Below are 121,896 nucleotides of genomic sequence, written 5' to 3'. Positions count from 1 at the left end.
TGCAGTGTTGTGGAAGCTACTCTGAAATCATAGTTGACCAAAGTACCAATTACTTCACTCTGGAAGAAGCTTCACTAAAGCTACCCTTAAGAAAAACATAGTTTATTTAACTGAAGTTACATTGAAAAAGTAGTTACACCCAAGCTACTTCGTAAAAAAATAGCATATCTAAATCTGAAATGTCATAGACAAAAAATTGCAAGAACAGATCACTCTGGTATCAGATGTTAACAGAATGTGTATTAAACACAAATTGTATTTAATTTATACTAAAAAAGAAGTGTGTAGTTCCAGTAATTAGCTACATTAGCTACACAAAACATCAATTAACTACTGAAAATAGCAATATTTGAATTTAGTTCAACTACCACCAAGCTACTGGAAAACGTAGTTTAATTACTAGTTGAACTACATGTAGTTCACTACTCCCCAACACTAATGGTATGTAATGGTAGGCCTATTTAATTGATAAAAGAAGCGAATAATCTAGACTTTTACAGAAATAATTTTCACCCACCCCAAGTATTCTCTCCAGTCATTATGCTATGTTTTATCTGTGACCTTCATAATAACAGCCTCTTATTTAGGCTAGATGTGTTTTCTGCTTCTTTGCGGTGGTTGCTGGGCAATTCTACTTAGTATATGTTCTCATTTGCATCAGGAATGGCACCCTATTCCCTATATAGTACTCTACTTTTAGCCAGAGCCTCGTGGGTCCTGGTCAAAAGTAGTGCACTCTATAGTGAATTAGGGTGTCATTTCAGAAGCACATTTGTGTCCTCGTGGACTCTGAGGATGGAACTCTCTGACAGTGTTTACTTTCACTTTACTTTACTCTAGTGTTTCTGTTTGAGTTCCTCTCTTTCACAATGGGACTGGTCACAGCGATCCAAGTTCAGCCTCACATCAGACGTGCTGCTGCAGCACCATGGCAACCAGAGGACGGCGAGGTCGGAATTATAAGAGGCTCATTATTACATTTACATTTACATTTAAGTCATTTAGCAGACGCTCTTAACCAGAGCGACTTTACAAATATTACAACTGCAGGTTGATTTAGAATAAGTCATTGAATTCAGTTGCGTCTGATGAGGTTTTGAAATGAGGAAATAATGAACAACTACCTGTTTCAGTCTATAACAGCTAGAGGGGGAGAGAGGTGGGAGGGAGGTAGGAGGAGAAAAAGGTCTGAAAGTAGAAATGGGCAACAGGGAGTAGGAATGTGAAACATTTCTGCCCCTGCTCCAGTGACTGTTTACACGGCGGTCAGCCTGTGACATCACAGCAGAGACTCGATAAATGTCAGCCATGCAGAGGAATGAGCAGTCAGCAAACAGCAAGCAGCACTGCTAGCTAGCTAGCACCACTACCATCACACTTAAGAGGTTAGACAGACAGACAAACAGAGCAGTTCAATCAACCTACAGACGTTCCAATGGAAATTTCAAGACAACTCAGTGACAATGTGATAGCCTTGGCTTTGCTGCTCTGTATGGGTGCACTGCAGGTGAGGCCAAACGACTATTTTGCTCTTCTATTTGTGTGTACCTGGAGATGAACTGTACCTGTAGCTTACACCTGTTGCTCAGGATGTGAACTGTCTGTGGAGATCAACGAGACTGCATTCCATTGATCGATTCCATTGATTCCACGGAAAGATCTATCAGAAGCTTTCAGGTGGCTGTGGTTGAAGATTGTTTTGATAGAACTGATTTTGTTTTTATGTTGTTGCTGTTGTTTTTATTTGGAACTTACTCTATAGTCAATTTACCATATTTGTAACTTACTGCATAGCCAATATGTAATATATGTACAAGTAGCTAGCTATTCATGGCATGATGTAACAGTATTGTACTCTGCTAAATACTTTATTATTTTGTGTTTTGTCATTTAGAAATTGGCATTTTTTCTTTACTCTTTATGCAGATCATCATGAATATTAATGAGAAATATTGATGAATGATGAATATTGTGAATGTTTGATGTTGCATTGCATAGTTGCAGTAGAGAATATTTTGAGACGACAAATGATGTTTTTGAGTCCATGGGGGCATGACATTGCTCCACCAGTAAATAATTGAGGCCAGTATGTCCAAAGGCTGCCTGCTGTGGCTTGGCTCCATTAACTGCATTTAATTGAAAACATGTCTATTTTTACCAGACAGTGTTGGACATAATGTTCCCCAAACAAAGTACTTCTACCAAATATTAATGTGCTTACAATTGGTCAAGGAAAGGCTGTTTTATTTCAGAACATAACGGCAGCATTTTTCAACTATGGTGATGAGGATGATTATGATGACGATGATATTGGTCGTAATGATGAAGACTATGATGACAATGACGACAACAACAACAACCAATTGGCCTCCTACTCCTCTTGCTCTAACCTCAGCCTGCTTTAACCTCTAACCTCTGCCCCCTGTGTTACTCTAGGTGTGGTGTCAGCTGTGCCCAGGACCATGCCAGTGCCCCAACCCCGTGCCCCAGTGCCCAGCAGGAGTCCCTCTGGTCCTGGACGGCTGCCAGTGCTGCCAGGTGTGTGCCCGGCAGCAGGGCGAGGCCTGCAGCGACCTGTATGTGTGTGACAGCCAGAGAGGACTGCAGTGTGACTACAGCGCCAGCTTCCCCGGCGACCCTGGAGAGTGTGTCAGTGAGTGCCAGCCTTTTCCTCCTGTTTTTTTAGGCTTTATTACTGACAGTAATGTAAACAGAAGGCGGGGTTAGAATGGAAAGATAAACAGTGGGAAGGGTGGACACAGGGATTGAATCCTGCCTGGTCTCCAGGGTCATAACACATGTGCTTGTGCCGGAAGTGTTGCCACTGGACCACAGGCTCTGCACAGTGTCACCCTTTTCTAAACAACCGGGCTAGCAGACAAAAAACACAGAAAGGGATGGCACATGGAGCTGAAGTCTATGTCTCACTGTTTGTATGAGAGGGACAAACAGACAATCTGTTTAGGGCATATACTGATCCAGCCAGCCGCAGAGCGCAGGGGTTTAGTTTGACTGTACTCCAAAACATCTGAACCTCTATTTTCAGTGGTGGTGTTGACACATTTCCTCTGATGACTGCCCATCGAGAATGATACATTGCCGAGACAACACATAAGGATTGGAAAACAGACTCCTCAGTCTCCTCGGGACTGGGCTGCATCCCAAATGGCACCCTATTCCCTGCATCGTGCACTACTTTTGACCAGAAATAGTGCACTAAATAGGGGAAAGGGTTCCATTTGGGAAAGCCTGGTTTCCCATAACATCACATAACAACCCAGAGGCTTGGCAGTACACATGATCCTCTTGTGTCCTTACCTCACTCTTACACAAGCTCTGTCTCTCTCTCTCTCTCTCTCTCTCTCTCTCTCTCTCTCTCTCTCTCTCTCTCTCTCTCGCTCTCTTTCTGTGAGTAATTGTATTTTTTTCCAGAGTCCAGAACAGAGCAGGGTCCATGGTGCAGGGTATGTGTATGGGTTAGAGTTAAGGTTAGGGTGGGGCTGCCAGTCCAGGGTAAAGAGCCTCTAAGAGGGTCTCTCTGTCCTGTTTCCAGACCTGGGTTCAAATACTATTTTAAATAATTTCAAATATCTGTGCTTGATTGAGTTTGCATGGTTTGATGAAGTAATCCAATAGTCCCAAAATGCAAACCCTACCCATCTGGCACTCCAGGCAGGTAAATAGTATTTGAAACCAGGTCTGTTCTGTTTCCACCTTCCAGGTCAGGAGGAGTTGGGCTGTGAGCAGAACGGGGTCTCCTACCAGGATGGCCAGGTGTTCCAGCCCTCCTGTGCCACCCAGTGCCGCTGCCTGGGGGGAGGGGTGACTTGCGTGCCCCTGTGCCCTGAGGACGTCCATCTTCCCAACCCAGACTGCCCACACCCCCAACGGGTACAGCTGCCTGGGAAGTGCTGCAAGGAGTGGGTCTGTGAGAACATGGACAACACAGTCGTTCAGGATGCCATCACAGGTAACTGAGACACATGTCTAGTTTAACAGTCATATTCTAGCCTGGTTCCAGATATGTTTGTGCTGTATAGCCAACTCCCTATGGTGGTTGGCATTAGCTACTATATGCAGATCTGGGACCAGGCTAGTCATCCTCTGTTCTGACACAGGTTTCTGCAACGTATTTCGATTGGACCATCTTGAGAGGGAACCAATAAAATGCTTCCCTGTGGCTCCTAAACCATTATTTTTGGTGTTAGCTTGACATTCATGAAGAATATGGTGTTTGTCCAGCTTAGATGTTAGCTAACTATACATAGCACTTTTACACACAATTGAATATAAGGATGACAAATGTTGTTCCGTCGATCAAGCTGTAGGGCAATATTTAGCTTCCCACGTTTATATGAGCTCTGCCACTGATGCTCATAGTCTGAGGTCTTTTATTGAGGGATCTTTTGCATTTTATTGTGGTGAGTCTGGCCAAATGAAAAGGCACAATGTCCAAATATAAGCCTCGCATTTCATTGGAAAAGTCTGGCCAGATGAAAATGCACATTATTGTCAAAATAACAAGCCCTGTTCCAACACCGACCCTGTTTCCAAAGCTGCGTCCCAGATGGCCCCCTATTCCATATGTAGTGCACTACTTTTGACCAAGTAGTGAATTATATAGGGAATATGGTGCCATTTTGGGACCAATGCCGAGTTTCATAACAAGACCCATGGCTAGGCGACGCAACAATTAAACACAATAAGCCTAAGGAGTCTGAAATAGTCCCAAAAACGGGTTAGGAAAATAAAACCACTAAGGAAAAAATAACATCTGGAATTTCTGACACTGTCACAGAGTCAAGCTATATCAATAGCAATGGAACATTTTGTTCTAAGTGTTCTTGAATTCAAAGCCTAGATGTTTTTTTCGTGCTGTGTTACAGGAACAATTCCAAAGAAACGGCTGATTATTATGACTCAGATCCGACCGGAGATGCAATCTTAGGGATTGATCTCCATCCAGAGAGCACTGCTTTTCTGTGCTACGAAAAGACAGAAAGTTCCCGGAGAAGTTTAGGCCAATTGAATCCTTACGAGACATTATGACATCTGAGACGCTCTGGTAAAAAACTATTAACCAGGGAAGTCATGTCAGATGAGTTAGTTTGGCTCTGATTTAGTTGTTAACAGCTGGATCTCGGGACAAGTCACTCATTCCTCATTGTCCCATTAGTGTGCTTGCTCGAAGCACACTACTGTTATTCCCCATACTTATTATTCTTATTTTAGACAGCTGAAGCAAGCGCTCAAGTTTTCTTCAGGAAAGTCACCATTCGGTCTCATTTGTATCCTGGCCTCCTCTCTCCAGCCTCCAGTTTGTGGCCAGGCCTGTCGGGTCCCTCTAACTGTATAGACCAGAGTACAGAGTGGAGCGCATGTTCCCAAACCTGTGGCGCTGGGGTCTCCACGCGGGTCTCCAACAAGAACCCAGCCTGTCGGCTCGAGATGCAGAGCCGTCTTTGTAAGGTCCGGCCCTGTCAGGCACTCCAGCCACACAGGAGCCCCATGGTGAGTTAATACCTTCCCAGACTCTCTGCCCCACGTCTCTACCCCCCCTACCCTAACTCCACGTCTACCCCATCCTCAAGTGTATTTGGGGTTAATAGGTTATGTTAACAGGAGCCATACGTAAGCCTCATGTATGTGTTAAAATGTGTGTTCCTGTCACCTAGACTCTACTATATTGGTGTATAGTGCCCATTGCTCAGTCTGTGAAATGGTCATACTGGAAAATGCTTGTGGTGGAAAAAATACCTGGCACAGATATAAGAATGTGTACAGTAGATGTATTATGGTTAATGCATTTTCTTCAATAAGTGCATTTGAGTTCATTCCTAGTCTAATAATACATACATGAACCTCTATTCTCAGCAACCATGAGCTCATCTAGCAGCCTAACGTTGATCTGTTTTCCCAGTGGGCCCGGCATTGTGAGCCCAGCTACAGGTCAGTGGTGCCAGTGAGACTGGTGCACCAGGGCTGCTACAGCACACGGGTCTACCGGCCCCGGTACTGCGGCCAGTGCACCGACGCCCGCTGCTGTACCCCCTACCGGATCAGCACGGCCACGGTGGCCTTCCGGTGCCCTACCGGCAGGCTCTTTCACCGGGCAGTCATGATGATCCAGTCTTGTGTCTGTCACTACAACTGCCCCTATTCAGCTTCAGGACCCCATGCAGCTGCACCCTACTCAGGCTCTGCACGCTCTCACCGGAGCCCTGCCATGTGGGGCTAGACTTGACGTTCGAGTCAATCCTCTGGGCCCTATGCCTCCTTGAGAACCTAGGGCGTCCACCATGGCTCTCCACCTCAATCTTTTCTGAATGGCTCCACTTTACTAAGTTGTTGTCGAGATCTAGAGCCCTATCCTACCCCTCTCCATGTACTGACACGCTCATACTGAGACCAGTCAGGACCTGGGAGCAACACTTTTGCTGTGTTCCAATGTCCATACAAGTGCACTCCTTCTAAGTGGTATACCAGTATGAATATTTGAATGGAGCCTCTGTCTATCATGGCTTGATCCAGCAGGTGTAGCCCACTTCATAGGATAGATAGGGGAAGTGAAAAGATCTTCTAGGTGATAAACTGTGACAGAGTCGGGGGAAGAAAGCCCTGATATGAATGGACAAGCTCTGTCTGCACTAAGACCTCCACTCTATTCCACTCTATCACATCTCATAAGGTGACCTCATGGGGAAAAGAATAGGTCAGGAAACCCTAGTTAGCTACCCTGACCCCAGATATTAGCCTGGTTTCTCGCTACAACAGGGTCATTGTCAAGCCAAACATTGGGCATGACAATTCCACAAGGAGTTGGCAAGAGAACAGAAAAATACTAGCCTCTATCTAGCATATAAAAGTTAAATACTGTAACACAACAAATGTATTTTGGACTAACTAACAACTGTAGTCTTATGCTGTATGTAGAAGACCAGATGACAGTCATTTGTTGTCTTTTTGACTCATTTGTAGGCCCCAGAGTTCCTCCTGACCATGTGACCTGACTTAGTTGAGTGGATAAGACTCAAGTGTTGTTACTTTCATTTGAGTGAATTTATTTTGCAGAGTGACACCGACCTTTGAGTTGATAGATACTGTATCTTGACATGCAAATGCCATCTGTTATATCAGTTTGTTTGTTTGTTTATAAATGTGTCTATTTTGTGTTCTTAGTCAGAAGAAATTGCACTTATTTTCAATGTTGCTGTAAATATAAACTATTCAAATGCTTTTTGAAACATTGTACAATTGTATCACTGATTTTATACTTTGTCCAAACTGTTTTCCATTCACAATGCCTTTTTATGTAAAGCTTGAGCTCCTTTGTGTATTGCATATTATTCATGAATGATATTACTACATTGAGATTCGATTGTTGCAATTTATTAGTGATTTGGGTGCTGATATTTGATAGCTTTCAACATCCACGATATACACCGTAGCTTCCCAAAGTCAGAAAGCCATGTACAGTATCTTCATATTTGCAGTATCTAGTTACTTCCATTGGACTCACGGTATCTAGTTACTTCCATTGGACTCACGGTATCTAGTTACTTCCATTGGACTCACGGTATCTAGTTACTTCCATTGGACTCACGGCATCTAGTTACTTCCATTGGACTCACAGTATCAGTGCAAATATAGTTACAATGAGATATGAGTTTAAAAAAAGCTGTCTATGACTTTGGTGGCTGGAGTCTTTGACAATTTGTATTGCCTTCCTCTAACACCGCATGGTATAGAAATCCTGGATGGCAGGGAGCTCGGCCCCAGTGATGTACTGGGTTGTACGCACTACCCTCTGTAGCGCCTTGCGGTCAGATGCCAAGCAGTTGCCATACCAAGCGGTGATGCAGCCAGTCAAGATGCTCTCAAGGGTGCAGCTGTAGATCTTTTTGAGGATCTGAGGGCCCATGCCAAAGCTTTTCAGCCTCCTGAGGGGGAAGAGGCGTTGTCGTGCACTATTCACAACTGTGTTGCTGTGTGTGGACCATGATAGATCTTTAGTGATGTGGACACCGAGGAACTTGAAGCTCTCGACCCTCTCCACTACAGCCCTGTCGATGTGAATGGGAGCGTGCTCGGCCCTCCGATTCCTGTAGTCCACGACCAGCTCCTGTGTCTTGCTGACGTTGATGGAGAGGTTGTTGTCCTGGCAGCACACTGCCAGGTCTCTGACCTCCTCCCTATAGGCTGTCTTATCAGTGTGTGTGTGTGTGTGTGTGTGTGTGTGGTGTGTGTGTGTGGTGTTTCCTGGTTGTAGTTGGGTGTGTGTGTGTGTATATGTGTGGGTGTCCTGTTTGTAGTTGGGTGTGTATGCTCTTCTGCATGCCTACCGAGAAACAGGAAAGCAACCCCTATTGATCTCGTAATTGTAATGTATGAGTTAGTGATACAGTTTGTCACATAGACCACAAGGCAATGTCAAACAAGTTTAAATAGAAAACACTGACATGGAGCACTGAGAAGAACTGAGTAGTGCTAGGAAACTGAGAATCTGATTTCATTCAACTTGACCTTTATTTATACAGGTTATTCTCATCCAGATACAATATCTTTGGCAAGACAGACCTGTTTATAATCCAAAACAAATTGAGGAAAGAAAATGAAGACAAACTTTTCCTGTGGACACATTAACATGGACTTTACTCACACGTTCTTACCTACAGTGTATATGTCAGTGTTTATTGTCGGTCTTGTTGCTAACTGCTAGGGACTAAAATCCTTGTTTGCGAACTGGAAGAAATTCGGAAATATCAACATTTTTGTTCTGAACCTTGGAGTTGCAGATATTCTGTATTTGCTCACTCTTCCATTTCTGTTTGCGTACTACTCAGCAGACAGCCACTGGGCCTTTGGACAAGTCTTCTGCAAGATTACAAGATTCTCCTTCAATTTGAACTTGTATGGAAGTATTGGTTTCCTCACATGTATTAGTGTATACAGGTACCTGAGCATTGTCCACCCACTGAGAGTGATGGGCAGGATAACAACGGGCCACTCCGTAGTCATCACAGCTGTAATTTGGGGTTTAGTCTGCATTGAGAGTATTCCTGATATGTTCTTTGACAAAACATTACACAACTCTTCTACAGGGCAAGTCAAATGCGTTGACACCACCTCCAACTTCTCTACCAAGGAATACCTGGACTACAGTATTGCGTGGACAGTATCTGGATTTTTCATCCCTCTGCTCATCATATTGGGTTGCTATGGACACGTGGCTGTGGTCCTCTTAAACAACCCCAACATTGACCAAGTGATGAAGCAGAGATGCCTAACACTGGTGTTCATTGTGACTTTACTCTTCTCAGTCTGCTACATACCGTATCACATATTCAGAAATCTAAACCTGAAGACTAGGATTTTGAAAAGCAAAGGCACGTGTGAGGATTGGTTTGCTGGCATCTACATTGCTCACCAAGTCAGCCGAGCACTCGTGTGTCTAAACAGTGCCATCAACCCATTGGTTTACATCCACAGCAATGAAAACCTGCTCGTACATATCACCAGGCTTTGGGAAGGAGCTCGTCGGTCTGTGCCTCGGCTATTCAACCATCGCATCCAGACACAAACCCCACCGTTATGAACTCGCATTGAAATAGCAGTGTAGCTTTGTTTGCTTTCTTGAGAGTCATTCTTCTTTTCTCTCAGCAATTTCTAATGTGTTTATTACTGTGCATATTATTGTTTGAATAGGGAAGTTCAAAGTACAGTTCCCAGATTTCTCTTGTGTGTTTACTGAGCTGTACTATAAATATGCTGATATGGAAAGTACATTGTATTCCTTGCATGGTCATCTGCATGAATGTACATTCCTGGTTATTCATTGTATCTAAGAGATGTAAATATAGAGTATATTCAACTGATAGATGTAAAGATGTTGTAAATGTATAATATTGTCAGACAGTTGCAACTAAGCACACAGTAGACTGTATTGGTTTACGGAGCTTTGTATTAAGGATACGATAAGAGCCATGTGAAAACACAAAGTGCTGTGAATGCATTTGCAGAAGAACAGGAAACGTTTTCACGAAAGGTGTAAATCTGCTTTCAAAAGTTATCACCACGTGAGGATTTCCTGTGTGGTAATCTGCTGCATACCGGACCATAAGGTTTTAAAAAGTTGCGTGTGAAATATTCTAAAGTGAAAATGCAAAGTTATCAAGAAGACTTTCGCTGTTTATTCCACATCATTTGAACGTATTCTCATTTCATAAAAAAAAAAATAATGTCACAATTTACACTGTATATTATAAAATTGATAACATGAGTGAAAGTACACGGCAAATGCAGGATTGCATCATAATAACCCAATAAAACCTTGATTCAAAAAGTGCATGTAATAGATATACCGACCCTATATCCTTGACATATTAGGAAGGTTCTCTACATAAAATACCAGAGACAGACACACTTTGGAAATCCCATTATAACAACCGTCAGGTTTTTTGCAATTGCTTTCCCCATATCTATCTACTGTATGGTTGGATTGTCAGCAGTGTTATAACTAAGTAAGTAGGCCATAAGTAACATAATCACTCCAACTTGGACTTTCTCCTCTTTTGTAATCCTCTTACCAAGCACATACAGGAAACCACAAACAACACCAGAACAAGCAGAGCAGAGCCCAGCAGCAGTGCTAGAACATCCACATTATGATAGACATACCATGGCATCTTATAGGACTCTGAACGTAGGTGAGCTGCCCCCTTGTGTCGCATAACAAACTCCAGCCAGAAGATGGCGCTGTCCAAAGGTTCTATAGGCCGGTCGTGGTGCAACCGTGATAGTCTTCTCATATTCTCTCTGTAGGGCTTCTCTTCATCCAGAATGTCCATCAAAGTCTGTGTTAGGGATTCCACCTCTAACGTTGTAACCTCCATAACTTCCGCCACTCCTCTGGCCTTCATGCGCACCATGTTGTCAAACTGGTCAAAGATGAGAGGGATACCCAACACTGGGACTCCATGATAGATGGCCTCGTAGATCCCGTTGGTGCCCCCGTGTGTGACGAACACTTTGGTTTTGGGGTGACCCAGGAGGTCGTTCTGAGGCAGCCATTTCACTAGCAAGGTGTTGTTGCCTAGAGACAAAGGACTCTCTCCCAGGTGTCTCCACACCACCTTCTGGGGCAGCCGGGCGAAGGCTGAGGCTATGACCTCTGTCATCTCTGGACCCAGTCCACCCAACAGAGTCCCCAGTGACATCACCACCACCCCGTGTTCTCCAGAACTCTGGACAAACTCCTCTAAAGCTGCAGGTAAAGGCTTGGAGGGTTTGCACTGGAACCCACCCGTGTAGACTACGTTCGGCATGGTGGGTCTAGGGAACTCAAAGACGAAGTCCACCCTCATCAGCCACAGATCAGCTCCCTGGATAAGGGATATGACGTCCACCTCATCAGGGGCAAAGTAGCGATCGCACACGGCCTGGTAAGGTGGGTTGGAGACGTAACGATACATGTAGTAGCTGAGACAGTGGTAGAATATGTTATTCAGCCTCTGTGCAAAGTTCATCTGGTCAGAGTTACGGGAGAATACTTGAGGGACGTAGGATAATGGCGAGGGAGCGATGGCAAAGTGTCCCTCCCCGCTGAGGACCCAGCGCACATTGAGAACCAGGGGGAGCTGGAGGTAGTGGGCCACCAGGACCCCGGCAGGGAACACTGGGTCAGTCAGGACCAGGTCATACTCAGCCTCTTTCAGATCTCTCATCAGAGTCTGGTTCTCAAACATGGTGACGACCAGCTCGGCCACCATCTCCTGGTTCTGCCTCAGCATGCTGAACAGATTAGGTCAATCAAAGTAAACAGACAAAAACACAATTTAAACATCAGGCATGTATCAGCATTAAACAATGAACTAGCTTGTGCAAAAATGCAAATTGGCCTCAATTCCATTGCTTTGGGGAGGAATGTGGTTTTGGCTCTGTTAGTCCTGCCTTTGGGGTATATTTGTACCTGAAGAGGTTCCCACAGAACTGCAGGAAGGCCCAGGGTGAGCCCTTGCCCCGCTGGATCTCCAGCGACTTCTTCAGGAAGTGGGCCATGAACTCCTGACTCTCGATGTTCTGGGGCTGAGCCTGGGGCACAGTGATGGAGGTGTAGTGGGGGGAGTGTTCAGCCACGTACCAGCTGGTGGAGGAGCGCAGAACGGTCACCTGTAAGGGAAATACAGTACACTCAGCTCTTGGTTCGGTACATTCCTCTGCATTTGTATTTTTATTTGAACAACATTTCAAAGGTTTCTCAACGATGGCAAATCATAAATCCTAATATTAATGTTAATTCAACTGTATTTTTTATGGGCAGTCATGGGATAAATAGTATTGCAGTACACTTTTTTTAAGTCCATTGTACATATTGTTTTGTTCTCATATCATGAGATTGTCTCATGCTTAATGACCTGGTGACCCTGGGTGTGAAGAGCCTCCACCAGTATCCTCATGTTGAGCCAGTGGCTGCCATCGACAGGGTAGACCAGGACCCTCCCAGCCTCACTGGAGGGCTGCAGGGAGGACAGGAGCAGAAGGACAGGCACTAAGGCCACACAGGACCCCATCACTGTGGAGAGAGACAGTGGGGTAAATAGACTGACATACACTGAGATTCACTATAAATACACTAAAATACTGTACATTGTAAAGACACTGAAATACACTTAACTGGGACACAACAGTAAAAATGAGTACAGAACTGGTAAATTGACATCCATAAACTAAGAATGTACTTTACACACCATAGTTATTTTTCACATTTTGCTTACAAGAGTCAGTGAGTCCTTAGATCAGGGCCTGCTCTGGCTTAAGCGACATATATTTTTTTTATAAAAAAACCCACTTTATACATATTAGGAATTCAGTCGGAGTCTCAACTTACTGTTGAGAGTTAGAGTAGTAGAATAAACAAGGTGCAATTTCGAAATTTGGTAGTGCGTCAGCAGTTTTTCTTTTGTAATGTCTTGACCATGTCAGCTCACATTTTTTAAATTGGTAAGTTAGTCTAGCTAGCTAAATACACCTTGTAGTATTCTTGGCAGAATTACTGATCAGGCACGCAGGGCCTGTTCCCAGGGGCCATGACCTTCAGGGTGCCCCCATTGATTTTGTTAGTCACTCTCACTCAGATATCTATGAACAAGGTATACGTTATGGCAAAATGTATAGAATTGCAGGAAATTTGATTTAAAACTGCATATTTTTCTCCCCTCCTCAAGGAAGAAATGATTAGAATTATATGAAATATGTTCTAAAAACTGCTAAATTCTCTCCCCATGGAAAATGTTTTAGAATTGCAGAAAATGTGCTTTAAAACTGAAACCGTTTCTGCCTGTTGCATGGCACAATGAGTAGAATTGCATGAAATTAGTTTGAAACCTGCAACATTTTTCTCCACCCTATGGCAAAATGTGTAGAATTGCAGAAAATGTGCTTTAAAACTTCAATTTTTTTCTCTATGCGTCATGGAAAAATGTGTAGAATTGCAGGAAATTAACTTGAAAACTCACATTTTTTCTCTCTGCCCTCAAGAGGGGGACCATTAAAATGTTTTACCCGTGAGGTGGGTGGCCCCCAAACCAAATTATGCTTAGGGCCCCCAAAAAAACAGCCCAGAGACCAGCGCAGCCTCAGATCAAAGATTAAATGTACTGTAATTTGATGTGACACAGTTGTTCTGCCAAGAAGAGTTTTGTAGTCCTCAGTAAGTATTGTGTAAAGTACACCCCACCCAATTCCTTACCAGTCATTCAGCAGCAGATAGGAACACGACCTCTTTATGCTGCAGGATGTGTCCTTATCCCAAACTATATCTAATGACGCACAGTATTACTGTACAGGACACTATGATTAAGTTTCAACACAAACCACCTGGTTCAGAGAGAGATGTGCAGGATCAGATACAAGCAACATTTTGGAAAGTTAGTAAAATTATTGACATTTTAAACAAATGACTGGCTCTAATACATTTCAAAATGTAATGTACAAAGACCTTTGATCTCGCCTCCCGAGTGGCACATCGGTCTAAGGCATTGCATCGCAGTGCTAGAGGTGTCACAACAGACCTGGGTTCAATCCCAGGCTGTGTCGCAGCCAGCCGCGAACTGGGTAGACCCATGAGGCGGTGCGCAATTGGCCTAGCGTCGTCAGGATTAGGTTTGGCCGGACACATGCACGCTGACTACAACTGTCGCCAGTTGTAAGGTGTGTCCTCCCTCCAACACGTTGGTGTGGCTTCCAGGTTAAGAGAGCAGTGTCAAGAAACAGTGTGGCTTGGCAGGGTCGTGTTTCGGATGACGCATTGCCCCGTACAGGAGTTGCAGTGATGGGACAAGACTGTAACTACCGATTGGATATCACAAAAAAGATCTTGCTAAAATATTACATGACCCAAACTACACGGTCAACGGGACTTACCATCAGTCATTCAAGTATTTGGATGAATATTATTTGGCCTTGTCAATAGAAACTATCATTTACAAATACAGAACAGCAAAGTAAATCCTTACCTCTAAAATCCATATTTTTGCTTCTTCTCCACCATACAGCTATCCTGTCTGAGCCTCACTCACAGTGAATGAGTAACTACACTGAAAGTGAATATGCAATCTATGGATGCCCCTAAGGATACTTTAACTGTACCATTGCACTTCGTTCAGGCCAGTCAAGTCCGTCACTCATGAGGGTACTCCTAGTCAGTAGATCCAACGGTCAGAGAGCACATAGCAGCCCATCAGTTGTTCTCTCCCTTTCCCTTCTCCTCTGTCTTTCTTTCTTGCTGCCTTGTACTCACTTTTCCTCTCTTGGATGGATGTTGTTTTGAAAAGGTTTCACTCTAATCTTCAGACTTCAACATTTCCAAACCCAAGGCCTCTTCTCAGTTTCTCTGTTGATATATATTTCAGACCCCAGGAAGACTTGCGGTCGCCAAGGTGTGTGCTAATGGGGATCCAAACAAAGAATAAAGAATTTCTTTCCTTCGCTTCCAACCCTCGCCAAATGAAATTGAATCAAATCTAATGTCAATACTTGTGTGGTGGCCCAAGGGATCATTACAGTACAGTAACACATTGTGCAGCCAGCAACTCATTACAACATAATACACCTAACTGTCTTGATTGATTTCGTGCTCTGTTTTGTTACATAGCTACATGTCTGATCAACAGAAGGTTTTTCTTGGAAAACTAGAGGAGCTATGATGATATGTTTTAGTTTTGCTGGCTGCCATCCATGGCTGTGTGGGAGGTGAGGATGTTGGTAAATGGGATGTTGACAAACGAAGACAGACATGTTTAGTGAAGAAAAAGACCCGTTCATAATCCAAAAGGCTAACATAATGCAATACTTTACTAAACTATTTACAATAGGAGCAGCATATTTGGGTCTTGGTTATAAAGCTAGGCATGGCTAGATGTTTTGCTTTCCTGCAAAACTAAACCACCATACCTTGCTTTCTGCATTACCACTGCATATCGGTAAGATTTCACTGGATTATTTTGGGGCCTCACATCAAGAGTATAGCTTGTGTAAGCTACTTGCTGCAGAAATACAATGCTTTTGTGGAAGACGTTACACATACAGCTAATGGTAGCCTATGCATTTTAATGTGCATGCAGTAATATGATGTATAATGCAGTATGACATACACTGATTTCACAAAACATCAAGGACACCTGCTCTTTCTATGACATAGACTGACTAGGTGAATCCAAGTAATTGATGTCACTTGGTAAATCCACTTCAATCAGTTTAGATAAAGGGGAGGAGACATGTTAACCCCTAGAGTTGATTGATGCAGCAGTGCGTCAATCTAAGTTACATAAGAAAGAAATCACCATCAAAATCCGTCAGTTTAAACTAGAGAAATCCGTTTTCTTGCATTGGATGCGTCTGAATCCACCAGTGTCACATTTCTGTGGTAAAACGTGGCAGAGCTAGAGCTGTGTTTGCCAGACCACAAGCCTCTCTTCTCACGTAAACGTCTGTAGCGTCCGAGCGGTTTGACCTACAAATTATTACCACTCGATGGAAAGGGGAGACTCTCATGAAAACAATGGTGTTCTCCGTTTTGCTCTACAACCCCCACAAGTGTTGTCTTCTGGTAACTGGTACCGGTTTTAAAAAACAAATGGAAGTATGAAGGTCATTTTGTGCCTACCCAAAAAAAGGGGTTAAACATGTATAAACAAAATGATATACAGTGCATTCGGAAAGTATTCAGACTGCTTGACTTTTTCCACATTTTGTTAGGTTATAGCCTTATTCTAAAATGGATTTATTGTTTTTTCCCTCATCAATCACTACACACAAAGCAAAAACAGTTTTTTTTTTTATTCTCAAATTTAAAAACAACATTGACATAATTATTCGGACCCTTTACTCAATACTTTGTTGAAGCACCTTTGGCAGCAATTACAGCCTCGAGTTTCCTTGGGTATGACGCTACAAGCTTGGCACACCTGTATTTGGGGACTTTCTCCCATTCTTCTCTGCAAATCCTCTCAAGTTCTGCCAGGTTGGATGGGGAGCATCGCTGCACCGCTATTTTCAGGTCTCTCCAGAGATGTTCGATCAGGTTCAAGTCCGGGCACCGGCTGGGCCACTCAAGAACATTCAGAGACTTGTCCCGAAGCGACTCCTGCGTTGTCTTGGCTGTGTGCTTAGGGTCATTGTCCTGTTGGAATGTGAACCTTTGCCCCAGTCTGAGGTCCTGAGCGCTCTGGAGCAGGTTTTCATCAAGGATCTCTCTGTACTTTTCTCCGTTCATCTTTCCCTCAATCCTGACTAGTCCCTGCAGCTGAAAAGTATCCTCACAGTATGATGCTACCACCATCATGCTTCACCGTAGGGATGGTGCCAGGTTTCCTCCAGACGTGACGCTTGGCATTCAGGCCGAATAGTTCAATCTTGGTTTCATCAGACCAGAGAATCTTGTTTCTCATGGTCTGAGAGTCCTTTAGGTGCCTTTTGGCAAACTCCAAGCGGGCTGTCATGTGCCTTTTACTGAGGAGTGGCTTCTGTCTGGCCACTCTATCATAAAGTCCTGATTGGTGGAGTGCTGCAAAGATGGTTGTCCTTTTGGAAAGTTCTCCCGTCTCCACAGAGGAACTCTGGAGCTCTGTGAGAGTGACCATCGGGTTCTTGGTCACCTCCCTGACCAAGGCGCTTCTCCTCCGATTGCTCAATTTGGACGGGCAGCCAGCTCTAGGAAGAGTCTTGGTGGTTCCAAACTTCTTCCATGATGGAGGCCACTGTGTTCTTAGGGAGCTTCAATGCTGCAGAAATGTTTTGGTACCCTTCCCCAGATCTGTGCCTCTACACAAGCCTGTCTTGGAGCTCTACGGGCAATTCCTTCGACCTCATGGCTTGGTTTTTGCTCTGACATGCACTGTCAACTGTGGGACCTTATATAGACAGATGTGTGCCTTTCCAAATCATGTTCAATCAATTGAATTGACCACCGGTGGACTCCAATCAAGTTGTAGAAACATCTCAAAGATGATCAATGGAAACAGATTGCACCTGAGCTCAATTTCGAGTCTCATAGCAAAGGGTCTGAATGCTTATGTACTGTAAATAAGACATACAGGTATATTTTTTTTCAATTTAGATTTGAAAAAAATTCTAAAAACCTGTTTTCACTTTTGTCATTATGTGGTATTATGTGTAGATTGATGAGGACATGTTATAATTTAATTAATTTTAGAATAAGGCTGTAATGTAACAAAATGTGGAAAAAGAGAAGGGGTCTGAATCATTTCCAAATGCACTGTATATATATTTTCCTGAGTACATTTTTTTTAACCTAAATAGCTAAATGATCCATAGTATGACCATCTTAAAACAATTCCATATGTCAGCTAGCTGGGCTTGATTGAGCTTGCCTGGTGCAATGGAACCAAAAGAAGAGTCACAGAACTGTAAACCCCTCCCACCTGGCACTACAGGCAGGCTGAAGCAAACACTAATAGTATTTAAAAGATTTCAAATATTATTTCAACTCAGGTCAGAATGATAAATGGGGCGACAGAGTTGAAAAGGTTAAAACCCCCTTGGTGACCTTTGCTCCTGTTATGAGCTCACTCTCCTGGCTGTGTGTGTGTGTGTGTGTGTGTGTGTGTGTGTGTGTGTGTGTGTGTGTGTGTGTGTGTGTGTGTGTGTGTGTGTGTGTGTGTGTGTGTGTGTGTGTGTGTGTGTGTGTGTGTGTGTGTGTGTGTGTGTGTGTGTGTGTGTGTGTGTGTTGTAGGTTGTGAACTGTGAACCCAAGGCTTGGAAAACATTAAAGGACAAGCCCAGTGCCACTATCATATGTCCATGTGTCGTAGAAAGAGGGAGGAGGGGGTGAAGGGGGAGAAAAGGCTTTGGCAGAGAGGTTTGGATACATTGATAAGAGCATCTGGCAGCAGCTCCATAGCCATCCGCTAGTCTTCTTCAGACCGTGCACTCTGCTCTTAGACACACTGAGAATATTGGCAGGGATGGAACTGCCCAATATGGAATACATGATGCGGCGCCGCTGTGACAGTGCAGGTGAGACCAATCATTGAAAAACAAGCAATATCTCTGTTGAGAGAGAGGAGTAGTAAGCTCTGAGATAGTATAGTAAAGTCCAACTTTACTCTGCTGGTTTAGTGCTTTCTATGCACATGTTGTTATGAGCACATGTTGTTCAGGGGACTGAGTGCAGCAGCACAGAAGTACATGCGAGTAAAAATAGACTTGGTGCACCCTGTGATGCAGACAGTACAATATACAGGAGGACAACAGACAGGACAACGTGTTCTCTGGGTTTCAAGTTGAGCTGCCTGAATTTAAAAAGAATGGACACACAGACCAAATGGGAAAGGACTTGGGAAGGTCTGTCCCTCTGCTAACTCTATCTTCTGTTGTTTCCCTCTATTTCCTTATACTGTAGAAGGGTTGTTCCACCAATTCGGTGCCGTTTGAGAAGTATAACTTGATTCCACCTGACTTTAGCATTCTGCCATAAAGAGCACGTTTAACTTAATAAAAAACACGTCTCAAGAGTTTAAATAAAAATTAAAAAAACATGGGTTTAGGTTACTGTCGTCATTGTAACCAATTGTCAACATAAACAAACCTATAAAATATGTTTAATTTTTACCTTTGAAACAACGTCAGACCTTCAACGTTATATCCACTATCAGATAAAAACAGCCCTGCTTAGCTTTTATATTTGTCACTGACTACTATCAATGTGCTATTGTGAGAATCCTTATTGACAGATCTCTTAATAACTAAACATATTCACTGTTGCTATGGAAGTCATTCCAAAGGGCAGATTTAAAAGAGCTAATACATGTAACCATACTTTATAAGTCATATATCATCAATAATACTATTTAGGCCTATATAGCATTTGTAAAGTCATCAACAGCTGTTGGGTTTCAATTCAACCCACGGTTCAACTAAAAATAGTTGAAAAAAATGTAATCTTCAAGTTAATCATTAATATGTTGGATTCATGTCTTCATTTCAACCAAAAATGTAAGTTAAAGAATAGTACTAAATCAAACCAAACTTTATTTAAAGTGCATTTAAAGGTGGAATAGATTTAGTCCTATTCTTTAACTTACACTTTTTGGTTGAGATGGAGACCTGAATCCAACATATTGATTATTAATTTGTAGACAAACTGGATATTGAATTGTGTTTGGTTGTCAACGCAACCAAATATCAACATTTGAAGGAGATCTTCTGCTTGGATACTTCCATCTGTGTCTCTGACTTAGTCTGGCTTTAATTCCCGTTTGTCTACAAATTAATAATTGATGTTGGATTCACTTCCCCATCGCAACCGTTTGTTTTGCTAAAGAATAGGACTAAATTAAATCAAATCAAACTTTAAACGCACTTTAAATAAAGTTTGATTTGATTTACTCATATTCTTTAACTTAGATTTTTGGTTGCGATGGAGAAGTGAATCCAACTTAAATTATTTATTAGGCTAAGTCACATTGGGGTTAGCCTACTGTAACTACTTATGTAATCATAGAAAGCATGCATGTTCAAGATAGCATGCAAAGGTCACAGGTCTGCGGAGATCTTCACAATTGCTATGATAATCTGCCAGAAGCTTAGAACAGCATTGATAACTTGCACCATGTATTTTTTATGTAATCTCAACTGCAATCCAGGTCATTTGGTTCTGCTATTAGATGAAACACAGTACGTTGTTAAATACAGTAAATACAAAATATCTGACGTTGTATTCACATTTGAACTTTGTTGTGCTTTTAAATGGTTGAAAGTGCTGTGATAACACATTTGGGAATTCAACACATTTCTGTCTGTATTTTGAGTGGGTGAATAACAGTTGAAATCTCGTTGATCAATGTCTCAACCAAATATTACCCAAATTTCCACATTGAAATGACTTGGTGTGCCCAGTGGTTATTAAGTGCCAAATAAAGTAACAAGGTTGACTGTAACAGGGTTGACAATTTCATCTTATATAAGCCATGAATCCCCTTTTGACAGGGGGAATGGAAGTTTGTTGTGTGCAACAGGAAGTGCCAATTAAATGCAAGCTTCACACAAAAAAAAATGTCATTATTAAAACATTTCTAGCCTGTGTATGTACAGTATGGGTAACAGGGTTGATGTGTTATGCTCGACCCGCTCAATTTTCCACCACAACACAAAATGGCCAAAAAGAGTACAACCAGCTCACCTGCTTTTACACTATGACTTGACTATTAGATGTTGAATGTTTCTTTTGAAAAACATATTTAAAAAGGAATAGTTTCACCATATTAAAATGTGAGTTCAGTTCATGTAACAGGATTTACCTTAAAATGAGGGACAGACATAAATGAATCACAAATCATATTAAATAAATAATTATCTTCAGAAATGACTTTGGCAAAGCAACAAAATAACTAGGGCTTTACAATGATGGTGAAAACTTGGAGAAATTCTGGGGTTAAATGGGTTAAGAATTTTCCGAGAAGTCACAGAGGGTTGCGGAATTTTGGCATTTTAACAAGTCAAGATTCATATTAAAAAGCTGGCTGATTGAATTCTCCATGTGGTCTATATTAAAAGGAACTTGATTTAGTATAACAGGCTGTTAAAATGCAATATTGGTGCACAATTTCTACTCAAAATATCAAAGGGATGCAAAAGGCACTAATTTCATTGAACGATCCCAGTAGTATTAGTTTTGGTCCTTTGCTCTGTTGACATACAGTATGCTTAACATGGTCCGGGACCGGTACAGTATGCTAGTAGACTAGCTGTGAATGAATGAAGCTAGTCAGCAGCACTTGGCCAGTTGCCCAACCAGGACCCTTCAAGCTCACTGGAAACATGCTAGACATGTTGATGCTTCCTCGTATGAAACCTGATCAGATCATTGGGGCCTGTTCTGGGACGGGACAGTCTGTCTTGCTCAACCAACTGCAAAATATCATCAACCCTCTTGCCATCCTCATACCTCGTGCCATATGGAATGGAACCTCAACCAGCAGATTATGTTCCAAGTAAACATTTTGTATGCTGTTTACATTTCCTAAAAGAGAGAGAGAAAGAGAGAGAGAGAGAGAGAGAGAGAGAGAGAGAGAGAGAGAGAGAGCGAGAGAGAGAGAGAGAGAGAGAGAGAGAGAGAGAGAGACCGAGAGATCAGTCCCACACCAAGCAGCTCAGCCTGCAGTCTGTCATTGGCAAAACATGCGAGAAGGGAGAGCAACACAGCAGCAGAATATCATTCAGGACTGAATAGATGTGAAATTCATGCAAGTCGGAACCCCTTCTAGCCATATCCAAAGGTTATGATGACAACTCAGTATGTGACACAGAAATGTGAGGCGCAAGGTGGGAACAGAGGGTTGTGACCCCATGTTGCCTCAGTAGGAAGTTGCCCCAGTGAGACTTTTCCGCTGTGGGTACCAGCTCTGAATCCAGAGCATGAGGCAGGCTGCCTCTGGGCCAGGGAGAGGGGGACGGGGGGACGTGGTGAATGGTCAGGTCTGGACGCCACGGAGGAGATATTGACACCTGCCTGTCTCCTCTTTAGAGACCTGGGATGAACACAAGAGACCTGGGATGAACACGTGTCTGTGCACACAAACACACACACACACATATTTGCAAATATTAGAGCACATACACCAGAGACGTATGTTAAGTCATATCCCAGCAGGCTGGCTGTAATGTCATTACAACCAGAAACCAGGTTGCTTTGATGGCATTGCAACCAGTTTTTCTCATTGGGATAGAGATATGCACATGCAACATTATACAGACATGCTTTTCCTCTATTCACATGGACCGGTGTGTTTCTACACTTTTCTCTGTGCCACAGTGTCTGTCCAATGTGTGAAAATTATGGTTCCTCTCTATGGCTCTAATCTTGGGTTCTCTTTTTTTTAGCTAGGTAAGCCAGTTAAGAACAAATTCTTATTTACAATGGCAGCCTATTGGGGAACAGTGGGTTAACTGCCTTGTTCAGGGGCAGAACGACAGATTTTTACCTTGTCAGCTCTGGGATTCAATCCAGCAACATTTCAGTTACTGGCCCGATGCTCTAACCACTAGGCTACCTGCTGCCCCAGGCTAGGATTGTTTTTGTCAGCCTCTGAAACTCCAGCACTGGCAAAATGCACTGGCAAAACTATACACAGGACTTAGTGAAGTCAGCTCTGGTAAATATCAAAGAGTTGAAGAGCATTAAAACATCATGATGGATACTTATGCATTCTTTCTCAATCTCACCCGTATGGCTCCCTCCTCCTCTCTACTCTCCACTCGAAGATAAACTTTTCAATAGTGGTCCTTCAGAACAGTGTGTTGTGAAAGGCTTACTAAGACAGCACAGAGAGAGAGAGAAAGAGAGAGAGGGAGAGAGGGAGAGAGAGAGAGAGAGAGAGAGAGAGAGAGAGAGAGAGAGAGAGAGAGAGAGAGAGAGGTTTTTCAGGAACTGTTTTCAGGAACACACTTGCACTTAGCTGTGGTTTACAGCTGCTGCCCAATCATAGCTCATTGCTCAGCTGCTACAGTTCTGTCTATCCCTGTCACTCTATTTGGAGCAGGGAGACCAGACTAAATTCCTAATAGGCCAAACTCTCAGTCGGCAAGGATAGCATGTTCCTCTCTCTCCTTGGGCTCTACTAACAAAAACAGATCTAGACACTGTGATCATTACTGAAAAGCATAAACACTGTCTGTAGGCTACTGCAGAATATTACGTTTGCTACATAACCTTTTTAACATGCCAACTGACAATAGGCATACAATTCTATTTGCCCAGAATGTAGCCGATTAGGTAAATCGGTAACAGTTGGTATGAGGTCTGACACTAAAGATACAAGAACGTCCAGCTGTGTTACGGGCACTGATTCCAGAGGCTGACCCAAAACAACATTGTTGCAGAAGAGGTAGACAGAGCGGCCTTCTGGTCAGACTTCGGAGGCGCGCACACCACACACCGATTCCGAGTATATTACTCGCTAATTTCCAGTCTCTAGATAACAAGGTAGACGAAATTAGGGCAAGGGTTGCTTTCCAGAGAGACATTAGGGATTGCAACATACTCTGTTTCACAGAAACATAGCTCTCTCAGGATATGCTGTCAGAGTCGATACAGCCACTGGGATTCTTTGTGCGTCACGCCGACAGGAATAAACATCTCTCTGGGAAGAAGAAGGGCGGGGATGTATGTTTCATGATTAACGACTCATGGTGTAATTGTAACAACATACAGGAACTCAAGTCCTTTTGTTCACCTGACCTAGAATTCCTCACAATCAAATGCTGACCGTATTATCTCCCAAGAGAATTCTCATTATTGTTGTCACAGCCGTGTATATCCCCCCTCAAGCCGATACCACGACGGCCCTCAAGGAACTTCACTGGAATTTATGCAAACTGGAAACCATATATCCTGAGGCTGCATTTATTGAAGCTGGGGATTTTAACAAAGCAAATTTGAGAACAAGGCTACCTAAATTCTATCAGTATATTGATTGCAGCACTCACGCTGGCAAAACTCCGGATCGCTGCTACTCTAACTTCCGCAATACATACAAGGCCCTACCTCCGCCTTCCCTTCGGCAAATCTGACCACCACTCCATTTTGCTCCTCCCTTCCTATAGGCAGAAACTCAAACAGGATGTACCCGTGACAAGAACTATTTAACACTGGTCTGACCAATCGGAATCCACGCTTCAAGACTGTTTTGATCACGTGGACTAGGACATGTTCCGGGTAGCTTCAGAGAATAATATTGATGTATACGCTGATTCGGTGAGTGAGTTTATAAGGAAGTGGATAGGAGATGTTGTACCCACTGTGACTATTAAAACCTACCATAACCAGAAACCGTGGATAGATGGCGGCATTTGCGCAAAACTGAAAGCGCAAACCACTACATTTAACCATGGAAAGTTGACTGGGAATATGGCCGAATACAAACAGTGTAGTTATTCCCTCCACAAGGCAATCAAATAAGCAAAATGTCAGTATAGAGACAAAGTGGAGTCGCAATTCAATGGCTCAGACATGAGACGTATATGGCAGGGTCTACAGACAATCACAGACTACAAAAAGAAAACCAGCCATGTCACGGATACCGACGTCTTGCTTCCACATTAACTAAACACCTTCTTTGCCCACTTTGAGGATAATGCTGGCGTGTTTACGGACATAGTCAATCTCTCCCTATCCCAGTCTGCTGTCCCTAAATGCTTCAAGATGGCCACCATTGTTCCTGCATCCAAGAAGGTAACTTAACTAAATGACTATCTCCCCGTAGCACTCACTTCTGTCATCATGAAGTGCTTTGAGAGACTAGTCAAGGATCATATCACCTCCAACTTACCTGTCACCCTAGACCCACTTAGATTTGCGTACCGCCCCAATAGGTCCACAGACCATGTAATCGCCATCCCACTGCACACTGCCCTATCCCATCTGGACAAGAGGAATACCTATGTAAGAATGCTGTTCATTGATTACAGCTCAGCATTCAACCATAGTACCCTCCAAGCTCATCATTAAGCTTGAGGCCCTGGGTCTCAACCCCGCCCTATGCAATTGGGTCCTGGACTTCCGGGCGGGCCGCCCCTAGGTGGTGAAGGTAGGAAATTCCACTTCGCTGATCCTCAACACTGGGGCCCCACAAGGGTGCGTACTCAGCCCCTTCCTGTACTCCCTGTTCACCCATGACTACGTGGCCATGCATGCCTTCAATTCAATCATCAAGTTTGCAGACGACACAACAGAAGTAGACTTGATTACCAACAACGACGAGACGGCCTACAGGGAGGAGGTGAAGCACGCGGAGTGTGGTGTCAGGAAAACAACCTCTCACTCAACGCCAAAACAAAGGAGATGATCGTGGACTTCAGGAAACACCAGAGGGAGCACCACACTATCCACATCAATGGGACCGCAGTGGAGTAGGTGGAAAGTTTTAAGTTCCTCGGCGTACACATCACGGACAAACTGAAATGGTCCACCCACACAGACAGCGTGGTGAAGAAGGTGCAACAGCACCTCTTCAACCTCAGGAGGCTGAAGAAATTTGGCTTGTCACCTAAAACCCTCACAAACATTTACAGATGCACAATTGAGAGCATCCTATCAGGAATCATCACCGCCTGGTACGGAAACTACACCACCCATAACCGCAGGGTTCTCCAGAGGGTGGTGCGGTCTGCACAACGCATCACCGGGGGCAAACTACCTGCCCTCCAGGACACCTACAGTACCTGATGTCGCAGGAAGGCCAAAACAAAAAGTTAATCAAGGACAACAACCACCCGAGCCACTGCCTGTTCACCCCGCTATCATCCAGAAGGCGAGGTCAGTACAGGTGCATCAAAGCTGGGACCGAGAGACTGAAAAATAGCTTCTATCTCAAGGCCATCAGACTGTTAAACAGCCATCACTAACACAATGAGGCTGCTGCCTACATACAGACTTGAAATCATTGGGCACTTTAATAAATTGATCACTAGTCACTTTAATAAAGTCTACATATCTTGCATTACTCATCACATATTTATATAATGTATTTTATACCATCTTTTGCATCTTGCCTATGCCGCTCGGCGATTGCTCATCCATATATTTATAGGTATATATTCTTATTCCATTCCTTTTACATAGATTTTTGTGGATTTGGTAGTTGTTGTGGCAATGTTAGATTACTTGTTAGATATTGCTGCAATGTCAGAACTAGAGGCAAATGCATTTCACTACACCCGCAATAACATCTGCTAACCATGTGCATGTGACCAATAAAATTGTATTTTATTTGATTTGGCATTACCTGTTTGGGAGTACTGGCACAGGCCAAGATGCTGTCAGACTAATTTACAAACTAATTGTCTGTCTGTCTCTGTTAGAATTTGACCACATCGTTTTATTCAAAAGTATCCTGTTTTTATGCCCATCTCAGCCTTGATAAGTTGTAAGTCACAATTGTTACAGCAAACCCCACAGTGGAAATGGTCCAAATAATGTTACCACTGAATGTAAGACTACTAAACTCTCAGGTGTAAGACACCGTATATATAAGCAGCCAGAGGATATAGGCAAAGCTGGTTGAAAATGTCAGTTTACAACTGGTTGTAATCTTGTTGTAATGGAGTCATTTCAAACAGTTTTCCCTGCCTGCTGGTGTAACGGCTGTCATCGGAACGAGATCAAAGCGCAGCGTGGAAAGTGTTCATGATGTTTGTACAGATACGAAACAGAAAACAACTAACCACAAAACACAGGTGGAAAAAGGCTGCCTAAGTATGATTCCCAATCAGAGACAACGATAGACAGCTGCCTCTGATTAGACATTTTACATTTTTTACATTTTAGTCATTTAGCAGACGCTCTTATCCAGAGCGACTTACAGTAGTGAATGCATACATTTCAATTCATTAGGAACATACCCGGCCAAAAACAAAGAAATAGACAACATAGAATGCCCACCCCACATCACACCCTGACCTAACCAAATAGAGAAATAAAACGGCTCTCTAATGTCAGGGCGTGACAGCTGGCAGGATATATGATCTATTTATCACATGATCTAATCCATGATGCTTCTTCCCTTTAAAATTCCACTGGATTCAATTAAATCTAATTTTATTGGTTGCATACACGTATTTAGCAGATGTTACTGCGGGTGTAGCGTAGCAAAATCCTTGTAAATGAGTAAATGAGTTGTAATGTGATCAGATCAGGGACTGCACATGTCTCATATAAGGCTGTCAGCTGTCTAATTCTTTAATCTGGTTAGTACCTTATTCAGGCAGGTCACCCATGATACTGGTAGGGCATTGTGGAAGGGGATGGGGATGGGCGTAAGCATCTAGCTCTGGTTCAAAAGGTTGCATGTTTGAATCTAGCGATAGAAAGTTGTTTTTGATATTTTTGTTTTAAGCCAACCCCAAACCTTAACCCTTACCTTAACCATTCGGAGTTAATGCCTAAACTTAATCTTAAACACTTTGAAATTTAACGCTTGGAACAAGTTCGAAATTTGACATTTGAGAAACATGGATGAACGTCAAATTCTAACATGAGACTGTGATAGCGTGTTGCCTTATTACCTTAGTAACTTGTTGAACTACTGTCAACAAAGTCAGATATTTTCTGAGTGAGAATGATTGCACCAGAGCTGACAGACAGCAGCAAACATATTGTCTGTTTCTTTTGCTGCTGCAGGCTACAGACAAGTGAGTGTCAGTAACCATAGAGCCAGTTTATCTTTGAACACTGACTTTCAGCTGCCACCTTGTGGCATAATTAATGAACACCACACTGTTTCTAAATGTAATTATAAACTGGGTGGTTCGAGCCCTGAATGCTGATTGGCTGACAGCCGTGGTATATCAGATCGTTTTTACTGCACTAATTACGTTGGTAACCAGTTTGCAATAGCAGTAAGGCACCTTCGGGATTTGTGATATATGGCCAATATACCCTGGCTAAGGGCCGTGTCCTAGCACTCTGCGTTGCGTGACGCATAAGAACAGCCCTTAGCCGTGGTATATTGGCCATATACCACACCACCCCAGGCCTTATTGCTTAAATATACCAGTACACAACTTTTGACCATGGTCCATAGGGCTCTCAAGTAGTGCACTGTGTAGGGAATATGTTGCCATTCGGGATGTAGCCCTTAGCCATGCTGTTTCAATGCTCCTCAGCAGTTAGTGAGGAACATGTCCAGAGGGTACTACTTTAGAGGAAACTAAAAACTCCAGCCAATAGAGAGGAGGAATCACACATGTGGTGACATGGCATTAAAGATAGCATGAGAAATGTACAAAACCATATGTTTGCTGCTGCAGGCTACAGAAACGTCAGTAACAGAGCCAGTTGATCATTCCTCTAGTCTAGATCAGCGTTTCAAAGGGGAGCTGTGAACTCTGACTCCCAACTGCCACCTTGTGGCATAATTGAGTAACACCACACTGTCTCTAAACGCAAGTGATATTTATACACAGCATGTATCAAGTGAAATAGATCGATAGCATCAAGACATAAAATGTTCTGATCAGTTCATTATACAGTAACAGTTAACTTTGGTTAAACTGTTCATTTTTCATGAGCTTGTTCTCAAAAGGGCTGATATATTTAATGCTTTCGTGCCATGTCACCAACACAACACAGATGTGTGTGACTGTGTGATTCCTCCTCCCTACTGGCTGGAGATTTGAGTTTCCTCTGGCCATGTTCCTCACTAACTGCTGAGTAGCAGTGAAACAGCATGGCTTAACTACAGAGCTATAAATCATGTCCCAAAATCCACCATGTTCCCTACATAGTGCACTACTTCAGGGCACTTTCGTCCTGGCAAGAAACTGTGCACTATAGAGAATCGGGTGCCATTTGGGGCGATATCCTAGAGGACCTCCCCTTCCCACTTCCCCTCGTTCTCCTTGGTAACAGTCAGGTGACTGCGCAAAAATTCATTGAAACAAGCTTCTGTCTTGCTCCTGTCTCCCTCGCTCACGCTCGCTCCGCTGAACCGGGCTTGGAGGACTGTGCTGTGTTGCATGACTGTCTGTCTGTGCTTTGCCGAGTGCCGACATGACCACAGACCAGGAGAAGAATGAGCTCACGCAGACTCCGCTGCTCAAGATCTGGGTGCCATGGTTGGGGATGGGAGGCTGCAAGTTAAATCGCAGGAGAGGCTGTAAGTGAGAAGAACCACTCAGCCTGGCTTTCTGTCAAGTTCTCTCTTTCTCTCATTCTCTGTTTCTCTGTTTCTCTATCGTTTTCTCTCTCTTTCCCTCTCTTCTCTCTGTTTTCTCTCGCTTCTTTCCTCTCAACTTCTTAATTCATTCATTAGTATGAGCCATGGGAAAGTTATCTGAAACAACAGGTGGATGAGTGTTCAAATGTTGCTCTTGTTGCTAAGTTAAGACTGATTGTTTCATATTGTGACACTCATAGATCTATTCTATGGCTTCCTTCTCTCCTCCCCATGCCCTGTGTGTGAGAATAAACGTCATCACGCTGATGGCAGGCATCTGTCTCTCAATGGAATAAGTGGGCCTTGGGATTACAGTGCTGCTCTCTGCTGTCCTGCTTTAACACTGTCCTGTGACCTGCATGACATCATTGGCATGGATACTGTCAGTGGTGGAAAAAGTACTAAAATGGTAAAAGTAAAGATACCTTCAATAGAAAATGACTCAAGTGAAAGTCACCCAGTAAAATACTACTTGAGTAAAAGTCTAAAAGTATTTGGTTTTAAATATACTTAAGTATCAAAAGTAAATGGAATTGCTAAAATATACTTAAGTATCAAAAGTAAAAGTAGGAATCATTTCAAATTCCTTATATTATGCAAACCAGACATCATACATTTTGTAAATTGTTTTATTTACGGATAGCCAGAGGCATACTCCAACACTCAGACATTAATTTACAAATGAAGCATTTGTGTTTAGGTAGTCCGCCAGATCAGAGGCAGTAGGGATGACCAGGAATGTTCTCTTGATAAGTGCACGACTGGGACAATTTTTACTTGGGTGTCAGGGAAAATGTATGGAGTAAAAAGTACATAATTTTCTTTACTTCTTTAGTGAAGTAAAATTTTATTACAGATACCCCCAAAAAACAACTTAAGTGTTTAAAGTATTTTTACATAAGTACTTTACACCACTGTATACTTTATGCCGACGCTGCAGTCATTCATACAGAGTACACAGGGAGGACCTGGATCACATTCTATATATCCTGGTTCTCCTACTGTATATCATCCCTCTTAGGGGCCGATTGTGACCCAGGTGAAGCGTATGTAAATGGAACCAAATGTTATCATTATGTGTATTCTGACCTTGAATTTAAGCATGAGGATAGCATACTATTCACCCGCTATTCGTTCGGGGTGGAGATCTAAGAAATGAAGGTGTGGCAGAGATGTGTCTACAGATACGCTGTATTCTGACCTTGACTTAATTCCCTAAGAATTCCACAACCTTTCTGCGAGAGGAAATAATGAATATGTATGTTTTTTGTTGATAGAAATAACACCATTCTCCATGCAATGTAATTTACAACTTGATAAGAGCTTGGTTAATGAGTAAGTGGTTTGGATAGGGAATTGTAGACATAAATGACACTTGTTTTAGATCTCTTTTACCTTATCACGAGAGACAAATGTAAAATCAGTCCTATGACAGCAAACTAAAGCATATCAACTTTCCCACAGTCAAGTTAATGAAATGCTGTGCCATTAGACAGAATTTAAATTGTACGGCCTTTTAACTTGCAGGGATGGGCACTCTCGAATGTATTTATTCTTGGCTATCAGACTTTTTCTGTTTCCTATTTCTATCATGTTAAATATTAGCCACTATTAGTATCGACCGTCAGTAGGCCTAATAAACACACATATTCAGTTGGCAATTTACTGTTAGTTCCCTTCAGTTGGTATAGGCTGCATTATCATTCCATTTAATTACATTGTTTCGTTTAGCTTCATTTTTCTTCCTCTGTAAATGCCATCACGTCCATGTGGTTTTTGCTGAGGATCATTAGTAACAGTTAATCATATAAAAAAAGACATGTAGGCTAATTATATCATTACGGAGTGGAGCTCAGACCAAGCCTTAACAGTGTGAACCCGACGCAGGGCGCAATACTGTAATGGCGGTCGTACAAAGGGGACCAAGGCGCGGCCTGTGAAGTGCTCATAATTTACTTTTAATGAAACACTAATACAACAAAACGACCGACAACAGTTCCGTCAGGTGAACATACACTAAACAAGAAACAACAGGAAAAAACACCACTACTAAATATGACCTCCAATTAGAGGCAACGAGGAACAGCTGCCTCCAATTTGAAGGTCAACCCAATAAACCCCAAACTAGAAATCCAACATAGAAATAGAGAACATAAAACAAACAAAAACACCCCCTGTCACACCCCGACCATTCTACCATAGAAAATAACCCCCCAAAGGTGCAGACTCCGAATGCACACAACAAAAACCCCACAAAAACAACCCCAAACCTAAAGGGAGGGAAGGGAGGGTGAAAAAATGTATATGGCGGCAGCTCTGGTTCCGGGCGTTATACCCCCACCGCCCGCTGATCCCACCGCTTCATGGATCATCTTCGGAGGCTTCGGACCGCCAAGCACCGCCGAAGCTTCTGGGTTGCAGACCACCGCCGAAGCTTCTGGGTTGCAGACCACCGCCGAAGGCTCTGGGTTGCAGACCACCGCCGAAGGCCGAGTGCTCACAGCAGGCACTGGCTGTACCAGGTTATGGATGCGCACTGGAGGGAGAGTGCGAGGAGCAGGAATCGGTCTCACCGGACTGGGAAGAAGTACTATGGCCGAGTGCTCACAGCAGGCACTGGCTGTAACGGGTTATGGCTGCGCACTGAAAGGAGAGTGCGAGGAGCAGGCATAGGACTTACTGGACTATGAAGGCGCACTGGAGGCCAGGTGCGTGGGGCTGGCTTTGGAGGCGCCAGACTAGTAACACGCACCTCAGGGCTAGTGCGGGGAGCAGGAACAGGATGTACTGGATTATGGAGGCGTACCGGAGAGAGAGTGCGAGGAGCAGGAATCGGTCTCACCGGACTGGGAAGAAGTACTATGGCCGAGTGCTCACAGCAGGCACTGGCTGTAACGGGTTATGGCTGCGCACTGAAAGGAGAGTGCGAGGAGCAGGCATAGGACTTACTGGACTATGAAGGCGCACTGGAGGCCAGGTGCGTGGGGCTGGCTTTGGAGGCGCCAGACTAGTAACACGCACCTCAGGGCTAGTGCGGGGAGCAGGAACAGGATGTACTGGATTATGGAGGCGTACCGGAGAGAGAGTGCGAGAAGCAGTCACATGCTCACCACAATGAGCACGGGGAGTTGGCTCAGGGCTCACCCCTGGCCCAGCCAACCTACCCGTGTTCCCCCCCCAAAAAAAAAATGTTTTGGGGCTGCCTCTCGTTCTTCCCCGGCAGGCTCCGATATCTAGCAATGACTTGGCCCCAAGTCCAGTTTCTCCTCTCCATCCACTCCACATACGACCAGGTGTCCATCTCTGCCCGGGCACGCCGCTTGATCCAGTCATGGTGGGTAGTTCTGTAACGGGGGTCGTACAAAGGGGACCAAGGCACGGCCTGTGAAGTGCTCATAATTTACTTTTAATGAAACACTAATACAAAAACAACAAAACGACCGACAACAGTTCCGTCAGGTGAACATACACTAAACAGGAAACAACTACCCACAAACAACAGGAAAAAACACCCTTACTAAATATGACCTCCAATTAGAGGCAACGAGGAACAGCTGCCTCCAATTGAAGGTCAACCCAATAAACCCCAACCTAGATATAGACAAACTACAAATACAACATAGAAATAGAGAACATAGAACAAACACAAAAACACCCCCTGTCACGCCCTGACCACTCTACCATAGAAAATAACAACGTATATTGGTCAGGACGTGACAAATACCTGGTGTTGTCATCACACCGTTCCATGGTTAGTGCAGGCAGTAGAGGAGGGTATAACCTACTATTGTACACTAATCTTTCAACATTACCATGGGTTGAAGAACTGAATGTGGCACATTTCAGAATGAATCAAACCACTATTTCCTTTCTTTCATGTGTAAAGTCTCTCCAAACCTGTTTTTTATTATTCATGAATACTTTCCTAAACCTAAATCATCTACAGGATCAGAGTATTTTTTGAATCTACCAATTGGTGCTGAAACGGAGATAAATATGCATATATTAAGAAGGATTTATTTAATTGAGCCCAAATATTCTGAACCCGTTCTCTCAATAAATATTCTAGTGAGTCTGTCGACAAAATTCAAACTAAGTGAAATACAAAATCTGTTAGCTAGCGGAGAGTTTTCAGCTGTTAAATGAAATGTATTCAGAGCACGCGACGTAGCCACACCTGCAGATTGTATTACGCAACTGAATAAGGTACGTTTGAATACCAAAGTGATTAGGAAAGGCATGCGTAGGAAAGGCCTTCCTAGGTCTGAATCGGCCCCTTACTGCCCACTGTACTATAAGTCTCCGCTAGAGTAAGTGGAGCTGATTAAATTTCTGATATGAGAAATTATATCTGGAGTTTATGGGTATATGCAGTTTGAGCATGACTATATTGACTGGTCTAATATATCCTGTTGAATGCTTCTGTTCCAGTTTTTGTGTTTCTATGATGAAATATCATGCTGAACAAGATGCTGGTACTGTACTGTCCTCAGGGTGGTGTTGTCACCCATGTGACTGGCTGCATGGGATACTCTGTGGTGCTCAGGGTATAGTGAGGTAGGCCTACACTCTCAAAGGAGTTGACTAATTACTTGGGCCATGATTATTATGCAGAACACATTTGTATACCTCTGGTAAGACATAGCATGGTAACAATGATGACTCAAACAATTCCATTGGGAGATCTTGTATTTTTTTATTATTTATTTAACCTTTATTTAACTAGGCAAGTCAGTTATGAACAAATTCTTATTTACAATGACGGCCAAACCCTAACCCGGACGACGCTGGACCAATTATGCGCCGCCCTATGTGACTCCCAATCACGGCCGGTTGTGATACAGCCTGGAATCAAACCAGGGTATGTAGTGACACCTCTAGCACTGAGATGCAGTGCCTTAGACCGCTGCACCACTCGGGAGCAGATCTGATGGGTGTGCCCTGGTTAGCTGATATTTTAGCTATCTGTCCCCTGGTGCCCCCTCTCTTGATGAGATGGTGAGCATTATGTTTGCGAACACACACACACACACACACACACACACTTGAATGTAGTGTTTACTCCCACCATTGAGTTGTGCCATTGTCAAAGTGTTCATAGATAACCCCTCTATTTACCCACCAGGCATGTACAATAGATTCCTATGGTGTTTGTCTTGTTTTTCCCCAGCCTCCGTGCCCCAGTTCACCAATTCCCCAACTCTGATTGTGATGGTTGGACTGCCTGCCAGGGGGAAGACATACATATCCAAGAAGCTCACCCGCTATCTCAACTGGATAGGGGTTCCCACAAAAGGTCAGTTTACACACACTAGCCAAGTTCAATGATCTGAGGTGTGCTTGAGTGCCCATGCACATCACTGAGGACTGGAGTTGATGGTCTTTCGCTCTGCGGCCCCTATTGTCTATCATCTATCGTCTAGTCTTCAACTTGGGCCAGTATCGCAGGGAAGCAGTCCAGAGCTACAAGAGCTTTGAGTTCTTCAGACCGGACAATGAGGAGGCCATGCAGATTCGCAAGTATTGTCAAAGTAGCACTGCACAACAGTATATAGGGAAAAGGGTGCACAGCAAATTTGCAAGTGTTCAAATCTCGGTGTTGTGGTAAACATTGTTGTGAGTGCTATCTGAGTGTTGATTCTAGTGGGGTTAACACCAGGGGGATTGAAATTGACACCACATGTGGTGAATAAATGAAGTGTTATTTCAATCACAGTGGAATCAACACTGCATGGTGTTATTACTTGACTGTGTTAAGTTCATTTCTGTTAACGAGCCAACTGGTTAGAGCGTTGGAGCGCCAGTAACCGAAAGGCTAGTGGATCGAATCCCCAAGCTGGCAAGGTCAAAATCTGTTGTTCTGCCCCTGAACAAGGCAGTTACCCACTGTTCCTAGGCCGTCATTATAAATAAGAATTTGTTCTTAACTGACTTGCCTAGTTAAATAAAGGTTAAATAAAAAAAATCTTTGTGAAAAACAAATGGGAGGGTCTTCATTATCATATTTCCCAGCATGCTTTGTTGCAGGTTGATTCTTATAACAATTTGTTTTAATATCTGTGCTTCCTCATGCACATTGATTTATTAATTGATATTAAACAATACTTTATTTATTTTATTTTTATTTCACCTTTATTTAACCAGGTAGGCAAGTTGAGAACAAGTTCTCATTTACAACTGCGACCTGGCCAAGATTAAGCAAAGCAGTTTGACACATATAACAACACAGAGTTACACATGGAGTAAAACAAACATACAGTCAATAATACAGTAGAAAAATAAGTCTATATACAATGTGAGCAAATGAGGTGAGATAAGGGAGGTAAAGGCAATAAATTGGCCATGGTGGCGAAGTAAATACAATATAGCAATTAAAACACTGGAATGGTAGATTTGACAGTAGATGAGTGTGCAAAGTAGAAATACTGGGGTGCAAAGGAGCAAAATAAATACAGTAGGGGAAGACGTAGTTGTTTGGGCTAGATCTAGATGGGCTATGTACAGGTGCAGTGATCTGTGAGCTGCTCTGACAGCTGGTGCTTAAAGCTAGTGAGGGATATAAGTGTTTCCAGTTTCAGAGATTTTTGTAGTTCGTTCCAGTCATTGGCAGCAGAGAACTGGAAGGAGAGGCGGCCAAACGAGGAATTGGCTTTGGGGGTGACAAGTGAGATATACCTGCTGGAACGCGTGCTACGGGTGGGTGTAGCTATGGTGACCAGCAAGCAGAGATAAGGCGGGACTTTACCTAGCAGGGTCTTGTAGATGACCTGGAGCCAGTGGGTTTGGCGACGAGTATGAAGCGATGGCCAGCCAACGAGAGCGTACAGGTCACAGTGGTGGGTAGTATATGGGACTTTGGTGACAAAACAGATGGCACTGTGATAGACTGCATCCAATTTGTTGAGTAGGGTATTGGAGGCTATTTTGTAAATGACATCGCCAAAGTCGAGGATCGGTAAGAGTTTACAGTCTAACCAGACACCCAGGTATTTGTAGTTGTCCACATATTCTAAGTCAGAACCGTCCAGAGTAGTGATGCTGGACAGGCGGGCAGGTGCAGGCAGCGATCGGTTGAAGAGCATGCATTTAGTTTTACTTGTATTTAAGAGCAGTTGTAGGCCACGGAAGGAGAGTTGTATGGCATTGAAGCTCGTCTGGAGGGTTGTTAACACAGTGTCCAAAGATGGGCCAGAAGTATACAGAATGGTGTCGTCTGCGTAGAGGTGGATCAGAGACTCACCAGCAGCAAGAGCGACATCATTGATGTATACAGAGAAGAGAGTCGGCCCAAGAATTGAACCCTGTGGCACCCCCATAGAGACTGCCAGAGGCCCGGACAACAGGCCCTCAGATTTGACACACTGAACTCTGTCGGAGAAGTAGTTGGTGAACCAGTCGAGGCAATCATTTGAGAAACCAAGGCTGTTGAGTCTGCCGATGAGGATGTGGTGATTGACAGAGTTGAAAGCCTTGGCCAGGTCAATGAATACGGCTGCACAGTACTGTTTCTAATCGATGGCGGTTAAGATATCGTTTAGGACCTTGAGCGTGGCTGAGGTGCACCCATGACCAGCTCTGAAACCAGATTGCATAGCGGAGAAGGTACGGTGGGATTCGAAATGGTCGGTGATCTGTTTGTTAACTTGGCTTTCGAAGACCTTAGAAAGGCAGGGTAGGATAGATATAGGTCTGTAGCAGTTTGGGTCAAGAGTATCCCACCCTTTGAAGAGGAGGATGACCACAGCTGCTTTCCAATCTTTGGGAAATACAATTTGTAGGGGTTGGACTTATTGTTATCGAGATGGTTGTTCCAGTTTAGATGGGTTGGGTAGTCTTGTCAAGTCCTTCACCATAGCAGCCATTTTGAATGCAGGTCGTGGGTGATAAAATATTCCAATTGTTGAACATCCTCCCTCTGGCTGGATTTTGATAGGAATGACTAATCACTTCACAAACCAGTGTATTGTGACTTGCATGTCTGATGTGGCACGTGAGCCAGGATTTTCAGACCACAATTTGACATTTACATTTTAGTCATTTAGCAGACGCTCTTATCTGTGTGACATACATTTCATGCAATTTCATGCATTTTTTTTTGTACTGGGCCCCGTGGGAATCGAACCCACAACCCTGGCGTTGCACACACCATGCTGGCATTGCAAACACCGTGCTCTACCAACTGAGCCACAGGGAAGGCTATAATGTTGAGGATAACTAAGGCCATAACTAAAGGCCTTATGAAATGTATAATATATGGTCATAAAGGGTTTACTTTTAATTCAAACACATTCACTAGCAAAAAAATACCATAACACTGAGAAAGTTTAACAGCATCAACTCTAAAAGTGTGTTAATTTAACTAAGTGTTAATTTAACATGCCGGGGAACCAACACCAGGGGTGTGTAAAGGAGCCGCTGTTTAAATTGGCGCCGAAGAGGATGGCTGACGTTTCATATGCTCCTAACCAATTGTGCTCTTTTGGTTTTTTTGCAACTTATTTTTGTACTTATTTTGTACATAATGTTTCTGCTACCGAAAAGAACTTCTGGACATCAGAACAGTGATTACTCACCAGAAAGTGGAAGAAGCTTTTTCCTTTAACGAGTCCAACAAGAAGGATATACTGCTCTTCCGGGAACTTGCCCAAAGAAAAGACGGAGGAAAAGAGGACGCAGATCGGGCTGTTTTCTGAGAATCTGTGGCGAGCGAGTAAACTCTCACTGCCATCCATTCTACTTGCTAACATGAAATCATTGGAAAATAAAATTGATGACTTACAATTATCCTACCAACGGGACATTAAGAACTGTAATATCTTATGTTTCACCAAGTCGTGGCTGAACAACGACACGGATAATATAGAGCTGGCGGGATTTTCCATGCACCGGCAGAACAGAGAAGCTACGCCTGGTAAGACGAGGGGTGGGGTTGTGTGTCTTTTTGTCAATAACAGCTGGTGAGCGATGTCTAATATTAAAGAAGTCTCGGTGTTGCTCACCTGAATTAGAGTACATTTTGATAAGCTGTAGACCACGCTATCTACCAAGAGAGTTCTCATCTATATTATTCATAGCCGTCTATTTTACCACCACAGACCGATGCTGGCACTAAAACCGCACTCAACCAACTCTATAAGGCCATAAGCAAACAAGAAAATGCTCACCCAGAAGTGGTGCTCCTAATGGCCAGGGACTTTAATGCAGGGAAACTTAAATCAGTTTTACCACATTTTTACCAGTAGGCACATGTGCAACCAGAGGAAAAAAAACTCTAGACCACCATTACTCCACACACAGAGATGCATACAAAGCTCTCCCCTGCCCTCCATTTGGCAAATCTAACCATAATTATATCCTACTGATTCCTGCTTACAAACAAAAACTAAAGCAGGAAGTACCAGTGACTCGCTCAATAAGGAAGTGGTCAGATGACGCGGATGCTACGCTACAGGACTGTTTTGCTAGCACAGACTGGAATATGTTCCGGGATTGATCCAATGGCATTGAGTAAACCACCTCAGTCATTGGCTTCATCAATAAGTGCATCGATGACGTCGTCCCCACAGTGACCGTACCTACATATCCCAACCAGAAGTCATGGATTAGAGGCAACATCCGCATTGAGCTAAAAGCTAGAGCTGCCGCTTTCAAGGAGCGGGAAACTAATCCGGACGCTTATAAGAAATCCCACTATGCCCTCAGACTAACCATCAAACAAGCAAAGCGTCAATACAGGATTAAGATTGAATTCTACCACACCGGCTCTGACGCTCGTCGGATGTGGCAGGGCTTGCAAACTATTACAGATTACAAAGGGAAACCCAAACGCGAGCTGCCCAGTGACGCGAGCCTAGCAGACAAGCTAAATGCCTTTTATGCTCGCTTTGAGGCCAGCAAAACTGAAGCATGCACGAGAGCACCAGCTGTTCTGGATGACTGTGTGATAACGCTCTCGGTAGCCGATGTGAGCAAGACCTTTATACAGGTCAACATTCACAAAGCCGCCGGGCCAGGTGGATTACCAGGACGTGTACTCAAAGCAAGTGTCTTCACTGAGATTTTCAACCTCTCCCTGACTGAGTCTGTAATATCTACATGTTTCAAGCAGACCACCATAGTCCTTGTGCCCAAGGAAGCGAAGGTAACCTGCCTAAATGATTACCGTCATTTAGCACTCATTTCGGGAGCCATGAAGTGCTGTAAAAGGCTGGTCATGGCTCACATCAACAGCATCCTCCTGGATACCCTAGACCCACTCCAATTCACATACCACCCCAACAGATCCACAGATGATGCAATCTCAATCGCACACCACACCCTTTCCCACCTGGACAAAAGGAACACCTATGTGAGAATGCTGTTCATTGACTACAGCTCAGCGTTCAACACCATAGTGCCCACGAAGCTCATCACTAAGCTAAGGACCCTGGGACTAAACACCTCCCTCTGCAACTGGATCCTTGATTTCCTGACGGGCCTTCCCCAGGTTGTAAGGGAAGGCAACAACACGTCTGCCACACTGATCCTCAACACTGGGGCCCCTCAGGGGTGTGTACTTAGTCCCCTCCTATACTCCCTGTTCACCCAGGACTGCGTGGCCAGGCATGACTCCAACACCATCATTAAGTTTGCGGACAACACAACTGTGGTAGGCCTGATCACCAACAACGATGAGACAGCCTATAGGGAGGAGGTCAGAGAACTGGCCGTGTGGTGCCAGGACAACAACCTCTCCCTCAATGTGAGCAAGACAAAGGAGCTGATCGTGGACTACAGGAAAAGGCAGGCCAAAAAGGCCCCCATTAACATCAACGGGGCTGTAGTGGAGCGGGTCAAGACAACAAACTATCATGGTCCAAACACACCAAGACAGTTGTGAAGAGGGCACAAAAAAACCTTTTCCCCCTCAGGAGACTGAAAAGATTTGGCATGGGTCACCAGATCCTCAGAATAGTTTCAGAAGAAAGTTCTTTGTTTCTAGCCATTTTGAGCCTGTAATTTAACCCACAAATGCTGATGCTCCAGATACTCAACTAGTCTAAAGAAGGCCAGTTTTATTGCTTCCTTAATCAGAACAACAGTTTTCATCCGTGCTAACATAATTCCAAAAGGGTTTTCTAATGATCAATTATCCTTTTAAAATGATCAACTTGGATTAGCTAAGGACCCAACGTGCCATTGGAACACAGGAGTGATGGTTGCTGATAATGGGCCTCTGTACGCCTATGTAGATATTCCATATAAAATCAGCCGTTTCCAGCTACAACAGTCATTTACAACATTAACAATGTCTACACTGTATTTCTGATCAATTTTATGTTATTTTAATGGACAAAGAATGTGCTTTTCTTTCAAAAACAAGGACATTTCTAAGTGACACCAAAATTTTGAATGGTAATGTATGTCTGCTCCTCTGTGTTATTCCCTGTAGTTGCATTGTTTGTCGTGTTTATGTCCAGACGCTGTTCTTGTTCCGTTGCATGTCAGTCTATATTAAATGGTTCACTCCCTGTACCTGCTTCTCATCTCCTGCATTGGGCATTACACTATTACAGAGATGGTGAAAGAGACAGTTCCTCAGTTTAGGGTTCTTTAATGTTGATTGGAGATGAACAATGTTTGCAATTCTGTGCCATGTCACTCAGCTGTGATTATCCAATTAAATGTCAATTTATCCATTCAAGATGTGGTTTGAAAATAATAAACATGAATACAATGGCATCAATACTAAGATAAGGCACATTCATTTAGCAATAACAAACAAGATACAACTCTCATCTGTTATAATAATCCAATGACTGAAACGAAAATACAAGTAGCTTGCAACAATAGACTAACCAGCTAACAATTACAGGCGAAAATGTATCTAGCATAAAAACGAGACACACAATGCTGTAATAATGATGAAAATATTCTTATACTATTGACTGTACTCACGCACAGTAATGAATAAATTGGTCAGAAAGAAAATAATGTCCAAAACTGAAATTTGTGTTCACAGTAGTAGGTGGCGAGCTGCACTTGGTAATGCACTAAACACTCTGCCAGCTTGTGATAGCTGTGACTTCATCACCGAGTGCTTTAAAGGAACAGGCTTTCTTACACTGTGATTGTTAAAATTCTGATCTCAAATTTGTGGTGTGACAATTCGGACACAGTCTATAGCAGCGTTCTCCTACTGCATCGACCAATGTTTGCGTGCCACGTCATCGACTGACTAATTGCTATAACATATGATGTGGTTAGCTGATACATAAAATACCTGTCCAGGTATTGTAAGATCTGGCATGCATCAGCAACGCCTGGGCAGAGGAAGGCTCCCTAGGACTGTGGTGGTTTGTGTGTAGTATTATGTAACAATTGATTTGCTAAGTCCTTTTGTGTTGTACGATTTATCTTTCTGTGGTTTGTTAATCCAATGATTTCGCCCTGTATTTTCTTTCTCAGGGCCTGTGCTTCAAATGCCCTTAAAGATGTAGTTATCTACTTCTCGAAGGAACATGGACAAGTAGCTGTGAGTAAGAGGACAACTTAAAACTGTCCCTCTGAGCTGACAGTCGATAGACACACACCATACCTCATATATGAGTGAGACATACAGTACTCAGGGCGACAAGGCATTGAACTTCACGCATACTGTACAGACACACTGGACATCAAATACTTTACACTTCCAAGGTCCCCCTGGGTAAAAAGGGATTATGACTACTATGGGAGTTACAGATTAAATAATGGTTAAATAAATATACACTGTACCCACTGTTCCTCCTAGCATCAGAAGTCCACAAAGTTCTGCAACAGTGAGTGGAATGTCCTCTTCCCTCCAGGTGTTTGATGCCACCAACACAACACGGGAGAGGAGGGTATCCATTGTGAGCTTTGCCAAGGAAAAAGGCTATAAGGCAGGTTCCGGTGCAGGCAGTCCTGTAACTGCTACTATACATCATTAATAAACAATTATTCTACAACTGCACCAGCTAAATACATATTCAGATGGTGATATACATTAAACCTCAATTTTGAACTCTAGAAAAAAAAAAAAAATGGAATAATGAACACTACTCACTTTCTCTGAACAACTGAATTTTCCTCACAGGTATTTTTTGTGGAGTCCATTTGTGATGATCCAGACATCATTGCACAGAATATTACGGTGAGAAAGTCTCCTCTCAAACTTCACTCTCAAATACCAGAGGGCTCTATGTTTCTAAGATTTTAAACTCTACACTGTGACATTGACCTTTGTCCCAGGACGTGAAGGTGAGCAGCCCAGACTATCTGAACTGTGACAAGGAGGAGGCACTGGCAGACTTCCTGAAACGTATCGAGTGCTACAAGCAAACCTATGTGCCACTGGATGATGAGAAAGACAGGTAGAGTTCTGTCATTGATGCTTCTCAGATTATGCCAACTAGCCTGGTCCCTGATCTGTTTGTACTGTCTTGCCAACTCCTGTATGGTCTTTGCCACAAACAAATCTGGGGCCAAGCTTTATGCTAACAGCTGTTCTCCACGAATTAGAGAAAGAGTAAGAACTAAACTGAAAAAAATACTTGCTTAACACAAAATCCATCTATTCTTCTGTCTCCCTATATTTCCCCTACATGTAATCGTGTCATGCACCTGTCTTAGAGAATAATTGTCTCCCTATGTGGCTCTCTCTATATCTCTCCTACCAAGGCGCCTGTCTTACATCAAAATCTTCAACGTGGGCTCTAGGTACCTGGTGAACTGTGTGCGGGACCATATCCAGAGCCGGATAGTCTACTACCTCATGAACATCCACGTCACGCCGCGCTCCATCTACCTGAGCCGCCACGGGGAGAGCAATATGAACCTGTTGGGTTGCATTGGGGGAGACTCCGGACTCTCTCCCAGGGGTCATAAGGTCAGTAGGCCACACAGGCTCTGTCTTTATGACATTCATCTCGGCACCCAGAACCTAATCAGCTAACATTCTAATGTTAAGGCTGTCACCAGAGACTAATATGACATCATTGTTTTAATCCAGATATACAGTGCATTCGGAAAGTATTCAAACCCCTTCTGTTTTCCCACTTTTTCTACGTTACAGCCTTATTCTAAAATTGATTAAATGTTTTTTTTCTCTCATCAATATACACACATACCCAATAATGACAAAGCAAAAACAGTTTTTTTTTTGTGCAAAAAAGAAATACATAAATGAAATATTTCATTTACATAAGTGTTCAGACCCTTTTACTCAGTACTTTGTTGAAGCATATTTGGCAGCGATTACAGCCTCGAGTCTTCTTGGGTATGATGCTACAAGTTTGGCACACCTGTATTTGGGGAGTTTCTCCCATTTTTCTTTGCAGATCCTCTCAAGCTCTGTAAAGTAGATGGGGGGGGGGGGGCCTCGCTGTACAGCTATTTCCAGGTCTCTCCAGAAATGTTTGATCGGGTTCAAGTCCGGACACTGGCTGGGCCACTCAAGGACATTCAGAGACTTGTCCCGAAGCCACTCTTGCATTGCCTTGGCTATGTGCTTAGGGTCGTTGTCCTGTTGGAAGTTGAACCTTCACCCCAGTCTGAGGTCCTGAGCTCTCTGGAGCAGGTTTTTATCAAGGATCTCTCTGTACTTTGCTCCATTCATCTTTCCCTTGATCCTGATTAGTCACCCAGTCCCTGCCATGCTTCACCGTAGGGATAGTGCCAGGTTTCCTCCAGATGTGATGCTTGGCATTCAGGCCAAAGAGTTCAATCTTGGTTTCATCAAACCAGAGAATCTTGTTTCTCATGGTCTGAGAGTCCTTTAGGTGCCTTTTGGCAAACTCCAAGTGGGTTGTCATGTGCCTTTTACTGAGGAGTGACTTCTGTCTGGCCACTCTACCATGAAGACCTGATTTGTGTAGTGCTGCAGAGATGTCCTTCTGGAAGGTTCTCCCATCTCCACAGAGGAAGTCTGGAGCTCTGTCAGAGTGACCATCGGGTTCTTGGTCAACTCCCTGACCAAGGCCCTCTCCCCCGATATCTCAGTTTGGCTGGGCAGACAGTTCTAGGAAGAGTCTTCCATTTAAGAATGATGGAGGCCACTGTGTTCTTGGGGACCTTCAATGCTGCAGACATTTTTTGGTACCCTTCCCCAGATCTGTGCCTCAACAAAAATCCTGTCTCGGAGCTCTACGGACAATTCCTTCGACCTCATGGCTTGGTTTTTGCTCTGATATTGCACTGTAAACTGTGGGACCTTATATAGACAGGTGTGTGAATTTCCAAATCATATTCAATCAATTGAATTTACCACAGGTGGACTCCAATCAAGTTGTAGAAACATCTCAAGTATGATCAATGGAAACGGGATGCACCTGAGCTCAATTTCAAGTCTCATAGCAAAGGGTCTGAATACTTATGTAAATAAGGTATTTCTGTTTTTTATTTTTAATATATTTGCAATAATTTGTCAACCTATTTTCACTTTGTCATTATGGGTATTGTGTGTAGATTGAGGAACATTTGTTATTTAATCCATTTTAGAATAAGTCTGTACCGTAACAATGTGGAAAAGGTCAAGGGGTCTGAATACTTTCCAAATGCATTGTAATTCTATTGTCCCACCCAATGACTCAACGTATTGGTCCCACCCTTATGTAGACAGAAAAAGCCATAAACCTTGGTGCATGTGACATTTAAAATATGTCTAAGAGAGTTGGGTTGAAAGAACAAAGATACAATTTAATTATCCGCAAAGAAAATGGACAATAAAGCAAATTATTATGTAAACAATCCCCCCCACTCCCTGTGAACATGGTCTGTCCCTGTAGTATGCCACTGCCCTGGGAACCTTCATCAAGAGCCAGCATATAAAGGATCTGAAGGTGTGGACCAGTCATATGAAGAGAACCATCCAGACTGCAGAGCATCTGGGGATCCCTTATGAGCAGTGGAAGGCTCTCAACGAGATTGATGCAGTAAGTCAGTGTTTACTGCTGAGTTTAAGCATACATTTTATGTGAGTGTGTACTGCACGTGTATATACAGTTTACAGTGAATGTGTGACCAATTGGGTCACCTGTACACCACAAGACTGTATGTAGTTGTCACGTCCTGACCAGTAAAAGGGGTTATTTGTCATTGTAGTTTGGTCAGGGCGTGGCAGGGGGTGTTTGTTTTGGTGTTTTTGGTTTAGGTTCTATGTTTTCTATTTCTATGTTTAAATATAGTTTTCTATTTCTATGTTGGTTTTTGGTAGGACCTCCAATTAGAGGCAGCTGGTTGTCGTTGTCTCTAATTGGAGGCCATATTTAGTTGAGGTTTGTTTCACTTGTGTTTTGTGGGTGGTTATTTCCTGTATAGTCTCTGCACCTTATGGGACGGTTTCGTCGTTTGTTTCTTTTGTTTAAGTGTTATTTCTAATAAATTAAGAAGATGAGCACTTTACCCGCTGTGCCTTGGTCTGTCCCTTTCGACGCCTCTGACAGAACCACCCACCAAAAAAGGACCAAGCAGCGGAAGAAGGAGCAGCAGGAGAAATATTTGGAGTCGTGGACATGGGAGGAGATCTTAGACGGAAAGGGACCCTGGAGGCAGGCTGGGGAGTACCGGCGACCAAGGGAGGAACTGGAGGCAGCAAAGGCAGAGCGGCGCTATTATGAGGCGCTGTATAAAGGCAAGTGTGAGAGGCAGTCCCAAAAACATTTTTTTGGGGGGGGCACACGGGGAGTTGGGCAGAGTCAGGGTGGAGTCCTGAGCCAACTCCCCGTGCTTACCGTGGGGAGCGGGTGACGAGGAGAGCACCGAGCTACGCAGAAATGCGCACGGTGTCGCCCATACGCACGCACAGTCCGGTGTGGCCAGTAAGGGCTCCGCAGCGTTGCCGGGCAAGAGTTGGCCGGCAGCCAGGGAGAAGTGCGCCGGTGCAGCTCATCTGGCCACCAGTGCGTCTCCTCGGTCCAGCTTACCCTGCGCCTGCTCTACGCATGGCAGCCCTCACTCTCCAGCACAGCACAGTTCGCCCGTGCCGGGCTACAGTGACTACTCAGCCAGGACGGGGTGTGCCAGCCCTGAGTTCCAGACCACCGGTGCGCCTCCACGGCCCAGTGTGCCCCGTGCCCGCACCCAATCTCCTGTAAGTCTCCCCAGTCCGGGGACACCGGTCCCAGCTCCACGCAGGAGGCCTCTAGCGATGCTCCTCAGCCCGGAGCTTCCAGCGACACTCCTCAGCCCGGGGCCTCCAGCGACGCCCCTCAGCCCGGGGCCTCCAGCGACGCCCCTCAGCCCGGGGCCTCCAGCGACGCCCCTCAGCCCGGGGCCGGTGTAGCACAGGGACCGTCGTTGACGGTGGCCACCCTCCCTTTAAGTTTGGGGTTGTTTTTGTGGGGTTTTTGTTTTTGATTTTGAGGTGCATTCGGGATCTGCACCTTTGGGGGGGGGGGCTACTGTCACGTCCTGACCAGTAAAAGGGGTTATTTGTCATTGTAGTTTGGTCAGGGTATGGCAGGGGGTGTTTGTTTTGGTGTTTTTGGTTTAGGTTCTATGTTTAAATCTATTTTTTTATTTCTATGTTGGGTTTTTGGTAGGACCTCCAATTAGAGGGAGCTGGTTGTCGTGGGTGGTTATTTCCTGTATAGTCTGTGCACCTTATGGGACTGTTTCGTTTGTTTCTTTTGTTTAGGTGTTATTACTAATAAATTAAGAAGATGAGCACTTTACCCGCTGCGCCTTGGTCCAATCCTTATGACGCTTATGACAGTAGTAGCCTACTGAGCTAAAGATAAGGCATTACCCCGAAGAGCTAACAGAAGTTTTTGGGTCTCAGGATAGGTTACTCATCATTGTGTGTGCCTGTACCACTCATTGACATCTTCCCTGCACCGTCCGTTCCTCGTCAGGGTGTGTGTGAGGAGTTGACGTATGAGGAGATCCAGGACAACCACCCAGAGGAGTTTGCACTGAGAGACCAGGACAAGTACCGCTACCGTTACCCCAAGGGAGAGGTAGGACCCGTCTTAATTCACCACACATGGCATTGCTCACCAAATACACACAAAATATACATACACTGTACATTACTCTCAGACATACTGTAGCGACCTTAGTACTGTACATACCCTAGCGATCTTAGTATAACACCTAGCGATCTTAACACAACACCTAGCGATCTTAATACATCTATCGATATTAGTATAACATCTAGTGATCTTAATACATCTATCGATATTAGTATAACATCTAGCGATCTTAATACACCTATCGATATTAGTATAACATCTAGCGATCTTAATACATCTATCGATATTAGCACAACACCTAGCTGTAACGGCTGTCTTCAGGTAGAGAGGATCCAAACCGCAGCAGGAATGTGGATGCTCATCTTGAATATTTATTTTAAATAAAGTGAACACCAAAACAACAAAACGAAGAACGACAGACCAACAGTTTAACAGGCTATACTTACTACAGCAGTGCTAAAGACAACTACCCACAAAATACCAAACCAAACACACACCTATATATAGGACTCTCAATCAGAGGCAACTAGAAACACCTGCCTCCAATTGAGAGTCCAACACCCAATCCTAAACATAGAAAAACTAAACTAGACAGAACATAGAAATACATACAAAACACAAATCCTCTGCCACGTCCTGACCAAAACTAATACAATTACTCCCTCTGCTGGTCAGGACGTGACACTAGCGATCTTAGTACAACACCTAGCGATCTTAGTACAACACCTAACGATCTTAGTATAACACCTAGCGATCTTAATACATCTTTCGATATTAGTACAACACCTAGCGATATTAGTACAACACCTAGCGATATTACCTATAACATACCTATATTATCTGTCTCTGGGTTGATTCACAATGCTGAGCCAAGCCGAGCTGGAAAGGCAAGAAAGAAAATGTAGTGTATGGTTCAGGTTGGTGCAATAGTGGGAAAAATTTCTTATTTTTTGTTGGTCCGATTATTTTTCCTCTCTCTACTACAGTCATATGAAGACCTGGTCCACCGTCTGGAGCCAGTGATTATGGAGCTGGAGAGACAGGAGAATGTGCTGGTTGTGTGTCACCAAGCTGTCATGCGTTGTCTGCTGGCCTACTTACTAGACAAAACCGCAGGTACAGTTGGACAACAGTTCAACAATATATGGGTTTATTTGGTATTGTCTTAAGATAATGAAGCTTGTCAGGTCAAAGATAATCACAGCACCCAGAACCAAATCTTGCATGTGCGCTGGTTGCAAGGCTGTCAGGAGAGACTAGGTCTAAGATGTACAACCTTTTCTCTCCACAGATGAGTTGCCATACCTAAAATGTCCTCTTCATACGGTGCTCAAACTTACACCGGTGGCCTATGGTAAGTTGTTGTCAAATGAATAATTTCATAATTTCAATTTCACTCATGGCTCTTTCGCTCCTGATACAGGATGTAAAGTGGAGCATGTTTTCCTAAATGTTGAGGCAGTCAACACGCACAGAGAGAGACCTGGGGTGAGCTTTACAAAACATGTACATTTATTGCAAGCACAATATTTAAAAAAAAGTATAATAGATTCCGCAAATCTAACACTGACTCCATTTGTGTTATTGTTGTTGTAGAATGTGGACGTATCTAGAGAACCAGAAGAGGCCTTGAAGACTATTCCTGACCACTTTTGAATATGATTTAGAGCAGGGGTGGCCAATTCCAATCCTCGAGGGCCTGATTGGTATCACAGTTTTGCCCCAGCCCCAGCTCACACACCTGACTCCAATAATCACCTAATCATGATCTTCAGTTTAGAATGCAATTTGATTAATCAGCTGTGTTTCCTAGGGATGGAGAAAAAGTGTGACACCAATCAGGCCCCCGAGGACTGGAGTTGCCCACCCCTGATTTAGAGGATATGGACTCTAGGACCATAATTATGCTTTAAACTTTATTTTCAATCAATTATGACTGCGTACCTTTTCAGGTTAAACCTTGTCAAACGCAGCAAGTGGCAAAGGGGGAAAAAAGACAAGGGAGAAGACTGGATGAATACAAGATCAAATATGACAAACCCCACTGCCTATAAAAACACTGAGGGGGACAATTGACTGATTTCTTCCTCCTCTGTGGCAACATAGGCTAAAGTCAAGTACTGAATGAGCATGTGTTGTTTATTGACCTATAATGTGCAAGCAATATGCCTCGGTCTGCTCAATCTGACCCTGGTGTCTCATACCAGACATTTAGTGAAGCGCAGTCAGACAGGTGGTGTCAGAAGTAGTTTGGCACTAATGTGAAAGTGGCCCAACATGTTGTCATTCAAACATTTTCTCAGGCAATTCTTACATTAGGCTGCAGGATAAATGATCATACTTAAGTGAAAGTAAAGTTCAAAAGGTCATCCATTCTAGTGAACTGTTATAGGTCCAATGCAGCCGTTTTAATTGTTTTATGTACCTTACTGTGATTGTTTAAAAACAATTTAAAGAAACAAAAATAGATTCTTAGCTAAGACAAGTTTCTCAAGCAAGAATGTTGATAGGACTGTCTGTTAGTGGTCTGACTGGGGAAGGGAAAACTGAGAACTAGCTGTTATTGGCAGAGAGGTTTGGAACTGGCTTTGTTATTGGTCTATTAACTAATTTACCACCTGGAGATGTCACCAGGCAGGCCAAACTCCGTCCCACCAAAACAGGCTGACATTTCAGGCAGTCTTTTCAAACAGTTCTTACACTAAAAGGAATTATCATCTAGCAGATGCTCTTCTCCAGAGCAATTTACAGGAGCAATTCGGTTTAAGCACCTTGCTCAAGGGCACATCGACAGATCTTTCACCTAGTCGCCTCAGGAATTTCAACCAGTGACCTTTCGGGTTCCTGGTCCAACACTCTTAACCGCTAGGCTACCTGCCGCCTCATTTTCACAATTTCACAGTATTATTCCAACCTCATAGTGTGGAAATATATAAAACACAGGGAAATCACATTTGACTGAATAAACAAATATTATGTTTGGAGACATTCTGTGATTATTGATGATACTTATGTGGTAGCTAGGTGTCAGAAACACAATGTTGGTTGCAATTAAACTTTGCTGCAGGAGTCCCTTGGCTTGGCTAGATGTGCAACACTGTACTGATCACATATTTTTGAGTCAACATGTTGACAATAAGTATATTTGTGACAAACGTATAAAATAGCACAATTGTTAAGACAAAAAGTTTATTAAACTGAATGACTGGAACTAGATTGGTGAAATAGTAAAATTAAAATGAATTGCATAACCAATTTTAGAGATCTGTTTTGCAGATAATTGAAGCTTTAATTTATAGGGTCACATATTGAGCTTTTATATTCTGACTATTCAAGAACGAGTGGGGTAGCCTGTGTTGGAATATAATTTGGCCAAATGGTAAAGAGATGAGAAAAACAAATGTCTCATTTGTATGTCAGGGTGGGATATCCTATATTTTATTCGGTCCCATTTTGGAATTGAGAAAGGGGCGACAGCAAAGAGAGATTGGAATGTTTTTCTTTCAAAATTGTCGACATTCATTGGTTAATAATTCGTCATTTCTATTCATGCTCACTAACCGATGGCAACAGTCCGCGAAATTTCCAGTATGTACACGTAAGGAGGGACACCCTATTGAACTCACAGGGACTCAACTCCTGCAATTTTTGTGCGCACTGATATTCTTTTACATTTTCATCTGATTATCTGTCTGTCAGATATAAATTATAATTCTACGATTTATTTTCTGTTATTATATACGAGGTTTCAAAACTATTAAAATAAAGGGGAGGGAGATGAACGAGTCGACTGCCTCTTGAAAAAGAACTAGTAAAATGTGAGGTTTGTTCTACCTCGTCCTGCGTACCTGCACTTGATCTCTCTCACTGACTGGCAACCTGAGACCACTGGCAACATAACGTTTTTCATCTCGGGAGACTAAAAAGTATAATGAACATGGGGAAAGTGGATTTAAAAATCCTGTGTGTTTTATTTTTCTTCGTGATCTCAGTGCAGAGGGGATTTTCAGAGGAATGCGGAGCACGCCTGGGAGCAAAAGAAATACCTTTACAGGTGCGAATGATTTTATCTTCCTGTTGGGACGAATAATATTGGAAACTCTTGGAAAAATAAAACGTACTTAGGATAGCCTCACAAAATCATGTTTAAAAAAAAAAAAATCATATTAATGATACCTGTTCAACGAAAAATGTATTCCTCATACAAGGCAACATTCATTTTTGCACGCAATATGTATTTGTTGCACTCAAGTGAGGGGTAAACTATATAGAAGATGTACAGGACTGCACGTTACTATAGGATGGATGGCAGATGTGAATACAATTATGCATTGGAAACACACATGATATAGCCTACACTATACAGTAAAGCCTACATTTACATGAATTAAAAATAAAGTTTCAAATACCCCAAAAAATATATAAAAAAATGTTCACTTCAGAAGGAACCACTGTACATTGAAAGGTGTTCCTCTCTTTAATAAAGGTCAACTGCCACTTCGAACCAACATCTCTGGTTTTAATCGGCTTATGTGGCATCGATATGAGTCAGAAAAGTTAATAGCCTAGAGTCAAAATTAACTACAAAGTGTAAATAGCATACTTTTGATAATAAAGTCAGTCTCATTGAAACGGAATTTTGTGATTTACTGGAGGGTTGGGTATGGATTACAACTTTACATAGGGAAACTCAATTGGAATCGTATTTACTCCCATTATACGTTACCCATGCGTCCACTGTTAAGGGTTTACCATGAATTTGACAGTAATTTACAGGCAGCTCGGTGGCAAGTCAAATTACGTATTTAATATTACAGTATACATTCTGTAATATACAGTATATGGTATCAAAGCATGTACTGTGTACTGACATACAGTACAATACTATAAAATGTCCTGTATTATACTGATAAGTCAATGCTACCATAGTTTGAATGAATGAACGAATGGATGATATTAATTCAGGGTAGAGTTTGTATTTCATAGTATGTTACTGTAATTACAAGGGATGGTTGTAAGCAGGTTGGCTGCTAGGTAAAGTGTTCACACATTACAGTATTAATCAAAATGTAGGGTTTTATATCACTTTCACTTCTAGAGGCCTTAACAAAGGCTTCCTAACTGGCAGAAACTACAGGAAAAACAGACCAAAAGGACATGGCAAAATGCTGAACCATTTAAGGTATAAGACTAGCTGCCTCTGGGCTCCCGAGTGGCGCAGTGGTCTAAGGCACTGCATCACAGTGGTAGCTGTGCCACTAGAGATTCTGGGTTCAAGTCCAGGTTTTCACTTACGGGTGCAACAAATATAGGCTCTTGTGCCTCAAAATATGTTAATGATCCAGAAACAACAATGCCACGTACCCACTAATGGTGAAAAGGTTTTTGGCGCTCCCAAGATATGGTATGGTACTACAACCTGTGGGGTCGAATTACAGTACCATTCGAAATACACCAATTTTCCCACAATGACCATAATTTACAGTATGCTGCCGTAAAACGTGTCAGAGTTTTTTTTACTGTTGATAATACCTACAATTACCGTATATATTACAGTTTTCCATTACAGTGTCGTCAATGGACCGCGCAGTGCATTCTGGGCGATTCTGGGTCAAGGAAATCACTCTTTCAAGGAGTGAATGTGAGTGAAAAGGCGGTGAAATGTAACCGAGGTCCACGCTTTTTTGATGAGTAACCTTGCTGGAGACTTGAAGACTTGTGTTAGCTTCCTGAACTCATCCCTATGGGCTTTAGCTAAGTAGACTAATAGTCTTGTGACATGCAGGAGATCCGGGTTCAAACCCAGTCAGTCACAAGAGCAAGATTAAATAGGAAGTGGAAAAGCTATCCTTAGAAGGGCTATGACAGGGCTATCAAACTATATTCTTATGGGGGCCAAATAAAACATTTTGTCACACTCCCTTTTAACGTGTCCTGCACTTCATTGAGGAAAACAGAAGGCACGACCATGTTAGAGAAAGAGTCTTAAAGAGTCTTTTAGGAATGGGTCATAATTGGGACGTGGTAAAGTTGGACTCAGGTGCAGAGAAGAGACCAGACGAGGAATCAGTGGTTAAGGATAAACATAATACTTTACTGAGAAACGGGAGCCGCAGGATCACAGTACACTTGAAAAAACAATAAACACTATAAGTCTCAAACTCACTCAGGAAACAAATGCACACGGTAAACAATTCAAGTTTCTGCAAAGGACAACAGAAAACACTCTTTTAACAGGGAAATCATAATGAGTAAATTGGGACAGACCTGAGTGTCGTTAACATCTCTAGGACGGTCTCTGCCGCCCTCTGGTGACAGGTGGAAACATGACAATAATAGCTTATTGCCCAAACAGAGCCAAATTCGTAGGAAGAAAATACATGTAACATGCCACATTGGCTTCGGAAACCTCCAGAAACCTGTTTAACAAAGATAGTTTTTGATTCCAGCGGTTCTCTTCTACCATTCCTTGCTGACAAAGTACCAGGATGTTGTCTCTGGTTTTGAATCTTAATTTAAAATACTGAGTTTGAAACTGAATCTGAATGCATCTGAGAAGTTGAATATATGAAACTTTGGTAAACTTGAAATTATAGTTTGTAAACTTGATACACAAACGAAGGAATGCAATATATACCATATTGAAACTCAATATAAAAATATTCATTTGATCCAGTTTTAAGTGAATGTATTAATTCAATGATTTAATTTGTGCATTACAAATAAAACAATATTGAATTCAAATGCAGTTTTTGTTGGCACTGAAATTTCTCCCTTTGTGAGATGAAATCTACACCTTTGATTGGGATGTTATAAATCCTTATTATTTAGTTGCATGATTTTTCAATTTTAAAGTAATTATTTCTATATAGCCTACACTTTCTCGCTCTGAACTAACTTGAGTGGGGCTGGTGTGGCTTTGTAACAGCGATTGCTAGAGCAGCCAGACTTTCCCGACTCAACTGTATGCAGTGCACTGAGTAGTTTTTCATGCACATTTTTTAACTTGAGATGTACTGCACCAAATACCTTAGCTACAGTAGATGTAAAATTGCATGAATTACAGATCAAAAATGAATTACAGATTTTTTAATTCTGGTTATTTTAAGGAAGTGACTATTTTGAGGAAGTGGAAATGTTGTTGCTACGGTGACTCAGGAGGGACAAACAACAGTACCTGCCAGGGTACGATATGCGAACATAACACAAACACATCAAACCACACCCCCGAGATAACTCTCATTTTGGCTTTAGTCATGGTCGCTTGCATTTCTTAATGGGCAATCTTCAAAATGAGGCCAAATCAGGAAGTGCAGTCGCCCTCTAATGTTATTTGTTTGTGTTGTATCTCCAGGATATGTGATAATGGATTGACACAGCAGTGATTTGTGAGCAAAACGAACATTTGAAACCGAACCAGTGCACCTCACTATCCCTCTGTGTACAGTGACAGCATTTGTTTCCAGTCCCCCCTTCATTCATGAATAGCTTTGATTCAGCCTATTTTGACACAGAAATATTGACCCAACCCCACACATAGATCCTGGAGATTAATTTAAAAGGAGGGGATTTTGTAAACCAACTACAGTACTTGGTAGTATTTTGTTACTTTTCCAAGACAAGTTGTCCTCTTATATACAATTTCTTATATTAGATAATGACCTAAATGTAAAACATTTTAAATCAGCATATTTCCAGATTACAGTAGTACAAATGTGGGTACACAAAATTGGGTAGAAGGTTAAATTACATAATAATGGTGTGGCGGGTTGAAAGTCTTTGAATGAACAATATAAATCTACTTTAACTCAATACCTTTCAACCCTCTACAATGGCTTTAGGGTAACTGTATGATCTTAAAACACTGCTATAAAGCTGTTATAAATCTATTAAAGGCCCAGTGCATTCAACAACGTCAATTACCTGTGTTTTATGAATATTTCCACACTATGAGGTTAGAATAATACTGTTAAATTATAAAAATGATGATGCCATCTTTGTGTAAGAGCTGTTTGAAAAGACCGCCTAAAATTTCTGCCTGTTTTGGTGGGATGGAGTTTTAGCCTGCCTGGTGACATCACCAGGTGGTAAATTAGTTAATAAACCAATAAGAAAGAGAGTTCCAAACCTCTCTGCCAATAACAGCTAGTTTTCAGTTTTTCCCTCCACACTCAGACCACTCCCAGGTAGTCCAAGCAAAATTCTTGCTTGAGAAATTGCTCTTTGCTAAGATGCTATTTTTGTTTCTTTTTGACCATTTTAATTTAAAACAATCACAGTAAGGTACCTAATTGTAACTCAGAAATGATTTGATATTGAGATAAAAACAGCTACATTGGCTTTTAAGCTTTACACAATGTTCAGAAGGCCTCAGCTTGTTTTAATTAAATGTTTCCAAACTACAGGAGTCCAGCAATATGTTACTGTCAGGGCCCTGGTGTGTACATAACAAACTACAACCTTGTATTCTGCTCTGCTGCGCTCAAACCCTGTAGCTCTGCTGCGCTCAAACCCCATAGCTCTGCTGCGCTCAAACCCTATAGCTATGCTGCACTCAAACCCTATAGCTATGCTGCACTCAAACCCTATAGCTCTGCTGCACTCAAACCCTATAGCTCTGCTGCACTCAAACCCTATAGCTCTGCTGCACTCAAACCCTATAGCTCTGCTGCACTCAAACCCTATAGCTCTGCTGTGCTCAACCCTATAGTTAGGATTCATTACACTTTTATTAACTTTCTCTGTATTGTTTTTCTCCCCAGAGAGTGAGACGCCAGAGCAAACCAGCAAAACCGTTGGTGAGTATGAGCTACATGGAATGTCCCATTGGAATGTATCATTGCCGAAATCAGTAAGATATCTTACTGGTACGGCTTCGCACACGTGCAACAACTGCCTATGTAGATGGGCTGTGATAATATTGGAAAGCATTCACTGAACATTGATCCCCTTCTAAATCATATCAATATGTGTGGCGGTCACTATTCTGCAGTAGACGGAGGCTGGCACTAAGACAGAATTGAATGAGCTGTATTCCGCCATAAGCAAACAAGAAAACACTCAACCAGAGGCGGCGCTCCGAGTAGCCGGGCGACTTTAATGCATGGAAACTTAAATCCGTTTTACCAAATTTCTATCAGCATGTTAAATGTGCAATCAGAGGGAAAAAAACTCTGGACCACCTTTACTCCACACACAGAGACGCATACAAAGCTCTCCCTCGCCCTCCATTTGGCAAATCTGACCATAATTCTATCCTCCTGATTCCTCCTTACAAGCAAAAATTAAAGCAGGAAGCACCAGTGACTAGATCAATAAAAAAGTGGTCAGATGAAACAGATGCTAAACTACAGGACTGTTTTGCTAGCACAGACTGGAATATGTTCTGGGATTCCTCTAATGGCATTGAGGAGTACACCACATCAGTCATTGACTTCATCAATAAGTGCATCGATGACGTCGTCCCCACAGAGACCGCATGTACATACCCCAACCATAAGCCATGGATTACAGGCAACATCTGTACTAAGCTAAAGGCTAGAGCTGCCACTTTCAAGGAGCTGGACTCTAACCCGGAAGCATATAAGAAATCCCGCTATGCCTTCCGACAAACCATCAAACAGGCAAAGCATCAATACAGGACTAAGATCGAATTGTACTACACCGGATCTGACGCTCGTCGGATGTGGCAGGGCTTGCAAACCATTACAGACTACATAGGGAAGCACAGCCAAGAGCTGCCCAGTGACACGAGGCTACCAGATGAGCTAAACTACAGTTGAAGACGGAAGTTTACATACACCTTAGCCAAATACATTTAAACTCAGTTTTTCACAAATCCTGACATTTAATCCTAGTAAAAATCCCCTGTCTTAGATCAGTTAGGATCACCACTTTATTTTAAGAATGTGAAATGTCAGAATAATAGTAGAGAGAATTATTTATTTCAGCTTTTATTTCTTTCATCACATTCCCAGTGGATCAGAAGTTTACATACACTCAATTAGTATTTGGTAGCATTGCCTTTAAATTGTTTAACTTGGGTCAAATATTTCGGGTAGCCTTCCACAAGCTTCCCACAATAAGTTGGGTGAATTTTGACCCATTCCACTTGACAGAGCTGGTGCAACTGAGTCAGGTTTGTAGGCCTCCTTGCTCGCACACGCTTTTTCAGTTCTGCCCACACATTTTTTATAGGAATGAGGTCAGGGCATTGTGATGGCCATTCCAATACCTTGACTTTGTTGTCCTTGAGCCATTTTGCCACAAGTTTGGAAGTATGCTTGGGGTCATTGTTCATTTGGAAGACACATTTGCGACCAAGCTTTAACTTCCTGACTGATGTCTTGCTTCAATATATACACATAATTTTCCTCCCTCATTATGCCATCTATTTTGTGAAGTGCACTAGTCCCTCCTGCAGCAAAGCACCCCCACAACATGATGCTGCCACCCACGTGCTTCACGGTTGGGATGGTGTTCTTTGGCTTGCAAGCCTCCCCCTTTTTCCTCCAAACATAACTATGGTCATTATGGCCAAACAGTTCTATTTTTGTTTCATCAGACCAGAGGACATTTCTCCAAAAAGTACGATCTTTGTCCCCATGTGCAGTTGCAAACCGTAGTTTGGCTTTTTCATGGCGGTTTTGGAGCAGTGGCTTCTTCCTTGCTGAGCGGCCTTTCAGGTTATGTCGATATAGGACTCGTTTTACTGTGGATGTAGATACTTTTGTACCTGTTTCCTCCAGCATCTTCACAAGGTCCTTTGCTGTTGTTTTGGGATTGATTTACACTTTTCGGACCAAAGTACGTTCATCTCTAGGAGACAGAACGCGTCTCCTTCCTGAGCGGTATGCCGGCTGCGTGGTCCCATGGTGTTTATACTTGCGTACTATTGTTTGTACAGATGAGCGTGGTACCTTCAGGCATTTGGAAATTGCTCCCAAGGATGACGCAGACTTGTGGAGGGCTACAATTTTTTTCGGAGGTCTTGGCTGATTTATTTTGATTTTCCCATGATGTCAAGCAAAGACGCACAGGTACACCTCCAAGTGACTCACATGATGTCAATTAGCTTATCAGAAGCTTCTAAAGCCATGACATAATTTTCTGGAATTTTCCAAGCTAAAGGCACAGTCAACTTAGTGTATGTAAACTTCTGACCCACTGGAATTGTGATACAGTGAATTATAAGTGAAATAATCTGTCTGTAAAGAATTGTTGGAAAAATTACTTGTGCCATGCACAAAGTAGATGTCCTAACCGACTTGCCAAAACTATAATTTGTTAGCAAGAAATTTGTGGAGTGGTTGAAAAATTTGTTTTAATGACTCCAACCTAAGTGTATGTAAACTTCCGACTTCAACTGTACTTCTATGCTCACCTCGAGGCAAATTACACTGAAATATGTTTGAGAGTACCAGCTGTTCTGGAAGACTGTGTGATTACGCTCTCCGCAGCCGATGTGAGTAAGACCTTTGAACAGGTCAACATTGTCACAAAGTTCGTCGTCTGAGGAGGAGAAATCATCGGACCAATATGCAGCGGTTAAGGTGCTCATCTTCTTTTTATTTAGAAGGGAAAAAATACTCATACAAAACAAACGCCGAAAAACAGTCCCATAAGGTGCTCAGACTATACGAGGAAACAACCACCCACCAACACAAGTGAAAACAAACACACTTAAATATGGCTTCCAATCAGAGAAAACAACGAACAGCTGCCTCTGATTGAAGGTCATTGACAAAACTAACATAGACATTGAAAAACTACAAAACCCACATAGAAATAGAAAACATAGAACATCAACCAAAAACCCCGAAACACACTAAACAAACACCCCCTGCCACGCCCTGACCAAACTACAGTAACAAACAACCCCTTTTACTGGTCAGGACATGACAACCATTCACAAGGCCGCAGGGCCAGACGGATTACCAGGACGTGTACTGCGAGCATGCGCTGACCAACTGGCAAGTGTCTTCACTGACATTTTCAACCTCTCCCTAACTGAGTCTGTAATACCAACATGTTTTAAGCAGAACCACCATTGTGCCTGTGCCCAAGAACACTAAAGGTAACCTGCCTAAATGACTACCGACCCGTAGCACTCACATCTGTAGCCATGAAGTGCTTTGAAAGGGTGGTCATGGCTCACATCAACACCATTATCCCAGAAACCATAGACCCACTCTAATTTGCATACTGCCCCAACAGATCCACAGATGATGCAATCTCTATTGCACTCAACACTGCCCTTTCCCACCTGGACAAAAGGAACACCTATGTGAGAATGCTATTCATTGACTACAGCTTGACGTTCAACACCATAGTGCCCTCAAAGCTCATCAATAAGCTAAGGACCCTGGGACTAAACACCTCCCTTTGCAACTGGATCCTGGACTTCCTGACGGGCCGCCCCCAGGCCGCCCCCCACATACGCCTCGCTGATCCTCAACACAGGGGCCCCTCAGGGGTATGTGCTCAGTCCCATCCTGTACTCCCTGTTCGCTCATGACTACACGGCCAGGCATGACTCCAACACCATCATTAAGTAGGCCTGATCACCGACAACGACGAGACAGCCTATAGGGAGGAGGTCAGAGACCTGGCCGTGTGGTGCCAGGACAACAACCTCTCCCTCAATGTGATCAAGACAAAGGAGATGATTGTGGACTATAGGACTGAGCACGCCCCCATTTTCATCGAAGGGGCTGCAGTGGAGCAGGTTGAGAGCTTCAAGTTCATTAGTGTCCACATCACCAACAAACTAACATGGTCCAAGCACACCAAGACAATCGTGAAGAGGGCATGACAAAACCTATTCCCCCTTAGAAGACTGAAAAGATTTGGCATGGGTCCTCAGATCCTCAAAAGGTTCTACAGCTGCACCATCGAGAGCATCCTGACTGGTTGTATCACTGCCTGGTATGGCAACTGCTCGGCCTCCGACCACAAGGCACTACAGAGGGTAGTGTGAATGGCCCAGTACATGGGGCCAAGCTTCCTGCCATCCAGGACCTCTCCTCCAAGCGGTGTCAGAGGAACGCCCGGTGTCAGAGGAACGCCCTAGTTCTCTCTGCTGCCGCACGGCAAGCGGTACCGGAGCGCCAAGTCTAGGTCCAAGAGGCTTCTAAACAGCTTCTACCCCCAAGCCATAAGACTCCTGAACATCTAATCAAATGGCTACCCAGACTATTGCATTGCCCCCCCACTAAACCCTCTTTTACACTGCTGCTACTCTCTGTTGTTATCATCTATGCATTGTCACTTTAATAACTCTACCTACATGTACATATTATCTCAACTAACCGGTGCCCCCTCACAATGACTCTGTACCGGTACCCCCTTGTATATAATCTCGCTATTGTTATTTTACTGCTGCTCTTTAATTACTTGTTACTTTTATTTCTCAATCTTATCTGTATTTTTTTTTAAACTGCATTGTTGGTTAGGGGCTCGTAAGTAAGCATTTCACTGTAAGGTCTACACCGGTCTTAACCTCCACGTGTGCTAGAGATTATTTTTTGCCAGTTGTATGCCCATAAGGGAGAAGACAAGCCTACATTGTTTTACTAGCAATACAAGAAACGCTTCACATTAAGCCCTTTGAAATAAGCCAATCCTGGGACTTTAATGACATCTGGATAGGAACATGATGATCAAACATGCCAGTATTAGGTTATGAGGAAATCATGCTGTGAGTGTAGATCTAGCTATCACTCTCATTGCAATCTGTATTTTTAACCTGTGTGCCACACAGAGTGAGAAACCCTGTAGTGAGAAACCCTGTAGTACTGTATCTCAGTGGAGCCATCATTTTATTTGATGCTTTGAATGTTGCCAATGATAGAATGTAGATCATCAAGCAATCGGTCTCCGGTGTATCAGAAAGCTTGTCCACTGTCTTTGATACTGGTAAGTATTGAGAAACAGGTCTGTTTGTCTCTCAGTAGCTCAGGTCTGTCTGTGTCCCGGCCTTGCAGTAATGTGGCCCAGCTGACCAGATTGGCCCCAGCAGGGCCCAGAATTAGCCAAGTAAACAACGGGGTGGGAGGGATATCTTGCAGAGTGTGGCTTTGTAACATTTGTCTAAACTTGTCAAGGCACTGAAGCCTGGTTAAAAAAAAGCCTAGTAATACTTGGATTTTCATTTACAAAAGAGCCCCATCAGTACTCAAACCTGCATCTCTGCAACTGTCAGTCAAACACCTTAGCAATTACACCAAGAGGTCCAAAGCTCTTGATGAGGTCGCTATTGGCTTTGTACTTGGGTAGCTATATAACGATTTCATCAGATCAAATGTGTATGTTCTTTGCTGACTGTTTGCTGGATTAATCTGTTCCCAGCTGAAGGTGACAGACTACCATGTGAGGTGTTCTGTCATGTCTCGCTACGCCCACACCACCATCCAGAGCTCTGTGTGGAACCAGCTAGCTGTCACCAAGGAGGCAGCCTTTGAGGTGGACCTGCCCTCAGCAGCATTCATCTCCAACTTCACAATGTGAGTCAGTCACACACTTTAAGTCAAGTGAAGTTTACTTTATTATCCCAAGAGTAGGAAATGCTGTTTTTTGTACCCCTCACTCACACAAGCTCACAGGCAGCAGGAGAGGCTATGAGTGAGAACCAGCCAGTTCCCTCCCTCCCTCCCTCCCAGGTAGTGGGCCTATAATCAAATTAATTGTTCCTTCCCTTGGAATGATGTAATCCCTCTATCCTGGGTGCCAGTATGTTTCTTCTCTCTTGCCAACTCTTGCTGCTTGACGATGAGTGACAAGGAGTTGGCATGATAGCACAAACAGAATGGCACTCGGGCTAATATTCTTCAGGATCAAAAATACATTTCTTTTTGGCTGTGAAGGGGGGTAAAGTATAAGGTAAGAGGTCCTAGATAAAAAAAAAAAAAATAAAGTTAAAAAAAGGAGTGTAAAGCTTGGTAGTAAATAAACAAAATAAATCCCAAATGCCAGTCAGGTCTGCGGTTTCCGGACAAACTCCCCAAAATAAACATTAAAGACCCAACGAGGAGCCGGAGCCTGGGGTTGGGCTTGGGTCAGAAGAGGGAGGCGTCTGGGGGATCTTAAAAGCAGATGAATACCATGCTTTGTAAATATGTCAAAACGTTAGTAGAGAAAATGACAGAAGCATGCCCTGTTTTTTCCCCCCTCTCTCTCTCCTGCGAAGTTTACCAAGGTACATATAAACAAGCCAAAGTACACATACTACGCACACCTGCACGCACACACATGCAAACACATACTGACACACATAGCCAACACACGCCACACACATATCCATTTACATGTAGTCAAATGGGGGATGTAAACTCTTGAAAATAGACAGTTTTACATGCGGACTAACTCTCTGATGCATGCATATAATATCACACATCTCTCTCTGTCACACGTACGAGCACACACACACACACAAGCTAGCACATTTGGTTCCTTGGAAGTTGTGGGAATGTACACTACCGTTCAAAAGTTTGGGGTCACTTAGGGTTAGGGTTTGATAAGAAATACAGTGTAGACATTGTTAATGATGTAATTGACTATTGTAGCTGGAAACGGCTGATTTTTAATGGAATATCTACATAGGCGTACAGAGGCCCGTTATCAGCAACCATCACTCCTGTGTTCCAATGGTACGTTGTGTTAGCTAATCCAAGTTTATCATTTTAAATGGCTAATTGATCATTAGAAAACCCTTTTGCAATTATGTTAGCACAGCTGAAAACTGTTGTTCTGATTTAAAGAAGCAATAAAACGGGCCTTTAGACTAGTTGAGTATCTGGAGCATTAGCATAGGACGACCACGCTCTCACCAAGCTCTAAGAAACATTTGGTTTTCAGAACGTTATGTGCTAGCTGGAACACACACACACAACACTTCACCAATTAATCCAGAAGGAAAATAGCTGTGGTGACTGTGTTTCTTTAGTTCAGTGACGTTTCACAACGTGGGACTGAGGGCCTTGTGTTCTGTGTGTAGGTCACTCATGTGCAGCCGTTCCCAGTTCCCACTCCCTCTCAGCCACACATACATACAGGCCCCTCTATTTTCCACCCTGCTAAGCCCACCATTTCCTTCTGCTCTGTGTCCGGAACAAGACCTGCTTCAAGGCTGGAGATTTATTTTCGTTGGTCCCTGTTGGTTTTTATTTAAATATATTTTTTCAAAGGACATGACCTTATTTTAGCACTTCATCACATGATGACAGGAAGGCGGTGAGAATTTAGGAACTGTATGGTTTGCATTAGGGTGTGTGAGCTCTGGTCCAGTTTGGTTGGGAAATGGTTGGGGAACAGTTGGGTATAGAGTAGGTTCTCCAGGGGCCATGGAGGGGGTTTCCGAGTGTTATTTTTCAGTTATCATGGGTGCGTCTCAAATCCAAACACGTAAGGGTCAGGTCAAAAGTAGTCTACTAGATGGAATAGGGTGTCATTTGGGATGCAACCATGATTACTGAAAAGAGATCATGCAACACCCTGAGACCCTTTCATGGCCTCCGCAGGACCTACACCGAACCATTTCCCAACCAAATCATGGACCAGAGCTCATGTTTTCAGAGGGAAATGACTCCCTCCTCTCACCCTTCGCTTCACGTGAATCTGTAAACCAGCATGATTCATGTTTGTCCTCCATCTGAGTCTAACACAAATGCTGTGAAGTATGTTATTGCTTTGTAACGTGTGACTAATAATGTAAATAGTTGCAGTCAAGGAAAGTAAAGGAAACCTAGATATTTTCCATCCATGAGACCAATGCATGTTTCTTAACATAGTCTGACCATTGCGAGTTACCTCATTCTTTCCTCTGCCTCCAGCACCTCCAATGGCAAAGTGCACATCGCCCAGGTGAAGGAGAGGAGTGCTGCCAGGAAGATCTATGACGCAGCCAAGAAGCAAGGGAAAACAGCTGGACTCGTTGCCACCAAGTCAGTCTGAAAAAGTATTTCATACCACAATCACTCTTTGATATGTGTTTTATTTGGATTTCTTTGTTTTATGTGGGAAAAGTACAACAACACATCTGTATTCTAGACATATGGACACCCGTCACCCACCACACCCATTTAAATCTTTTAGCATTTCTACTCAGATCAGTTGTACTTGCCTGCTTCAAATTCTTTCCATTTCCCCATGGTTTTCCAAGTCATTCTTTCACCAGTTACCACCGCCACCACTCCAATACCTCTCTCTTACTGTGTCTTCATCTCAGGGAGAGGGAGATCGAGAAGTTCCGCATGGCGGTGAGTATTTCCTCTGGGAGCCGGATTTCCTTCTCGCTGTCCTACGAGGAGCTGCTGCCCCGCAGGTTGGGTCGCTATGAACTGATCCTGGGCCTGAGGCCTGGAGGACTGGTCACTAATCTCACCCTGGATGTCAGCATAGCAGAGAGGACAGGACTCAGCTTCATCAAGGTCCTCCCGCTGAAGTCTAGCCGACGGCTCTCCAACACTGTCACAGGTAACATAGGAAAAGGCAGCAGTTATTCTTTATTGTCAAAGTTGTAGTGCTAGTTTTGATACAAGCAGCATGTTTGAGGGGATCAGTTTGAACAAGGCAAGTTGCATAATCACTCATCTGGATCACAGTAATGAGTAGTTATTGTATAGTAGGATGCAACATACATGTAGTATACCTCAAACATGCACAATGACAGGGTGTTCTCTGGTCTTCCTCTCCCATCCAGGTGAGACAGAAGCCCCAGCCTCCACTCAGATCCAGCAGAGCCCTTGTTGTGCCCATGTTCATTACAACCCCAGCCTGCAGCAGCAGAGCAGTGTCTCCTCTAAGGGGCTCAACGCTGACTACATCATCCAGTACGATGTAGAGCTCAGTGACCTCATGGGAGACGTCCAGGTCAGCACACGAAACACACATACACAAGCACTACACACTGTGTAGGCCCAAACTCTGCCATAACAAATACTGTACAAAGACGGTAATCTAGCGAGGCAATAATCTAATCCAATGAGGGATTATTCTCTTCTGTTGGCCTGTCTCAGGTGTTTGATGGGTACTTTGCCCACTACTTTGCACCTCGGGGGCTTCCTGTGGTCCCCAAGGATGTCATCTTTGTCATTGATGTCAGTGGCTCCATGATTGGCACCAAGATCAAACAGGTACAGTAGATGTTTTACACCTCTCACATTGCATCCAGCTACACCTCATTCATTTAGACAAGAATGACAACATTGACACTACATTTTATCAATAAAATTATAATTTCTCTTCTCGCTCTGTATTGGTGTGGACCAGACAAAGCAGGCAATGTCCACTATCCTGGGAGACCTTCGTGAAGGGGACCACTTCAACATCATCACCTTCTCAGACAAGGTCCTCACCTGGAAGAAGGGTCGCACAGTGAGGGCCACGCGGAATAACGTACGAGACGCTAAGGAATTTGTCAAGAGGATCATCGCTGAGGGATGTGAGTGGGATTGAGTCTGATGTGCTTGAATTGCATTATATCTGCAGCAACCTGACAAGACCGCTAAAACACTGTCTGTATTCCATCTTCTGTCTCCTCTTCTGCATCCTCTCTCCTCCATTTCTTCCACCTCCTCCACACCTCCCTCTCTTCTCCACGTCACCTTCCCTCTCTCCTCCTCCAGGGACCAACATCAACGCGGCCCTCCTCTCAGCTGCCCAGCTGGTGAACCCCTCCGCCTCTTCCCCCTCCTCGTCCTCTTCCGGTGGCTTCCGCCGGGTCCCTCTGGTCATCTTCTTGACGGACGGTGAAGCTACCATCGGCGTGACGTCCGGTGACTCCATCCTTAGCAACGCTAAGAGCGCTCTGGGCTCCGCCTCTCTGTTTGGCCTGGCCTTCGGAGACGACGCCGACTTCCCCTTGCTGCGGCGCCTGGCACTGGACAACCGTGGCATGGCGAGGATGGTGTACGAGGACACAGACGCCGCACTCCAGTTGAAGGGATTCTACGATGAGGTAGCCAGCCCGCTACTGTCAGACATCCAGCTGACCTACTTGGATGACCAGGCCTTCGACGTAACCCGCTCCCTCTTCCCCAACTACTTCCAGGGCTCAGAGCTGGTGGTCACTGGGAAGGTCAAGCCAGGGGTCAAGAATCTGAAGGTTGGTATCACATCATGTTGTAATTGTCCATTGTTTTTACCATGAGTTTTTGTAACATTTCATTTTTGGGGAAATATTGACATTGATAAAGTTTTTGCTTTCTTTGCTTCTCTTCTCTATTCCCTCCTCTTCTCTTCCCTTCTCCTCTCCTCTCCTCTCTTCTGTTCCTTTCTCTTCCCTTCTCCTCTCCTTTCTTCTCTTCTTAGGTGTCTCTGACGGCCAGTGACTCAAAGCAGAAAGTGAAGGTCGAGAATGACGTGTTGGTGTCTAAAGGAGAGGAGAATGTGACAGCCTCCTCCATGGGCTGCCCTGGGGGGATGGGTGGGATCTCCAGCTTCGTACGTCGTCTCTGGGCTTACTTCACTATCAAAGAGCTGCTGCTGGCCAAACTGAACAGCACCGACCTGGCCGTGCAGAAATTGCTGGGCGAGAAGGCAACCAACCTCTCCCTCAAGTTCAACTTTGTCACGCCTGTTACTTCCCTTGTTGTAGTCAAGCCTGATGCTGATGAAATTCCTACCACAGCGTCAACTACGACAGCTCAACCCGCCACCACAACCACCACTAAGCCCACCACCACCAACACCACTAATAGAGCTACTACAACAACCACAGTTGCCCACACTACTGCCACCGAAATAGTCTCCCCCATCCCTGTGAAAAAGCCCAGGAGTAACGAAGCTAAGCCAGACCCTCATGTCACCAAGCTTCCACCTCCCCAACCTCCACCTCAACCCAGAAAGGCCTCCACCCTACCCAGCCCAGCGAAAACAGTGGCTCCACCATCCCCCAAGAAAACCACTATGACTAGCACCCTCAGCCCCAGTGCCGGCAAAACCATCCCTGCCCCTCTCTCAGGAAAACCCCCCACCCCTCCTCCCAGCTCTCCAAAAACTGCCCCTGCCCCTCCCCCCCCCGCCAGGATATTCTCTACCCCCCTGGCCAACTCGCTCAAAACAGCTGCCGCTCCTGCACCTGGGAAAACCACAACCACCCCTCCACCCAACATAGTAAAGACAGTCCCTACCACATCACCCACCACAGTTAAGACTACAGTCCCTACAGCTGTGAAAACCACCACCTCCACTACCACCACCACCTCAGTCAGAACCGATCCAACCCCTGCTCTACAGCCTTGGAAACCCGCCACGCCCCTTCCCATCTCTGTTAGAACAGTCCTCCCTCCAGTTAGAATATCCCTCTCCTCCTCCTCTTCAGACAATGCCACCATGTCTGCCACTGATGCCCATCCACCTCAGGTCACCACATTCCTGTACAGTGTTCTGTCCGTCTCCCCTACTCCAGCTCCACAGGGCAGTAACACAGACCCAGTCTCAGACGTAGACCAGATTGCCACCTTTGTCTCTGCCACATTTTCCCCCATGCCAGGCATCACAGACGGGCCTAAACTGTGGGAGGCTGCAGGACTGTTGGGTTGGTATTCCACTGATCTTGGAAACCCAGAATTAAAATCTCACGTAATTGTGTCAAGTGCTCGATTAATTTCTGAGGGCAGATGTTTTAGAAAAGAGCGCAAGTTGGGCGGTAGCTCCATCCCTCTCTCTCTCTGCAAGTCTAGGGGCCAAATTTCCCCTCCTCTTCCAAAATGTTAAAGATGTGAGCCACTGTGATATCGTGATTTATCCAAATCATCAATTACAAAAACCAGCCCACCAGAACAATATTCCTTGTTAGTCTAAGCGTCCCAGTCTGTTGACAGATGCTACGATACCATTTATGAGATTAGTTTCTCGCTCTCTTGTCTATCTCACTTGGAACTTCAACTAATACAATGCAAAGTATAGTTGAATAATACTTCTCTTAAGGATACATTTTTATTAAATAACAGTATTGCATATTATATGAATTGTGTTGCATCAGGTATTGAACTTATATCTTGTACCTGTCTATCAGAGAAATATTAGTACAATCGAATGCAGCACTGGCACCATCAATCCACCATTTCTGGCTTAAGTGTGACATGTTCCTCTTCTTTCCACCAGATGTCTCCACTTCCATCCAGATCCATAGAAAAGGTGAATCAACCATACCAGAAGATTTCATCATTCTGCTTCAGCTCTGTTGGACAAATGTCCTGAAATATCATTATTGATATCTTTGAATACAAAGATAATGGATATGAGGTTAAAAAGTGATGAAGTAGACCTTTAGTGTATCACTGTGTCAATCTGTGTTTTCTCCATGTCTCTACCTTAGATATGGACCTAGTTAAAGGTGAGTTCCTTTCTTACTCCTCTGCCATGACAAACCAATTCATTGCAACAGCATGTATGTTGTTGTATCTTAAAAGCTGTCATTTCCTCCTATAGAGATTCTGATGAAAGCTCTCAGACCAGCTCATGGAGAGGATATGTTTTTACTGTGTCTGTCTGGTGTCTAATGATGACCATATGATTGGATCTTTTAGATTATGATGCAACCTACGACCAAGACTACGACCTCAACTATGATTCTTGTAAGTCACAGTTGACTAATATGTAGAACTATTTAGTTGTGTTGGCAATAGGGATACTTTGTATGTTTCTCAGTTGATACAGATATTTAACACGCTTTCGGAATTTGTATGTTTTCAGGGGATGAATCAGCGTTAAATCTTTGTAAGTATTTCATTGTTTTTTTCTATGTAGTCTAGCATAAGATCAATGTACTTCGGAGATGTTAGCAGGCTCTGATCTGTCATTGGTTTCAGTGCTTCAGAAAGATAAGACGTAGTCTCAGTTGTACCTGTTGTCCTTCCAGTGCCAGGCCCCACCTCCAGACTGAGTTCTGTCAGAGTCTTCTCCTCTTCTGGTAAGGGGCATACACTGTAACCAGTAACATAACATAACCAGTAGCATAACATATAACTGTAAAATTTGTTTCTCACCTTTGTCTTTATGTTCAATGTTTGTTTGTTGTTGTTTTTTTTAGTTGATGGAGACCCTCATTTTATGGTCCAGCTCCCCAAACTGAAACAGAATCTGTGTTTCACGGTGGACGGCAGGGCCAACGACGTACTGAGACTGCTGGAAGACCCAGAGAGAGGTTAGTCAGCACAGACTACAACAAACAAAAGTCCAGAACTGTAATCTTATATTAGTGGCATGTCATTGAATTTAAGCGATGTGCCGTATAATCTCATTTAGAAGGACCACGACATTTTACAGGCATACAGTATATTAAAATGGGATCACATTAAAGAACACATACATTCTGTAACTGTTGGAACGCACGCGCATGCGCGCACACACACACACACACACACACACACACGTTCACCCATGCCTTCCTCTTACCCTCAAGGTATCACGGTGGACGGTCATCTAATGTGGGCTCCGTCCAAGCAAGACGTAGAGGACCGCTCCCGCACTTACTTTGACAAGATAACCATCTCCGCTGCCATGGGCGGGCACGGCGGGCTGGGTGGCATAGTGATCACACTCTCATTGGACGCCGTGGTGGTGGAAGGGGAGGGACGGGACACCCTACCCACTAATCAGCAGGGATCTGTAACAAGGCAGGGCGTGGCGGTATCCATGGACACCACAGATGACATCCATCAGAGCTGTTGGATCGAGCTGGCGAAGGATATTTGTTTCCTGGTTCTGTTCCACCACTACAAACAGCCCAGCTACCTGCAGATGGCACACCTCGGGTTCTATATCACTGATGGACAAGGCCTCTCTCTTTCAACCAAAGGCCTACTGGGTACATTCCCTTTAATGTCTTTAAATTAGTTTCTTTGTCTTGTTACATACACCTGGCCCGAAAGTGTTCCTGTATAAAAGGCTATGGGAAAATACTATACATATATGTTGTGATTGATTGCCCTCTCATTGTCCCCTCTTTCCAACAGGCCAGTTCCAGCATGCGGACATGAGTGTGATGCCGGTGAAGGACCCTAGTGACACACCGCCCCAGCCTAGTAAAGAGGGGGTCCTATCTAGGGGAGTGCTGAGGTGGGGGGCGATACACGTACCCATCACCCTACAGGACAAGACCCTGAAGGACACAGTGAGGAAACGTCACCTGGGCAGGTGTTGGATCGTGCCCAAGGCACAGGTGGAGAAACTGTTGGGTCATCCATACCAGAGCTACGTGGTGGATAACATATAAATACTCTGTTCAAATGTCCATTCAGTATTAGCACACTACTTAGAATATACAGTGGGGAGAACAAGTATTTGATACACTGCCGATTTTTCAGGTTTTCCTACTTGCAAATTAATTACTTAAAAATCATACAATGTGATTTTCTGGATTTTTGTTTTAGATTCCGTCTCTCACAGTTGAAGTGTACCTATGATAAAAATTACAGACCTCTACATGCTTTGCAAGTAGGAAAACCTGCAAAATCGGCAGTGTATCAAATACTTGTTCTCCCCACTGTACTTGCCTAATACATTGCTTCATACTAAGTAGTATGCTAGTATAGAGATTGGAACCGAGCTACTCATCTAGCTACCACCAGCTCAAAGCTGGGCAGCTCAGGCCAATGGGAAACTACAGTGTCTCTGCAAGGACAAACAGCACTGGGACTAGTGTTCTGCTGGCTAGCCTTCAATACCAACATCACATAGTGGGTTATTACTCTCTCCTCTGAAAGTGTGCATGAATGCATGTTCATGATTATGAAAATGAGAGAGAGAGAGAGAGAGAGAGAGAGAGAGAGAGAGAGAGGGACACAAAGAGAGACAGATACAATGATAAACAAAGACAAAAGAGCGAGAGAAATAGAGAGAGAGAGAGATTGAGTCCAGTAAGAAATCTAAAGAATGATGAGGTAACAGGTGTCAGGCATGAAAAGATAATGTAGGTGATGGGATGAGGTCATTGCACCAGTGTCTTTCTGAAACAACAACAGGGACAGACCTCTTCAGCTGTTAACGTGGCAACAGTAAGATATGTTAATTGTCTCTATAGTTCTGCAGACAAATGCTGCTTGATCTTGACATACAGCTAAATCCAAACTCTCATTTGCAAAAAATCATATGCTTCATAAGGGCAATTTATAATTCCAATGTTACAACAAATATATGAATAGATCATTTGATTTTAGCAATGTGTAATTTTATATACAGAGGGTCAGAGTTGTATTTTAATTGTTTCAGTTTTATTGTGAAGTATAAGTTATAAAAGGACTAAATCTTATAACAAATTGTCTATGGAACTCGTCGTGGTCTTATTGGAGTAGTTTTACACAAAATCATTTACTTCTGTTGAAACACATAGACACTTTGGATTTGACTTTTCAGGTTTGCCATGTGCTTTTAATTTTTTTGTATCGTTTCGTTCATAGTTTCATTTTATTTGTTTGTTACACAATACATTATTAGGCATTGTTCACATACTGGTGATCAAACAAAGGGCTGTAAGTTGTCTGCTACTCAGACTGACCTATGTTTTCGTCAATGTCAAGGGATATCAATATAATATTTGTCAAAGGCAAAAACTCTGAAATTAATACAGTACAACCACATTGTAGGCTTTTGTTTAAATAAATAAAAAAAGCGAAGACAACATCTGGTGGTGAGGAAGGGAAAAAGGTTCAAATATAACTAGATAAGCTTGCAGAGTAAACTTAACACTATTCCAGTATCACCAAGATAACATGATTCGAGAATGAAATTCACACAAAGTGTAAACTGCACAGTCTGTAGAAATGTGTCTAAAAAAGGTTAAAAGTGTGAAATGAACCCTATGATCGTGGGCCAGAGACTGTTGCTATCGTCCTACCATTATCCATCCCAACCTGTTATAAGACCTGTTAATAATGCTTAACCCATGTAACACTAATAATAACCACTAAATCAGGTGAAACATGACACAGTAAATAACAACAAAGCAAAAACAATGACATCTGCATATATGCGTCACTCTCAGATCAGTCTCGTTATGATAATATAACAAATTAATAGCAGAGAAGCATAGTCAGCATTTCACTTAAACCTTCCACCACAATAACAAGTTTAATAAGTGAAATTAAATAAATAAAAAGACCATTATAATAATAAGACACATAAAGCCACCCGAACATGTGATAACTGTGTAGTTTAGAGATATAGTTATGGAGGGACTACAGGAAGGGATAGGCAATCATTCACACTAGCTTCCACCATGTTACTGTAATCATGTTTGAAGGGTAAGGTTTGCTGCCCACCATTGCTGCCCACCATTGATATGTACTGTACTGTAAATAAGTAACCACGCTGCAGATCCAAACCTCAAAGCAATGTCATGCATGGAAACATAGATGAAGAAAACACAGCTAACTCCAAAGGGTCAGACAGAATGGAGGTTAAGGGTAGCTACAATGGGGGAGACTGACATAGGGCACAGCCAAGTCCACATAACCACAGGAGTTATTATACCATATGAATAGATAGAATCTTAGAATTCTAGTCAATCTCTATGTAATAATAGACTATGTGGGTAGTAGTGGAAATACAATGTTCACAGTTAGCAGTCATGAAATACACAGGACATTTGCTGCATCAAGTCAATCAACTGACATCAATATCGCTCCAAGGTCAGGAATAATCTGCAGATTACATTGTTTTTAAATATAATGAAATGATCACATTTTTAGAGAACCCGAACATATTGAATAAGACCCCAAATTAAGGCTAAAACCAAGTAAAAGCATATTGGTTCATACTCTGGGGAGGCACTTTATACCATGGCCTCATGACTTTTTGTAATACTGCATCCTGTTAAGTGTTTTACATTTTGGGAGTGTCAGTTTTTCCCTCCACTAGCTACTGTAAGGTTGCCTGGCAGGAGTTCAAAGGGAATTAGTCTCTCTGTGGGACATACACAACAAGGGTTAGATCATAACATGATCTGGTGCTTCCTTTCACTACAAGCCGAGAGTTCAGTCTGCCTTCTTTAACACAAAAGTGACACTTTCCTGATCTCAAGTCTGCGACATTCCCTAGCTACATTGGTTCTTATCACCATGGCGCCTTCATCTCATCTCAACATGTAGTGATCTGATCTGACCTCCCTTTTGATTAAAACTCTCTCATTCCACGACAAACTCTTCCATACTTACTCATAAAACCTCACCAACATGCCTAACCTCTCTCGCTTTTCTACACCACAAATGACCTTATCAGTGTTTGACCTCATGAAGTCCACTTCAGAGTATCATTCCATGTTTCCATTTCAAATTCAGTAAACTTCATAACTTCAGCAAGTGAAAATGTGCACCAAATATTACGAAATAAAACTCATAACGATGTAAATAGAAAAACGTAAACCATTCAAACTGTATCTTTGACGTCACACAACAGACAGAGAAACAAAACGTGGTTTTAGGGACAACAGAACAGTTAGCCACCGGTTAGCTTGTCTGCTAGCACAGGGAACACAACAGCACTGCAAAGTGAGCACTATCAGTTTGACAGACAGCCCATTGATATATTAATAACTTTTCATTTTTAAACATTTTGTCTGACCGAGAGAGCTATTTGCTGAAAAAGGAGCCATCTATGTAAATAAGTATGATGGGTAACAGACCAGTAAGTTAGACGAGAGTGAAAGCAGGGTTGACAGGATGGAATGATCAGTGTGAGAATGGCCCAGCCTTCAGAGCGCTGCTGTGTCATCATGTTCTATGTACAATCCTACTATGTGTAAAATATGCATGCATGTCGATTAGAGGTGACACATCCAGAGCAGAGTCAAATCCCTATTTTTGACTAAACTGTCTTTTCAAAAACAGTTTCCAATTCAAACTTTCTGCATTTTCTACAGTTAGTCATTCCTTCATTTTACATCAGAATTCAGACATTCTTGCAATGTCATTGACCTTGATATGAGAAACAGACTTTGCCACAACAATGGATCAGTCAACCTCTAATGATAATAGTTTAGACATGTAGTTTATAGATCATCGAAAATGGAATGAAAGACCATATCAACCCTGCTTTTCAGTGATAGATAGATATAGGGAATGTGAGTCTTGGAACGATGTGTGTGTGTGTGTGTGTGAGTGCTTTAAATGTGTTTGAGTACGGAGACCTCAGGAAAGGGAGGGACATGAGCAAAAGGAGTCAGAACCACACCCACGGAACCTAGAACCTCCTAGAACTCCCTAGATCCATCACCACCCACTACCTAGAAACTTCACTTACTCAGACTCCCCCACTATCTCCCAAATACAGTACCCTGCTTAGTAACCTGCCCCTACAGTGCCCTAGCCCTATCTTTGTACTGTCCTACCCTCTATCATATGGCCTCTTTTCTATTAAAAACTCCTTCTCACTCCTCTCTCCGCCTCTCCCTTGCCCTGATGCTCCTCCCTCCTCATTGCTCATCCTCCCCAAACACATCGTTCTGTTTGCGCTTCATGTTCTCAAAGTCAAAGTCGCTGCCTGTCATACGCTTGTAGATGTCCTTGATGTCGTTGCAGGTGGTCTCGAAGTGAGTGGTGGCGTCGTAGGCCGACGAGGCGAATATCTGAATGAGACACAAAATCCCACAGGGTTTCTTTCCTAATGCCTTGTCCTAAAACATGGCTCATAAATAGTCTTGTAGAAATATAGAAGGCAGTGTATATCTAGATGTGTTTGACTCACCTGGCTCTCAGTACCGTCATCTGTGGGCTCATAGAGGTCACTGAGGGACACAAACCTGCAGATAAAGAGGGAAGACATCAGTTATTAATTCACAAAAACGTCCTTACTGCTATTCATTTCATTAATTTGTGATAGCACACATTGTACGAGCTGAGACAGTTTTGGACAATACAAGACAATCAGAGAAGAAAGAGAAGAGAAGAAGAAGAGGGAGAACAGTAGAAGAAGACGGAGAACAGTAGAAGAAGAGGGAGAACAGTAGAAGAAGACGGAGAACAGTAGAAGAAGAGGGAGAACAGTAGAAGAAGACGGAGAACAGTAGAAGAAGAGGGAGAACAGTAGAAGAAGAGGGAGAAGAAACGCACTTCTGGTCAATGGGCTCCAGCAGCTCCAGAGCAGGTTCTATCTCAGCCTCAGGCTCACTGGTCTCCACGGTGGTGCTGACGATGGCGATGTACTTCCCCTGGGCCGCCACGTTGTGGGCGTAGGAGATCATACACACGTAGATGTCTGGAGGAGAGAACACAAGTTAGAACATTGAGTATTCAATTCAGATTTTACAATTGGACTTTCCTCTCGCCAACTCTCTTTTCCTCTCTTTTTCCCCTCTCCAAAAACTGCTTTTATTATCATCTCTGTGAGGTAAACTTACTGTTAGAGGGGAAATCTCTACACCATGACAAAAGGAAGTCAGAAACATCCCATCTTAGTAAACCTGTACTTGGTCCACTCCTCACCTGACTTGCGGTTGACCTGGTTCTGAGGGATGATGATCTGACAGGAGTTGGCGTCGTTGGTGTTCTTGATGGGGTGGCTGAGGATACAGATGACCCTGATCACCTGACCTGCCTTACGCACTCGGTCCTGGATGTAGCTGGGGTCACAGATCAGCTGTTTGCACCGAGCCACCTGACAGGGGAGGGACAATATATAAGACAATGTCAATCGAATATATTCACATAATGTATTTTCCCTCTACCAATTGTATATGTTTCCCTCAGTGTATTATCAACAGTCTTGACCACTTTACTATATAGTCAAGAGATTGTGATTTTATAAAACAGATTAGATTGCGATTTTACCTCTCCCTCAGACTTCACTCCCACCACATGGCCATCCTCCATTACTATCTCCTCCACTGGTTTGTTGAGCATGTAGGTTCCTCCATAAATTGCACTTAACCTAACAATGTATGAGAGAGAGAGACTATGATTTATACTATATTATAGAATATGGTAAAAATACTCTCTACACTATTGAAGACATTTTACATTTACAATTTAGTCAGTTAGATAATTTTATCCTAATCCAGAGTGACAGAGTGATCAGAATTCAACATGAAGAGCTTTGTCTAACTAAAGAAAGGCCATAAGGATTTAGGGATTACACATTTTACACAGAGACCTGGCAAATCCTTGAGGCAGCTCCCCGAGGCCATAGAGGGGGTACAGGTAGGGGCTCTTCCCATATCGGGCCAGGGATTCACTGTACAGTTTGATGCGGTTGATGGTCTCCAAACAGGGCACATCAAGGTAGCTAGAGTTGGGGGATAGAGAGAGAGCCACATGATCAAGAAGAGCCAGGGTTGGGGTCAATCCCATTTCAATTCAAGAAGTAAACTGAAATTCCAATGCAGAAATGTTGAATTGGAATGTCAGTTTACTTCCTGATAGGGATGATTGTGCCTCATCTTATTAGGAGATTAGTGATTAGTAATAGATTTAAGTGCTCTTACTCGTCTGTCCTGTAGAGGGCCAGGGCATGGCCAGTGAAGTCGATGACATCCTGACCAAGGTCAAACTTCTTGTACACATCTCTCATGGTGGTGACTTTGGGGTCGACGCCCTCGAAGGTCTTAGGGTCGTTCTCGTCAAAGTTAGCCACAAACACTAGGAATTTCCGGAACCTTCTCTTCTCAAACATACCCATAAGATCTGGACAAGTGGTGAAGACAAAGACTCAGCATAATATACTATACTGTACAAAGCAGAACAATACTAATTAAATATCACTAATCTAATATCACAGATTTTGTAGTACATATAGTGAACACACATCACAATCTATAGCACATTGAAACTTACTTGAAGCTAGTGCCTCAGTCTCAGTTGAGGGCACTTTGTAGATTTTTCCTCCCTTGTACACAAAACTACCCTCCACTACTTTGAAGTCCAGGTATCTTGTCACCTCTGTGTATAGCAGCATCTTCACAAGCTGACCTGTTTTTATTGGATTCACAGACAGAAAGGATGGGCTTCATTTAATTACTCCAAGATTTCCCCGTGTTTCATCAATCAATTGTGTAAATTCTGGCTTCCATCTTATCCTTATGATGTGGTGACGGTTTGCATATGGATATGGTGAGTAAGGCTAGTAGCTAAGGTTAGTAGCTAAGATTAGTAGTTAAAGTGACCATATTTGGAAATGGAAATCTTCCCCCAAAAATATTGTGTGGGGGGGGGGGGGGGCTTAATTATAACACAGAAATGGATTACCCCTCGACAGCTTCCTTAATCTTAGCCTATCTAGTATTTTTAGAATCATCCAAGTTTGGTAGCCTTTGCTTTTTTTTAGCCATGACCATGGTTGTTCATGTGGTGGTTACAATGTATCACGTATCAAATATTCTCATGAGGTCCACGGCAAAGCTGCGGGAGCAAAAAAGTTTGTTACAGGGACAGGCAACATTTTTCACATGCATGCCTGATTGGATACACCATTTGATTATTGAAAAATCAGCCTCAATATAACTTCAGAGTTGCGTTTTTCTGAGGGCTAATCTGGGACATTTCCAGATACAGCTCTAGCCGGGGAGAGGACACCAAAATCGGGGACTGTCCCCAGACATTGGGGACGTCTGGTCACCCTATAACAGGGTTCCCCAACTGGCGGGTGATTTTGACTTGGCCCCAAAGTTTTCTGAGAAAAAAAAAATATATATATAATGTGCATATATATACACTACCGTTCAAAAGTTTGGGGTCACTAAGAAATGTCCTTGTTTTTGAAAACAAAAGTAAAATTTTGTCCATTAAAATAACATTTTATGTTATCACAAATACAGTGTAGATATTGTTAATGTTGTAAATTACTATTGTAGCTGGAAACGGCTGATTTTTTATGGAATATCTACATAGGAGTACAGAGGCCCGTTATCAGCAACCATCACTCCTGTGTTCCAATGGCACGTTGTGTTAGCTAATCCAAGTTTATCATTTTAAAAGGTTAATTGATCATTAGAAAGCCCTTTTGCAATTATGTTAGCACAGCTGGAAACTGTTGTTTCTGATTAAAGAAGCAATAAAACTAGCCATCTTTAGGCTAGTTGAGTATCTGGAGCAACAGCATTTGTGGGTTCGATTACAGGCTCAAAATGGCCAGAAACAAATAACTTTCTTCTGGAACTCGTCAGTCTATTCAAGTCTATTCCATGCAAGAAATTGCCAAGAAACTGAAGATCTTGTACAAGGCTGTGTACTACTCCCTTCACAGAACAACAAACTGGCTCTAACCAGAATAGAAATAGGAGTGGGAGGACCCTGTGCACAACTGAGCAAGAGGACAAGTACATTAGAGTGTCTAGTTTGAGAAACAGACGCCACACAAGTCCTCAACTGGCAGCTTCATTAAATAGTACCCGCAAAACACCAGTCTCAACTTCAACAGTGAAGAGGCGACTCCGGGATGCTGGCCTTCTAGGCAGAGTTGCAAAGAAAAAGACATATCTCAGACTGGCCAATAAAAATAAAAGATTAAGATGGGCAAAAGAACACAGACACTTAACAGACGAACTCTGCCTAGAAGGCCAGCATCCCGGCGGTTCCAACCGTCGTATCTTTGTGAGATGTAGAGTAGGTGAACGGATGATCTCTGCATGTGTGGTTCCCACCGTGAAGCATGGAGGAGGAGGTGTGATGGTGCTTTGCTGGTGACACTGTCTGTGATTTATTTAGAATTCAAGGCACACTTAACCAGCATGGCTACCACAGCATTCTGCAGTGATATGCATCCCATCTGGTTTACTCTTAGTGGGACTATCATTTGTTTTTCAGCAGGACAATGACCCAAAACACACCTCCGGGCTGTGTAAAGGATATTTGACCATGGCCTCCACAGTCACCTGACCTCAACACAATTGAGATGGTTTGGGATGAGTTGGACCGCAGAGTGAAGGAAAAGCATCCAACAAGTGCTCAGCATATGTGGGAACTCATTCAAGACTGTTGGAAAAGCATTCCAGGTGAAGCTGGTTGAGAGAATGCCAAGAGTGTGCAAAGCTGTCATCAAGGCAAAGGGTGGCTATTTGAAGAATCTCAAATATAAAATATATTTTGATTTGTTTAACACTTTTTTGGTTACTACATGATTCAATATGTGTTATTTCATAGTTTTGATGTCTTCACTATTATTCTACAATGTAGAAAATAGTAAAAATAAAGAAAAACCCTTGAATGAGTAGGTGTCTTTTGACTGGTATATATAACTTTTGACTGGTATATATAAAAATAAAAAATTATAAAATTAGCTCCAAGTGATTTTAATTTTGTAAATCTGTCCCAAAGTCTGGCCCCCTGACCATCCGCTCAAGAAAAATATCGCCCCCCGGCCTGAATCTAGTTGATCATCCCTGTCTTGTAGTGAGCAACAGGAGTCATGACTGTTGGTGAACTGGTTGGTTTTGCTAATGGTAATATTCATGAATCTAACAGTTTAAAAACAAATCCCACAACTGACCATTGGCCATTAGAAATTTGGGGATGAGGTCCACATTCCAGTCTCTTCCACGACCCATAGACTCTGGAGGGCTGTCAGGCAGCTCAAAGCGCTTGTACAGCTATGGAAGGAAAATATATGCTTGAGTGAAAACATCAATGAAGACTATTACTTTTCTAACAAATGGCAAACTATTAACCTGGGGGCAGAAATAAAAGTAAAGTACAAGAGAATAAATATTTGACATAGACCATGGAGGGTTGAGTGAAACATTGGAATACATGAAATATGATTGAATATTTGAATAGATATTGACACATAAAGTGATGACCATTAGATCCACAATGTTCCCTGCCCTTACCTCTTCCAGAGGGGTGATGGAGGAGCTTTCACCTCCATAGTAGGGGTTCCTGTCCATGTGCAGCACTTTCTTTCCATTCACAGACATGATCCCAGAGAGGATGCATTCCTTAAACAAAATGAAAAGCAAAATAGTAATCAACATTTGTATTGGAAAAGCAATTTTGTGTGTGTGTGTGTTTGTGTGTGTGAGAGAGAGAGATAGAGAGAAAGAGTGAGAAAGAAAAAGTGTGTGTGTGTGTGTGTGTGTGTGTGTGTGTGTGTGTGTGTGTGTGTGTGTGTGTGTTTGTGTGTGAGAGACAGAGAGGAAGTAGTGAGAGAAAGGAGGGGTGTAGGAGGGAGGGACAAGATGTGTGCACACGTGAGCCGATGTCTCAGCCATAAGAATAATACTAATAATCCTACTCATAAAAACAAATCATTGTAGTATAAATAAAGAAAATAAACGTGTGGTCTCTTTGCATATAGACTGGATATTATATTGTTCATATTCACTCAGGCTATATCATTAACTGTCTAAACAAAACAAAAACAAAAAAATATGACATTGTACATCATCCATCTTACACCTCGTAAGATGTCGGCTTTGTCATTGTAAAGTCGGTACACATTTTCTTCGAACAGGGTGCGATAACAGGCGAAACATTACACAGTTCTACGGAGAGGTTCTATGAATTAAAACCGTTCTCAGGCCTGCTCAAATGCTGTTCAATGAAGGCCCACTACACCATCACACAGGGGTTACGCCTAAAGATGCTGCACAACGAATGAGAATGCATTGACAACACAAATGTATCAAAATAAATAGCTTAGCTATATCGTTTTATTTATTATTGAAAGATATCGTATCAGCTTTTGTGCAGATAGGCTATTTATCATCACATTTTCTTAAAGTCAGCCATGGACGCAGATGCTCTGATACATTGCATTATTGGATGAATAAGGGAACATAGGCAAACTTCATGAATGTTAAGTTTACTATGCAACATCACCAAGCCAAGCCCCAATATTAAGCACATAACATTTATTACTTACGGTGAGTCCGGTTCCCAAAACGATCACGTCATATTCCTCATCCATGTTGTATCACCGTCTCTCCTGTCTCGCCCTCTTTTGCCTTGTGAAATTTCAGGGAATTGGCAGGAAAAGAAACCCAGTGGAAGAACGAACGCAATTTATCTCCGTTTCTTTTGAGCAAGTGTATGCCGTTTTTAGTTTGTATGTATTTATTTATAAACAGTTTTAATTGATACGTGGAATCTGGTCCACACACTGCCACCGGCGAGAATTACCAAAAATGGCCCTAACCGTGGAACGCTGTGGAACAGCAACGATACCTTCGCGTCGGAAAGTAGTCACATCCCTTGCGTCTGCTCCTCACACTACACTTACGTTTAAATACTTATGCTATTAAAGGCTTGCGTATTTATAAATATGCTATGATGTTCCCGGAGGTTTTACATTTTTAAATGATCTTTTATTGACTGATTAGACTTTTAATTTGTATTTCCCCATTCAGTCCTTTTTTTTCATTGAAGTAGTGCAGCAATTGCGGATGCACTGGTATTCCTCCGCCAACACTGCTGTTATGAAAAAGCTCAGATAGACTATGAAAAGAGTTATGTTTTTAGCCTGTGTATAACATCAGCTGTGTGAAGTGTTACATAACATTCATCTTGCTTATTTAGGCATTATGTTGGCTACTTTGTGTAGCCTATTAATCGTTCACCAACCTGATTTGGGTGGCATATAAAAGCCATTCATTTTAGCCCTATAGACTGTATCCTCAAGATTAGACACGCCTGAAAACGTCCAGCTGCCTAGCCTATTTACAGTATGTATAGCCTACTATATGGCCTATTCCATTGTATGGACCGAAAATGAAGGCCGGAAACATGCGCAAGCTAGCTGTCACTCATATCTGCGCCATGGACCGATGCCAGGTTTATTGTTTGAACGTTGACCCGTTCTGACAGGCCACTCAGGTTCAAGTTTCAGGACCACGGAGAGCACAAAAGGTTTCTCGGACAATAAAGCGCCCGTTTTACTTTGAAAGTCTCATGTCATATTCACCAATATTCTGAGATTAGGCATAAACAGCCTTGCAATTACTTTGTCAGGTGTTCACAGATAGACAGTTGATACAATCACAGGCCTATACATCTGCTACGACCATAACCTAATGAGATTATATAATGTTGCAGATCTTTATCGAATTTAATTAAATTAAATATCGAATATTGTGGCGCTAAATAAGTTGCCACAAGCAATCAGGCTTTATTGGTAAAAAGAAATGTCTTTGCATATTGCAACTTGTGACATTGCTTGGCCCCAAAAACGGTTAAGATTGAATTGAGTTATTATTTCCCATTCACAGTAAATAATTTATAAAAGCTCAATGTGCTCTTTGTAAAAAGATGGGTCAGGGCAGGCTGCGTGAGAAGGAAGTGGTCCATTGACTCCCATGACAGTCAGCTGATTTACCCCACGTGACTTGGACTTTACGGAAAAGAAAACCTACCATGGCAGGATCCGAGTCGTCAAGTAAATTGCGTACTATCATGGTCTTTATTGCTCTTTTATTTGCCCTGTTATCTACTGGACATTGCAGCAGTCAAGTACCACTTGTAATGTGGTCCAGTGAAGGGTAAATATGTATTATTAGTTTGAAAGCGAAGGGATTTTAAGCACTGTGCTAGTTTAGCTAGCATGCTAAACGAACCATTCCAGCTGGATTGCTAGCTAGCCTTGTAGCTATATTCAGTTTTATAAGACGTGTAACGTTATCAGGGTAAATGCATTTATCCTTTCTAATAAGATTGGATCTTTATTAGGTATTTCTAATCATTGCCATTGTTAGTTGTTGATTTGTGTCCAACTGTAGTAGTTAGATGTCTTGTTATTCTATTGATATAAAACTATTTTGTTCATATTTCCAGGTACACCTTGCCACCCATGGCATCTCCAGCTGCTGGTCACATAATATCTAATGACCAGCTGATGTCATACCTAAATTCTGCTCTGGGGTCTGCCCCACACAACGTACTTCTCTTCCTACAGGACAAGGTCAGGCCTGAGATAAATCATAATTGTATTCAGTTGTACCATGAAAAATTGTCTACTACTTGGCAAATACTATTTGAAGCCTGGTCAATGCCAGTGTTAGTATGTAATGTCAAATTCCAATAGCCTACTGTACACCTGCTTTAGGGAACAGTAGTGCAGAGCTAGGCCAGCTACAGTGTAGTTTGCTTTTTGACTGTAATATGTTTTTTTAATGTCACGTGCACAAGTACAGTGAAATGCTTTTCTTGTTGGCTCTAAACCCAACAATGCAGTAATCAATAACAATATAATACTAAACATAACATAAGGCAGAACAAAAACACATGATAAATATAAATAAGAAGAACATGAGAAAGTAAGCATACTATATACAGGGTCAGTACATTTCAGTACCATATTTACAATCTGCAGGGATACTGGAGTGATAGAGGTAGACACTAGTGTAGACACATGTTACACTAAGGAAATTGTTTCTATAGCTAGGGCTGACTGTGAGGACTTGTGAAGAGTTCAGTTAGCTATTGTTCACAGTTAGCTATTGTTATGTAAATGACAGCTGAAAAGTACCAGGGGGCAGTCTTTGGCCCCAAGTGAGAGCAGGTCCGCCGGAGCCATGGCCCCGTGAGCACGGGTGCCGGCCCACGTAGATGGAAACAGAAAAGTCTAAGCCTTTTGGGTTAAACACTGGGGTGAATCCTGTATGGAAATGCAATGAAGCCGTGATGCCCTGGCCTGGTGTTTCTCATTCTGGTGTGACAATGCGCCACAGCCCCACTTCCCATTTACTACTTCCCATTCTCAGACCAACCCGTTTTAGATATGTAGTAATAATGATACTATGTTAAATGGTTTTAGCTTTTTATATTGTACTGTTTTTAATTAATCTCAAACTCTGAAGCAGAGGACACTGACATTGTTGATATGCGTTTTGTTTTTTACATAGCTGAGCAAAGAGGACTTCACAAGGTATGGGGGTGTTTTTGGAAACAATCATGAAAGTGCCTTTCCCAACCTGGAGGTAAGTATTCTATCCTTTGAGGTGAGGTTGGGGATTGGGATACTAATATGATCAGTGCCCATATTCATAAAGTGTCATCTCAGTGTTGGAGTGGTGATCTATGATCAGTGGTTCTCAAACCTCTACTCTGGGACCCCCAGACGTTTCACAATTTTGTTGTAGCCCTGAACTAGCTCACCTGATTCACCTATTCAGTGGCTTGATGATTAGTTGACCATTTAAATCAGGTGTGCTAGCTCTGGAATAGATCATACAGGGAACAGCTGGGGGTCCCAGAGGAGAGGTTTTAGATCACAATGAGTAAGATAACATGGACAGTGGGGATCTAATCCTACATCAACAGTGCTACTTTGAGACACTTTATAAATTCAGACCCAGATGTAGGTTGATAACTAACTTTGACCTTTCTCTCTCCCAGGCTGCATTACAGTCTTCCTCTTCACCGTTGGTGCTGCCTGCCCTGTCATGGCTTGGTGCTAGTGCAGTCCCAGGTCTGCTACAGGAGAAGCTAGGTGTCTCCCCACTCAGCGTAGACCCAGACACATTGGAGCATCTCCGACTCAATGCATCAGACAACACTCTGCTGCTTATCATCCTGCCCTATTCTACTGGGTAATACAATTAAACCAAATGTTTCTAGAGTCCAGTGTTTTGGAAAAAATACTATTTGATTGATTCACAATCGTACAGTAACTTAAAGCATGTATTGTATATTCATGCTCTTTGTTTATGTTCCAGTGCTTACCTGTCCTGTAAGGAAGTCTTGCGTAGCAATGGTAAGTTGAAGTTTTGACCATTTATTGTTCTTGTCCAAATCCTGTTTTATATATCGGTATTTATGTATTCAATAACTACTTATTTCTGTGACTCAACAATGTGTCATACAGTATGTCTGAGTGGTGCGTTTTTCTCTCCCTAGATGAGGTCATTGGTAAAGTTCTGAGCATCATGAAAGCCCAGGGTGTTCCCTACACTGCTATTTACACTGGACTCAAGCCCTCACGAGTAAGTAACCTTAAAATAATCAAACATATGCTTCTAATCTACATGATGTGTATCAGCACGTTTTCAGCATTGTAGTTTCTACTGTCCCCTCACCTGACTTAAAATAAAGTGATATGGTGTTCTTTTGTTATGTTCTACTCACCTTATCAATAAAGTTGTATTTTTTTGTAAAATGTTATTGTTTTCTACTTACCTTCTTGTTCCCTAGGTGATTGAGGAGCCATCCATGGTTGGCCAGTCTTCTATGGGCCGGTCCTTGCTGCAGGCGGTTGTCGATGAGGTCAAACCTCCTTTGATGTTTAACACTACTAGTGGCCCTTGCATCATGCTCTGGGCCCAGAATCTCAACGTCAGCTTTAATAACCTGGAATGGATTGACCTCGGTCCATTGACCTTTGCTCCAGGTGGCTCTGTGAGCACGGCTGGGTCCTTCTGTAATGAAACAAATTCACAGTGAGCTTCATACTCTCTTTTTACTATGACATGACACTTGTTGTTATGTACTACAGTACCAGTCAAGAGTTTGGACACACCTATTCATTCAAGGGTTTATCTTTATTTTTTACTATTTTCTACATTGTAGAATAATAGTGAAGACATCAAAACTATGAAATAACACATATGGAATCATGTACTAACCAATAAAGTAACCTGGGTCTCCACAATCACCCGACCTCAACCCAATTGAGATGGTTTGAGAATAGTTGGACCGCAGAGTAAAGATAAACCAGCCAACAAGTGCTCAGCATATATGGGAACTCCTTCAAGACTTTTGGGAAAGCATTCCATGTGAAGCTGGTTGAGAGAATGCCAAGAGTGTGCAAAGCTGTCATCAAGGTAAAGGGTGGCTACGTTGAAGAATCTAAAATATATTTTGATTGAACACTTTTTTTGGTTACTACATGTTATTTCATAGTTTTGATTTCTTCACTATTATTCTACAATGTAGGAAATAGTCCAAATAAAGTAAAACCCAGGAATGAGTAGGTGTGTCCAAACTTTTGACTGGTACTGTACAAAGTATAGTCCCACTGTTGATTAGTGTCTTATGGTACAAGTGTTAGCACTATCAAATTACCCAATTGTGTGTTGATTTAATAAATTGGGATTTGTTTATTGGTGACATTATTACTATTACACTATACAATAATGGCGGATGTTTTGAATACAACGTGTGCTTGTCTTTCTCAGGCTTGTCCTTGATTATGGAAGTTCTGTTCCAACATACAACCCCTTCCGTCTCATGTAAGTATTATAATGTAGTTTTATCACGATAATACGCAAAACAAGTATTATAAAAGATTACACCGAAGTGCAGAGCATCAGTTCCTATGAAAATACACCACCTTGCTCTTGCATGTATCGATCTGTTCAATGTATAAACAATGAATTCCTGTACATTCTCAGTCCTATATTAAGCGTGAGGTTACACACATTAAATGTGTCATAACTGGGTGGTTTGAGCCCTGAATGCTGATTGGCTGAAAGCCGTGGTATATCAGACTGTATACCACGGGTATGACAAATCATTTATTTTTACTGCTCAAATTGCCAGTTTATAATAGCAACAAGGCACCTCAGGGTTTGTGGTATGTTGCTAATATACCACGGCTAAGGGCTGTATCCAGGCACTCTGAGTCGTGTTGTGCATAAGAACAGCCCTTAGCCGTGGTATATTGGCCATATACCACACCCCCTCAGGCCTTATTGCTTAATTAAAGCATGACACTCACCAAGTCTCATCTTCTCTAGCTTCTCCATGAGCCAGCGGCGCTACCCTGTGTCTGCACGAAACTGGTTCACCCTGGACACAGTGGAACTGTTATTCAATGCCGATAAAGCCACCTACAATGGCAGCCGGGGCATCTACGCCCCCGCAGAGTACTCCTTCCACTGCCAGAATGTCAACAACTTCCGTAATGCACTGCTTGTGCCCCGCACTCAGAATGCTACCCAGTGGAGGATTCTCTTCACCGACTTCCAGGTACTGATGCATGAATGTCGGAAAAGAAAGCGCCTTTCAATAAGCAGTGTTCTAGAGGGTTCATTGAACAAAAAGTGTTCAGTCTTTACTCTCTAATTCCTTGTTACTCATTTTGCTTATTCCCCATCTAGATCCAAGGCTTCAGTATACTGAACAGGACAACAGATTTCTCCTATGCCAGTGACTGTGCTGGCTTCTTCACACCAGGGATCTGGATGGGCCTGATCACCTCTCTGCTGATGCTGCTAATCCTCACCTACGGCATGCACATGATCATGCAGCTACGCTCCATGGACCGCTTTGACGACCCTAAAGGCCCCTCAATCTCAGTGCCTCAGTCAGAGTAATGAAGACAAGAGAACGCCCCCGAGCCTGGTCCCAGATCCGTTTGTGCTGTCTTGCCTACACCTATGGTCAATGTCAGATGACAATGTGAGTTGGCAAGACGACACAAACAGATCTGGAACCAGGCTAACCCCTCCACTCCCCTAACTGATGTTGCCTCCACTTTGATTTGCTCATGACTTATTCGATATGTTCTATTGTCATTTGCTTACTTGCTTTAGCCACCTCCACCCTGTTCTCTGATTGTCAGCATTGAGCATTCCCATCCTCTTAGCCTTTGTCAAATCACATCGTATTTGTCACATGGTTCGTAAACAACAGGTATAGACTAACAGTGCTTTCTTATGGGCCCTTCCCAACAATGCAGAGAGAAATAATAACAGAATAAATACACAGTGAGTAATGATAACTTGGGTACCAGTACCGAGTAGATGAGCAGGGGTATGAAGTAATTGAAGTAGATATGTACATATAGGTAGGGTTAAAGTGACTAGGCAACAGGATAGATAATCAACATTGGCAGCAGCTTATGTGATGAGTCATGAGTTAGTGCAAAAAGGGTCAATGCAGATAGTCCAGGTAGCTGTTGGTTCCAAACGTGGGACATCGGTAACGCTTGCCGTGCGGTAGCAGAGAGAACAGTCTATGACTTGGGTGGCTGGAGTCGGACAAGCTTTAGGGCCTTCCCCTGACACGGCCTGTGTTCCACTGACACCATGTGTTTCTATGTCTGTGTTACCCTTTTATCTTGCAAGGCGGTACATTCCATAGCCTCTCTCTTCATCTGCACTTTCCCAAAGGAAACCGCATGATGTACTGTTAATACTCCTCTTTTGCCTTGATACATTCTCAGATCACGCATGTTTCAATGAGTGCCAATTAAGGGGTTTGTTTGTACAAGTAATAACGCTGATTGTCAGAGAGAAACTTTTGTTGCCAATTTAATTAATGTGATTGTAGCATGTTGTGGGACTGATTTAGTTGTATTTCACTTCCTTTGTAAGTTTCTCAGCTGTGTAATTTAAAAAGATAACATAATAATAATAATAATAATGAAAGAATTGCATGTACATATGAAGTTGAACGTATGTGTGCAGACTTATGCTATTGTCAATGCCTACCCTAAATATTGCTGTTGGAAATGCCAGTGGGATGAATTTGAGATCACAGAATGCTGTGCAAATTGTTTTGTATCACTTTGTTCCAAAAAGACAGTTTTACACAACAATGCTGGCCTGTTTATTTATTATTATTGACAAGTATAAAGTTATGCTGAAATTACATGAAATGTCAAAACTATCAGGGACCCTCATGCCCTTACACATACAGTACCAAATGTATACTCAAATCCAATGCTTTGCCATCTTGAAGCAACTCGTGTAATTTATTAAGAATAAAAAATGTGCCTCTTAAACACTATCCTTTGAGGCCCAGTGGAGTCAAAAGTGTTTTTCCTGTATTTTATGTATATATCCACTATGAGGTTGGAATAATACTGAAATAGTACATGCCTTTTTAGTGTAAGAGCTGCTTGAAAAGACTGCCTGAAATTTCAGCCTGTTTTGGTGGACTGGAGTTTTGGCCTGCTTGATGTCATCACCATCATTGGTTAATAGACCAATAGAGTTCCAATCCTCTCTGCCACAAACAGCTCGTTTTCAGTTTTCCCCTCCCACTCAGAACATTCCCAGACAGTCCTAGCAAAATTCTTGCTTGAGAAATTGCTCTTTGCTAAGAATATATATTGATTATAATTATCACATCAATATTGCATTATGGTCACATTATTCAATTGCAAAAGTAAAGTAAACAAGTTAATTCTCATTCGTTGAAAGTGGAGAACAGAGTAGCCAAGTTTCCAGCCAAGTATTTGCATAATTTACGCGCACCCATTCTGTCATGGCTAGAAGTATCCAGTTTTTGTCAAAATAACGTCAGATTTGACTTTTCGTAGAAGGTTGAGAAAAGGGTTACTTAGGGTTAGTTTAAATCCCCCCGCCCCCCAAAAAATCTACATTTGACGTTCATTTGACAAAAACTGGATCCCTTCTATACCCATCCAGCCACCTGGTTCCCATCGTTACCGGTAAGAAGGTAAACAAAAGGAAGAGGGAACATGGCGGCACTGGATGCAGGTAAAATTATTAGCGTCCACCCATTGCGTTTTTATCTATTAGCGTAAATGAAAAATGTCCAATCTTATCTTTGAATTTATAGCTCCCCTGCGGTGCGTTGCCTTTGGCAGCTGCCAGGAACGGAAGTTGTTTCCGACCCACTGTGCACCTAATCGGCTGGGCAATAAGCTGTCACTTGAGGGAGCCCCACACCGTGGCCCCGGCTGCTATGACAATCATGTGAGTTTTTCTGAGTAGCTTCCTGTCATGTTCTTTCAACGACCTTCTCTATCCATACACTTCATTGAGATCTGTTATCCTGTTGATCTCAAATAAACCAATTTGGTTATTTTCAGCATGGTAATAAATAATGTATTGCAGAAGCTACTCAAACAGCCAGTTCAAATAACATTAGGAAATCCTTACATTCTCTTGTGAGGTTTTTCATGTTAGTCATTGTTCCAACAGGTTGGTACTATTTTGTATGATGTACAGAAGAGACCTGAGAGTAAGAAAGGATACACTCTTGCTGCAAGGACGTCTGCACGGTTTCTGCCCTGTGCTCAGGTATGATGTTAAAGCCTTATGAGAATATGCATGATTTATGCTGATAGCCAACCTGTTTTTGAAAAATCTCAAAGTTTATCTAACGACGTGAGAAATTAGTCAACCTATTGCCATTACATTGAAAGCAATTTGAAAAATGATCTTCCTTTAGGCATATTGTAATGTTTACTTCTGTTTTTAGGTCTCTGAATATCCTTCTCTCATTAAATGTTTTCCTCCCACCACCCAGACAATCACTCCTTCCCCTCAGAGGTATCAGCAGGACAGAACCTGGTCTAAAGTATACCCTCCTAGCAGAATCCCCTTCAGCTCCACCACAAAGAGGTTCAGGACCAAGCCTGTTACAGCTGACTTCAAACCAGGGTAAGTGAATGCTAATGGGGAGTGGCACCCTTTCCAAACTGTCCATAATAGGAAAACATTGATTATCTCTTGCAGGGGTATTCAACTCTTACACTATTAGGTTCAAAGCCTGCTGGTTTTCTGTTCTATCCGATTATTTATTGCACCCATCTGGTCAAAATCAGTCCTTGATTAGAGGGGAACAATGAAAAAAAGCAGTGGAACTGTCTTCAATGTCCAGAGTTGAGTTTGAGGAATATCGTATCAATGTATTGCATGTATCATTCTTCAAATGGATTGACTACTAACAGCTGTTTTTATGATACAGCCCAGGGACATATGCTCATGATACTACTCTGAACCGGAAGGTGTCATGGCCTATGAAATTTGGTTCCCCAGACTGGGGTAGACTGCCCACATTAGAGAGGAAAGCCTTGAGGACAGAGGTGGGTTTATAAGTTTGACTTTGCATTACTATACGAAGTAATATGGAGATGTAACTGTATACTGGTATTGTCAGCAATAACATCTGTTTAATTTTTGTCATACATAGCTGCTTTGTGACAAGGAGTTTGCGAAGCAAAGGAGTCGAGTGGCATATCTACAGTTGTTCTACTCTTGACTCTTCTGGAGGTCAATCAGATGTAAGCATAAATAAAGTGATTTTTATTTCTCAGCTTCAATATAGCCTCACTATTGACCAATATCTCAAGGTATATGAAGTGGGGAGTGAAGTTGCCCAATTCTTGCCCTCATGTACGCTGAACAAAAATCTAAATGTAACATGCAACAACTTCAAAGATTTTACTGAGTTACACTTCATATCAGGAAATAGTACATTTGAAATAAATAAATTAGGCCCTAATCTATGGATTTCACGACTGGGAATACAGATATGCATCTGTTCAGATACCTTAAAGGTAGGGGTGTGGATCAGAAAACCAGTCAGTATCTGGTGTGACTATCATTTGTCTCATGCAGCTCATAGAGTTGATCAGGCTGTTGATTGTGGCCTGTGGAATGGTCCCCCACTCTTCAATGGCAGTATCACACCAGATACTGAAGTTGTTGCTGGATATTGGTGGGAACTGGAACACGCTGTCATACATGTCGATCCAGAGCATCCCAAACATGCTCAATGGGTGACATGTCTGGTGTGTATGCAGGCCATGGAAGAACTAGGACATGTTTTATTTCAGATCATGAAACATGGGACCAACACTTTACATGTTGCGTTTATTTTTTTGTTCAGTGTATATTTGGCGATAGGCTAAAATGTGTCATTTGGGTAAATTAATGTTAAAATTACAAATCAAAACATTTATTTCCTGTTCAATATTCACACATGACTGAAATCATAATTTGGAAATGGGTAAAAATAACATTTTAGCAAATGTTACATTTTCTTTCACGACAGAACCATTCCACAAATTTGAAAAATATTAAATTGCAAAATGTCTGTTTTCTCATGAATGTAACTGGTGAAGGGTGTCATAATGAGCAGTATTTGCCATGTAGAAAGTTGAGAGGTTGGAGTCCCTGACCCCAGATGTCCACGTGGGTCCACTTCTCAGAGGCACAGAGCTGTTGACTCTTTCTTACAATTCACTCTTCGTTGTGGCTGACAGAAGTCCAAATTAGTAGCTAAGTGTACTAAACTCTCACTTCTTCCTCCTCACTTTGGGTTTCTTGACTGGCCTCAAGTATGGGTTGTCAATCATGTTTTCTTCACTGACCTTCACCAAGGGAACCACACCCTCAGCAGGAAGCACAGAATTCTCCTTATCAGCTCCAGGATCATCCTAAATTTGATTAAAGGCATAGATGAGGAAAAAAAAAATTCCTTTTATAAATGTTTTTTTTGTAGCAATCAACAAACGAGGTACATTTTAATATATATTTGATCTTAACAATGAATGGCTTTGTAAACACCCTCTTTAGGAGGACCTTGATTATTCTATTGAAGTTCATTCTGTATAGGCCAAACCACATTGCACTGCAGATCATAAAGACTCAAGGTTAAATATTTCCATTGGCCCATGTCCCTGACTCACATTGAGGTTGTTGACTGGCGTGTTCTCGCTGTCGGTCTGGTCGTCCTGTTCAGAGGAGTCTGTCTCCTCCAGAGTCTGCAGCTCCAGTTCTGAGGGCAGCAGGGCACTGAGGTACGGGATGGAGCTGGGCCGCTCTGAGATCACTGGCAATCACAAAGGCATCAGTATTATTACCCATGTAAACACAGGTACCCAACACTCTCTCTAGTAGGCAATAAGATCAACGGGAACAGTAAATTCCTGTTCCAAATTAGAAGCATTTTTTTGCAGATTATGCAAAACTGAAGGGACAGCATTTCAATTCAACAGCATGAATGAAAATCATGATTGACAACAACAACGAGCTCTCGCTCACATGGGAAGGCAGTGACATCATTCTTGAAGAGGCTCTGTGTTTCTCCAGTCTTGGCCATGAAGCGTGTGAGTGCTCGCTCTACATCCCTTCTCTGAGAAGCTGCCTTCTCTCGCACCACCTGGTAATCTGACACAGGCTCCCGAAACGTCTGATAGAAAGACAAATCGAGGAAACTCACTAATTTGTTCCATCTTAAAAATCTTTTCACTAGACTACTCAAAAAAGTGTCAGTATATATATACTAAGTCAAGTATGTTTCTGGCTGGGAAAACTGTAAGAAGTGTGGATGACTCACTGGAGTTTTGATGTAAGTGTGAGGATCCGGGAACTCAGGGAAGTGGCTGGGGATGTGGGAGGGATGAGAGCGTTTCTGTCCTGCAATCAAGGCCTTTGGGATCACAGGAGCATTCGTCACTGGAGCTGAAAAATACACACAGATTGCCAGTTAAGCGTCTTTCTACTTTCATTCTAAGACCAGTTACTAACTTGCTCTATAGTGTTCTTGTGTTTTGTCCTCAGTGGTAGTCTAAATTAAATCAAATTGTATTGGTCACATACACATATTTAGCAGATGTTATTGCGGGTGTAGCGAAATTCTTGTGTTCCTAGCTCCAACAGTGCAGTAGTATCTAACAATTCACAACAATACACAAATCTAAAAGTAAAGGAATGGAATTAAGAAATATAAATATTAGGACAAGCAATGTTTGGAGTGGCATTGACTAAAATACAGTAGAATACAGTATATACATATGAGATGAGTAAAGCAGTATGTAAACATTATTACAGTTACTAGTGTTCCATTATTAAAGTAGTCAGTGATTCCATGTCTATGTATATAGGGCAGCAGCCTCTAAGGTGCAGGGTAAATACCAGCCTCCTGAGGGTCTACGAACAGTAAAGACTCACGAGCAGTTATAACCATCCTCTGTGATCTCTTGGCATACCCTGGCAGAGTGTCCACATTGAAACCTGTGGTGGTACATGAAACAAATAAGTTAATGAAGACAAATTAAATAGAGATTTCATAGTCAAGCTAGGGCTGGGCGATATGGCCAAAATATATCATGGTTTTAAAACACTTTTTTTTTTTTTTTTTTTACGGTATGACGGTATTTTTAGTTTTTGAATAATAAAAGTTCTACATTTGCTTTATGAGTAGTGAGTGATCCTAGGGTGGCAACGCATACATTAAGTGATTTCAATGAGTCTTTCTCCATTGATTGTTTTATACTGTTCAATTCAACCAAAACTAATTTCAGCACTTTTGAAAGTGAAAGTCACTCAGTAAAATACTTGAGCAAAAGTCTAAAAGTATTTGGTTTTAAATATACTTAAGTATCAAAAGTAAATGTAATTAATCAAATGTACTTAAGTATCAAAAGTAAATGTATAAATAATTTCAAATTCCTTATATTAAGCAAACCAGATGGCACCATTTTCTTCTTTTTTATTTATTTACAGATAGCCAGGGGCACACTCCAACACTCAGACATAATTTACAAACAAAGCATGTGTGTTTAGTGAGTCCCCCAGATCAGAGCCAGTAGATGACCAGGGATGTTCTCTTGACAAGTGTGTGAATTGGACCATTTTCCTGTCCTGCTAAGCATTGAAAATGTAATGAGTACTTTTAGGTGTCAGGGAAAATGCATGTAGTAAAAAGTACAGTATTTTCTTTAGGAATGTAGTGAAGTAAATGTTCAAAAATAAAAAATAAAGCAAAGTACAGATAACCCCCCCAAAAAAACTTAAGTAGTACTTGAAAGTATTTTTACTTAAGTAGTACTTAACTATTTTTACTTAAGTACTTTACACCACTGCTCAATTGAGATAATGTCCACACTGCCACATAGGGCTGCACGATATTGGCAAATAATCTAGGACTTATTTTTAACCAAATGTTGCAATTGCAATTTGACTGGCCAATTAGAGCAAAACTGTTGGAATCATGGAAATATAATGACTATTCTAATTCTATAGTTAGAATATAATAGTGGGCACTTTGAATATAGTGTTGTTTGAGATGACAATGCATTAAAATGCCAGGGAGGAGTTATTGTGATGGGTAGGAACTAAAGTGTTGATAAGTGTTTCCTAGTGGACCCTAAAAGCTTTGGTTACATTGCATGTTTTCTCTTAGCTACTTCATGTAGCTAACATATTCTTGCTTTGCATATTCCTCTTTGATTTAGAAGATACTGTTTCACAAACATGCTGATTTAGGTCTACACCATCACTGGTATTCTCAAGCTGTATTAGCTAGCTACGTTTGCTCTTACTCAGTACATTTATTAGCGGCTAACAATTAGCGTCTCACAAGATTTAGAGCAACTTGCTAAGAAAATACCAACTAGCTGTTTGCTGATGTAAGAAACACAAACTAATAGTGTCATTATAGAACGCTTGTGGATTTATATTAAGAAGCAAATTGAAAACAGCATTGTTGTCATCAACATTGTTGCATGTGCTGCATTGACCATGCAGACTGAACACAAGTGTCTCGTGGTTGAGGAACATCAAATGTGCTCCTTGAGTGACAGGGGCGTGGCTAGGTCTGTGTGGAAAGTGGCACGGAGAGAAATGACTCAAGTAGCGAAGTAAACTATAAAAATTACATTACACATGGCGTATCACATTTAACAAACCAAACATTCAAATACCGGTAAAGTAAAAACCCAAACTGGTCCCTGCATCAATACCAGTATATCATAAAATACAGTATACCGCCCAATCCTAATTCAAGCTGTAATTATTTTGCATCTTTCCTGAGGTTAAACTAACCCATTTCATTGAGTGTGACCACAGCGTCAGAGAGGGTGGGCGTGATTCGAGCTGTGTGTTCACAGTATGCCTTGGCACAACGACCTACTTCAGATATGTCTGAAAAGTACAGGGAATAGACACAGATGAGAGATCAGTAATACAGACAATTGTGGTGATTGCATGAAGGCCTAGTCACTTGACATGGCTTGTTGTTTAATTCAAGCCAGCAAAGTGTTATTAGTTTAATCCAAAACTCAAAACATGTATGAATTACATTTTCAAAAACATCAAGACACAATGGTTACATACAGCTCTGGATCATCTCAGTTAGTGATTCCACGGTGGCCTTCTCTGCGCTCTCGAACCCACACTCTGTTAGCAGAGAGCTCACTACCACTTGGAGGGTGCGACGCCGGGCAAGCTGGTAATTCTCTGCCGGGCTGGACGTCGCTTTACCACACCCTGAACGCTGTAAAACATACAGATGTCAGTGTGAAAACACTTTCTCTCATGGTTAGCCAACTAGCTACCAACATCGCTGATACAGGATTAATGACACCAGTTTGCAAATGGCATGACATGATTGTGAACAGCAAGTCAACAACGGAGGCGGGAAGTAGCCTAGTGGTTAGAGCGTTGGGACAGTAACCGAAAGATCGAATCCCCGATCTGACAAGGTAAAAATCGGTCGTTCCATCCCTGAACAAGGCAGTTAACCCACTGTTCCTAGGCCGCCATTGTAAATACAGATTTGTTCTTAAGTAACTTGCCTAGTTAAATAAACGACAACATTCGTTTAAACTTAGTTAGCCTCCTCAATTGAGGAGGAAAAATTCTGGAAAAATGTCTTGTGTATTTTAATGTGCTAGTTTAATTTGGACAGAGACGGGCGATTTACAACCGTTGTAGTTCGTTAACCTAACGTTATGTTGACAAGCTAGCCTGATTATAGCTAACATTGTAGCCAAGTTAGCTTACATATGACAAACAATCGTATTTACCCCTACTATTGCACTGAATCCACCTGCCATCACCGCAGGGTCCGCCATCTGCACGGAAGGTTGTTTATTTGCTCCCAAATAGTTATTTCACAAAGTTACACCTTTCTGACAAAAAAAAAGTGTTCGCCTAGCTAGCTAGGCACACCACAGACAGAAAAACCAAAGACTGGCATCATTTCCGGTAGAAAAAAACTCCTTTAAGATTTGTTTTTTTATTAATGTCTTTATTTTTGTTTTTATGTTCAGTTCACGTAATACAATTGAAATGTATGCATCAATGTGTATGTACTAGAATATACTGAGATAAAACGAATGTACACATTTATAAATGCATTTCTATAGCTTCCAAAATATTTTTACAATGGAGTACAAAAATAGCTGTGCAGTGGCTTTAAAACAGTCATCTAGGGTTTATATACATAATTAGACTACTCACAGCACTGTTTGACATTAACCAGTTCATGACCCAGCGGTAACCTAAAATAGGTTTATTAGGAAGCCAAAAGAAAATACAAATTCTCAATCAGTCACAGAGCTTCTGCTGCCCAGCAGCCAGTCATCACTGTAGCTTGTTGTTGCATCCGTCCATCCATCCATTCAGTCTCTTCTCTTCTCATTGCTAATAAGTCAAGGGTTCCCTAAACATGGCCAAATTATCATGATAAAAATCACCAAGTGCAATCTCTTTTGATTGCCTGGTTGACAGCTTATTTCACCACATTTTGTGTTCTGAGTGTTGGTTTCATTAGTGTGTGTAACATGAGAGGGTGTTGCAGTGCATCTTCAACAGGCATGTGATCTGATAGACGCCCTCCTCTGACGACCTTCCAGTGGCTTCTTAGCATCAATCTCCGTTTGCAACTCATCCACAACATCAGGCTCGATAGTGGTTATCTCTGGCTCCAGCATTTGCCTCTTCTTCTCCTCTGCGATCAGCTTGATCATTTCCTCGTCTAATGGCTCCTGTTCACAAAATGGCATGCAGACCGTTTCCACCAGCCCACCGACCACTCCAAACAACGCCAGGGTAGAACCCAGCAGGTACACCTTCATCATGCCTCGACTGGGCCTCTGGCTCAGCATCTCCTTAGCGAATGGAATGATCTCGTTTATGGTCTCCATTGTCTTAAGTTCAGTCTATTGAGGGAAAAGGAAATGTCATAATTAATTGGCTATTTAATGGCTCTGCAAATGTGGTAATTAAACTAAAACGAATTAGCGTAATTATTAGTACTGACCGCTGTACATTTTATGACAATCATAATGCATTAAATAATATATCACTGATAATATCTAAAATATTGAGACAATGTAGATTACACTGTTCAATTCTGAATAAGATTGAATGAAGACTGCACAGAACAGAGCTGAAAATATTTAAATGTACTTACGTGTATAGGGACCTGTTAAATGCTTTTCTTAGATTTCGTCTTAGTCAAGCATCCCCAAGTAAAGATGCAATGAGAGGTGCTCGGTTTTATACACAATGAGATCCACATCAACTCCCACAAAGTGTCAAATTATGAATATTCATGATGATGGGTGTTGAGGAAGTGCAGTGGTGGAGTCAACTGCTTTGAGGCAATGTCTTCAATATCTGATGCACTCTATAATGGCATTTGTCCAGGGCTGTTTTGGAAACAGCCAAGAGTCGGTACAAAGGCAAGGTCACTGAAAAAACCCATCTTGCAAAATTGTGCAAGTAATATCACGTGAGTCACATGTGTTTTAGTCATGAAACAGAGGTACAATTGTGTGGTTTTGTAGAGGTTTTGTATAATTTCAGCCAGTTGTTTTGAAAGTAGTCATCATCCATTTCGTAGGATATGTTACGTCCTGACATTTTTAGTTGTTATGCAATTCGTTCAATATGTTACAAATTGCAATTAGTACAATATGTTACAAATTTGTAAGTGCTTAGGATACAATTCGTATGATATGTTACAAATTCCAATTCGTTCAATATGTTACAAATTACAATTCGTACAATATGTTACAAATTTGTAAGTGCTTAGGATACAATTCGTAAAATATGTTACAATTTGTAAGTGCTTAGGATCCCGGAATGCATCTATAATAAGTGTAGTAATGCTGTATAGGCTACTGTATTACTGCAGTCTTATTATAACGTGAAAAGCATTCATCACTCATCAGCCACTATCTAGTCAGCGTGATAGTCTATGATGCTACCTAATACAACTATAGAAACCCATCAATCTTGCTGCTTCTAAACAGTGCAATGAGTGTTAGTTCTACAATGCAGTCCAATGTTTGCTGATGTGTCATCAAATAAAGAAAGTCAAATTATGTCAAAGGTGAAAATCTGACCCATTTTGTGGGTCTCATCTACCTGCAAAACTTTGAAGTTGAACTAGGCAGTTAATCCTTAGAGTGAAACTTGTATTTTGTGAAACAGTAAGACAAACACCAGCAGTAGCTATGCTTGACCTGAACCCACTTCCAATATTCTATCTCCTGAGTCTTTGCAACGTGTCTATTATTATTTTATATTAGGGAATTGACAACTCCACAATGAAGAATAAAGAGAGCTAAGACTAACACTACACATGTTGCTGAACATTGACCATCATGTGTGGTTGGTTGGTTTATGTCCAGTGTCGTGTACATTAAACACCATCAGGAGAGGTTGACCTGTATCCAATGAGAATTATTTAATGTTAGAGTACTACCCCCTCAATCAATTTATCTCTGTACCACCCCTTTATTGGTTGGAATGCCCCAGCTGCAGTGTTAGGTTAATTCCTAATCAAAGTAGTACAGAGAGCTTTACGGAAGTCCCAATGCCTCTTAGACTTTCAGTGCTTTAGCCTATGGGTGTCCACAACGAATGGATTTACAATATATATTGACATTGTTGATACATTGATGAAGTTAAATTGGATGTGGGGTGACAGGTAGCCTAGCGGTTAAGAGCGTTTGGCCAGTAACCGAAAGGTCGTTGGTTTGAATCCCTGAGCCGACTAGGTGAAAAATCTGTCGATGTGCCCTTGAGCAAGGCACTTAACCCTAATTACCCCTGTAAGTTGCTCTAGATAAGCGTGTGTGTGTGTGTGTGTGTGTGTGTGTGTGTCACCATGCCCTTTGACATGATTTCCCAAAGCAGGACAAGAGGAGGAAGGCAGTCGTCTGGTTCTGTTGTGAAATAATCTGGTCACTAGTCACAGAGTGCCATGTGTTGTCATTTCGGCAATACTGAAATGGCAATAATAAAATACGTGTCACATTTTCAGACCTTGGTGACTGTTAAACAGGTTACTTTTCACACTCCAGTCTCACTCACATTCTTCAAAATGTGACTGCCAGTCAGACCAAGGTTGTAAAGTCCACTATAAAATTCCATTGTCACATATCACTATCTGGAACCCTGGGATTCCCACTCATGTTCTGTATTCTCATGCCATTTGCAAAGTAGACTCAACCTTTCCCCTCTTTCTGGTTCTTGGCCATGGCAAACTTCCTTGAAGTGATGGTGCGTAATTTGGCTGCAATTACGCTTTCAGGAAGACCATTACGTGTGAGGTGAGAACCACACCGACTACACAGACTCCCTGTTTCAGTAAGCTGTGGCTTTCGACTGGCATGTTTGCTACAGTGAGGGAAAAAAGTATTTGATCCCCTGCTGATTTTGTACGTTTGCCCACTGACAAAGAAATTATCAGTCTATAATTTTAATGGTAGCTTTATTTGAACAGTGAGAGACAGAATAACAACTAAAAAATCCAGAAAAACGCTTGTCAAAAATGTTATAAAATGATTTGCATTTTAATGAGGGAAATAAGTATTTGACCCCCTCTCAATCAGAAAGATTTCTGGCTCCCAGGTGTCTTTTATACAGGTAACGAGCTGAGATTAGGAGCACACTCCTAATCTCAGTTTGTTGCCTGTATAAAAGACACCTGTCCACAGAAGCAATCAATCAATCAGATTCCAAACTCTCCACCATGGCCAAGACCAAAGAGCTCTCCAAGGATGTCAGGGACAAGATTGTAGACCTACACAAGGCTGGAATGGGCTACAAGACCATCGCCAAGCAGCTTGGTGAGAAGGTGACAACAGTTGGTGCGATTATATGCAAATGGAAGAAACACAAAAGAACTGTCAATCTTCCTCGGCCTGGGGCTCCATGCAAGATCTCACCTCGTGGAGTTGCAATGATCATGAGAACGGTGAGGAATCAGCCCAGAACTACACGGGAGGATCTTGTCAATGATCTCAAGGCAGCTGGGACCATTGTCACCAAGAAAACAATTGGTAGCACACTACGCCGTGAAGGACTGAAATCCTGCAGCGCCCGCAAGGTCCCCCTGCTCAAGAAAGAACATATACATGCCCGTCTGAAGTTTGCCAATGAACATCTGAATGATTCAGAGGACAACTGGGTGAAAGTGTTGTGGTCAGGTGAGACCAAATGGAGGTCTTTGGCATCAACTCAACTCACCGTGTTTGGAGGAGGAGGAATGCTGCCTATGACCCCAAGAACACCATCCCCACCATCAAACATGGAGGTGGAAACATTATGCTTTGGGGGTGTTTTTCTGCTAAGGTGACAGGACAACTTCACCGCATCAAAGGGACGATGGACGGGGCCATGTACCGTCAAATCTTGGGTGAGAACCTCCTTCCCTCAGCCAGGGCATTGAAAATGGGTCGTGGATGGGTATTCCAGCTTGACAATGACCCAAAACACACGGCCAAGGCAACAAAGGAGTGGCTCAAGAAGAAGCACATTAAGGTCCTGGAGTGGCCTAGCCAGTCTCCAGACCTTAATCCCATAGAAAATCTGTGGAGGGAGCTGAAGGTTCGAGTTGCCAAACGTCAGCCTCGAAACCTTAATGACTTGGAGAAGATCTGCAAAGAGGAGTGGAACAAAATCCCTCCTGAGGTGTGTGCTAACCTTGTGGCCAACTACAAGAAACGTCTGACCTCTGTGATTGCCAACAAGGGTTTTGCCACCAAGTACTAAGTCATGTTTTACAGAGGGGTCAAATACTTATTTCCCTCATTAAAATGCTAATCAATTTTGAACATTTTTGACGTGCGTTTTTCTGGATTTTTTTGTTGTTATTCTGTCTCTCACTGTTTAAATAAAGCTACCATTAAAATTATAGACTGATAATTTCTTTGTCAGTGGGCAAACGTACAAAATCAGCAGGGGATCAAATACTTTTTTCCCTCACTGTACTTTAGGAAAACTGCTAGACTGTTTGGGGACCTTTGCCCCATATTTCTGGGTTCTGTGCCACGCTCTTTTGCCTGAATAGGCAATCTGTCTCGGCTATCTGTGGTCCAAGTCAACTATCTTGTGGTTGGTGGGGTGGAAGGGTGGGTAAGAAAGCTAACACGCTGCATGTAGCACTCATGTGAGGACCTTCTCATCTGTACCACATGAGAGGAGAGGCAAAAAGTACTTTCACATTGCATTAGCTAGCTGCTTTAAAGGAGCATTTTCAAAAAGGGGGATTTGGTGGACAGTGTAATAGGGACAAATAACATCTTTCATATGTGTTTTCTGATAATAAAAGTGTCCTGTATTGCTGCTATACCACTTTCTCCTTCACTTGTAGCCCCTGTGAAATGATTTACTAATTATAATCTGGGTGGTTCGAGCCCTGAATGCTGATTGGCTGAAAGCCGTGTTATATCAGACCATATACCACTGGTATAACAAAAAACAAACTTATTGTTCTAATTACATTGGTAACCATTTTATAATAGCTATAAGGCACCTTGGGGGTTTGTGGTATATGGCCAATATACCACGGCTAAGGGCTGTATCCAGGCACTCCGCATTGCTCATAAGAACAGCCCTTAGCCATGGTATATTGGCCATCCACCCCCCCCCCCCCCCCCGGGCCTTATTGCTCAATTATAGTTTAGCCAAGTGAGTGGGTTTAGCTAATTTGACAATAAGAATGTGTACACTTCTTTATAGACTTGTTTCATAATATGACGTTATCTGGCTAAGCCATTGATCCCGTCTCATCTAATAGCCCCTGACGTTATCCCCTGCAGTTTAGCCGACCATACTGTATGATCTATTCTGAGACTTCAGATTAAACTAAATCAAGCTGGTGGTCTATTTAATATAGGCTATCTCAATAACACATTTATAAAGGGTGCTGGGTAAAAAAAGTTAGGAAGCCCTGATCTAGGTCACTGAATTGCGTCACATGACCGAGCGTAGAGAGAGGAAAAAAAGCAAAGACATAGGATTGTTTGTGTACATATTTTATTTATTTACGATGAAGCTACAGAGAAAAAACCCAATCTAGAATATTTACAAAACACCAACAGCAAGCTCCGCTGAGCTTGGGACAGAAGCAACTCACCTCCTTGTATTAAAAGGAGACATAATATTATCAATACAGTAATAAAATTATCCAAATCTCTTCAGCACAAGGATAAATTAGATTTATAATCTCAACTTACATTAATATGAGTGCTGGTGAGTTAGCAAGTCATTAAGAGTGGTATTTACACTGGTAATGAGTTGACAGTGAGCACACTATTGTTTAGTTACTCAATGTTCCCCATGAACTTGGTCATATATCCCACATCAAAACCTGCCTTCTGTTTCGAACATCTCTCCACACCATGGAATGGCACAACCACTTAAGTCAGTCTTATAGTCATGTACACAATAGTCCTATTTCTTCTTTAGCTGTCTTTCAACTTTGCTCCACATCGCATCACCACATCGCATCATGACGCAAACAAACCTTTCCCTGACGTCAACTCCTTCTTCAAGGGTTATAACACAAATTCTTATGTGAATAATTGTTTCTCCATGGTATAATACATACATCGCCCAGTCCCTAGTGAGCATAGTGCCCCTCCTCCCTGGGATTCTGGACATCATGGAATACCCTGTTATATACATGTATGTGTGTGAACGTCTGTCGGTGTACAGTATGTCCAGAATATGTTCAAGGAGGTTTCTAGGCACTGTTCAGAATTAGTTTCTGAAACCCGGCGGATTCTGGATCTCACTGGCCATCCTGAGAATCCACTTGTCAGTATCAGTGCCTGGGCTGGCCCACAGGAAGGAAGCAGACATGACCAAGTCAGCTGACTGACCTTGAGAGGAGGGACACACACTTAGTCAAACACAATCCCACCTTCAGATGATCTATATCGATTACTAATAAGAAAAACTACCATAATGCAACCTTGTTACAGCAAGCACTAAATAAAGAGTAATGTGTAATAGTTCAATATTTACCTAGTAAAAAAATTCCACGCAAAGTCCTTCCAAAGATCCTTCACATGACAGAGCACACTCCAGTCTGGAGAACTTGGCCATTGCGGTTAGCCGTTGCCCTGTACCTAAAACAAGGGGATGCAAAGAGATCCATCAGATAGTTACAGAGGATGGCGCAAAGGCTAAATCAGGGAAATTCCCCAATGTTTAATGGTCATTCAGGCACAGTGAATCGAGGCTAGTTGTCTTTTTAGGAAAATATGGGAGTTCGGGTTAGTCCTTACGTATTAAGGTTCGCAGGCTCAGAGTGGTAGGCGTATTTGCCCGTCTCTGTGAGGGTATGGGCGTGTGCCGGCTCGCTTTGGCTGATCTTTAAGGGCTGGTGGCTCTTCGTGTCTCTGGAGCTGATTGGTAGGGTTATTTGGTTAACTTTGGGTTCCAGCCTATCGGGATCCAGGGGGTTGTGGGAATTGGCGGGGGAGGAGACGTCGATAACCTGGATGGTGGGCATGTTGAGGGTCTGCGCCTTGACCACCAGCTCAGAGTGGGCCAGCTGCAGCTTCTTCATGTGATTGATGACCACGGTGGCGTTAAAGGCTTGCTGTAACGACACACCGACAACAGTTGATGAGAAACATGCTAAGAGAAAAAGTACTGTATGCGCTCCCATAGTGATAGCCATCATCATGAGTTAGGCGATGTGCCTTTATTTGGGAAAAGCTTGGGCATAGAATTTTTATAGTGGTCTTGATATTGACTTGATTATGAGTAATCAGAGATGTTGAATAACACCTAGCTGTTTACGGTATTTCATGGCCCTTAATCAGGAAAGAGATCAGATGTGTCGTAAACACAAACAACACACTGGGATTATGTCTAAAATGGGGGAGAGAGCCAGAACCCTTACTGAGCAGTATGGGAGGAAGGCTCACCTTCCACTTGGTCTTGGCAAAGTTCTTCTGGATCTGGACACTGACAGAGTGGTAGATATCCTGGCTCCGTGCTGTATTTCCAATGATCCTGAAAGCGAGACAACCGAAAAGAACATTGTAATCTCCTGACGGGTTTTAGCCTGAATCTAGCCTCGTAATCTAGACTAAATCCTGCTATATTTCACCTTTGTTTCAGCTCACTAATTCAGTCTGGCATTCCTGTCATTGAAACTGAAACTGTTTCCAGGCTAGCCTGAATACACCTCACACTGGACACCACAGAGAATATGTTGTTGTAGATGTTACAGACAAAATAGATGAAGCAATAATGTTGTTGATCATGACACTCACCAGGGATGCCGGAGAGCCTGCTCTGTAGTGAAGCGCATCTTCGGGTTCTTCTGCATCATGTTGCGGATAAAATCTTTGGCTGATTCAGAGATGTCATCCCAGAAGGGAGAGTCAAACTCGTACTGTGCCTTCATGATCTTAGAGAACAGTCGCGTCTCAGTGTCCTCATAGAAAGGGGGATATCCACAGAGACTAGAGAAACAAAATATTAATGCTGTGTAAGTTTGTGTCTTTAAGAAATGATGGGTCCCGTGTGGCTCAGTTGGTAGAGCATGGTGTTTGCAACGCCAGGGTTGTGGGTTCAATTCCCACGGGGGACCAGTACGGAGAAAAAATGTATGAAATGTATGCATTCACTACTGTAAGTAGCTCTGGATAAGAGCGTCTGCTAAATGACGTAAATATATTGTGTGTGTTTGTCTCTGTGTTAAATGTCCACAAGGTGGAGCTCTAACTCCACCATTGTAACAGTATATGTTGAGGGAACGGCCCAGTGCCAATAATGAATTAGCATGACTATGCCTTCATCATGCTAAAGATAACCCTTGATTAGACTAACAAGCTTGAAAACCAAAAATGCACTCTTGGCTGCAAAGACCTGGTCAGATACATAGTTTTTACATGCAATCAACTATACCTTACAGTAGACTATACATTTTTTAAAATGTTTATTTGACCTTTATTTATACAGGTTTTTTTCATTGAGATAACATCTCTTTTCCAAGAGAGACCTGGTCCAATACTGACATATCTGGAGGTCATCAATGAGAGCAATACTCACAGGATATAGGTGATGACTCCAATAGACCAGCAATCCACTGCCTTGCTGTAGGGTTTCTGGGCCAAGACTTCAGGGGCTGGAGGAACAATTCTCCAAGTTCAGTTAATTTACCTCAACTAGTGTTGTATGGTATTTGACAGGTTATTAGGTTTTGTAATGTCTGTGTTGTCTCCCTTATGTGTTTGAGTGTGGTTCTTCTGACCCAGTGTATCACCCATACACACAGTTAATTATCCGTAAAGGCCAAATGTCTCCTTCCTTACCCACATATCCTGGAGTGCCGCAGGCTGTGGACATGACACCGTTGTCCTCCATCTTGGACAGGCCAAAGTCACTGATCATGATCTTGGAGCTCTCATCCTGGCTGTAATACAGCAGGTTCTCCGGCTTGAGGTCACGGTGTACGATGCCATTCTGATGGAGGTATTGTACAGCCTGGAGCACCTGTTGGATGACCCTGCTGGCATCCTTCTCTGAGTACATCCCCCGGTCCAGGATACGGTCAAACAGCTCACCCCCAGCAACGCTACCGGGAGAACAACAACAGCCATTAACCTTGAGCCCTTAAAGCTGACTCAACCTAACCTTAACCATGAACTGATTGTCGGAAACATTGCTCAGCCTAACATTTGTGGATGACATATGCTCTTCAATCCATGAGCTTCTGCTCATGTTCAGGCTCAGCATTGGGAACATTCAGCATTATGCTTCTGCGTGTGACTTGAGTGCTAAGTTGCTGTCTGATCCCAAACTCAGACAGGCATACCATTGTGGCTGTCATTAAATCAATGGGCAATAAATATTATTTGTGGAGTTTGTGTGTACACAAGGGTTTTATAGGAAATAACTATCATAATATGTTCTACATTCTACTGTAATAGAAGGTAAAACATGTTGAACTTACAGTTGCATGACAAGGTAGTAATGAGAGCGACTTTCATAGAAATCCTCCAACCCAACAACGTTATCGTGTTTGATCCTGGGAGTGAGAAAATATAGGTAATGTTTAGAATGTGAGATGAAAATACAATGAAACATACAGTAGCTGTATGAAAGAGTCCTCCAATTTGAAATGGGACTGAATGACAATTGAAAGTTTTGAACTCTTACTTTCTCAACACGGCAATCTCATTCTCCAGATTCTGAATACTTTTCTGCTTCTTCTTCACACACTTCATGGCAAACAGCTTGCCTGTCTTCCTCTCCTTCACCATGAACACCTCGGAGAACGCCCCCCTGGATGAACACACAAACACATAGGCAAAGGGTTGGTTCCATTATTATAATAGTGCAATTACTACATAGGATCTGAGAAATCAGCTTATTACCCTATTAGGAAGACTGACATTTTCCATAAGAAAATATGAAGGGCACCGTTAGTCAGGCCCACATGGGCGTGATGTTATAAAACTGAGGTGATATTGTATGTGAAATGAGATACTGAGATGCATTTTCTGACATTAATCTTCTCTTTTCCTGTAATTTCATCAAAATTGCTACATTTTACTGTGATGTAGGCTACAGTTATTATGGACCTGCAGTAGGTTATAAATGTTTGCAATACACCGTTGATGGTTTCTATTGTTCTTCGGGTATCAGGTGGCCTACATGCACCCTTTGATTTTAGAGCAGAGCGAGGTGCAGGATATCAAAACAGAATACTGAGGAAAAAGGTCCTATTAAGGTCTAAGACGGGATTGAGTGGCTTAAGGGCTCATTCAATTTAGTGTTCTGTACAATTTCCGAGCTATCTTCAGCATTGTCTGGGATTAGCCTGATAATCCCTTACACAACAGAAACTGTGGCAGGCAGGCTTGAGGTGTGGACAAACGGAGCATATGCAGCCATCACAAATAGACCTCTACCCCAAGCAGCGACCAGATCATATATTGGATCATACACAACCTGGAGAGAGAGGCTGACAGAAGACACTGTACCGCAAAAGTGCTGCCCCCTTTCTGTTGGGTTACGCCACTGAAGAAGGTCTAAGGAACACATATGCAAGATGAGAGCACTGCAAGGTTAAAGGATTGAACTAACTTAATTCTAAAGATAATTAGCAGAGATTGCTTCAACTGCAGCAGACAGTCCCAAGTCCCAACGTGTCTTACAGCATGGACGCAGGCAGAGTTATTATGACAGCTGTGACTCACACCATCTCACATTGTCTCATTAAATTCAAATGGAGCACAGAGGTAGGCCCCAGGACGTAAGTCAGACATGCTGACGTCTTTATGTTCTCCCAAACTACACAGCATCTTCTCCCAAAGAACCCCATGATTCCCCTTATGACCCACAAGGGATATTATCAATCAAACAGCATCTGTGGAAATTAATTGGGATGCAAGACAGCTATTAGTAAGCTTGTTGTCAGACTTGTTGTCAGCTTGTTGTCTTCTCATGTACAGTTTGAAAACACAAAAGACAGACAGAATAAACCATTAACTGCTGAAATAAACCACGATAAAGGGACAGATCAGGATAGGGATGATATCTACATGAGAGACGGGTGTGTAACGACTGACTGCAAGCCTCTGTACTGTACTGTACTGTATGTCAGATTGCCAGGAAACTAGATTGTGTTTTTGTTGTGTTCTGTGGGTTTTAGCTTTATAAAGCCTCATCCTAGCCTCCCTAATTCCCTGAGATAGATCCTTGTGATGGAACATAGGAAGGAAATACAGTAGGGACTGCTCTGCGCTAATTTGTTATGGTGATATGTTTATCGTCAAACATCGTAGTCTAGAAACCACTCTGTGTGCATGCTAATTAAATAAATTAGGCCTATAGAGAGGAAACAAGACATAACACGGGGCCTTGGTTTACATACAGGGGTTTCACTGTACAGTAATCGGATCTATAGAGCACCTGTCCAAGCTTTCTCCATCCGTTTACCTGTTCTTTCTGCTCATTGATACTTATTCCAATCTGAGAGAAAGATTATCAGTGTCAGTCTGCCCTTCACCTGATCTCCCTTAGCCTGACACCTGCAAAACAAAGCTGACCCCTCCTGACTAGGCAAAGCTATCACCCTGCCCTAAGAGAAGAGAATTGTATAATTCTGAGAATATAATGCTACTTTTATACTTGTATTATGCTTTCACTATAATTTCACTATATTTTGCTTATTTTATACGTTTCTGTTTTGTGATATTTTCCCCAGATGTGATCTGTCACTTTTTGAAGTAGGTCTCTGCTGAGAACAAGTTACACCTACGTCACTTATCATGCAACAATAAGTCAAATTGCCTTCATTCTGCCATACATTTTTGCCTTTAACATCAAGATTCCATTCAGGAAAATTCCAAAAGAACATCCCTTCTTAGTTAAGAGGCGATGTTCTCCAAAAACATACCTGTATGTTCACACAAATGTTGTTTGTCTACATGGCTTCCTCTCTTTTCTGCATATCCAATCCTCGGTCCAGCCAAGTCTGTGTTCCCACAGTACAGTGACGTCAGACCTCTAGGCCGCAGTAGCCTTCACACCTTTATTTACCTCTGGCCCAGCCCCAAATTCATTATCCACCACCACCGCTTCCTAAGCCTCTCAACATGACAGTTTCAGTAAGACAGGACAGCTCAGTCAAGAACATTTGATTGACCCCATGGATTAAGTCATGGTGGTTGACACACTAAAATGAGGCTATTTTGACTGGTGCAAAATCAATGCACATATAAAATATTTATCCAACACAAACTATCTAAATCGTTTGAAACTGTTAGTTACATTTACTCAAATTACTTAGTTACAGTCGGTGGTGGGAAAAGTACCCAAATGTCATACTTGAGTAAAAATAAAGATAACTTAATAGAAAACTACAAGTAAAAGTCATCCAGGAAAATACTACTTGAGTAAAAGTCTAAAAGTATTTGCTTTTAAATATAATTAAGTATCAAAAGTAAATGTAATTGCTAAAATATACTTACTGTAAGTATCAAAAGTAAAAATATAAAATAATTTCACATTCCTTGTATTAAGCAAACCAGACGGCACGATTTTCTTGTTTTTTAAATTTGCGAATAGCCAGGGCACACTCCAACACTCAGACATAATTCACAATCAAAACATTTGTGTTTAGTGAGTCTGCCAGATCAGAGGCAGTAGGGGTAACCAGGGATGTTCTCTTGATAAGTTTGTGAATTGTACCATCTTCCTGTCCTGCTAAGCATTCGAAATGTAACAAGTACTTTTGGGTGTCAGGGAAAATGTATGGAGTAAAATTATTTTTGAAGTAAAAGTAAAAATGGTCAAAAATATAAATAGTAAAGTACAGATACCCCAAAAAACTACTTAAGTAGTACTTTAAAGTATTTTTACGTAAAGTACTTTACACAACTGGTTACAATAACTCACATTTTCTACAAGGCCATCAAAAACATCTGGGAAAAAATCTTTGAAGAGTTCTTGTGGAATTTTGTCAAGATTGTACCAAAGACAATCAAAATCCAGTTTCGAATTTGAAACTGAATGAATATCAAGCAAAATATGGCTCCATAGATGACTTCTATTGGCCATTTTGTGAATGATCTGATAAGCCATCTGATGTACCAGATGTCATCAGAAGGTCTAGGACTGATACCCTCAGCGCTGCCACAGTGACTTGTCTGTAAGACATCTACCTGTAAAGTAGGTCTCATGGTAATCCAATCAAACCTACTGCATGATATGCACCTCAGCCAGTGGATAGTCATGAGGGTCGCTCTCTCTTTCCTCAATTAGGTCACATGCATGTTCTAATGAGGTAGGGAAAATGGTCCTTTGGTAGGTAGGTGGGTGTGGGCTGTACTTACGATCCAAGAACCTCCATGAAGTCAAACACCTCCTGAATGTTGTCAGTGGTCTTCTTCCAGTCAAATTCGTCTTCTTTACGACCCATGTCTGCTTCTTTAAAAGGGATTTCTGTAACAATGGGAAAAAACAGAGGAATGTCATTAAACACCAGTTTTCAAAATCAAGTATAATAATGTTGCCTAGATTCCTACTCACATATGATCTGCAGTGCTATTGCGAAACCCCCAAATAATAATTTCTGTATCCACACCCATACACTCTCACAATGTCCTGTTGGATTATGACATTTCCCAGAGTCATGAGAAATCAACCCATTGTCTGCAGCCACACAGGTTAAACAGATCTGTATTCCATTGGCCCGTGTACAGCACACCATAATGCCAGACAGTCTGACAGCGTTGCCTGTCTAACAAGGCTGCTAAATCATTAGTTATCTGATTGAGAGATGATTGACATAGACAGACAATGGTAAAATCATTGAGCATCCATTATTCTCTATTACTCCGAGATGAACTCAGAGTGAACATCCAAACCAGCCGTAGATGCAATATCTACAGCGGTTTGCTGAAGTATTTATTTTTTGCTGTTCTGAATTAGGTAACTTGGCTGATCAACCCAAACTGTTTGGGAAAGATTACCGCTATGGTAGGCCTAGTTTATGCAGCCAAGTTACCCTGTAGCTTTGCCTCATTTCCGTTATATAAGAGATTACAAACTTCTGATCTGTAGGCCCTGACCTTGCCAGGAATAGTCACAGTGGAAGAGGCCAACCAAGCCAAGGACAGGATTCAATCATTTATGGAACATGTCCAGAGCTCTTGACAGAATTAACAATCAATTTCTACATGTGTAAAACAACACTTGGGAAATAAAGTGTAGCTGTTAGACCAAAGAAAAACAATATCCAGAACATGGTAACAAACAAGCAAGATGGTTTTCCTATGTGAAACTAGACAAACAAAGGGAACAATCTTGAAAGTATGAAGCAAATTTGACATTCATACCTCTCACATTTCCTTCCTAACTATCTTCTTTGGAAGTCCGTTCCATTAATATCCAAATAGACAAAACCATGATAGACAAATGAAAACTGCTCTGAACCTGTTAAGACTGTCAGACAAATTATCTGTCAAATCTGTCACTCAAGTCAGGTAATACAGTAGCCACATGACAAGCATAAGATATATATATATTTTTTAAGTATATGCTAAAGCCAAAATGTTGAATAACTATTCCACTCCTCTCATGTCTATAATTCTGGCTACTACCAACTATGATAAAAGATTAAGCTCTGTCCCTGTCTGGTCCCTCTCCCACAAGCCACCTGTCATGCTTTTATTAATTTGTCTCCCTGATATCACACTGTAAAGTCCTCTGTCTACCCACATCAATGTGTTGTCATTATGTGGGCATTATACAGCACAAGCAGCAACATCCGCACTTCCAGATCAGTGCAGGTTCAGTACATCCATGGAACAGTACAGTGTTCAGTGTAAACATAGAATTACACCATGTCATAAGATAGATATGCAGCTGTTATGGTACACACAACACCTGTTATGGTACACACAATTCCAGAATACAATATAATGACTATTTTCCCCCGAAATTAAATAAATACAGAGTATAAAATCCTTAGTATCAATCCTTGCTATCAGACAAAACAATCTCTAAACGATGTTGTAAATCGACTGATCATCACTTTAGGCTAGTTTAAAATCTTGGTAAATGTAAACTTTAAAGACAGTTCTCAGATGGTGTTTTTAAAGCTGGACTGCCTTACCTGAAAGTTTATAACAACTCAAGCCACAGGTAGTTTTGCCTTTAGGGATGCAGGCAGTCCGGTCAATGCAAGGACAACACTGGTAGAAAACGCCGTGGGAAAATGCGAGAGGACGGAGTGTTCTTTTGTATTTAGAGACCGACATTCGCTGGGACTTCGTACATCCAGTGTGTTTTTTTCTGTGCACTCAAAGCCGCTCGATGGACCAAGTTGGCTGCAGCATCACCTGCCCAATCACTCGAATTAGCCTGTTAAAAACATCTTATTTGACACTTTTCTGATTGTAATACAATCTCAAAACTGTTTTTACAGATACATTATTTAACTTGAGTTGTAGGTCTATGGACCTTTTTGATCTGAATGTCATCCACGCGCAGAATAGCCTATCATTAGGCAAAAAAAGTATTACGTTGAAACTACCTTTTTAATATGAAAACCCACCAGCTATATTCTAGGACGTGGCGGCAATTCTTCAATTCAGACCGAGAAGCAACTAATGGACCGACTTCCATGAATGAGACAGACCTACCCTGGAGGCAGTTTAGACTACCCTGGCGGAGCGGATTTCTCTTTGACTTACCAGTGAGCTACTGTAGGTGCTGAAGGTAGCCTCTTCTCTGACTCTCCTGCCAAAACCTCGTTGAGGACTGGACAGATTACCGTGTCGGCAGCCACGGAAATAACTAGTTTTTTCAGGTCAGAGATTAGGTCGCGTAGTTACATCCCCGTTAACGGCTCGGGGAGGGAGGGGCCCGGTGCGGAGATTCACAGGGGTTCATTTATTGAGCAGTGCAGTGATAGTCAGCACTGTCCTTTCGCTCTAACGTCATGTTGTTGTTTAAAGATTTGAAAATAAATACTGGGACCATTTTTTGTCAAATTGGTTATTTTTCCATCCATCAGTCACAACGTGGCAGGGTCAGGCTGTTAAATGTACCTTTAGATCTTTACATTTATATTTTCACACATACATGTGCAGTAGCCTATTCATTGCAATAGGATAGTGTTAGGATTTACTGTATCACTTTTCATCAAGGTGACATAATGCACATGTTGACCAAGTATTTTGCTATTGATGCATGCATCTATACTTTACAAAAATATAAATGCAACATGTAAAGTGTTGGTCTCATGTTTTATGAGCTGAAATACAATATCACAGAAATGTTCCATACCCACAAAAAGCTTATTTCTCTTTTGATATTTCACATTTTGTGCACAAATTACATCCCTGTTAGTGACCATTTCTCATTTGCCAAGATAATCCATCCACCTGACAAGTGTGGCATATCAAGATGATTAAACAGAATGATCATTATGCTGGGATTAATAAAAGGCCACTCTAAAATGTGCTAATTTGTCACACAATGCCATAGATGTTTCAAGTTTTGAGGGAGCGTGCAATTGGCATGCTCCACTAGAGCTTTTTCCATTTCTCTACCATAAGCCACTTCTAACGTCGCTTTAAAGAATTGAGAACGGCCACCCGGACAGCTGATGAAACTGTGGGTTTGTCTCAGGGAATCTCACCTGCATGCTCGTCGTCCTCACCAGGGTCTTGACCGGACTGAAGTTTGCAGTCATAACCTACTTCAGTGGGCAAATACTCACCTTCGATGGCCACTGGCATGCTGGAGAAGTGTGTTCTTCATGAATGAATCCCAGTATCAACTGTACTGGGCATATGGGAGACAGTGTGTATGGCGTCTTGTGGGTGAGTGGTTTGCTGATTACATTTTTTACATTTCAGATTCGATGTCAACGTTGTGAACAGAGTACCCCATGGTGGCGATGGGGTTATGGTATGGGCAGGCATAAGCTACGGACAACGAACACAATTGCATTTTATCGATGGCAATTTGAATAAACAGAGGTACCGTGAGGAGATCCTGAGGCCCGTTGTTATGACATTCATCCGCCGCTATCACCTCATGTTTCAGCATGATAATGCATGGTTGGCCCCATGACACAAGGATCTGTACACAATCCCTGGAAGCTGAAAATGTCCCAGTTCTTCTATGGCCTGCATATTCACCAGACATGTCACCAATTGAGCATGTTTGGGATGCTCTGGATCAATGACGTGTTCCAGTTCCAGACAATATCTAGCAACTTCACACAGCCATTAAAGAGGAGTGGGACAACATTCCACAGGCCACAATCAACAGACTGATCAGCTCTATGCGAAGGAGATGTGTCGCGCTACATGAGGCAATTGGTGGTCACACCAGATACTGACTGGTTTTCTGATCCACGCCCCTACCTTTTGTTTTTATTATCTGTGACCAATAGATGCATATCTCTATTCCCAGTCATGTGAAATCCATAGATTAGGGCCTAATGAATTTATTTGAATTGACTGATTTCCTAATATGAACTATAACTCAGGAAAATCTTTGAAATTGTTACATGTTTATATTTGTTCAGTGTACATATTTTTATACACTTGCAAAATACGGAGATAGCACTGCTATTGCCTAATTGCAATACGTTTATACATGCTCTCAATTTATGTTTATTTATTTGGCAAACAAATACATTTCAGACATTAAATATCAGTAATTATGTTATAAATCTGAAAAAATGTATCAAGCTTTATACCTTTTTGAAGTGTTTTGTATTAAGCTATCATGTGTCAACATGCATAATGCAAGCACAGCACTCCCCCAGTCGTTAAGTCTTTTTGTTCGGTATCTATGGACGCGACCAAGTCGTTCGTTCTAAATGTTCTACTGCCATACTGGCTGGCAACGTTCTTATCCCTTGCTTGCTAGCTAGCTAACTGCGGCTAATTTACAGTCACGTAAAACAGTGCAGCCAGAAAACAACAAAATAGCTGTATTTGTAGTTGTTTAAGCTGTTTTCCAGTGACATTTATTTGGACACATCCATAACAATGAGCGATTTCACCTGGCATTGAAAATGTGCTCTCTCGTCAAAACATGGTTGTTCAGAGGAGCTAGCCAACAACACAGCTAACATAATCACTTCAAAGTGAAGCTGGAAAGACTGCAAACTAGCAGCACTTTGTTTCATTTGAGCTGTTTTCTATTGATATTTCTTGGTATATATCCATAAAAATGATGCTGAGTCATGATTTCGACTGGCTGAGAAACGCTGCCTGCCTGAATATTGAAACAAAGTTGCAAATGTCGGAGATACAAATCTCCGCTGTTGAAAACTAAATGTTAGTCTAAAAGAAATGTGAGATAATGTCTAAATGCTTTTTATAGTGGAGATCAAGTTTATACATTTCCTGGCTAGGTTGATGGGACAGTGGATTGCGCAGTTAGATGGAACAGAGTAAATAGGCATTTTAATGTCATAGATTTTATTTAGCTGGAGGTAATTTGTGGAATAGAAACCGGCTGGAATGAGGTTTTAACCAATCAGCATTCAGGATTAGACCCACTTGTTGTATAAAACAGCATATAGTAGATGTGAAGGGCACTAGGTGGCTCATACATGCCCTTGGCTTGACCCTTCACAGGCTTATACATGAATCTTTCATAGGCTTATCTCCATCAGGTGCTGATAATTTGATAACCTGTCATAGCACTATGCAAAGACAAAGTAAAAGCGATGTCAAACACAGCAACAATGCACAGTCATGTGTAATTGCAGGCAAAATACAGTAGAATATTGGTATAAATAAGAAACACAATGCATACAATCAATTTTCTTTTCAATGTTTTTATTGTAATTTTCAAAGATTTACAGGTTAATTTAATAATTTATGTTATTAATGTTATTAAAAAATACATCTATTCATTTTCACTGCAATGTATTGAGCGTTAATTGAATAATTTCAGCAAAAATCATTATGTCCCTGTTCAATGTCAGAACACGTTTTAACACATTTGAACATATTAAACACGCTTGTAATGCTTGTATTGCCGTTGAGCTTGTCAAACTGTCAGTATATTGGTTTAAAACAAGAGTTAACTGGTCTGTGAGTGAATACAGAACATCCATTTAGCCTCACAGGCTTGAGGACTTTAATTTGCTGGTTTACAGGTTTAGTTCATACTGTTGTCATGGGCACTGTCATTGAAACTTTCCATTTCTCTAGGTGATGATTGCCATTAGGGGAAATGTAAATATGGACAGATTAGCAAATTTGGCATATTAAATATTGCATGCTCTTTACAAAACCAGGAAAACAGCACTTTACATGAAGTAGCTCTCATGCAGTAGCTCTGTCTAATAACAATGGCGAACATGCATAAAGATAGCAGAATTCAGATATGAGTTGCTTGTGTCTCCACCCTAACAATGGGATTCGTTGTCCACAGAGCGGAACGGCAGGCTGTCAAGCTCCAAGCTACCATCTATATTCCTCTGTTTGGATTGGAGGATACAACTCATTATTTGAATATTCGATGAGGGTTGTTGACATCAACCGCCTGTATTCAATGTAGAGTGAGATGCTAGCCTCATGAATATGCTTAGACGGTCTCGAATTTCAACAGGGACAACTCCGATAGTTTTTTTTTTCTTTCTCAAAGTTGCCAAGATGTCACGTGCATCACACTAATCAGTACACTCTTAAAAACCTAAGCTTTACGAAAGTTCTGTTAGATCAAAATAGCAGTACACTCTCATTGCCCCCCATACAAAAACTCCTCACTTGCTTAATAATTAAGGATCTGCTTAACATAGGCAGATTTTGGGCAGAGTAAACCCTCTCATTTCATTATTTTAGCACTATCTACTGAGTTTTTAAATCTAGAGCACGCGATATGGTTCAATGTGCCAATAAATCAGCACAATCTAGGCTACTTCTTCAGTTGTTCTAATTGCAGGTGTCTTGAAGATAACATTGGGATAATACTGTGCTAATGACCGTACAAAAAAAGTAACGTAAACTACGGCGAACTTAACAAAATGAGGATTTGCGGTAAGTGCCTGGGGGGTGACATCATTATGCTCTTCCACTATTGTTTCACAAGTGCACAATGTGGTAATTACAGTGCGCAGGTATAGGAGCAACTTAATGTAAAGTGTTATCCAAGCCATATCGAGATGGCTACTTGGTGGAATAGGATTAACCTTGGTTGCATATGTATATAATTTCCCTGTTTCCAGTTGTTTTGAACGCAGCCGAAATCATGCTGGATTGACAGCATTGCCAATGTATTCAACCTTTTCTGGCCCATGGTGTTGAATGTTTATCCCTTTAAGCTTGGAAAAGAAACCCTTAAACAAAGACTTGGACCACACACCCACTCCACTGAATAGCAGGCTAGTGGTTGCTTTGCAACTCTTGCCACTGATTCGTTCCAAACCACTCATTGTTGAATTTGCGATTTCCAACTTGTTGTGTAATGTTTATGTCCAATGAGCACCAATACGTTTTATCTATAATTTCTGTTCATATGGATTGAAAAGGATTTGCCAGTAGATTGTCGACTTGGTTCATGATGATGACTGCTTGTCTAGCTTGCTAGCTAAGATTTTGAAAGTATGATGTTGACATGATCTGTCCAATCAATGCTACGGTAGAAAAAAAATCCTCCTGACCATTGTTTAGGTCTGATCCACAACTTCAGAAAACTTTTGGTTGAGGTTATTGCTGCCAAAGGAGGGTCAACCTGTTCACATACTTGTTCAATTCAATAAAGACATGAAAAATTATAATTGTGTGTTATTAGTTTAAGCAGACTGTGTTTGTCTATTGTTGTGACTTAGATGAAGATCAGATAAAATGTATGACCAACTTATGCAGAAATCCAGATAATTCTAAATGGTTCACATACTTTGTTTCCCACTGTAACTCTATGGCAGCACCCAAATGGGCTTGAATTTTGCGGTGACGTAGTGTCCCCATGAGTGACAGAACACTGAGACAATCATGGCGCAACTATAGAACATTAGCAACCCCTATGCTCCATATGTGCAGGCCAGGCAAGTTCTTTCACACTGATCTCGACAAACCGTTCTTATATGGACCTCGCTTTGTGCACAGGGGTGGCAGGTAGCCTAGTGGTTAGAGTGTTGGGCCAGTAACTGAAAGGTTGCAAGATCGAATCCCTGAGCTGACAAGGTAAAAATCTGTTGTTCTGCCCCTGAACAAGCCACTGATCCTAGGCATTGAAAATACAAATTTGTTCTTAACTACCTTGCCTAGTTATATAAAGGTTTTAAAAATTGTCATGCTGAAACAGGAAAGGGCCTTCCCCCAACCTTTGCCACAAAGTTGGAAGCACAGAATCGTCTAGAACGTCATTGTATGATGTAGCGTTAAGATTTCCCTTCATGGGAACTAAGGGGCTTAGCCTGAACCATGAAAAACAGCCCCAGACCATTATTCCTCCTCCACCAAACTTTACAGTTGGCACTATGGGCAGGTAGCATTCTCCTGGCATCCACCAAACCCAGATTCATCTGTTGGACTGCCAGATGGTGAAGCGTGATTCATCACTCCAGAGAACGCGTTTCCACTGCTCCATTGTCCAATGGCGGCGAGCTTGACAACAGCCTACGCTTGGCATTGCGCAATGGGGTCTTAGGCTTGTGTGCACTTGCTCTGCCATGGAAACCCATTTCATGAAGCTCCCGACGAACAGTTTGTGTGCTGACGTTGCCTTTTTGGAACTCAGTAGTGAGTGTTGCAACCAAGGACAGACGATTTTTACGTACTTCAATGGCTGAGCCGTTGTTGCTCTTAGACGTTTCCACTTCACATTAACAGTACTTACAGTTGACCGGGGCAGCTCTAGCAGGGCAGAAATTTGACGTACTGACTTATTGGAAAGTTTTCATCTTATGACAGTACCACGTTGAATGTCACTGAGCTCTTCAGTAAAGCTATTCTACTGCCAATCTTTGTCTATGGAGATTGCATGGCTGTGAGTTCGACGTTATGCACCTGTCAGCAACGGGTCTGGATGAAATAGCCAAATCCAATAATTTGAAGGGGTGTCCACTTACTTTTGTATATATATATATATATATATATATTGTGTATTCCATAGAGGTTTAGATGGTACTCTACACAATAACTGCTTGTTTTGTCACAAACTGAAATTGGGAAAAATATTAGAATTTTATCCACCAGGAAATGACAGAGCCATTTCTGCATATTGCACCTTTAATTGCTGTACACAACCCTGATTCAGTTATGCATGAATGTGCAATATCTGGAAAACATTCTAACATTATGTAAAGCACCTAGTTGTAAGACAAGCGTTTTTTTCACATTTATAACAAATGGCATAAAACCCAAAGTAATGCTCAGAGGTAAGTATTCTCTATTCTTACCACCAAATTAAACTAATCACCTCTCCCTTCTGCTGGATAATTGATATGGAGGATGAGGGTCCATATTTATCCTCATAAAATCTGTATGAGATCAAAAATACTCCAAATGGCACATGTAGTCTACTCACCTTGTGTGGTGGCTAATTCTGCATTACCAAATGAGGAGAGTTACAAACTTCACACACCAGTCAGAGTTATACTTAAACTACATCTTTAATAATAAGAGCTTTGCAAAAGCCCTTGACATCCAATGATGCACTATCTCTAATGAACCATTGAAAAGTGTCTACACAAAAGTACAAAGATCTTTTATAGCCAAGATACACCCCTCTCAACGTACATGACGAACCACAGATACATAGAATGGGTCACAAGGTTAAGATTTGTATGAAAGATATCTATAAAACATAGCAGACAGCAACTGCTGTGTCAACAATTTTCATTGCATAGACCAGTGTCTGGTCCTCCTACTCCAAACTGGAACCGTCTCTCCCTGGTACGGTATAGAACAGAACCATTAGCTCCATGTTATCTGGAATGCTCTTTAGGCTTTATTACCCAAAGACATCGTAAATCTCCTCTGTCAGTGCTGTCTCATAGAGGCCCATCCTCAGTAAGACACACACACATATGTAGACAATGTTCCATTCTGTCCTACTCCCTTCCTGATATTCTGCATAGCACCAGGGATATGTGAAAGACAAGCCTGACCTCTCCCCTCTCTGGGCCCCAAGTGACTGAGCCCTAGCTAAGGGAAAAGTGCAACTGCCAACATTCATTATCCAAAATAGATACATTCTAATGACAAGTATCTCACATAATTATGCAAATAAACATCTTAATTATCTATGTTACCCAACTAATTCTGATTCATCTGCCACACTTGGTAAATGTACATGATTTTGCAAGTAGAGACAATTGGCAATAAAAGGTTAGAATAATAACTAAACATTTGCTGTATAATCCTTCACCTGCCCTCTTTGTTGGACCTGCAAATGGGTCTTTGTTTTGCATTAATTAGTGAATCTTACAATAATGGAACATCTCCTAACTCATTAAGGCTGCAGGTCGGTTCATTACATTTGGCTGTTGAGAATTGGTACATTTCTATAATGAGATAAACGAGAGACTAATTTCTCTGCTGGTTGTTTGTGTTAGTTGTGTGGCTGAATGAGTTGGCCAACTTTGAGCTAACCTCTGCACCTCATAGAGCGCTAGCTCCTTCAATAGGTGACATAGCCTCTTGCGCCAACCAGTGGCACAGGCAAGAATCCCTTGATGGCAGGGCCAGCAAAAATGTAATTAACATAAAAGCCTACCCTATCTATATGATTGAGCACAGCAAACCATCTAACGTGATTTCACATTACAGACCAAATAGTTTGTGGGCCTACACATAATAACCCATAGGCCTATAACTAAGACTGAGTCTAGAACATAATGCCCTGTTATAACAGTAATAATCACAATAGGCTTGGCAACCTCTCACTGGTTCAGCCACCAGGAGATAGCAGGCTAGGCGGCCACAAATGTCACCATCTAACAAAATGAATTTACTTTAATTACTCTGCCCTTCTTAAAGTTATGTCCTCCCCATCCTTGACTTTTCCTAAATATTTCTAACACGCTATTGTTGTTAGAATCTTAATATCACAAATTTGTGTTATAAGCCATTTTAAGAGGACACGTTTTGTTTTTTACCCCTGCCATCAGGCCGTTGCAACTGATGGCCCATCAAAACCACACCAAAACTATATCGAAACTAATTTCACACACATATAATACCGTTAGCATAAGGACAAGATGAAATTGACAATAGTCTGATGGGTGAGAATATTATCAATTTTTCAATTGTATATGAAGAACCTGATGAACAGCGCAGCTTGAAATTGACACAAAGACAAGACATTTTGATGTCTATAGTACCAGAAAGAGAGTTATACAAATAACCTACCTTGCAACTCTTATAAATGACTTCCTGAGCTCTATTTCAAAATATTACTTTTTGGGGGGCAGAATTACTGATATTACATGATAGTACAACCCTAAATCCGTAAACATGGGCACCCACATAGATATTATCCTGACCAACTTGTCCTCCAAATACACCTCAGCTGTTTTCAATCAGGATCTCAGCGATCACTGCCTTATTGCCTGCATCCGCGGTCAAACGACCACCCCTCATCACTGTCA

General features: G+C 42.2%; 10 protein-coding genes and 1 pseudogene across 15 annotated transcripts; 6 read left to right on the top strand and 5 right to left on the bottom strand.

The window, feature by feature from the left end:
* The first annotated feature begins 880 nt into the window (after positions 1 to 880).
* On the top strand, positions 881 to 7,371 carry ccn5 (cellular communication network factor 5). The gene is made up of 5 exons (XM_014135996.3): positions 881 to 1,507; positions 2,437 to 2,653; positions 3,722 to 3,970; positions 5,312 to 5,511; positions 5,921 to 7,371. The coding sequence occupies exons 1-5, from the start codon at positions 1,436 to 1,438 to the stop codon at positions 6,236 to 6,238; spliced, it is 1,056 nt and encodes a 351-aa protein (XP_013991471.1). The 5' UTR covers positions 881 to 1,435; the 3' UTR covers positions 6,239 to 7,371.
* An 898-nt stretch (positions 7,372 to 8,269) lies between these two features.
* LOC106567103 (P2Y purinoceptor 1-like) lies at positions 8,270 to 9,783 on the top strand (annotated as a pseudogene).
* Positions 9,784 to 10,324: 541 nt separating this feature from the next.
* Positions 10,325 to 14,971, bottom strand: LOC106567102 (UDP-glucuronosyltransferase 2A2). The gene is made up of 5 exons (XM_014135998.3): positions 14,514 to 14,971; positions 13,748 to 13,875; positions 12,414 to 12,571; positions 11,969 to 12,168; positions 10,325 to 11,790 (listed from the first exon to the last, which is right to left on the bottom strand). The coding sequence occupies exons 2-5, from the start codon at positions 13,752 to 13,754 to the stop codon at positions 10,545 to 10,547; spliced, it is 1,611 nt and encodes a 536-aa protein (XP_013991473.1). The 5' UTR covers positions 13,755 to 13,875; positions 14,514 to 14,971; the 3' UTR covers positions 10,325 to 10,544.
* Positions 14,972 to 18,353: 3,382 nt separating this feature from the next.
* On the top strand, positions 18,354 to 50,187 carry LOC106567104 (6-phosphofructo-2-kinase/fructose-2,6-bisphosphatase). Of its 4 annotated transcripts, none has more exons than XM_014136000.3 (14): positions 18,354 to 18,534; positions 34,402 to 34,527; positions 34,655 to 34,751; positions 41,679 to 41,745; positions 42,059 to 42,133; positions 42,328 to 42,384; positions 42,483 to 42,604; positions 42,912 to 43,119; positions 45,017 to 45,163; positions 47,084 to 47,188; positions 48,190 to 48,319; positions 48,495 to 48,557; positions 48,627 to 48,691; positions 48,800 to 50,187. In XM_014136000.3, the coding sequence occupies exons 1-14, from the start codon at positions 18,483 to 18,485 to the stop codon at positions 48,857 to 48,859; spliced, it is 1,374 nt and encodes a 457-aa protein (XP_013991475.3). In that variant the 5' UTR covers positions 18,354 to 18,482; the 3' UTR covers positions 48,860 to 50,187. The 4 variants fall into 4 exon arrangements, with proteins under 4 accessions (XP_013991475.3, XP_045549223.1, XP_013991476.3 ...); XM_014135999.3 differs by lacking the exon at positions 18,354 to 18,534 and adding an exon at positions 28,884 to 29,171; XM_014136001.3 differs by lacking the exons at positions 18,354 to 18,534; positions 48,495 to 48,557 and adding an exon at positions 28,882 to 29,171.
* A 231-nt stretch (positions 50,188 to 50,418) lies between these two features.
* LOC106567105 (inter-alpha-trypsin inhibitor heavy chain H6) lies at positions 50,419 to 71,468 on the top strand. Its single transcript, XM_014136003.3, has 18 exons — positions 50,419 to 51,257; positions 55,966 to 56,001; positions 61,553 to 61,707; positions 64,033 to 64,143; positions 64,428 to 64,675; positions 64,902 to 65,071; positions 65,218 to 65,334; positions 65,471 to 65,642; positions 65,827 to 66,305; positions 66,512 to 67,739; positions 68,309 to 68,341; positions 68,523 to 68,540; positions 68,734 to 68,781; positions 68,900 to 68,923; positions 69,066 to 69,116; positions 69,237 to 69,350; positions 69,609 to 70,013; positions 70,162 to 71,468. Exons 1-18 carry the CDS (start codon positions 51,135 to 51,137, stop codon positions 70,419 to 70,421), a joined length of 3,792 nt encoding a protein of 1,263 aa, XP_013991478.3. The 5' UTR covers positions 50,419 to 51,134; the 3' UTR covers positions 70,422 to 71,468.
* Positions 71,469 to 71,547: 79 nt separating this feature from the next.
* Positions 71,548 to 81,280, bottom strand: LOC106567106 (rab GDP dissociation inhibitor alpha). Its single transcript, XM_014136006.3, has 11 exons — positions 80,996 to 81,280; positions 79,962 to 80,069; positions 79,622 to 79,721; positions 76,972 to 77,106; positions 76,623 to 76,821; positions 76,292 to 76,423; positions 75,970 to 76,069; positions 75,625 to 75,796; positions 75,253 to 75,397; positions 74,888 to 74,942; positions 71,548 to 74,768 (listed from the first exon to the last, which is right to left on the bottom strand). The coding sequence occupies exons 1-11, from the start codon at positions 81,038 to 81,040 to the stop codon at positions 74,616 to 74,618; spliced, it is 1,344 nt and encodes a 447-aa protein (XP_013991481.1). The 5' UTR covers positions 81,041 to 81,280; the 3' UTR covers positions 71,548 to 74,615.
* Positions 81,281 to 82,406: 1,126 nt separating this feature from the next.
* LOC106567107 (V-type proton ATPase subunit S1) lies at positions 82,407 to 88,105 on the top strand. Its single transcript, XM_014136007.3, has 10 exons — positions 82,407 to 82,607; positions 82,900 to 83,026; positions 83,970 to 84,044; positions 84,463 to 84,656; positions 84,783 to 84,820; positions 84,964 to 85,049; positions 85,258 to 85,502; positions 86,241 to 86,294; positions 86,802 to 87,033; positions 87,165 to 88,105. The coding sequence occupies exons 1-10, from the start codon at positions 82,483 to 82,485 to the stop codon at positions 87,378 to 87,380; spliced, it is 1,392 nt and encodes a 463-aa protein (XP_013991482.1). The 5' UTR covers positions 82,407 to 82,482; the 3' UTR covers positions 87,381 to 88,105.
* Positions 88,106 to 89,382: 1,277 nt separating this feature from the next.
* On the top strand, positions 89,383 to 91,084 carry LOC106567108 (ciliary microtubule-associated protein 3). Its single transcript, XM_014136009.2, has 6 exons — positions 89,383 to 89,513; positions 89,596 to 89,732; positions 89,961 to 90,059; positions 90,289 to 90,422; positions 90,730 to 90,847; positions 90,955 to 91,084. The coding sequence occupies exons 1-6, from the start codon at positions 89,495 to 89,497 to the stop codon at positions 91,021 to 91,023; spliced, it is 576 nt and encodes a 191-aa protein (XP_013991484.1). The 5' UTR covers positions 89,383 to 89,494; the 3' UTR covers positions 91,024 to 91,084.
* Positions 91,085 to 91,626: 542 nt separating this feature from the next.
* Positions 91,627 to 96,751, bottom strand: taf8 (TAF8 RNA polymerase II, TATA box binding protein (TBP)-associated factor). Its single transcript, NM_001141883.2, is given in 8 exon segments — positions 91,627 to 92,203; positions 92,456 to 92,598; positions 92,811 to 92,958; positions 93,106 to 93,230; positions 93,720 to 93,782; positions 95,595 to 95,693; positions 95,886 to 96,045; positions 96,578 to 96,751. Coding segments are annotated over 8 exon segments (927 nt in total). The 5' UTR covers positions 96,626 to 96,751; the 3' UTR covers positions 91,627 to 92,062.
* A 299-nt stretch (positions 96,752 to 97,050) lies between these two features.
* Positions 97,051 to 98,036, bottom strand: LOC106567109 (uncharacterized). Its single transcript, XM_014136011.3, has 2 exons — positions 97,969 to 98,036; positions 97,051 to 97,714 (listed from the first exon to the last, which is right to left on the bottom strand). Exon 2 carries the CDS (start codon positions 97,697 to 97,699, stop codon positions 97,361 to 97,363), a length of 339 nt encoding a protein of 112 aa, XP_013991486.1. The 5' UTR covers positions 97,700 to 97,714; positions 97,969 to 98,036; the 3' UTR covers positions 97,051 to 97,360.
* Positions 98,037 to 102,810: 4,774 nt separating this feature from the next.
* On the bottom strand, positions 102,811 to 113,223 carry camk1gb (calcium/calmodulin-dependent protein kinase IGb). 3 transcript variants are annotated; one of them, XM_014136013.3, is made up of 11 exons: positions 113,021 to 113,223; positions 110,657 to 110,765; positions 106,974 to 107,099; positions 106,768 to 106,842; positions 106,127 to 106,389; positions 105,864 to 105,939; positions 105,083 to 105,274; positions 104,732 to 104,819; positions 104,084 to 104,400; positions 103,821 to 103,924; positions 102,811 to 103,675 (listed from the first exon to the last, which is right to left on the bottom strand). In XM_014136013.3, exons 2-10 carry the CDS (start codon positions 110,740 to 110,742, stop codon positions 103,861 to 103,863), a joined length of 1,287 nt encoding a protein of 428 aa, XP_013991488.1. In that variant the 5' UTR covers positions 110,743 to 110,765; positions 113,021 to 113,223; the 3' UTR covers positions 102,811 to 103,675; positions 103,821 to 103,860. The 3 variants fall into 3 exon arrangements, with proteins under 3 accessions (XP_013991488.1, XP_045549221.1, XP_045549222.1); XM_045693265.2 differs by lacking the exon at positions 113,021 to 113,223 and adding an exon at positions 112,441 to 112,852; XM_045693266.2 differs by lacking the exon at positions 113,021 to 113,223 and adding an exon at positions 111,662 to 111,952.
* Between the last annotated feature and the right edge of the window lie 8,673 nt (positions 113,224 to 121,896).

The sequence above is a fragment of the Salmo salar genome, chromosome 13 (genome assembly GCF_965601325.2).
Source record: "Salmo salar chromosome 13, fSalSal1, whole genome shotgun sequence".
NCBI lineage: Eukaryota > Metazoa > Chordata > Actinopteri > Salmoniformes > Salmonidae > Salmo > Salmo salar.
This window is presented reverse-complemented; position numbering and strand designations above follow the sequence as displayed.

What these genes read in the sequence shown, in the direction of transcription:
- ccn5 (XM_014135996.3), top strand. Translation starts at nt 1,436, where the DNA reads ATGGAAATTTCAAGACAACTCAGTGACAATGTGATAGCCTTGGCTTTG. An exon ending in CGTTCAGGATGCCATCACAG is followed by an intron (nt 3,971 to 5,311) that starts GTAACTGAGACA and finishes TCCTCTCTCCAG; the next exon opens with CCTCCAGTTTGTGGCCAGGC. An exon ending in AGCCACACAGGAGCCCCATG is followed by an intron (nt 5,512 to 5,920) that starts GTGAGTTAATAC and finishes CTGTTTTCCCAG; the next exon opens with TGGGCCCGGCATTGTGAGCC.
- LOC106567102 (XM_014135998.3), bottom strand. An exon ending in TTCACACCCAGGGTCACCAG is followed by an intron (nt 12,169 to 12,413) that starts GTCATTAAGCAT and finishes TTTCCCTTACAG; the next exon opens with GTGACCGTTCTGCGCTCCTC. An exon ending in TTCTGTGGGAACCTCTTCAG is followed by an intron (nt 11,791 to 11,968) that starts GTACAAATATAC and finishes TAATCTGTTCAG; the next exon opens with CATGCTGAGGCAGAACCAGG.
- LOC106567104 (XM_014135999.3), top strand. Translation starts at nt 29,066, where the DNA reads ATGACCACAGACCAGGAGAAGAATGAGCTCACGCAGACTCCGCTGCTC. An exon ending in GATAGGGGTTCCCACAAAAG is followed by an intron (nt 34,528 to 34,654) that starts GTCAGTTTACAC and finishes TCTATCGTCTAG; the next exon opens with TCTTCAACTTGGGCCAGTAT. An exon ending in TCATTGCACAGAATATTACG is followed by an intron (nt 42,385 to 42,482) that starts GTGAGAAAGTCT and finishes CCTTTGTCCCAG; the next exon opens with GACGTGAAGGTGAGCAGCCC.
- LOC106567105 (XM_014136003.3), top strand. Translation starts at nt 51,135, where the DNA reads ATGAACATGGGGAAAGTGGATTTAAAAATCCTGTGTGTTTTATTTTTC. An exon ending in GCTGGACTCGTTGCCACCAA is followed by an intron (nt 64,144 to 64,427) that starts GTCAGTCTGAAA and finishes TCTTCATCTCAG; the next exon opens with GGAGAGGGAGATCGAGAAGT. An exon ending in TGAATCAGCGTTAAATCTTT is followed by an intron (nt 68,924 to 69,065) that starts GTAAGTATTTCA and finishes TTGTCCTTCCAG; the next exon opens with TGCCAGGCCCCACCTCCAGA.
- LOC106567106 (XM_014136006.3), bottom strand. Translation starts at nt 81,040, where the DNA reads ATGGATGAGGAATATGACGTGATCGTTTTGGGAACCGGACTCACC. An exon ending in CAAATTTCTAATGGCCAATG is followed by an intron (nt 77,107 to 79,621) that starts GTCAGTTGTGGG and finishes CAATAAAAACAG; the next exon opens with GTCAGCTTGTGAAGATGCTG. An exon ending in GCCCTCTACAGGACAGACGA is followed by an intron (nt 76,424 to 76,622) that starts GTAAGAGCACTT and finishes CCCCAACTCTAG; the next exon opens with CTACCTTGATGTGCCCTGTT.
- LOC106567107 (XM_014136007.3), top strand. Translation starts at nt 82,483, where the DNA reads ATGGCAGGATCCGAGTCGTCAAGTAAATTGCGTACTATCATGGTCTTT. An exon ending in TTCTCTTCCTACAGGACAAG is followed by an intron (nt 83,027 to 83,969) that starts GTCAGGCCTGAG and finishes TTTTTTACATAG; the next exon opens with CTGAGCAAAGAGGACTTCAC. An exon ending in CTGGACTCAAGCCCTCACGA is followed by an intron (nt 85,050 to 85,257) that starts GTAAGTAACCTT and finishes CTTGTTCCCTAG; the next exon opens with GTGATTGAGGAGCCATCCAT.
- LOC106567108 (XM_014136009.2), top strand. An exon ending in CCGGCTGCTATGACAATCAT is followed by an intron (nt 89,733 to 89,960) that starts GTGAGTTTTTCT and finishes TTGTTCCAACAG; the next exon opens with GTTGGTACTATTTTGTATGA. An exon ending in GGTTTCTGCCCTGTGCTCAG is followed by an intron (nt 90,060 to 90,288) that starts GTATGATGTTAA and finishes CCCACCACCCAG; the next exon opens with ACAATCACTCCTTCCCCTCA.
- LOC106567109 (XM_014136011.3), bottom strand. Translation starts at nt 97,699, where the DNA reads ATGGAGACCATAAACGAGATCATTCCATTCGCTAAGGAGATGCTGAGC.
- camk1gb (XM_045693265.2), bottom strand. Translation starts at nt 112,585, where the DNA reads ATGTCGGTCTCTAAATACAAAAGAACACTCCGTCCTCTCGCATTTTCC. An exon ending in GGAGTCATCACCTATATCCT is followed by an intron (nt 105,275 to 105,863) that starts GTGAGTATTGCT and finishes TTGTTTCTCTAG; the next exon opens with TCTCTGTGGATATCCCCCTT. An exon ending in GAGCCTGCGAACCTTAATAC is followed by an intron (nt 103,925 to 104,083) that starts GTAAGGACTAAC and finishes CCCTTGTTTTAG; the next exon opens with GTACAGGGCAACGGCTAACC.